Below are 144,179 nucleotides of genomic sequence, written 5' to 3' on the forward strand. Positions count from 1 at the left end.
TCAAATTGTATGAAATAGGCAGATTCCCAAAAGTTTTAGTTTAGATTTATGAAGAACATAGATTAGTTGTTTTAAAAACTTGTGTCACTTTACTTGAGGTGGATGCGAATAAAAGATATTAAGACATAACAAACATTGAATTTAAACACAATTTTACAGATTTCTTCAATTATAAAAATCACTTAGGATTGTCCATTATTCATTTTTTTTCTTAAATGACAAATATGGGATCTGTTTTATAATTTAATATGAAAATTAGAATTTTAAGACTATTCATAATCTTTTATATTCAAATTTTGTGCCAAAACTACCAAATTCTAGAAAATGGCCAAACTTGATAAAATTGTACCTGTTTCCATAGCAACCATGATCACTATTTAATTTTTAAATATGTTTTCTTGAATATGTTATATAGATGTTTCATTCAGGTGAGTTTCGTGAAAATCGGTGACTATGCGTGCCGAATTTTTTTAAGTGGTTACAGAGAATGGCTCTTAAAGACATTGACTCTAGTGAAAAGGATTCCATGCTACACAACATGTTGTGAATTGGACTTGAACCTTCTTCACTAAAGAACATCAGTAGATACCTGTTTGATAGACTTGCTCAAGTATCTTTGTTTAATAATCAGTGCTCTCTTTAATACTTTTGTTCCACAGAGTGATTATAATTCGAAAGTTCCAGTTCTTATCGGAACCAATCTACTAGGTATCATTATAGAAACCACAAAGGATATGTGTGGATACTAGTTCCTACAGAAAGCAGACATGCATACTCCATGGTACCTATCCATGAGATGTTAGTGATGCGTGAAAGAAAACTTTCCAAGAATAGGAACATACTGACTTTCATCAAATCAGCAGAGAATAGGAAAATTGCCATACCTGCAAATAGTGAAGTTGTGATCAATGGTTACTTTGACAAGAAAGTTCTGTATGAACCAGTATGTGCAATTGTACAACCAACATCTTCATCGTTCATTCCAGATGACTTGGATCTTTTGCCTACTTTGGTGACATATGATTGCCAAACGACTGAATTAGTTCCCATTCACATCAAGAACATATCAGCTAGAATAGTTACAGTTCCACCGAAAGCATTGTTGTGTGAACTTCAGTCCGTCACAGTAGAAAGTCACAGGAGTTCAAAGGAACATAAACCTCTGGATACTGACATTATGGAGAAGATCAAATTAGATGATAGCAACTTGAATGCAACAGAATTCCAAAAAGGACTCCAGTTAATCAGAGCCTTTTACGACATCTTCTCGAAAAATTATGAGGATATTGGACTCACTGCTCGGGTGAAACATCGGATTGAACTTACCAATCCTGTGCCATTTAAACAGCGACACAGAAAGATTTCATGATTAACGAAGTGAGGAACCATATCCAGCAATTGCTTACTAGTGGTGTGATCAGACGTTCAAAGTCGCCATGGGCCAGTGACGTGGTGTTAGTGAGGAAGAAGAATGGTCAGCTCAGGCTGGGTATCGACTATCGACAATTGAATCAGAGGACAGTGAAGGATGCGTATGCTCCTCCGAGCATTTATGACATCTTAGACTCCCTGCATGGCAATCGTTATTTCACGGTTCTTGATATGAAGAGTGGATATCATCAGATTGAGATAGAAGAGAATCACAAGGAGAGCACTGCCTTCACTGTAGGATCACTCGGATTTTTTTTTAGCATGAGTGAATGCCATTTGGGTTAGCCAATGCCCCTGCCACCTATCAACGACTGATAGAAGACATTTTTGCAGATCTTAACCTTACCATATGCATCATCTACCTGGACGACATCATTGTATTTTCAAGGACATTCGAGGATCATCTGGAAAGACTGGAAAGAGTTTTACAGGGAATACAGAATTTGGGATTGAAACTGTCTCCATCCAAGTGCCAATTTTTCCAGACTAAGGTTAAGTACGTTGGACACATTATTTCCGCTGAGGTAAAAGAACCAGATCCAGAGAAAGTGGATAACGTGAAGTCCTGGCCAACACCAAGAACACCTGGAGAGGTCCGGAAATTCCTAGGATTCATTGGGTACTACCGGAAATTCATAAGAAATTTCTCCAAACCACTGACAGATTTAACACCCAGTCCACAGTCGTCAAAGAAGAAAGGGAAACAACATTCTTTTGTCAACTGGAGATGTGGTAGAAAACAACAAGAGGCCTTTGATTTTCTACGAGAGCACTTGATATCACCACCTATACTTGGATACCCAGACATGTCAACTCCATACCGATGCTAGTTCCAAAGGACTTGGAGACATTCTTTACCAAGAACAGGCTGGGATGAAGCGAGTCATTGGATATGCTAGCAGAGAATTTACACCAGCAGAGAGAAATTATTCTGCCCATAAGCTTGAATTTTTACCTTTGAAATGGCCCATCACTGAGAAATTTATTTATATGGATCAAAGTTTACTGCCATTACAGACAACAACCCATTGACCTACATTTTTTCCAATGCCAAATTAGACGCAACAGGCCATATATGGGTTGCAGCATTATCTGCCTATGATTTTGACATCAAATACAGACCAGGCAAGAACAATGCAGCAGCAGATGCACTATCCAGATTGGAAGAACCAAACAGTGCAGAGATGGTCACTATTTCATTAGATTCAATTTGCACCATCAAAAAGTCCCAAGCAACACCTTGTATAGAAACTATTTCCTTCTCAGAACAACCACTGGCTCAGTTACAAGATCCTCATGGAATCATGAAGATTGACATCGGGAAAGCGCAGGAAGATGATCCTGAACTATTGCCTTGGATATATAGCATTGATGATGGATACAGGCCAAAGAAGAGCGAGCTATCTGGATCTTTTGCAGATCAACAACATTCTGTACAGGGAAGTGAAGGTGGATGAGAAGACAGTCAATCAACTTGTACCTTCAGGTTTAGTAGGTCATGTATTGGGATCTTTACACAACAACATGGGACATCCTGGAAGAGAGAAAACGTTAGGTTTACTTCGGGATAGATTTTTCTGGCCTGGACAGTACAAAGATGTTGAGAATTGGATTAGAGAATGTAGGAGATGTATTCTTAGGAAAACACCAGCACAAGACAAAGCAGAACTTAACAAAATCATAACCACCCAACCTCTTGAATTGGTCTGCATGGATTTTCTATGTCTAGAGAAAAGTAAGGGAGGATATGAAAATGTACTCGTCATAACCGATCATTTTACGTCTTGCCATTGCTGTACCAACTAGAAACACAGCAGCTAAGACAAAAGCAGAAGCATTTTTCAACAATTTTATCGTACACTATGGACTTCCTAAAGGTATTAATTCTGATCAAGGCGCAGATTTTGAGAGCAGACTTATTAAGGAATGATGTGAACTTTTTGACATTTCAAAATCAAGAACTACACCATATCATCCAATGGGAAATGGACTTTGCGAATGTTTCAGCAGGACTTTGATAAACATGTTAGGATCTTTAGAGCAATCAAGAAAAACAGACTGGAAATCTTACATAGTCCCCATTGTAGATGCATACAACTGCATGAAACAAGAAACCACCAAATTTTCACCCTATCACCTTATGTTCAGACGGGAACCTAACTTACCAATAGACATAGAATGCGGATTAGATAGACAGAATGAAAGATCAAAATCTCTTACCAAGTATATAGACAACCTAAAGGATCGACTGAGGAAATCCTACCAGAGGCTACACATAAATCACAGGAACGACAAAGAGATAATTATGATCTCAAGTCTAGAGCAGTTGTGGTAGAAGCAGGCGACGGAGTACTAGTCAAAGTGGTAGCTTTTGACGGACGTCAAAAATTGTCTGAGAAGTGGGAAGAAGACCCATACATAGTGATTGGTCAGTCCAATCAAGACATCCCTGTTTACAAGGTACAGAAGGAGGATGGTGTTGGAATAGTAAGGATTCTGCACAGAAACTTACTACTACCAATTGGATATCTTTTAGAATTACAACCAAAGATGGACGCAACACCAGAGTATGCAAGGTGAAGATAACGAACAGTGATCAATCTCATAACTCCTACAAGCAATACAAAATAGATAGTTGGGCAAACACGGACCCCTGGACACACCAGAGGTGGGATCAGGTGCCTAGGAGGAGTAAGCATCCCCTGTTGACCGGTCACACCCGCCGTGAGCCCCATATCCTGATCAGATAAACGGAGTTATCCGCAGTCAAAATCAGTGTGCCAAGAACGGCTTAACAATCGGTATAAAACACGTCAGACAGCATTTGACCCAATGCGAGGTCGTATTGACGAACTAGATCGTTATAACGACCATAGAATTTGTGAAATGCTGACTTCAATCGAGACTGTTGAAATCCCTTACCATCAACTTGTTTGTCAGTAGCTTACCTCGATTTAAAAACTGACTATACCCAGAACAAGCTCTTGCATATCGAATTAGTTGAGATATATAAACACCATATGCAGGTGATAATGGAATATTGCTACATAAATGTGGGAAGTTGACGATGGAGAAGCTGAAATCATCCCGTTTGTCATACAGTTGAGTTGTCAGTTTCCCGTTAATGTCTACTTTCAATAAAATATCTAAGTATGAAGCAGAAGTGGACGACTCTGTGGTGTCCTTTATTTCGAGCTCACAGGGATATATCAAATCGACATATTATATGATACCATATTTTAATAAACATGAATAATGTATATGGAATTAAAAGCACATTTTATGATTGAAGTCAAATTACCAGATCCACTCCTTCGTTTACTTAGTGTGATAGGTGAGCGAAAAGGTTCACAGGTCTTGCTATTTCATTGGCTGTAGAACTGAGTTTTTAGATCACCTGAGCTAAAAGCTCAAGTGGGCTTTTCTGATCACCCGTATTCCGGCGTCCATCCGTCTGTCCGTCTATAAACTTTTAACATTTTTGACTTCTTCTCAAACACCACTGGCCCAATTTCAACCAAAAATGGAACAAAGCATTCGTAAGTAAAATGAATTCTAAATTGTTATGCCCAGGCCACCTTTCGAGGGGAGATAATCAAGAAAAGGTATAAATAGAGTAGGGTCATTAAAAAATCTTCTTCTCCAGAACCACGGGGCCAGAAAAGGTGAAAATTAAAAAGCTTTATTAGGAAGTGCAAATTCTAAATTGTTAAAATTCTGACCCCCGGGGATCGGATGGGGCCACAATAGGGGATCAAAGTTTTACAAACAAATATGTAGGAAAAATGTTTAAAAATCTTCTTCTCAAGAACCACTGAGGCAGAAAAGCTGAGATTTATATAAAAGCTTCCTGATATAGTGCAGATTCTAAATTGTTAAGATCCCCCCCCGGGGGGGGGGGGGGGGGGTCGGATGGGGCCACAATAGGGGATCAAAGTTTTACATACAAATATATAGGAAAAATCTTTAAAAATCTTCTTCTCAAAAACCACTGAGCCAGAAAAGCTGAGATTTATATGGAAGCTTTCTGATATAGTGCAGATTCTAAATTATTCAAATCCTGGTTCCCGGGGGTCGGATGGGGCCACAATAGGGGATCAAAGTTTTACATACAAATATATAGGAAAAATCTTTAAAAATCTTCTTCTCAAAAACCACTGAGCCAGAAAAGCTGAGATTTATATGGAAGCTTTCTGATATAGTGCAGATTCTAAATTATTCAAATCCTGGTTCCCGGGGGTCGGATGGGGTCACAATAGGGGATCAAAATTTTACATACAAATATATAGGAAAAATCTTTAAAAATCTTCTTCTCAAAAACCAGAGCCAGAAAAGCTGAGATTTATATAAAAGCTTAAAGCTGAGATTTATATAAAAGCTTTCTGATATAATGCAGATTCTAAATTGTTCAAATCCAGGCCCCCGGGGGATCGGATGGGGCCATAATAGAGGATCAAAGTTTTACATACAAATATATAGGAAAAATCTTTAAAAATCTTCTTCTCAAGAACCACTGAGCCAGAAAAGCTGAGATTTATATGGAAGCTTCCTGATATAGTGCAGATTCTAAATTGTCAAAATCCTAGTCCCTGGGGGTTGGATGGGGCTACAATAGGGAATCAAAGTTTTACATACAAATACATAGGGAAAGTCTTTAAAAATCTTCTTTTCAAGAACCACTGAGCCAGAAAAGCTGATATATACCTGAAAGCTTTCTGACATAATCCAGATTCAAGTTCGTTAAAATCCAGGCCCCCGGGGGTCGCATAGGGTCACAATAGGGGATCAAAATTTTACATACAAATATATAGGGACAATCTTTAAAAATCTTCTTCTCAATAACCACTGAGCCAGAAAAGCTGATATTTACATGATAATTTCCTGATATAGTGCAAATTCAAGTTTGTTAAAATGATGGTCCCCGGGGGTAAGATGGGACCACAATAGGGGTTCAAAGTTTTACATACAAATATATAGAGAAATACTTTTAAAAATCTTCTTCCCAAGAACCACTGAGTCAGAAAAGCTATTTACATGAAAGCTTCCTAACATAGTGCAGAGTTAAGTTTGTTCAAATCATGGTCCCCTGTGGTAGGATGGGGCCACAATATGGGGATTAAAGTTTTACATACAAATATATAGGGGAAAATGTTTAAAAATCTTCTTCTCAAGAACCATTGGGCCAAAGAAGTTCACATTTACATGAAAGCTTTCTGACATAGTGTATATTCAAGTTTGCAAAATCCATGGCCTCCAGGGGTAGGTTGGGGCCATAATAGGGACTACGGTTTTACATGTAAATATATATGGAAAAATCTTCTGATATGGACCGAGGTGACTCAGGCGAGCGATGTGGCCCTAGGCCTCTTACATTCAGTTAGAATTTCTCGAGACTTTGGTCAGGTTGGTTGTAGTTTTGAATTAAGCAGTTTTAGTATCATTGAGCTGATTTGGTATTTTGAATTTGACAAAGACATTATTAGACCTTCAAATCCAGACCTGACAGTAAGTACTAATTTTATTAACATTAATCTTCATATATGTATGTATAACTAATATCACTGTTTGAGAGAAGAGTGAAAGTTTGAATATTATGAAGAACAGTAAATACTAATTTAAAGTTATTTCATCTCAGTATATGCTTATATTATATCTATTAGGTATTATAGTGTATATAGTACTGTAATGAAATATTTGTTATAAATAGATTAGAAGCATCCAGGCAGCATTTTGATGTATGCATGCATTGGGCCTTGTCCCATAAATATTACCTTTTGTTATATTTAAAACATGGAATTTCATAGTGTTACATTATTTGTAATGCAACTGTAAATATTTGAGTAAAGTATATTTTACTACATTTGAATTAAGGGAGATAACTCTTAAGGTTGAAATGTACTCTTTATTGATTGTAAATCACTGATATTCATTGTTACTATTTGTCTTTTAGGGCCATTTTGTAATGGACATTTTGTAATGGACATTGTAATCGTTATTGTCATCATTCCTTTTATCATGCAATAAATGACTGCATTATGTGAACCTTAAGCCAGGAGATGGTTATTTCTATCTTACAACCAACACCCCTGCAACATTCGTATGAGTGAAAAAATTCTAGATCGGAACTTTTAAAAATATACTAGCTTGAAAATACGGATGTATATTTAATTGCTGTTATAAAATTTAGAAATTCATTACAAAATTAAGGATTATCTCCCTCATGCATAGCTCTTATCCTTAGACGAATTTGGCTCCACTTGTTTGGCACGCTGTTTTTGGCTATATTTAGATCTAAAACTTCATAGTTATTTCGGATTTCAAACATTTCGGTTGAGCATCACTGAAGAGACATTATTTGTCGAAATGCGCATCTGGTGCATCAAAATTGGTACCGTATAAGTTTTACATTATGACCTCTGGGTCGAGGCCTCTGCTGGTGGACTGTTAGTCCCCGAGGGTCTCTACAGCCCAGTAGCTAAGTACTTCGTTACTAGCTTGAAAATACGGATGTATATTTAATTGCTGTTATAAAATTTAGAAATTCATTACAAAATTAAGGATTATCTCCCTCATGCATAGCTCTTATCCTTGGACGAATTTGGCTCCACTTGTTTGGCACGCTGTTTTTGGCTATATTTAGCTCTAAAACTTCATAGTTATTTCGGATTTCAAACATTTCGGTTGAGCATCACTGAAGAGACATTATTTGTCGAAATGCGCATCTGGTGCATCAAAATTGGTACCGTATAAGTTTTACATTATGACTCCTGGGTCGAGGCCTCTGCTGGTGGACTGTTAGTCCCGAGGGTCTCTACAGCCCAGTAGCTAAGTACTTCGTTACTAGCTTGAAAATACGGATGTATATTTAATTGCTGTTATAAAATTTAGAAATTCATTACAAAATTAAGGATTTTCTCCCTCATGCATAGCTCTTATCCTTGGACAAATTTGGCTCCACTTGTTTGGCACGCTGTTTTTGGCTATATTTAGATCTAAAACTTCATAGTTATTTCGGATTTCAAACATTTCGGTTGAGCATCACTGAAGAGACATTATTTGTCGAAATGCGCATCTGGTGCATCAAAATTGGTACCGTATAAGTTTTACATACAACCAACCGTACCTGGGTTGAACATTTTAGTAGAGGCAATGTACAGAGTTTTTGGTCATTCAATCACTTGAGTTATTACCCCTCTTATACTGGTTCCGGTTACATATGTTTGGTGTCGTGACAAGTATTCTGGGTACACATACAATATGCAGGTCTACATTTATGATATTTCATCTATGTACAACTGGTGACGTCTCAATATAAGTGAAAATTCTATACGTGACTTAAAAACAAACAAACAGTCCACGTTTTGTCTTTTTGACTCCATGTTTTTGTCACAGTGCTTGCTAGGGAATCTCGCCGGGTACGAGTTAATTTTTGCACCGATTATCATCGTTAATCAACTCGTCCTCCTTTGAGAATGAAACGTCACCCATTATCTCTTTGTGCGTTGTGTATTATCCCAGTGGACGCACAGGACGTGCTAATTCGCTCCTTAAAACAGATTTTGTGGTAGCTTTTTGTGCATATTCTATCCACGTAAGACTTTTCCGTTTGTCCTGTGGAAGGGACAGATCGTCTGGAAATTGGACCATCTAATGATCATGTTTATATACCATGAATTCGTTTTTTAATCGATAATTTTAATGTTTGTTTTCTTTTAATTTTGTGATGTCTCTCTACCAGTTTCCGCTTAAAACTTAGTCATTTATTATGAAAACTAGATAACAATATTATATCCCTCTATCTGACATCTTGGAAACTGAAAATATATGCTATGAAAAACAAAAGAAAATTCCAATGATAAAGAAAAATCAAAACATGCTTAATCGTATATATAGAATGCTATTGTATATAGGTTATGGAGACTTTCCCTTGATAAAAGATTCCATGGCATACCATTTCTTTAAATATGATGTCATATATTCAAATTATTGTTCCTTCTACTTATAGGTACTTCAATGTATAATGACAATGGTTGGTTTTGACTTAAGCTGGAGAAAGTGGGAACCTGTAAGAAAAGAAACGATTTATGTAATGACCAAAATATTCAGAATAGTTCATGTATAACAGTTTTCTTAAATTGATTTTTGAAAATGTTTTGAATTAATTTATAACTAATCAAATACCCTGAAATTTCATATGAAATCAATATACATGTATTTCACAATCAAATGAATCTCAAAATATGATCCACGTCACGAGCAAGGCAACTACAAGAAGATGCAGGAATTATAAACCACGGTACAACTCGGACACTAGCAAGCAAATGAAGAACAAGCGCATCCAGCTAGAATAACAAAAGGACCCTGCATAACGAAATTCACATTGTATCAACTTCATCAATGTTTAGTGAAATATCGAGTTTTAATGTATCACATTATATCAACCTTATCAATGTTTAGTGAAATACCGCGTCGAAATGTATCACATTATATCAACCTTATTAATGTTTAGTGAAATATTGAGTCTTAATGTATCACATGGTGAAATACCTAGTCTTAATGTATCGCATTATATCAATTACCTGATCAATGTTTAGTGAAATGCTGAATCATAGTGTATCGCATTATATTGACCTCATCAATGTTTAGTGAAATATCTAGTCTCAATGTATCGCATTATATCAACCCGATCAATGTTTAATGAAATACCTAGTTTTAATATATCCCATTGCATCAACCTTATCAATGTCTAGTATGACACCGAGTCTTGATGTCTCACATTATATCAACCTTATCAATGTTTAGTGAAATACCCAGAGTTAATGTATCACATTGTATCAACCTTACCAATGTTTAGTGAACAACACAATTATAGATGTGAATGCTTGGAATTACATTGAAGTTATGTAAACATTTCAGTCGAACACAATCCCAGGTCATCGCTCTTTGTGAACGTAAATCATAAGCCCTATTGTGACCTTCACCTGTGCTCTCGAGCTATCTAACAACAAGTGTCTTTTTTGTTGTTGGTAATATACCAGTAATTGTACTTTTTCCAAAGATGAAATTTGCTGTAATGTGATTATGTAATAATCTTTACACCTCGTTTTATTTCCGTGTTACTCACATTCATCTTTTGGTCGTAAATTTATATTCAATACCACATTTAGATATATATCGACGACGATTTATCTATTAACAATGAACATTTTCATCCATATATATGTCGATTCGATATTATATCCCTGTGAACTCGAAATAAAGACACCACAGAGTCGTCCACTTCTGCTTCATACTTAGATATTTTATTGAAAGTAGATATTAACAGCAAACTGACAACTCAACTGTATGGCAAACGGGATGATTTCAGCTTCTCTCCATCGTCAACTTCCCATATTTATGTAGCAATATTCCATCATCACATGCATATGGTGTTTATATCTCTCAATTGATTCGATACACAAGAGCTTGTTCTGCATATGATAAATTCTAAATCGAGGCAGGCTACTGACAAACAAGTTAATGGTGCAGGAATTTCAACAATCTCGTTTAAAGTTAGCATTTCGCAAAATTCTATGGTCGTTATAAAGATCTAGTTAGTCAATACAACCTATCATTGGGTCAAATGCTGTCTGACGTGTTTCATACCGATTGCTAGGCCGTTCTTTGCAACACTTATCTTGACTATGGATTACTTCGTTTAACTAATGATAATCGTGTATCATTTATAGGACTCACGGCGGGTGTGTCCGGTCAACAGGGGATGCTTACTCCTCCTAGGCACACTTTGGTATGCCCAGAGGTCCGTGTTTTCCTTAATCTTTATTTTGTATCTGTTTTATATAGGAGTTATGAGATTGATCACTGTTTGTTATCTTAGAAGTAAGACGAACAAGGGGACAATAGACTGATTTATATTAGGGACCCCTCATCTTCTATATGCATTGTGAATGCAAAACAGTAGGAAGTTATCTATCTATCTATCTCAGGGCTCAAAATTAGCGAATACTCGCAAAAAGCTAGTGCATTTGAAAAATACCGAGTAAAAATAGTGGACACTCGAAAATCTTAGCAAGTGGTGATTTACAAACCATGATCGTATCTTATCCGTTTTATACGGTGATGCGCTATTCGCTTTTCTTAAACTTGCACTCTGAATCATACAAACGGTTACATGAATGACCGATTCTAACAACCGTTTCTGTCCGGATTTTTCTTTTATGATTTTTTAAGAAACTCGGAGTCAAACAAATGCTTTAGAGGTCGGACATCGCATATGGAATGAGAGTACCAAACCCCCATATGCGTAACCCGGACGCAGTTTACCCAAGATTGAGCGGAGGTATAAATGTCTAGGTGTTGCGTGATTGGCTAATATCAAGAGTGAAATTATTTGGAATTGAAAAAAATATTATAGAGGTTCAAATTAATTGTTAGGATGAAAAATTATCGCACAAAATCGAGAAATGACTGAGGAAATGAACATGGTAGAGGTGTGCTTAAAACGAAGTGTGTAATTTACTACAGATTGCCATGTGTTGTATAAAAAAAAAAGTACAAATATGGCCTATAAAAGGCACGGGACCCTATATATTTTTTGTCATTTTTTATCAGCACTTGGAATGAACTTTGAAATGTTTGCAGTCATTTGTTTAAAATCGATATAGTTAATTAGTGAGAGGGCCAAAGTTTAGCATTGAGGTCTATGGGAAATGAATTGGTACTCTTTTCCCATATGCATATGATGAAAGATATAGACATGTGCCACGATCCTGTTCACCTATAGGGGTGGTTAAATTAGATTCGAAGTATGAGGTTTTTGTTATTCATTTATTTAAAAAAAAAAATCAGAGTTTATGTTTTACCAAGTCTTCCGGTAGTCATTTTTATTAGAATCATGAGAATGTCCTATCTAAATTAATTTATTGTCATATTGAGGTCGGGTTGTAGTGATGAAACGAAGGGCCGTGAGAGCGGAGCTCTCCTTATAAGTAACACGTATATACATGTTTAAAAGTAAAATATAGGAAAATAATGAAATATTAAACCATATCTATGGAACTTGAAAAGTATGGTCCCAATGGCGTCGATTCGAATACTAACGCGTTGACTTGCATTTCTCCATTTTGAATCTCGTATACCCACGTTCACGTCGTTCTGAGATGTTATATAAAATCCGTAAAAGCATGTAAATCTTATTTTCTTAATCGTATATATAATCACACGATTAGCGCGATAGTAGGTAATGTCTCCAATGTTTGTGTATTTGCTAAATACCGACGCTGAATATGACGTCATAATGTGCTGTTTACATCAGTTGCATAGAGTTTCCCGAGTTCGATGAATTGGCGTATCAAAAATGTCTAAAGTTAAAATACTTTGATTGAGCTCTGTCCTCACACGTTAGGTGCTAATATTTCGGGATCATTTTTCTCCTGTTATGGATCTCTACTAATGCCAATTGCTTCGCCCTCAAAATGGTCACGCCATAAGACATATTAATTAATGTTTTGTAAGACCTGTGTGCAAAGAACGTGTTATAATAACTGATTTTATTATACCTCAGTATGAGAATTCTATGCAACGCGTAATCTGATTGGTCTAGACGGTCACATGCCAGGGATAACAAAACTTCATATCTCCCTCTCAAACATCATATTTCCCTATCTTATTATATACTTTCAATTTCATCTCTTCTTTTTTCTTTAAAAGTTTGCGGGCATATATCACACGATATATGCCCGCAAACATTCCGGCCCGCAAACATTACGTCACAATCAAATTTCTACGCCGTTAATTTTCAAATTTTTCGTGTTTTTCATCTTTTACTCAGTTAAACCGATAAAGTTATTGTTAAAAATAAAATTATTGTTAGTTTCTAAATGAAATTGAAAGTATATAGTAAAAAGGTTATAGACTTTGTATGGGAAATAGGACGACCTCGTTTTTTGTCGCGAACGGACCTCGCAAGCTCGGTCCGTCTACGCGCCAAAAAACTCGGTCGTCATATTTTCCCATACAAAGTCTATAACCTATAAATATTTACCCCTTGGGCAGCCTCGTGCATTTTCCATAAATTTAACGTCAAGGTAGACGAAGTGTATTGTGACGTCACAATAAGTCCGAGTCATTCTACTTTCATAGTTTGTAAGGCACAAACTATGCGGGTCTCTGATACACAGTTGAATGCATGGTTTTAGTTGATACAGAAAACCCAAGGAAGTTAATCTACATTCAAGGAAAATGGAAATACAAAAACTGGTTATCATTTCACTGTATTTCGTTGTTTGTATCTTCTACCGTAATACGTTGACGGCGCGGTTTTACCGTTAGGGTGATCTCAGACATATAGATGAGCGGACTCCAATTTCAAATACATTTTTGTAGTCTTGCTTTGTTTCGGTATAATAAACAATTTATTGAATGAATGATCGGGAGATATGAAGATTTATTCACCCAAGAAAAATCATATTGATGATTTCCCCTCGGGCGTTGCCCTCGGGGAATGATTTTTCTTGGGTGAATAAATCTTCATATCTCCCTCACTATCATGCAATAAATTTATAATAACAACATTGATGTACATGTGTATTTACGATTACCTGCTTACTGTAATATTTCTTGTTTGTTTTCACTTAGTAGTTGACTGCTGTGTGAACAAACATTACTATAATACCAAATATCTAATTGTACGCATAGTCATATTTTAGGATGTATCCACGAGGTCGGGTGAGTATTGTTCATTCTATTATTAGACTGTTACCTTTCTCAAATGTTTTTCGCGCAATATCATCTTTGACGTTTATAATACCTTCTGTGACGTCATAGTACCTTCGTGTATGTAGTCGTGTGTTACGTTGCTATGAGAAATAAACACGACTGAAGAAGACCGGTAACCGGTAAGACGGTCAAAATATTTCTACAAAGTGGGTTTTTTTTTTTTTTTAAAAAATATCTTACTTCCAAAAAGGAGACGAGAGAGAGAGAGAGAGAGAGAGAGAGAGAGAGAGAGAGATGCATGCAAGTCAATTAATCTCTTCTTGCAAATCATATGCATGTAGATTTAGTAAATATTTCTACTCATTATATACTTTCAATTTCATCTCTTCTCTTTTTTTGTGGGCATATATCACACCAACATTCCGGTCCGCAAACATTACGTACGTCACAATCAATACACAAGTAAATTACTATTAAATATAGTACGTCGTTTTAAAATTGTTCGACTTTTCATCTTTTACTCAGTTAAACCAATAAAGAAATTGTTTAAAATAGAATTATTGTTAGTTTCTATATGAAATTGAAAGTATATGATAAAAAGTTATAGATTTTGTATGGGGAAATATGACACCTCGTTTTTGGTCACAGACGGACAAACTCGGTCCGTCTACGCGCCAAAAAACTCGGTCGTCATATTTTCCCATACAAAGTCTATAACCTATAAATATTAGATTCGCTGATGGCCGGGTTTACATCACGAACTAAACGCAATTGTTGACGGAAACTGTTTACAAGTTCATCTTTTCATAAACAGACCCTTTGCGTGGTGTAGAAATGCACTCTTACCCAAAATATTGTCATGAAGAAGTGATGTTTATGAATTGCCACTGCGAAGAAGTGCTGTATGTGAATTGCCATGGCGACACACTGTTGGGTTGGGGTGATTTCCGTGTTTAGCTTTGGACAGTAGGTTTCACATGTGTTTAGCTTATTCTAAAGATTGAGACATGTTGATACCCCCCCCCCCCCCCCTCCAATAAAAATTATAAACTAACAAAGACAAAACGCAAATAGGAAAACAAAGTACAAAGAAAAATAATGAAAATGAATAAATAAAACCAGATTAAACCAGTTAGATATCGTGCATCACATGAATTCAATGACTTGTGGATTTATGTATGTTATATATATGTTTTTTATTATGTGAATTATATTTACATTACCAATGTTTTTACCTATAATATTTACATTCATTATTTTTTTCTTTTATATTTCTTTTGATTTATTGCTTTTATCATTCAAAATGAATACATGTTTGTTTCAAACTAGACAGTTCCATCCAGTTTTTATTACCATCTGTCCATGTCATCATTACCAAATATGGAGTGTCGTCAAGGTCAAAAGTTAGATTGGCTGTTCCGTTTCAAGAAACAAAATAGGCAATGGTATGATATTTCAGTACTTAAATTTTGTCCATATTTTAACAAAATACAGAGAAATATAAATATAAACAATAAAAAGTCTAACTCTTTTATTGTTGCTTTATTGGATAATGAAGGTAGCTAGTATTGCAGAAAAATTCATGATCAGCATAACTTTGTTGTTTTATCTGGTGATGAAAGTAGCAATCATTGCAGAAAAAAGTTCATAACCTGCTTACCCGGGTTATATTTTTTTTCTGCAATGCTAGCTACCTTCATCACCCAATGAAACAACAAAGAAAGCATTTCATTGTTATAAAGGTATCTACAAATGGTAATGATAGTCATTTTCTCATGAACGCTTTGAAGCTGTAAACAATACATGTATGAATGCAGATAAAAACAGCAGGTTAATTTCAATGACTAGGAATTCTGACAGAAATAAAGAGAATGTAAATATAAGAAATACTGTAAATGTATTACATTTGGCTGTGTATTCTATTTAGCGCCTTTGGCAGAACGCAGCTTCCGCTAAATCAAGTACGTCGCTAAATGCCATCCGTAAATCTAGATGTTGAAAGTAATTCAGGAATGCGCTAAATCAAATCTACGCTAACTTGTTGAAAAAACGATTTCCGCCAAATATAATACGTTTACAGTAAACTTCAGTTTCGAAAATACATGAAGGAATGAACTACAAACATTTCAGGCAAGCATACTTCTCAAACTTTTAACGAATCAATGTATGTGTATATTTACATACATGGAATTCAAATCGATTCACATTTAAAAAAAAAATACTTTCCAGCTATATAATCACTAAGCCACAATGATGTGAACATATTCAGCTAAATTCATTAATACACAAATGCACTCATATAATTTCAGAAGTGGATGCATATTATGTGGTCATGATAAAATACAAGGAGGAATGGCAGGAGAATGCATGCGCTGTGTGTCTATATAAGGTTGATTATCACTATGATTATCTATATACTAGCAACTGATCGAAGCTACTCACTGGGTATGTACACAGCTGATGTAAAATAACCATGCTACTAGTACTCCTTACAGAGTTTACCTAATGTCTCTGTTGACTACTGAATGCTTACTACAAAACAAACAAACAAAAATGATAATAATACGACTGAGACCACAAAATGTATATACAATGGTACATTTTAATTTCCAACAACATTCAACTTTGGTTACTAAAAACCAATTTTAGTATAATCATCAAAGAAATTTTCAATAATGAATGGCAAAATAAAAATATCAGTAAAATAAATGGTATGGGTGGATAAAAGTTTTTAGCAGCAGATGGTGTGGGGTAGCTACAAGCAGGGTGACGTCAGTTTGTACCTACTTCTGAGCACACATTAGAGTTAAATTCTGTACTGCCATGAGTGTGGACTGCACATTCTGTCCCGTTATTAAATGTCTGTCAATGATCACATGTACTGCATCCATATCACTACCTGAAAAAGGGTTAAGAATGTATCACTACCTGAAAAAGAGTTCAGTACGTATCACTACTCGAAAAAGAGTTCAGTACATATCACAACCTGAAAAAGAGTTCAGTACATATCACAACCTGAAAAAGAGTTCAGTACATATCACAACCTGAAAAAGAGTTCAGTATATATCACAACCTGAGCAAGAGGCCCAAGGGCCACATCCCTCACCTGAGTCACCTTGGCCCATATTTAAAGATTTTCTCTATACATATTCGCATGTAAAACTTTGATCCGAATTGTGGCCCCAGGAAGGGATGGGGTGTTAGGTTGGGGTGTACACATTTTACAAACTTGAATCTGTACTATGTCAGAAAGCTTTCATGTAAAGGTAAACTTTTCTAACCCAGTGGTTCTTGAGAAGATCTTTAAAGATTTTCACTACATATTTGTATGCAAAGCTTTGATTCCCTATTGTGGCCCCACCCTACCCCTTGGAGCAATGATGTTAACAAACTTGAATCTGCACTATATCACAAAGTCTTCATATAAATGTAAACTTCTCTGGCCAAATGATTCTTGAGAAGAAGATTTTTAAAGATTTTCCTTATATATTGCCGTGTAAAACTTTGATCCCCTATTGTAGCCCCATCCTACATGTACCCCCTGGGGCCATGGCTTTAACAAACTTGAATCTGCACTATGTCAGGAAGCTGTCATGTTCATATAAACTTTTCTGGTTCAGTTGTTCTTGAGAAGAAGATTTTAAAAGATCTCCCTTATATAATTATATGTAAACTTTGATCCCCTATTGTGGCCCCATCCTACCCCCAGGAACCATGATATTTAACAAACTTGAATCTGTACTGGCAGGAAGCTTTCATGTAAATTTGTACTTTCCTGGCCCAGTGGTTCTTGAGAAGATTTTAAAAGATTTCCCCTATATATTTAAATGTAAATCTTTTATCCCCTACTGTGGCCGCATCCTACACCTGAGCATCATGGTTTTAACAAACTTGAATTTGTAGTACATTGTGTGTCCCGAAGCTTTCATATGAATATCAGTTCTTCTGGCCAAGAGCATTTTTGTGATTATCTCCCCTTTGAAAGGGGCATGACCCTTCATTTGAACAAACTTGAATCCCCGTCACCAAAGGATGTTCTGTGCCAAGTTTGGTTGAAATTGACCCGTTGGTTCTGAAGAAGATGAAAATGTGAAAAGTTTATGACGACGACAATGACAACGGACAAAGGCTCAGATGAGCTAAAAAGAGTTCAGTACGTATCACTACCTGAAAAGAAGTTCAGTACGTATCACTACCTGAAAAAAAGTTCAGTACGTATCACTACCTGAAAAAGAAGTTCAGTACGTATCACTACCTGAAAAAGAAGTTCAGTACGTATCACTACCTGAAAAGAAGTTCAGTACGTATCACTACCTGAAAAAGAAGTTCAGTACGTATCACTACCTGAAAAAGAAGTTCAGTACATGTATCACTACCTGAAAAAGAAGCTCAGCAAAAAAAAAAAAGAAGAAGAAAAAATAAGAAAATACATGTATTAAGTTTGCCACATCAGAATTGAATATTACATAGAGGATCTTGAACGAGTGCTTATGGCATATAAAATTTATGAAATAAGTTGCCGGTTTTAATATTTTCCGAGCCTTAGTGAGAGAAATATTTAAAAACGGAAATAATTTTAAATTTTCTTAATATGCAGTAAGCGCGAGTGTAAGATTCTATTTATCACACAACTATCAATAAATGCATATTTTAGTTACTTTCCATTTCATGTGATTGTTTTTATTTCAAGGTCAGCCTAGCCTCAATGCACATCTGAAAAATGTCCTTGAGCATAAGAAATAAGATCTAAAGATAAACATGTCAACGTGATGGATAAATTGAAATTCATCTTAATATAAGTGATGTCATTGTATTACAACAAATGGAACTGGAATAATTATGATAGACTTGAATAGCGTTTGTAGTAAAACTAGAAATTTGACAATATTGTATCTCTGTCAACATGCGTAATTTTAAGTTTTTCACGTTGTTATTGTTTAACGTCATCTGTTCTATCTCAGTTTGGGGAATTAAACTTAGCCTGTCGTTTGAAATTTCTGCTTCAAAGTCAATGCCGCTTATCTTCACGTCATAAAAATACAAACTCCTCTTGGAACAAATTTGGTTACAATTGTATGTTCTTTACTGTCATTTTCAACAGAGTCACCTACTTCAAAGGATTGTAATTGTAATTAAAAGATTTATATAGCGCCCTATCAACATTAGTTCTCTAAAGCGCTTTACAAATGTGAAAGAAAAGATAATATAAAATCGATGTGCACATACATGTGAATAAAATATTCATAGTGTCAGAATTAAAATGCATAAATATTATTATTAATATATAGCGATATGATATGATTACCCTAATAACATATGAAGCAATTTAAAACAACCCTTAGGAATAATTAAATACATAAAAAGGACATAGGCATAATATCAAACAGCAGGTTTTTTTTTGTTTTTTTGTTTTTTGTTTTTGTTTTGTTAACAGCACTGTAAGATCTGTATGTAAGAGCACTAAGTATATAAAAATAATCACAAATTAAAAGGATGTCACGTTGTTTTGTTTATGTGGGGCATGAATCCATGGGATTGACCTATATGATTTGCATAGTTATTAACCTGTGCAACAAGTTTATATCGTTTTTCCAAACCTGGGATATGAACCCGGAAACAGTACTGTTGTGTGATAAAATGAATTACTAATTTAAATAACAAAAATATGCTTGTTTTACATATGCATCCTAATCTGTTTCAGTTATCAGTTTATGTATGAGTGTGTATATTTGACAAATGAGTATTTACATGTTTCAGTAATACAACGAGAGTGTATAGGTGTGAGTGTGTACAGGTGTGAGTATGTACAGGTGTGATTGTGTACAGGTGTGAGTGTGTACAGGTGTGATTATGTACAGGTGTGATTATGTACAGGTGTGATTGTGTACAGGTGTGATTATGTACAGGTGTGATTATGTACAGGTGTGATTGTGTACAGGTGTGAGTGTGTACAGGTGTGGGTGTGTACATGTGTGATTGTGTACAGGTGTGAGTGTGTACAGGTGTGAGTGTGTACAGGTGTGGGTGTGTACATGTGTGATTGTGTACAGGTGTGAGTGTGTACAGGTGTGAGTGTGTACAGGTAGGAGTGTGTACAGGTTTGAGTGTGTACAGTGTGATGGTGTACAGGTGTAAGGGGACAGGAGCGAATGTTTACATGTGTGAATGTGTACAGGTGTGATTGTGTACATCTGTGAGTATGTACAGGTGTGATTGTGTACATGTGTGTACAGGTGAGAGTGTACAGGTGCAAGTGTGTACAGGTGTGAGTGTATACATGTGTGATTGTGTACAGGTGTGATTGTGTACAGGTGTGATTGTGTACATATGTGATTGTGTACAGGTGTGATTGTGTACAGGTGTGATTGTGTACAGGTGTGTGTGTACATGTGTGAGTGTGTAGAGGTGTGATTGTGTAGAGGTGTGAGTGTGTAGAGGTGTGATTGTGTACAGGTGTGAGTATGTACAGGTGTGTGTGTGTACAGGTGTGATTGTGTAGAGGTGTGATTGTGTAGAGGTGTGATTGTGTAGAGGTGTAAGTGTGCACAGGTGTGATTGTACAGGAGCAAATGTTTACATGTGTGAGTGTGTGCAGGTGTGATTGTGTACATGTGTGAGTGTGTGCAGGTGAGTGTACAGGTGTGAGTCTGTACATGTGTGTGTGTGTGTGTACATATGTGAGTGTGTAGAGGTATGATTGTGTAGAGGTGTGAGTGTGTAGAGGTGTGATTGTGTACAGGTGTGAGTATGTACAGGTGTGTGTGTGTACAGGTGTGATTGTGTAGAGGTGTGATTGTGTATAGGTGTGATTGTGTAGAGGTGTGAGTGTGCACAGGTGTGATTGTACAGGAGCAAATGTTTACATGTGTGAGTGTGTGCAGGTGTGATTGTGTACATGTGTGAGTGTGTGCAGGTGAGTATACAGGTGTGAGTCTGTACATGTGTGTGTGTGTGTGTACATATGTGAGTGTGTAGAGGTATGATTGTGTAGAGGTGTGATTGTGTATATCTCTGATTGTGTAGAGGTGTGATTGTGTACAGGTGTGAGTATGTACAGGTGTGTGTGTGTGTACAGGTGTGATTGTGTAGAGGTGTGATTGTGTAGAGGTGTGAGTGTACACAGGTGTGATTGTACAGGAGCAAATGTTTACATGTGTGAGTGTGTACAGGTGGGTGTGTACAGGTGTGAGTATGTACAAGTGTGATGGTGTACAGGTGTGAATGTGTACAGCTTTGAGTGTGTACAGGTGTGAGTGTATACAGGTGTGAGTGTGTACAGGTGTGATTGTGTACAGGTGTGATTGTGTACAGGTGTGAGTATGTAGAGGTGTGATTGTACAGGAGCAAATGTTTACATGTGTGATTGAGTACAGGTGTGATTGTGTACAGGTGTGATTGTGTACAGGTGTGATAGTGTACAGGTGTGATGGTGTACAAGTTTGAATGTGTACAGGTGTGAGTAGTGTGTACAGGTGTGAGTAGTGTGTGCAGGTGTGAGTATGTACAGGTGTGAGTGTGTACAGGTGATTGTGTATAGGTGTGAGTGTGTACAGGTGCGAGTGTGTACAGGTTTGAGTGTGTACAGGTGTGATGGTGTACAGGTGTGAGTGTGTACAGGTGTGAGTGTATACAGGTGTGGGTGTGTATGAGTGTGAGTGTGTACAGGTGTGATTGTGTATATGTGTGAGTGTGTACAGGTAGGAGTGTGTACAGGTGTGATTGTGTATATCTCTGATTGTGTAGAGGTGTGATTGTGTACAGGTGTGATTGTGTACAGGTGTGATGGTGTACAGGTGTGATGGTGTACAGGTGTGAGTGTGTTAGATAGACTTACTGTTGTATTTTCCACCATGATCTTTGATAAAATCTTCAATAATTACAGGTAGAGATGTGAAATCCTGATTTCTGGCCAGTTCATACACAGAGGGCTGAAGGATTAAAAAAAAACCCATTAAAGTTCAATAGCCATAACATATAAACAGGTATATAACATATAAACATATAAACAGGTATATAACATATAAACATATAAACAGGTATATAACATATAAACAGGTCTATAACATATAAAAAATGAAACTTAAGTAGTATTGAGTATAATTATTTGAGTACATTTTTCTTGGTGAATTGCGGAATACTGGTACATTGTTACACCACTGGTACTTACTGCTGTCAAACTGTAGTCTGGTACTTACCCCTATCAAACTAGTCTGGTATTTATTTTTGTCAAACTGTTGTCTGGTACTTACCCCTGTTAAACTATAGTCTGTTACTTACCGCTGTAAAACTGTAGTCTGGTACTTACCCCTGTCAAACTTACTTACCCCTGTCAAACTGTAGTCTGGTACTTACCCCTGTCAAACTGTAGTCTGGTACTTACCCCTGTCAAACTGTAGTCTTGGAGTCCCCAGTGTTTTCCATCTGATGACTTTGCACAGCAAAGGGCCGCAACTCCCATTCCTATAGCGCATATTGGCTCTGCAAGAACACACTTTTATCTATATATCATTGACATTTACTATGAAATATTGGTGTTTGGTAAATGTTCACACAATATCAACAAAATGCCCAAATATTAAAAAACAAAACAGTTATTTGATAAATGATATACAATAATGATTAGTTATAGATCCTGATACCAGGGGGAGTGGACAGGGGGCCATTTCTCCTACCAGGTCCTCCCTCACCCTCTTCTCCTCTCTCTCTCTCTCTCTCTCTCTCTCTCTCTCTCTCTCTCTCTCTCTCTCCTTCCACCCTTCTTTGTATTCCATTGCCTCTGTCTGCCCTTCCCTCTCACCCCTGCCTTGACCTCTCTCTCTCCCTACTCTTTCTCTCTACTGTCTCCTTTACATTGCCTTTATCTTCCCTCCTCTCTCATCTCTGCCTATTAACTCCTCTCTTCTCTCTCTCTACTGCCTCCTTTACATTGCCTTTATCTTCCCTCCCCTCTCATCTCTGCCTATTAACTCCTCTCTTCTCTCTCTCTACTGCCTCCTTTACATTGCCTTTATCTTCCCTCCCCTCTCATCTCTGCCTATTAACTCCTCTCTTCTCTCTCTCTACTGCCTCCTTTACATTGTCTTTATCTTCCCTCCTCTCTCATCTCTGCCTATTAACTCCTCTCTTCTCTCTCTCTACTGCCTCCTTTACATTGCCTTTATCTTCCCTCCCCTCTCATCTCTGCCTATTAACTCCTCTCTTCTCTCTCTCTACTGCCTCCTTTACATTGTCTTTATCTTCCCTCCTCTCTCATCTCTGCCTATTAACTCCTCTCTTCTCTCTCTCTACTGCCTCCTTTACATTGCCTTTATCTTCCCTCCCCTCTCATCTCTGCCTATTAACTCCTCTCTTCTCTCTCTCTACTGCCTCCTTTACATTGCCTTTATCTTCCCTCCCCTCTCATCTCTGCCTATTAACTCCTCTCTTCTCTCTCTCTACTGCCTCCTTTACATTGTCTTTATCTTCCCTCCTCTCTCATCTCTGCCTATTAACTCCTCTCTTCTCTCTCTCTACTGTATCTTCTTTTACATTGCCTGTATCTGCCCTTCTCTTCCTCCCATCATCTCGATCTCTCCCTGTGACATCTCTCTAACACATACATATCATTACTATTTTCTCTGTCTTGACTAACCTTTATGAAAAGTTACTAATGATGTTGAACCTTTCACTACATACTTACAGATTTATTACTTAATATATAAGTAAGCAATCCTCTGACCAAAGATTTTTATCTGCATGCTTATTGAGTAAGTCTTCAGATTGGGGGTGGGGTGGGGTGGGGTATGAAATGGGACCAGGGCATAGCTCTTGAGGGATGTCAAGGGGCATAGGAAAATGTTTCCAATAGTGCATAGTGGTACCTTAGTAATCATGTGAACCCTACCTCATCGTGTATCACCTGGGTGTGGGGATTTGGTCCATTTCACCAAAAGAATTTAGATCAAGATTTTTTGTTGCTGTCTTACATGTACAATCAACAAAAGGAATACTAATACAGTTTTTCATCCATAGATATTTGCAAGTACAAAATTACAAAGGAAATGTAGAAAAGAGAAGCTTAATTTGATATGAACTAGTAGAATAGACTTGTGTGTTGGTTTTGAGAGAATGTTGGATTGTACAGTTTAAAGACAGGAAGTCAACTGAAAAATTTAATGAAAATCTAACGGTTGAAATATACAGTGAGAAAAAATGGGTCATTTTGGCTGTACGATGTATCTATTTCATTTTTCAAAAGAATACTGTTGGATTGTACTGTATCTTACTTTTCTCTTTGATGAAATGCGTGATGATCTGGCAGAGTTCTGGGTTGTTTGCTAAATCATGAACCGACCCCGGGGAGGACGGAATCAAAAGGGCTGAATATCTGGCCGCTTCAATGAAAAATGTCAACATGCAGTTCTAAAAAAGGAGTGAATATCTAGTCGCTTCAACGAAAAATGTCAACAATTCTCAAAAAGGGCGGAATATCTGGCTGCTTCAACGAAAAATGTCAACAATTCTCAAAAAGGGCTGAATATCTGGCCACTTCAATAAAAAATGTCAACAGTTCTCAAAAAGGGCCGAATATCTGGCCGCTTCAACGAAAAATGTCAATAGTTCTCAAAAAATAGGGCAGAATATCTGGCCGCTTCAACGAAAAATGTCAACAGTTCTCAAAAAGGGCTGAATATCTGGCCACTTCAATGAAAAATGTCAACAGTTCTCAAAAAGGGCTAAATATCTGGCTGCTTCAACGAAAAATGTCAACAGTTTTCATTTTAAATTTAATTTTTGTGTTACTTCAATATGCATTTTTAAAAAAAGATAATCTCGATCGTCACATTGAAAAAAGAATCAAGACTGTTACAAAAGTCCATTCTAATCAGTGCTTGCTTTACGTTCTAATCAGTGCTTGCTTTACGTTCTAATCAGTGCTTGCTTTACTGCTTATTTTCAAAAATTACATAGATCATTTGGAATGAGTAACAATATATTTTATCTTTGACTGTAAAAATCTGCTTATCTTGAGACTCACAGTCAACAGTTTCAAACGGAATTGGATTCGACGAGGATTTGCTTCTGAACTCGTTAAACCACCGCCTGTTGTGGTCATCTTGCTGGACATATTCTACATTCTTACCCTGGAACAAATACCAAAAAAAAGTTTAACGTATTCTGTATTTTTACTCTGACTTATTTGTAGGGAATTCTTAGGAACACCTATATATGTTTTCTTATAGCAATGATTTCTTGTATTGATTCCAAGGAAGTTCTTTTTCAGTTCATATATCCATGCATATTTTCAAAATAAAAGGTTATACAAACCTAATGATATACATATTCTAACAACAACATATACTGCATTTATTATCGAAACGAATAATCACTATACAGTTTTAAAAAAGGTTTTTGTTTGTATGTCATTTGCCTTTGTTATAAACATACAATATTTTTACAGTTAATCACATTTCTGAATGCATACATATATAGTTATATAATTATTTACATTTCCAATGTTTTTACCTTCGAGATATCTTTATCGATTGAAATGATAGCAATTTCCTCATGAAGGTGAATAATGTGCATATGAATCTTGATAAATGCTCGATCAACTGAGCTATCTGGCCACTAGCAATCAAACCCACCTGACCATAACACACACCCCCCCCCCCCAATGTATTCACATCTTGAAGACATCAATCCATGATCTTTATCCCCTCAGGCAGACATTTTCACCTTTCAGTTTGAGGGGCTGGTCGTCAGCACCAAATGTAACAGGAAGGGAGAAAATACAACAGACCAGACTGGGTATTAATTGATAAACCCGGGCCCCCTGGATCTCTAGTCAGGTGCTCTACTAATTGAGCTTAATCTGGCCACCAGCAATCAAACCTGCTTGACCCCTCATACATGTGTAACAGGAAGAGAGAAAATGCAACGGACCAGACCGGAATTCAAACCTGGATCCCCTGAATCTCTACCAACTGATCAGCTAACTGGCCAACGGCGATCGAACCCGACTGACCGCTACATATATATAATATCAAATCAATACAAAACATGATATATATATAACTGCCACCATCATTACACTGCGACTGTAAAGTCTGAAACAAGAATCAGTTTTGTTCAGGTCATGCTTTGGAATATGTTATACTGATATTCAATGTCTGATTAAGCATGCAGTATTACTTTGTAAATAATAATATTAGAAAACATTCTGTAATTTAAAATTAATTTACATTAGAGATATGATTATATATGATTATTTGAAAATACAAAGACAAAACTGAAAACCAACACTGATTAAGATTCTCATGAGTCTAGAATACCACATGGTATTCAATAAGGTATAAGAAAAAAAAAAGAAATTACTTAAAGGATCTAAATTTCTAAACTTAAGAGTTTGATGAACAGAACACCATACATCACGAGATTAAATATTGAATTCATTTCTATGCACCATGTGCATTCTCATGATGTGTTGGTGTTTTGTTCATTTCTCTGAAATGATTTGAAGATGACAATGTCATTCAGGCTGTGTATGCTGGAGGAGCTGGCAGCTGGCAGAGTGGACCCAAGATTCCACACATTTAGTAGGCTGATCTCGCTCATAAAAATGGGATCTAAGATAGTTTTTTTTTTAATGTTCATCAGATACAATATCTAATACATGCTACACATAATTATGATTAAATATACTGGTAACAATGTTCGATTGCACAATAAGTCACATAAACTATAATTTTCATTGTGGATCTGCGGTAAGCAGTACATCACAGACTGACTATACAGACTCTATAATAGTAATACATAAATGTTGCACAATTACAATTTATCTATAACTGGCACAATGCACATTTTCAATTTTCTATACATGTACATGTTACACATTTACAATTTTCTATTCACGTGTTTACAATTTTTTACTTACATGTCACACATTTACATTTTTTATTTTACGCGTTTACAATTTTCTACTTACATGAGGTGAAGATAACTGTATGGAGAAATTTGAACTTGCGAGGGTATATGCCTGAATAAAGGAATGGGCTGTAACACCTGGAAAAAACAACAACCAAGTTTCCACTCAACTACTGTACTCTTCTTAATTAACTAATATTCCCCAGTGTCAACTGCGTGATTCTAAATCTTACAATTAATATATATATATATCAACTATACTGTTCTAAATCTTATAATAAATGCTCAGCAGTATATAAACTACTGTTCTAAATCATATATAATCAATACTCCCCATTACAAACTGATGAAGGAGTCAGTCTGCCCTATTAGAAAATTAATCCTGAACTTGAGGAACTGTAGACACAATGAGGAAATTATACTCATCAAGAATTCACAGCCAGGTACAACAGTTTATAGGTAAATGTTCATTAAACCGGAATTTATCTCTTGATGTATACATGCAGACTCCTTATCAACAAAGAAAATTTAAATCAGACACGCCCACTTTTAAAGATAATTTTCACTTAACCATTCATATTGAAATCAAAATCCGATGGTGATGGGGGAAAGGGCATGGCATCATGTCCATAATAGAGGTTTAGTCCAGATTTGATTCTTATTTTTTCTATAATTACCTTCAACGGCTGAACTTAACACCATCAAACAGTGTAATCTGGGCGCAGACATCTTTATATCTAAACCTGTTCTCCGAGCCCGATGTCAAAATTCAGAGAAAAATCATCCAAACATTCAGGTTTCATAAAGTGTTTCAAGAATTCTACTCTGATTATTATGAAATGAAATATTAAAAGCCTAAATATTTCGTGAAAAAAATGCAACATTTTTTTTTCTTCCACTGCACAAACGAAACAAGACCTTTTCCGGTTTTGATATAAACAAAATACCTATCTTCTTGTACTTCCGATGTTGAATCACGACCAATATTCGCATTGGATGGATCGAGAAGAGCGTAATACAGAGTTTGATTGGACAGATGGTTTGGAAAAATATCCAATTCACTGCAGAAACGAGGGAAAATTAATACCACGGGATATAAAGGTGCAAAACACTGTCTATTCTATTTAGAGAAGTGGACAGCCTACATCCAAGCTTTGCCTGTCCACCAATACTTATCACCATGTATATATGCCTACAAAAGTGTACATATCGCCTGTCATGAAAATGTGCGACATGACAGGTGCTTTGATTTGAATGTATAAATGGGGGCACATAAACTACATACCATAAGTATATTTTGCACTAAGGCACAAGCACCTGTTTGTGGCATTGCCGCATTGGTGAAAATTAATGTATTGACTGCATGTTCAGGACAAATAAAAAAAAAAATCTGCTAGTTCAGAAATATCGAGAATAAATGCCCAATCTAGTGAACGAGTGGATTTACCTTCTTACAGATAAAATATATCAGGTAATTGTTTTGCAACCAGGGGTCCTAAAATAGACCCATGCAGCACCTGGCCCACAGGGGCCTTGTGTCACAACATATATATCTATGATGTTACTATAACAACATGAAAGAGGCCACTCAAAACATCCCTACTTCTTTCTTGCACTTTCTACTTTGATATAGCCCCACACCTCCACCACCTCTGGCACATGAGGGAAATCCCCGAATTGGATCGAGAACTTTCTTTTACATACATGTACATGTATGGTGTGTCCAGGGGTTCATGTTTGCCCAACTTAATTTCTATTTTGTATTCCTTGTGGGAGTTATCAGATTGATCACTGTTCGTTATCTTCGCCTTTCATGTACCAACAACTCAAATATCAGTCCTAGTAGTTATATGTATGTACTATCTGAAGTTCCACAAAGACCTGCACTTTCTATCATTACCTTAAGAACATTCAAGAATCCACTTATGATTTTTAAAGAGGCGAGTTGGAAAATGGAAGACCACTATACTCATCCCAATATTGACATTCTGTGGATGGTAGTACTGTGTCTTCTATAGGAGAGCTGCCTGTTTAACTGGGCCTGGACGAAGGTTCAAACACTACGACGAAACAGAAAACTAGTTTGTTAGCATTACACTAGTTTTACACGTGTTATATCAAATTGATATAGTCAAACTCATTATCTCGAACTCGATGCAGGGGCCAAAAAAGGACCTCCAGGTATGCAATGTTTCGAGATATAATCGAGGTAAAAATACGAAGAAAATGTAGTTGGGATTTCTAACCCACTTCAACACATCCTTGGTATTTGCGATACCAAAGTTTAAATGTACATATACATATACAACAAGTCGCTTCTGGTCAGGGATCGTCACATGCTGTTGATTGTTAGACCGTGAACAAGGGCAGCATTCAGTGAGTTTGAAGAAATTTTGGAACAATACTTTCAATTTTAAAATTTATGAGATTGAAACAGTGATAAACACGATTCAGAACCCAGAGACTACAGTATTGGAGTCATTCTCTCATAGGGATTACAGCTGATAGAGTTTTTTCAATCTTGTGTCTGTTAACCGCTGACCTGAGAAGACTTAATGGGAATGGTTCCAATCCTGATCTGATCCAATGCACTTTCTTTTATATTAAACTGCAAAAGTTGTATATGACCCATTGATCGCACTCTTTTGGTATTACAGACAATTTTAATTATGCACCTACATGTATGTAATGTACGCATGTAAAATAATTTTATTTCATTTTTCAGTTTCGGTATGTGAAGCACAATCTCCCAGGGTCTGGCATCAGTACAGAGAAATTTAACTCGGACCTGGAGGGCTGTCTCTGCAAGGAATGTCAAAACAACTGTCCATGTGTTCAGCGATTCGGGAAAAACTACTCGGAAGACGGCAAACTCTTAACCAAATACCTCTGTGGAGAGGAAAGCAAAGCAATAGTCGAGTGCAACAGTAACTGCCAATGTTCAAATAAGTGTGAAAACAGGAATGTCCAGTATGGTGTCCGGGTACAACTGGAGCTCTTCTGTGTGGCAAACAAGGGATTGGGGGTCATAACTCTCGAAGACCTAAAACCAGGGATGTTTGTGTGTGAATATGCAGGGGAAGTACTCTCGTACGAAGAGGCCCAGAAACGGACCCTCGCTCAAGGGAAAGAAGACATGAATTACATTATAACTGTCAATGAACACTGTAAGAGTGGGGTAATAAAAACATATGTGGATCCTCGATACTTTGGCAACATTGGTCGATTTTTAAATCACAGTTGTGATCCTAATTTGACGATGCTCCCAATTCGAGTGAACAATGAAATTCCCTTGTTGTGTTTGTTTGCCAACAGAGAAATATGTATTGGAGAAGAGTTGACTTTTCATTATGGACTCCCCAGTGAAACAGACAGTAGATTCCATTGTCATTTGGAAGATGACACAGATTTACTGCCGTGTCACTGTGGTGCACAAGCATGTACTGGTTATCTGCCCTTTGATGAGAGTTTATTCATGAATGTGAAGAGCTAGACTGAATTTGAAACTTGAAAACAAGCCTTCGATTTCTTTAAAAAAATAAACTCATATTTCATAAAAGACTGTAATTTATTTACAGAAGAAAATACTTTTCCCACATATCCATTCAGTACATATGATACTTGTACTAAAACAAATACAATAAGTCAGATGATATGATCTGATCTACACATTTGGCATCCTAATCCATTGGCATTCTGTCATACAAATAGTTTCATCATATAATTTCAATCCAACAACTTAACCATGAATAAATATGAATCTGGCTAAAAATATGTATCCATGCAGTAATTATTCCAGATGTTCCATATGCTTTTATAAAACAACAGTTCACAATTTTCCTGAAACTTGGTAGTCAGATGAAAACTTTAGATAATAGACTGTCTCAGAAATTTACACAATAAATGACATCAAACAAAGTGTACAGAAATGTTGTTTTTATATTTGACTGTTCATACATTCTAAGATGAATTTCCATACATCAGCTTGGTTCATGAGTTTGAAATAATTTGTAGATTTCTGGTTTCCTTGCTAGCATTCCTGGTAGATTGCCAGAGTTGTCAGCCTTGATTACAGCACCATGTTTCAACAGAAACCGACATGCCTCCTCATGCTGGGCCCCTGCTGCAATGTGTAATGCTGCAAAGAGTCCAATTAATGGTGATCTTTAATGCTGTAAAGATTCTAATTATTAAACAGTGATCTTTAAAGTTGTAAAGAGGCAAATAAACAGTGATCTATCAGGCTATAAAGGGTCCAAGGAAAAGTGATCTTTTAGCCTATAAAGAGCCCAATGAACAGTGATGTGTATGACTAAAGAGTTTTATTAACAGTGATCTTTTAAGGCTGTTAAGAGTTCAAGTAATTGTGGTGATGAGTAACTTTATAAAGAATACAATTTACAGGTCTGTGTAAAGAGCTCCATTAACAGTGATGCGTAAGGCTGTAAGGATTGTGGTGATGTGCAACGTTATAAAGAGCTCCATTAACAGTGATGCGTAAGGCTGTAAGGATTGTGGTGATGTGCAACGTTATAAAGAGCTCCATTAACAGTGATGCGTAAGGCTGTAAGGATTGTGGTGATGTGCAACGTTATAAAGAGCTCCATTAACAGTGATGCGTAAGGCTGTAAGGATTGTGGTGATGTGCAACGTTATAAAGAGCTCCATTAACAGTGATGCGTAAGGCTGTAAGGATTGTGGTGATGTGCAACGTTATAAAGAGCTCCATTAACAGTGATGCATAAGGCTGTAAGGATTGTGGTGATGTGCAACGTTATAAAGAGCTCCATTAACAGTGATGCATAAGGCTGTAAGGATTGTGGTGATGTGCAACGTTATAAAGAGCTCCATTAACAGTGATGCGTAAGGCTGTAAGGATTGTGGTGATGTGCAACGTTATAAAGAGCTCCATTAACAGTGATGCGTAAGGCTGTAAGGATTGTGGTGATGTGCAACGTTATAAAGAGCTCCATTAACAGTGATGCGTAAGGCTGTAAGGATTGTGGTGATGTGCAACGTTATAAAGAGCTCCATTAACAGTGATGCGTAAGGCTGTAAGGATTGTGGTGATGTGCAACGTTATAAAGAGCTCCATTAACAGTGATGCGTAAGGCTGTAAGGATTGTGGTGATGTGCAACGTTATAAAGAGCTCCATTAACAGTGATGCGTAAGGCTGTAAGGATTGTGGTGATGTGCAACGTTATAAAGAGCTCCATTAACAGTGATGCGTAAGGCTGTAAGGATTGTGGTGATGTGCAACGTTATAAAGAGCTCCATTAACAGTGATGCATAAGGCTGTAAGGATTGTGGTGATGTGCAACGTTATAAAGAGCTCCATTAACAGTGATGCATAAGGCTGTAAGGATTGTGGTGATGTGCAACGTTATAAAGAGCTCCATTAACAGTGATGCGTAAGGCTGTAAGGATTGTGGTGATGTGCAACGTTATAAAGAGCCCACTTATTAAACAGTGATATTTAAAGCTGTCAAGACTTCAATTAACAGCAATGCATACAGCAGTAGCGAATTTAATTAACAGTGATCTTAAAGAAGTAAAGAGTCCAATTAACAATGGTGTATAATCCTGGTGGCGTACTAAGAAATTGTGTAACAGCTGCTAGTACTTATATTAGTGGTGTTAATTATTTTTTTCATTTTAGTACTAGATAAATTTTGTTGGGATTTACCTTCATCATAAATCAAATTTTTTCATGTTTGATATTTTTTCTACTTTCAGAAACATGGAAATCAAAATTTCTGAATTTCACACTTCCATACTCGCTGTTATCACCCTTTGGTAAAATTCTGTTTACTTGAGCCAAGTATGTATCACCCTTTGGTAAAATTCTGTTTACTTGAGCCAAGTATGTCAAAATATTGTTATACTATAGAATCATTTAAATTCGTGGGGGCCAATTTTAGTTGATAGATCAATTTTTACGGGTTCATGGGGACGTAATTTCTAGGATTTATATATTTGTAAAAAAGATAACTCTAAAATGTTTGCTTTGTCTTTATTCGTTGAGGATGTCAATTCGTGGGTGAGGGGTACCCACGAATTCCACGAAAATTGAGCCACCACGAATTCTAATGATTCCACCGTACATGAAATGAATTTCACTCATTCATTCACTTCTAATATATCTGATAAAATTCTCCTCTCATAGTTGATAAGCCATTGATTTGTTATAAGCATGTTTGTTATAAACATTTTTTACTGTCATTGGTTAAAAAGTTCGTCATGGATTAGCTGCCAATGGAAATAATAAAACTTTATCCTTCATGAATACTTCTGCTTCCACTGCACTTTCTGATATGATTGGAAAGCATTGTTCTTGTTAAGAATTTTTCATATTTTTGAATGCAAAAACTCATATTTTCATGGACATTTGACATTTTCGTTTACAAAAGTTGCATGAATTACTGCCCGGGTACCTGTTCTTCCCTTGCTTTCTGTGAGATTGACGTCTGCTCCAGAAGACACCATATAGGACATGACCAACAGCTGACCTTCCTGTATAAAATAAAACACCACATACAGCAAACACAGCTGTGTCAAGACTAATGCGTGTCACATACTTCTACTCAGTTGTTTAAATAGTTTGGAAGCCAATGGTGACCATTGATTGCTAAACCTTTATTCTGTGTGTAATAGAGAGATTGATATTGATGGAATGTTATCTCAAAGACTGTCCTCGAGCTCCATTCCTGTAATGTGCTATCGCATCAGCTGGAGTTTCTGCGGATGTAGGCATACCTTAGCAGAGGGCTGGAAAATCTGTGGACATGGGCATACCTTAGCAGCCACGTGTAGGGCTGTAAATCCCTTTGATGTCCTCAAGTCAACTTGAACGTTTAAGCGCTCCACTAGAAACTTAATCGAATCAAGGCATCCTGACTGAGAGGCCAGGTGAAGAGGTTGTAAACCAAAGTTATCCTCGTCATAAACATTGACCTGTTAAAAAAGAAATGATAAACTCACTAAGCACATTCAGATATCAAAATCCTTTCCGGGATTAATTGAAGTACTCTCAAAAGTCTTCACATTTTTAATTCATGAGTATATACATGTATGTCACAGGGGAGTGTTGGGGGGTGTTACACTTTCCCAAAATGTTTTGGAATATTTTACAGAGAAAAAGATTTAATTTTGTTTTTTAGGGACTGAATCCCTCCACCCCCTTTTTTTCCTATGGTTACAGCCACAGCCATGAAATGTTTCTTTGTATCCAGCCTTGAGGGTTATATACCTAGATACCTTTTGTTTCGAGATCAGGGTTTTGGCCACCTGGACGTTGCCCGATCTAATGGCGTCCATCAGTGGGGTGCCCCCAGTGCTGTCCTTCACGTCGGGGGGATACCTCCTCTTGTCCAGAAGAAACGAGACGACTAAATCACAGCCATGTAGAGCTAGATAATTACATATTGAATAACAGTAAAATATAAGTAACTAACTGGTGGATCCAGTTGCATGATGGTTAGTTAACTTTAACAGACTGTTAACTTCCCATTATCTCTTACATTTATATAGTGTTAACTGTCAGTTAAATTTAACTCACCTTTGTTCAACTGGGCCCAGATCTACATTTAAAGTTTTCATTTTACTTTTATCAGCAACATAATGACCTTTACATACATGTACTGTAAAGTGAAAAGATAGAACTTTGTGATCATTTACGCTAAATATATGAGAGAAAGCTCAGTTGCGGAGTTGTTTTGTAAGCGCAGCAGAAAATTTGTGCAATAAGCAACACATGAGTATTTAAATGTAAATTTTGATTAATTGCTCCTTTCTATATATTAGAAATGTCAGTTCACATCCCACTTTTGAAAGTAAAATGTAGGTATTTTTTTCTTCTATCTTAAAACACCTATGTACCGTTTATAACTAGATTGTTCCTATCAGGGCTGGTCCATATTGGGGCATATTTGAAGTACATGTACATGTATTCTAGAACTGAAGACCAGAAAGACATAATTTTCAACATCATTCATGTTTCAACTGGTTACAAATTACAAACTATGCGAAATTCCTTTGACCTTAATACTTAAGAAATGTATTCCATTTTTGAAAATATATGAGGACATGAACTGTGCTTCACACCTGTACTAGCGCTTCGTGGACTATTATAGTCTCTTGGAGATTGTCCAAACAAAATCATGTCCACAAGCAGATGGACTGGAGCATGATCATGCTGCTTATAAACCATGAGTCTGGGATTCGCTTTAAAAATCACTCGTGACAACCCTGATGTGGCATGAAATTGGAAGACTTTGGATCTAGACCTGCTGTAAACAGGTTGTGAATTAGAGGTGCTGCGATGGTCAAGAGACCTAAACATTGCACCATATGACTTACGTAACTTAGTGCCTTGTCAAAACGATGCCTGTTGACCCACTAGGCACCCACTAGGCTCAGTAATGATGGGGAAAATCATTGATTTTGAAAATAACATATGAAAAAAGAGCACTGCTTTATCATTTTTATTTTAGCTTGTAAGTTTTCATTTTAGCCTGTGGATTTTTTACCATCAGGCTAAAATTAGCCTGTGGTAGAAAAAGTTAATTTCGACCCCTGGGAGGACAGACAAATGCTACATTGTAATTCCAATTTTTTCCCTTAAACTTCCCTGCAGGGGGTCAATTAAACAGTCAATGATATTAAGATTTGCAAACCACAAGCCATTCGGGCAACCATTTTCAGGAACTCCACATGCCCGAACTCAATTTCACTTGCCCGAAAAAAAAAAATGTACAAAAAAACTAAAAAATATTTAATTTCAAGACAAATCCGGAACAGACCGAGTGAAGATGCGTAATTAATGGGACGAATGACTTTGTTTGGGGCGAGTTATTCTATGACTTGAGCATGCGTGTAATATTTATTTACTTCTGATAGTCAAATTAAAACTCCAACGAGTAATTTTTTTTTTAAAAGCCAGTCGGACTTGTTGCCAAGCGGATTTTACAAGTCCGACAGGAAAATCACTGGCCGCGGGCGTTCGGACTACCGCTAATTTCGCAGACTGATTAAAGTTTCATCAAACACTACAGTACCTGCTGTATGGAGAGGGGTTCTTTGATTTTTACTAGCTGTATTCCACACAGTGTCATCATGGTTGTACAGGAGCTTAACAATATTCAGGTGGCCTTCCCTGCAACACAAAGTTAAAAATAGATATTAATGTAATCTGATTGAAATCCATTCCTCTATATCCTATACTGCACCTACAAGACTGCCACTCAAGGCTGGAATTTAAATATATACATAATATATTTGAGTATTTACCATAACATGAACTAGTAATTTGGAATCTTTAAGATGTTTATTTTGTAACATCAAAAGAGAACTCAAACTACTCCAGCCATGATGGTTACACACACTACAAAGATCGAAGCATACAAAATCAGGTCAATGGTACGAAATCAAGTAAAAGATCTATACAAAATGAGGTAAATGGTGCAAAATGATAACTTCCTCTCTCTATCACTATAACCACTGTGGAGTTAAGCACACTGTACACATGTAAGAGTAAAGCAATGGTTGCAATGGCTTCCTTTCCAGCAACAAAAGAGTGACTGCCATTTGTAATACATGTACAATGTTTTCGTACACACTTTGTTTTCTACTGACCTGCACGATATGTGAAAGGGTGTCCACCCATCTTTGTTTTTTAACTGGCTATTGGCTCCGAACTTCAGGAGGAGTCTTATCACATCCTCATTACCTTTAGTGCAGGCAAGCATCAGAGGGGTCCTTAAATGTAAATCAAATTTTTTTTTTTACATATGTAGTTCTCAATTTACTTATCAGAGATTACTTTCGCAAATTATGGGCACTGTATTTTTACATCTACAACACTGTGTCACTTTATCCCAATTACAATAAATTTCCTGAATGTCTGTTATTTTTATCATCTAAGATGTTTGGTTTCACCAGCAATTTATTATAGTGAAAACATCAAGCTCTAATGAAAATGTGTTTGAACAGAGGAAAAATCAGCACCTTTTTTTTTTAGCAATTTTAGACCTCCCCCCAAATGATTTTCAAAAATCTATAGGAACTGGGGGATTTGAACTCGGGATCTGCATGTTAGCAATCTGGTACTTAAACCTCTGTGCTATAATGAAAGAAACACAAATTGATTGATACAAATAATTTCACAAAACATTCAAACCTCCATGGCCATATCTTGTGACATAGTAGCATAAACACTATTAGTCTTGGTGTTATGAACCACTTTATGTGTCTTGAGCAGAATCAAGCAACTCCACTACAAATGACATTAATGTATATTTTACATTGTGTAGCCATAAGTTCCATGGTTTCGTTAACCACAAAAAACCATTGGAATTAGATATTGAAAGTACGACAATGTATGGCCACATCCCTAGCCTTCCATGTTTTTGTTTTTACACAGGGGCTCGTCATGAACTTTTCTGTCTATCAAAATTTGACACTTAGTCTATCTCTTCTATATTCATTGGGACGGGTATTTTTTAATATCCCAGGTGTGTAATAAGGTCTGTATAGACTTAGTAGCACAGGCGCTTAATTTTGTTTCATAAACTATCATATAGTATAAATTGCCAAGTTTATGAAACAAGCGCCTTTGCTTAGTGGAGAGGGTCAATTCGTGACGAGCGCCTGTGGTTGTTGAATGGACATTTGAGTTAAAATGCAGCCACTTATTTACCAGTCAGCTCGCTTCAGGCTGTCTATCTGAGCTCCTGCTCTCAGTAAACTCTGCACACAGGGGGCGTGTCCGCTCTGAGCTGCCTCGTGGAGGGGACGCTTACCGTCAAAGTTCGAGGCTTCAACGTCAGCACCCAAGGCGACAAGATATTCAACTAGGTTCAAGTGACCACATCTTGCTGCAATGTGGAGTACAGTGTCGCCCGATTTTTCGTAGGGTGCGTTGAGAATGGTAGATTTCCTTCCATAGCTTGCATGTAATTTTTTTAAATGATCTAAGTTCCCATGCTGTGCTGCCTTGAAATAATCATCCGTTACCATGGCACTTTTAATTTCGTGATTTTAGACCTAACATCATCGGAAGTAGTGTAGTGAACAGAATACTTCAAAGGATTTTTACGGCACATGCATGCGTTTCATGCAAGCAGCAATACAGCCACCGTGACCATCCGATTTATCCGTTTTCCCTTTAAAACTTTACTCGGAACTTACGTACGCACAATATTGTATAGAGCCAAAAATGTTCGCGCTGTAATTCCGATCCCGCGATTTATTTTTATTTTCAAATCTTTTTCTTTGGAGGGGGGGGGGGGGGGGGGGGGGGGGACTTGAATAAGGATATAGACCACCAAGGCTTCGATGCAACTAGCATTAAAGATACATTCCGCTGCAATATCATGGGTACCCTGTAGATTCATAACCAGTCTTTTCGTGTATTCAGAATCGTAAATATGCTAATGTGCTGAAAACTCATTGGCGTCTCAGACATTGACATTTTGTGAACACTCGCGATCGTGTTCTGCTATTTGGGCACAGGCACCTGAAGTATGGATATTACTACCCCCCCCCCCTCCCCTTTGAATTTTGTATTTTTTTTTTTTGGTGTGTGTAGCAATAATTTCTCTGAAATGTGTGAATTCCCTGTCTACTTCATCCCTCTTTCGATTCATGTAATCGTTTCACGCTTTTTGTAAGCTTTAGAGATTGGCCTTCTACCGGTATGATAAATAATATTAGATTAATCATTGTTTGTTATCTTCACCTTTTCATCGTTATAAGTTAACTACCATAGAATTTGCAAAATGTCGACTTTGTACATCATAAGGAGTAGATGACGGATCAATCCACACTGGATATATATGGTTTGTGTTTGAGTTATCCAATAGTTTTGTTTGCGAGTTATTCAGGAGTTTTGAGTGCGGATCATTAAAGGGGCATGGATACGATTTGAACTAAATAAAATTTCAAACTATATTTTCCCACTCTTAATGTTTAGAATGCTTAACAAAGATATTTCTAATGGTCAGCAAAAATTTGAATGTCAGTTGTCGGGGTACATGGGAGACACAGAGCTCACAATTCTTTGTTACATGTATGTAAACAAGCCTCGTGCCATTTTGTTTACATATGTCAAATATACTAGTAAAGGTTTCGTTTAAAGCAGATTTCTTCAATTCACAAGTTAATCCTGAACACAATTAAATAGTTTCTAATGTTTGGCACATCTTATTTTGTTTTAAACATGTTATTTTTATTAAGCAATCTATATGTAAATAAAAACATGGCACGAGCCTTGTTTACATAACAAAGAATTGTGAGTACTATATCTCACTTGTAACTCAACAACTGATATTCAAATTTTGGTTAACTATTAGAAAATACTTTAGTTAAGCATTGTAAACAATAAAGATGGATTAATCCAATTAGACAATTTTCAGCTCAAAGGTGGTTTGTATGCATGGAGAGCCAAATTAACATAAACTCAAATAATTGATGATATCTTCACTTATTTGAAGATATCATCAATTCATTTAATGCTCGCAACAATTTAATTTAAGATCTCTTCAAATAATTAATGATATCTTCAATTCTGAATTATTGCGCGCATTTATTGAATTGATGATAGGATTAATTCTTCAGCTGAATTGATGCGCGCTTCAAATGAATTAAGGATATCAACAATTGAATTGATGCGCGCTACAATTCAATTGAAGAGAGCAATAATTGATATAATGCGCGCATTAATGATAATTTTAATTCATTTGAAGAGAGCAATAATTCTTTTAGAGAGAGCAACTTTATAATTAAAGATATCTTCAATTCAACATATCCACAATTGAATTAATGATCTCTTTAATACGCAAGTTCCGAGTTACCCAAAAGTTATTTCCCTTTGTCGAACTCTTAAGCATTTTATGACGTATGGTGGGTACACAATGTATACATTATATCGTAGACTGGCATTGTACATAACGATTACGTACGATTAATGTAATGAAAGCGTAACTTTTGTTTATATCAATCACTGGTATGCATATTCTGGCCATATCAAGCATAATTTGTTTGAATAAGATCATCAAACTGGCTATTAAATCATTATTCGTTTCCTCTTCTACATGAGTGACCCTTTTATCAAAGAAAGATGGCAATTAACAATATTTGTTTGAGCCATTTTGTTATCCAATATTCATAAACTCACTAAAGTTGCCTTTCCCCTGAGATAGGATGGTCTCAGAAACTCTGGATATCATCTTTTAAGAAATAATACAACGATAGTAATTAGCAAATGTACCCACTGTCATCATATTTTACGTCATAATTTACGGAAGAGTTCGATAAAGGGAAATAACTGTTGGAGAACTCGGAACTTCCGTATTGAATTGTTGCTCTTTTAAAAGAATTGATGCGCGCATTAAATCCTTATACAAAGGCATTGTAAATAATTAAAGGTATCTTCAGTTGAATTAAAGAGATCATCAAATTATTTATAACGAGCTCTAAATTAATTATTATGAGCAATATTTCTACGAAATTGATGCTCTCATCAATTGAATTGAAGAAAGCAATAATTGAATTAATGCACGCATTAAATCAATTATTGCTCTCATTAATTCACATTGATGCGCGCATCAATTCAATTGATGAGAGCAATAATTGAATTGAAGCGAGCACTAATTCATTTGATGAGAGCAATAATTGATTTAATGCGCGCATTACATTGTATTTCATTTAAAGAGAGCAATAATTGAATTGATGATATCTTCAAATAATTGAGTTTATGTTAATTTGGCGCTCCATATGTATGTGAGCCATTTTTACATGAATGCAAAACACATCCATTGGACTCTAGGATTCATAATATCACAAAATAGCATACCGCTTGTGAATATTGTACGTTATGTAGATTTAAAATCCAATATCAGAAGAAAATATGAAAATTATAAATTTCGTGCAGTTTACAAAAACATTCATTTTTGAAACAAATATTTTTATTCATATATTGGGGGGGGGGGGGGGGGGGGAGGGGGGGATTTAAACTAATTTCAAGCCAAATCATATTCTATTTTGTATCAAGAATACTATGCATTCCTTTCACTATCAGGGGGACAAACTTCTGTTTAATGGTTAAAATCGACAATTCCAAAAATCGTCAGTTGCTGAATTTTTAATGTGTTTATTGTACAGTCACGGTACAATCAGAAAATTTAATTCCACATCTCTTTTCATGGGTTGTAATTGACATAATTTCCGCTATACATGTACTGTACAGTATTTAATTTGTGATTAAGGAAACACAACACTTTTAGAGTAATGAAATCACCCCTTGCCAAAACGAACAAGAAACAAAATTACACTTAAGGTTCAAACAATTCATTTCTTATTATTATTTCACATAAGAACTCGGTGGTCAGTGGTCAGTCCTTGAACAGAGTTTGGTCTTTGAGTTCCACGTTGTATTAGCTGGACATGACTTTTCTGTGGGTTTGCCCTTTACACACTGATAGTACATTCTTTTGTTCGTAGGATGCGAGAAAAGGCCACTGTCTTTTGGGCAAAGAAACAATTTTCCACCTGTACAACAAAATTATGAAAATACAAGCAAGTTATTTCTATTTCACAACTTCACATATCATTAGTCTAAGTTTGAATTACATAATTGAATTGACATGACATTTCACGATGTTCAGGTTAAGCATCCTAGCTTATGTATGAATGATCAACATACATAGCCGACAACAGGGTCATCAACTTTAAACGAACTCTCTTTCGATCTAAGTGAAGAAAACGAACAGCGATCCATGGAAGGTGAAGATGACGAACAGTGATCAATCTGATAACTCATATAAAGATGAAGATAACGAACAGTGATCAATCTCATTACTCCTATAAGGGATACAAAATAGAGAGTTGGGCAAACACGGACCCCTGGATATACAAGAGGTTGGATCAGGTGTCTAAGAGGAGTAAGAATCCCCTGTCGACTTCCGAAATCTCATAACGAATACAAACACAAGAGAAGGGCAAACACGGACTCCAGAGGTGGGATCAGATACATAGGAAGAAATATCACTTTCGAAGCGGGGAAAGATAATGAAAACGTGAAATTCAGATCGGAAGTGAGCCCATCTAACTTTTATGACCATGGAACCAGGAATCATTTCCTTCATTTTCAGAAATCTCACAGTATTGACGAAACAATTTCAAAAGATTGTTTTAATATATTAAACAATTTCGAAATAAAATCACTTGTATGAGAAAAAACCCTCTGGTATTCAGCAGTTCAGTTTTGTTATTGAGTATGCATTGAACTACTGTATCTAATAATCATCTTTTCATTGAATAAGTTAGGTTTTTCTTTAAGTAGATAAAACTTTCAAGTTCAAAGGTAGAAGGTAAAAAACCATGATATGACATGAAAGGCCTTGGCATAAAAAAATCCATATGCAACACATGGAAACCCTAACATAAATACTTCAGAAGTTATCTAATAAGTTGCATTTTCTTAAAAGTAGGTTAAACTCCAAGGTCATAAGGTAGAAACTTTGATGCAAAAACATTTTTGCCACAAGAAATGTATATATGACATACTTGAATAATAGCTATATCACTCACTATTTAAATGTTAAGAGTAAGATTAAAGTTTTGGATCCAAACTCCAAGGTAAATTTCACAAGGTCAAAGATCGTGTTTTGAAATGCAATACCTTACCAAAAGGAATATCTATGCAAATAAGAAAGCCCTAGCTCAAATAGTTCAGGAGATATGAAATAGGTTAAAATTTCTTTGAAATGGGTAAACTTCCAAGGTCATGTTCAAAGCGTTAAAAACTTTGGTGCCTAAGAAAAGGCCATGCTACAAAGAATGAGCATATGGACTATGAAAGCCCTATCACGTACAACTCAAAAGTTATGAGCAAGATTAACATTTTGGACAGTCTTCAAATATAGTCGCAGGGATATATTAGTGTGTTATTTATTTTTATAATCAATTTCCTATATATTCTCATATGAAACTGTGATTCCGTATTGTGGTCCTACCCTTCCCAGAACCATGATTTGAGCAAACTTTAACCTCCTTTAAGTCAGGAAGTTTTCATGAAAATTTCCGCTTCTCTGACCCAATGATTTTTTAGAAGAAGATTGTAAAATATTTCCCCCATATGACAGCATGTAAAACTTTCATCCTCAGTTGGTCCCCAACCTATCCCGGGGTCATTATTTAAAGAAACTGTGAATTTACTCAATGTCAGGGAGCTTTCATGTGAATTTCAATTTTTCTGGGTAAGTCATTCATAACATTTCTAAAGATTGTCACTATATGGGATTGATCACTGTTCGTTATCTTCACCTTGCATATGTAGTTGCATTTACATGCAAGAATTTAATCCCATATTGTAGCCCAACCCTATTTCCAGGGACCATAATATGAACAAACTACAATCTACTCTTTGTCAGAAGATTTCCCTGTATATTTCAACTTTTCTGAACCCGTGGTTTTTTAAAGAAGATTTTAAAGCAATTTCCGCTATATACATGTATATGTACATTTAAGCTTTTCTAGCCCCGTGCTTCTTGAGAAGAGAAAATTCAAATGACTCCACTCCACTTTGCCTATTTTTGATTATCTGCCCTTTGAAGGGGCATGGTCCTTCATTTGCAGAATCTGGAATTGCCTTTACACAAGGATTATGTGTGCCAAGTTTGATTGAAATTGGACCAGTGATTTTGGAGGAGAAGAAGAAGATGAAAATGTGAAAAGCTACATGTAGCGCCGGCGACGACGCCGAACAAATCTATATCAGAAAAGCTGACATGAGCCTTATATCTAATCAAGATCAGTATAGAACAACATGAATTTATATTTAGATACAGTTGACAGATATAAAACTTACCGAGGGGAGAACAAACGACGGCGTGTAGCTGTGCTATAGTTATTCCGTGTTCCATTTCTAAACTAGACACAGCTATCTTAATGTGCCTGATGATTGCTACATATTCGTTCTGTTCGATGACCTGAAACGACGTTTTATCTCGTAATTAGCATAGTTAGCAATTGTCACACCTTTTTTTTTTTTTTGGAATGCTATCAATATATTTCCAAAATTCGATTTTCTATAATATGCATGGCATCTCAGTTTATTATGTTTTCATTTAGATGTATTATTTGAAACCGATTTAAACAAATCAGCAGGGAAAGAAAAACTAGATATGTTCTCGTTACATATATGAATAAAATTCACATGTATTTTAAAATCAAATTTAGTTCCACTGAAATTAGCAATACATATACTATTTGATATTTTAAAGACAAATGTACTGCAGTGAGTGCTGTCCAAATTGAAACTCGTGTGTTTTTCTGTATTGTATTTACCTTTCGTGGAATAAGTTTCCCGGCATTGTCATACAGTTCAACGTTTAGTTTATCATGGTTTGTGAGAGTGGCCTCTAGACTGGTTATGTTCACACGCGAATGAAATCGGACGTAGATAGCGACACTCTCATTAGTAGCTCTGGATGTGATACCCTTACTGCGGAAAATGTCATTCAAGTTCTGCCCGGGAAAATCCTTGCTTATTATGACGATTTCACTTCTGTTCAAAGGAGCTGTCTTGCATTCTACAAAGAACAATAATTGAACGACTTTTCAGATTTCATCCACATTGTAATGACTCTGCAGCATTATTCTGTGAATAGTCATATTCAAATCTACATGTATTAATAGTCAAATCTACAGTGGATTATCAAATTCACTTGTGGACATGGGTTTAAGTTATAGATGATGCTACTAAAAATCAATGTGTGAATGGTGAGTACCGGGGCATGGTTTTATGTTACAGATCTCAGTTTCCCTCTCGGTGTCAGATCCCGAACAGTTCCACTCCCCATCTTCCTGCTGAGGACCGGTACAGTTCCTCGTCCGTTCTCTCCACATATAGCCACCCCCACAGGTAGCATTACAGGTAGTCCAGTTTGAAAAATCACCAAATTCAGTCCAATTTCCGCTCACTGAAATATCTGGTAATGATTTTGATAATATTTGAATGTCAATGTTGGAGGGACAAATATGCATATTTGAAACGGATGTCTTGGAAAGGGTGCTTCTTTAACTTGTTCCGAAAATACAACCGTCTGATAATGCTGATGGGTTAGAGGCATCACTTGAGTCTATAGTGCAGTATATCTGTCCAATTTACACACAGTAATGGAATGGAGACTTTGCACGAATAAACGATACATGTAGTTTTTTGTATTTTGTTAACTCTGGTACATGTAATTGCCCAAAAATCATCTCATGTCCATCAGCATACAATCTGATCCAAGTAACTTTAAATTTCCTAAACTTGCAATAACATTCACTTATGCTGCTTGAAAAAACGGCTTTACAAAACTTTACTGCAGTTGTAAATTTCATTAAAGGTGATTCAAAAGCAAGTTCATCTTTTGTATTAAATTTACTTAAAGTAAATATGTAAAGTTCATCTTTACATTGGCTTTACAGAAAGTAAATTTTTAAAGGTCATCTGTATATTACCTTTACTAGACGTAAATTTGTAAAGGTCATGTTTGTTTATAAACTTTACGGAAAGACGACCTTTACTAGTACTAAAATACAATTATTTATGTACTTAGGTTCTATCATAATAAACCATATAACGGGTATTTTCTGTAGTTGTCCATTTTTGCGGATACAGAAAATCCACAAATATTATCGCACTTTCTCTAAAGAGATAGAAATGTAATATCTATTTATCCACTTTTTCAATCTCGTCATATTGATACTAATGTATGAGCTTCAAATTATTCCACAGTAAAAACCAAGAAGCCCATGGGCCACATCACTCATCTGAGTCACCTTGGCCCATATCTGAAGACTTTCCATTTATATTTGCATATAAAACCTTAGTCCCTATTGTGGCCCCAACCTACTCCTGGAGGCCATGATTTTAACAAACTTGAATCTGCACATGTCAGGAAGCTTTCATGTAAATGTTGACTTCTTTGGCCCAATGGTTCTTGAGAAGAAGATTTTCTCTATATATTTCTATTCAAAACTTTGATCCCCCATTGTGGCCCCAACTTATCCCCGGAATCCATGATTTGAACAAACTTGAATCTGCACTATGTCAGGAAGCTTTCATGTAAATTTCCACTTTCCTGGACCAATAGTTTAAAGATCTTCCCTATATATTTGTATGGAAAACGTTGATCCCCCTTGTGGCCCCATCCACCCCCCCCCCCCCCACGGGGACCATGATTTTAACAAACGTAAATCTATGTCAGGAAGTTTTTGTGTAAATCTCAGCTCTTCTGGCTCATTGGTTCTTGAGAAGAAGATTTTTAAAGTCTCTTGATTTACAAAGCTACATATGAAGTATCAAATCAATCGAGCAAACAATGACCTGTAAATGTCTACAAGATCAGTGTTTGACATACACTCACCCGCTATAGCCCCTCTCGCAATGAATTGTGAGGGGATAACTATGAACTAGATTTCACACCATGTTTATATAGATAACATCACTTTCACGTTTCAACCTATCCACCTATTTCAATTTCTGATACACCAGTGTTATAATTTACTTGCGCATCTTCAATTCAGTTAATATTTCTAAATTGAACACATAATTCACACACCCATTTCATGTCTATTATTTGAACATAGTATACATTTACTTTACACCAATTTCATGTCAATTATTTGAACATTGTATATTTACTTAGTACATATATTCTTTTCTTTTTTTTTTTATAATTTTTTATTTTTGTACACATACCGGTATATCAGATATACAATAATATTATATCCAGAGAAGAAGGAAAAAAAACCAAAGCATATGAGCTGAAGGTATGTGTGGTTTGAGAAAGAAAGAAGAAGAGGAAGAGAGAGAAGTTAAGAAAACAGAAGGTTCCATCGATTCCATTGGGCATCAAACTTTTCCTTTTTACCATTTTTATACGAAATAAATTTTTGAGTTTCATAAAAAAAAATTCATTTGTGAAATTGCAGCACGCACACTCAAGGACTGCTCAGTGCATCTTGCTGTGTACACATAGTATTTAAGCCATAAGACAATAGTGTTTTGTATCAGACTATTATTTTCAATAAAACCAAGAATAAAAGATTTTTTTGTAATAGCTATCTGTAAATCAGTCTTATCTTCTAAAAAATGCTAAAATTCTGCTAGGAATAATTGTAAAAAATAACATTCCCACATAATATGTTCTATTGTTTCCTCTTCAGAATGACAATGATTGCAGTACTTTGAGTCAATGTTTTTGATTTTGAATAAAAAAGAGTTTGTAGCTAAGATTCGGTTTATAATTCTGTATTGAAACCATTGTATTTTGCTATCTTTTGTCACTCTGAAGGGTATTTTATGAATTATTTTCCATTCTTTAGTGTCAACTTCCAAAAGCTCACTCCATTTTGTTTTGCCTGATGTGATTGAGGTATTTTGATTTATAATTTCATAAAAAAGTTTTGATTTGTTGCATTTCAACACTGTATATATATTTGACATAATCAATGGATTTGTGAGCTTTTTGATAGTTTTGTCACATCCACAATTTTTCACCCAAGCCTTAACAGCATGAATAATGCTATTATATTCTAAAAAATTAATCTTTGTATTTGGATAAGTATTGCAAAATGATTCAAAACCAAGAAATGAACCATCTTCACTGATTATATCATTAAGTTGTCTGATGCCGCTGTCAAACATTTGTTTATTATAAAATGGTTTTCCACCAATATGAATATTTGGGTTATAAAATAGAGGTGCATCGGCAGCAACATCAGACTCTTTACTAAGGTTATGCAATGTAAGCCATGATTTAAATACATCTATCCAAAATTTATTTTTCAATGTTTTCAAGAATATTGTAATGTATTCAATTCCACAGTTCACTAATTTGCTTAAGTCCAACTTTGGAATAAAATGTTCCATCCCTCTATTTGAAAATATGAAATATCTTATCCAAAACAACTTCATAGATGCTATGAATGCCATTAGGTTTACCATTCTTAAACCCCCATCTTCATATTTTTTAACAATGACCTCCTTTTTGACCCTATGTATTTTATTATTCCATATAAACAAGAAAATATCTTTTCTAATTCCTTAAGGTAGAGTTCAGAAGGATTTGGGATTGACATTAAAATATGGTTTAATAATGGCAAAACCAATGTCTTAATAACTGTAATTTTCCCTATGGGAGTTAAAAACCTTTTCTCCCATTGTTTGATTATAGATTTGATCTGCACTAATTTTGGTTCATAGTTTAATTGTGGTATCTTATCTAATTCCATGTCAAAATGTATTCCTAACAAAGTAAATCTGGTGGTACCCCACCTAAGCCTGTAATTTGGCAGCAAAGTTTCATTACTATATTTTTTGGAACCTAACCATATTACATGAGTTTTTTCATAATTGATATGTAGTCCAGATATTTCTGAAAAATAATCTAAAGTTTTAAAAGTTTCTGCGAGAGATTCTTCACTGCCATCAAGGATAAGTGAGGTATCATCAGCTAATTGTGAGATCTTTTTTTCTACATTATTTACAGTAATGCCTTTGATATTCTTATTCATTCTAATTTGGATTGCTAATATTTCCGCACATATCAAAAATATGTATGGTGATAATGGATCCCCTTGTCTGCAACCTCTCTGAATAATGATTCTATCAGAGAGATTACCACCTTGATTGATTGCAGATGTAATGTCTGTATTAAAAATCGATACCCAATTCCTAATTGAAGGGCCAAAATTAAAAAGTTTTAGCGCTTTTTGTATAAATGTCCATGAAAGAGTATCAAAGGCTTTTTCAAAATCAATAAGTAGTAATAATCCAGGTATATTTTCTTCTTCAGTATAGTGCATTATATCATAAATAAGCCTGTGTTTTCTCCAATATATCTGTTGGGGATGAAACCTGTTTGATCTTGATTAATTATTTTGTCTAAGTATCTTTTTATTCTATTCGCAATACAGCCCGATGCAATTTTATACACAGTATTCAACAAAGTAATTGGTCTCCAATTCTTCAAATATTGTCTCGGCTTGTCACCTTTTGGTAACAATGTAATAATACCATGTCTTTGTGTAATAGAAAGACTGTTATTTTTGTACCCATAATTAATAGACCTAACTACAAAAAGACCAATATACTTCCAAAACATTTTGAAGAATTCCGCAGAAAAACCATCAGATCCTGGGGATTTGTTTGATTTCATTTTGTAAAGGGTATTGGAGGCTTCCTCAATAGTAATGTTACCTTCTAGTGATTCAGATTCTTTATTTGAAAGTTTTGGAACATCTTCAATACCAAGATCATTGTGCAAGTCTATTGTGTTTAAATTGCTTTTCTTGTATAATTGTTCATAGAATGTTTTTGTTTCCCTTAATATTTCTGATTGTTTATAAATTACTGTCCCATCATTACACTCTAATCTTGGTATGATTTTGCTAGTGAAATTTTTAGATTCTAACGTACAAAAATAATGTGATGGTTTTTCTCCTTCTTCAATCCATCTAGCTCTACTTCTTACATAAATACCATGCAACTTATCTTTTCTAATGTTTTCTAATTCTTGCTTTTTACTACACAGTTCATTGATATTGTTGTCACAAACATTTTCTTCTAGTAATTTGATATTTTCTTTTAATTCTTTTTCCTCTCTTTCTTTCTTTTTGATATATGATGCATAAGAGATAGTTTTACCTCTTATTTCTAAAAGTAATGTTTCTAAAAAAAAAGTTGATCGTTAATAGAGAAGGAAATGTCTGCATCAGATATATCATGTATGTTATCAAAATTGTATACAGGGATTGCATACTGTTTCTTTACCTTTATAATATCTTTGATACAATCTAAATAATTTTCATCATAGAGTAAAGAGTTATTAAACTTCCATAACCCTCTACCTTTCTTAAAGTCATTAAAAGATATCTTCAAGGATATCATTGAGTGATCTGACCTATAACTAGGTTCTGTAGTACATATTTCTAGCCCAGACAAAAGAGTCTCGGATATTAAAAAGAAATCTAACCTACTTTGTTTCAATGGAGTTTTTCTTCTCCATGAGTATCTACGAATATTTTCATGTAGCTGTCTAAATGGGTCTATGTAAGAATTACTTTCCATAATTTCTAAAACTTTATCTCTTGCTTTTGAATTATTAATATATTTGTAGTTATAATAATCCAAGTCTGGGTTTAGAACCAGATTAAAATCACCACACCAAATAATATTACTGCATTGCATATCATCAATATGATTTTGTATATTTTCAAAACATAGTGGTGTATCATTATTAGGACCATAAATAGTACAAATTAATACTTCATGACCTTCTATACATGCTTTAAGTATAAAATAATTTCCATCAATGTCACCCTTTTCTATCAGAGGTTTAAAGTCAAAATTATTATTGATTAGAATTGCAATTCCCCTGGAGTTTGTAGAATATGAACTGAAGAAGCACTGGTATCCCCACAAGTTCCTTATTTCATCTTCAGTATCATGTGAAAAATGTGTATCTTGCAAACAATAAATATTACACTCTAAAGCTCTTAGGTAGTTAAATACGTCCTTGCGTTTCGCAATATCACCTAAACCTTGGCAATTTACTGAAATAATTCTAACCATTCAGATTACAAAAGGGAAAAAATAAATAAATAAACTTACTGAGACTAAAGTGGTACCCACTGGAAATCATGGAACCATGTTGAAGTTTGTTGACAGAGAAATAAAACAACAGAATTCAAAATGGTGAAACAACATAACAAAGATTAATTCATGCTTTAGTGACAATTACAAAAATAAGCAGGACATTTTTATGAACTATTTCACATAATACAAGAAATGCATAATGTTTAGAAAGGGCTAAAATTCACTTCTGGCACTGAAGGTAGAAGGACATACTTGTAGAGTGATTTCATTTTGTAACTTAGATTATAAATGGCATTAGACGTTGTAAGCCTTTAACCTGAAATTACCTGGACATCGCTTAAGATAACAGGTTCTGTAACTCTGCCTGTAGTTACTGCCAGGACACCGTTTGCCTCCATTCCGTCCTCTGGTATTTATACAAGTCCGGTATGATATGTATTTCCTTCTCCCGTTTCCACAGGACGTGCTACATATCCCCACTGGCTTCCATCTTCCCCATGATGACCACTTTGCAATGCCTGCGGTACAAACAGTGATAAGTAAATATATATATATGTAAAACTTATACGGTACCAATTTTGATGCACCAGATGCGCATTTCGACAAATAATGTCTCTTCAGTGATGCTCAACCGAAATGTTTGAAATCCGAAATAACATATATTATACATGTATATATATATATATATATATATATATATATATATATATATATATATATATATAGTTTGTAAATAAAGAATTCGGTATTTGATACAGTAAATACATCCAATAATAAAATTGTATAACTGTCTGAATAGGCATTAAAGTCGAAAACGCTAACAGTGAAATGTTATTCGAGTTTTGTGTTTCTTGACTTTTATTATTGGATATATATATATATATATATATATATATATATATATATTATATATAGTATTATATGTAGTATTATATTATATATATATATATATATATATATATATATATATATAATATAATATAATATAATATAATATATACATTTATAGGTTTAGTTTCCTTAAGTAGTGCAATCCATAACTTATTTTATAACCAATGATGTCAATTTGTTTGCTGTGAAGTTAATGTTTTGAACACACAGATCTCCATTCTGAAAGGCATGTAATATACCCTCTTCCATTTCTAGATACGGTAATTTTGTTCGAAAATTTCGAAAGTAAATATTTCAGAAGGCATTCCCAGCCTCTATATATCAAACCATAAACAGTTTAACAAAGGTATAAAATAACGAAGTGCCGGAATTTAGCAATGACTTTACAGAATTTTTCTAGAAATAGTCATATTTATATGTACATGTATTAATAATCAAATCTACAACGAATTATCAAATTCACTTGTGGACATGGGTTTAAGTTACAGATGATGCTACTAGAAATCAATGTGTGAATGATGAGTACCGGGGCATGGGTTTGTGTTGCAGATCTTAGTCTCCCTCTCGGTGTCAGATCCGGAACAGTTCCGCTCCCCATCACCTTGTTGAGGACCGGTACAATTCCTCGTCCGTTCTCTCCACATATAGCCACCCCCACAGGTAGCATTACAGGTAGTCCAGTTTGAAAAATCACCAAATTCAGTCCAATTTCCGCTCACTGAAATATCTGGGAATGATTTTGATAATGTTTAAATGTCAATGATGGAGGTACATATATGCATATTTGAAACGGATGTCTTGGAAAGGGTGCGATTTCAGGTCGATCGATCCTCATGTGATGTCATAGGTTTTTGCAAAAATCTTAATGAATTAAACTTTGCGCATGATAGAAATAGACCTTTTTAAGGAATTTTATTCACTGGATATAATAAAAAAATATTGTAAACTATTATTACTGAAAAAGTTTATATTTTCCATAGATAATCAATTATTTATGATTTAAAAAATGTTGTCAAGGGCAATGACTCCTACGCTGGAATTTCCTCTACTGGATGTCTATTATACATTGGTTTCCTTAATATCCACAATTAAGCTATACATATTTATGAATTAGCAGTTTTTTTTTAAACTGTTGATTTTTAAATTTTGTAAATTTCAACAAGTTTTTATCTATTTTTATGATTCTGTTTAACGAAAATGAGTGACTATCTGATGTTGATGTATGCTTCTGTTTTTGTATGTCTGACATCTTTTAAAAGGTGGCAACATATACATTTTCTATGGTTATTAATTAAATTCAACAGGGGATGCTTACTCCTCCTAGGCACCTGATCCCACCTCTGGTGTGTCCAGGGGTCCGTGTTTGCCCAACTATCTATTTTGTATTGCTTGTAGGAGTTATGAGATTGATCACTGTTCGTTATCTTCACCTTGCATTAAACTATCTTGAGTGGAAATTGATGTAGTTTTTCCACTTTTAACCATTAATATTGATAAGTTACATGGGGATGGAGCTACCTTAAGTTTCTTCAGGAAATAAAACTGCTTGTTAATGTGGGTTGTCTAGAGGTATCAATTGAGTCTATAATGTAGTACATCTGTTCAATTTACATAATGATCAAATGGAAACTTTGAATTGAGAAAAGATACTTGTAGATATATGTATTTTGTTAACTCTGGCACGTGTAATTGCCCTTAAAAGATCGCACGTCCATCAACATACACTCTGATCTAAGTAACTTTTAATTTCCTGGAATTAACAATAACATTCACTCATGAACTACATGTATTTCACATCATACAAAAAATAAACAAAGATTATAATGCGCTAAAACTCAAGGAAAGGGACATGCTTCTGAAGTAATTATATATTGGATTGCTGTGGCCTTCAGTTCGACAATTAGATATATCAACGACGTTTTATCTATTTTAAACAATAATAATTTTCCTCCATATGTCGATTCGATATATCCCTGTGAAGTGGAAATAAATGACACTACACAGTCGTCCACTTCTGCTTCATGCTTAGTTATTTCATTGCAAATAGATGTTAAATGCAAACTAACAACTCAGCTTTTTGGTAAATAGGATGATTTCAGATTCTCTATTGTCAACTTTCTTTTCCATATTTATGTAGCAATGCAAGGTGAAGATATCGAACAGTGATCAATCTCATAACTCCTACAAGCAATACAAAATAGATAGTTGGGCAAACACGGACCCCTGGACACACCAGAGGTGGGATCAGGTGCCTAAGAGGAGTAAGCACCCCCTGTTGACCGGTCACACCCGCCGTGAGCCCTATATCCTGATCTGGTAAACGGAGTTATCCGCAGTCAAAATCAGTGTGCCAAGAACGGCTTAACAATCGGTATGAAACACGTCAGACAGCATTTGACCCAATGCGAGATTGTATTCACGAACTAGATCGTTATAACGACCATAGAATTTGCGAAATATTTCATTATCACCTGCATATGGTGATTAGATCTCTCAATTGATTCGATACGCAAGAGTTTGTTCTGCGTATGATCAGTTTTTAAATCAAGGTAGGCTAATTACAAACAAGTTGATGGTGCAAGAGTTTCAACAATCTCGTTTAAAGTCAGCATTTCGCAACTTCTATGGTCGTTATAACAATGTAGTTTGCCAACACAACCTATCATTGATTCAAATGCTGTCTGACGTGTTTGATACCGATTGTTAAGCCGTTCACGGCACACTGATTTTGACTACGGATAACTCCGTTTACCTGATCAAGATATAGGGCTCACAGCGGGTGTGACGGGTCGACAGGGGATGTTTACTTCTTCTAGGCACCTGATGCCACCTCCGGTATATCCAGGGGACGGTACTTGTTCAACTTTCTATTTTGTATTGCTTATATTAGTTATGATATGGATCACTGTTAATTATCTTCACCTTTCATTATAATTAATATCAGACGTTGTAAGGCTTTAATCTGAAATTACCTGGACATCGCTTAATATAACAGGTTCTGTAACTTTGCTTGTAGTTACTGCCAGAACACCGTTTGCCTCCATTCCGTCCTCTGGTAGTTATACAAGTCCGGTATGATATATACTTCCTTCTTCCGTATCCACAGGACTTGCTGCATGTTCCTATTGGTTTCCATTTTCCCCACGATGACCACGTTGCTGTAATAGAATCAATGATGTATAAGTTTATCCCTTAAGCAATTCCATGCATCACTTATTTCTAGGGATGTCAACGAGTAGTCGACTATTGGACATTTTCAGTTGGGTGAATTTTTAAGGCACTATCGATTACTGACAAAAAGTATGGAAACCATGAAGTGCAATTATGAAAAAAAAACAAATATTTAATCAAATCAAAAAACCTGCTTTCTGGAACCACTAAATGCGGTATTTGATAAAATAGCTGAAACCATTTGTATCGCGCAAGTTATCAAACTCTGAAAAATTATGCTATTGTTTATACTATTCCATGATGTCATATTAATTCAAATGATGATGATTCTTGTACATTTCATTACAGCACCTGCCGTTTTGAAGATGTCGTATTTTGGATGATTAACTATTTGATGACATTTGTCTGCATCCATGTTCTACAGTATTTTTGATCAATGTGCCTGAAAGTAATATCATAAACATGAATGAATAAAGCAACGTATCCTTTTCAAATTTTTTAATTGAATATTCAACACCAAGATAGAGGTTCTTTAATCACAGTTCTCCCCTGAACTAACTCCCAACACCTTCTTCGATTTTGCAACTTTTTAACCATTGGGTCAACAAACTTTAATTAATGTACATGTATTTACTGTTTAAAGATAAAACCAAGATGTCACCCACCCATAGTTTTAGGGAAAAAAAAACCAAAAGCCGCTTTTAATCACCTAGCCTTCAATGAATATATTTTGACTGCTTATCTTAAGTTCTTCTACATGAACGCGTTTTCTGTTTGAATAAAAATGGGGAGAGAGGATGCTGAAATAACTGCAGTTCCAGCCCTAACGCTGCCATCTCCTGATATTGCTAGACTTTTGCGGAAACTTACTCCTATTTTGCTTTCAATTCTGACCCCACCTCGTGATCCACTTTTGGATGTATGTCATCACTTTTGTGATCCAGAACCTATGCTTTGGAGGGGTAGAGATGTTTTGGGACTGTTCTTCTCACACATGTATTCCTTTTTTGAAATTACTAGTGAAAGCCCAAACTCGTTTCGAGAGATTGTTCGTAATGGGTTTGCATTTCAGAGAAGAGCAAACCATGCACGCCACATACTTTCCCAAGAGAATCGGGTGCCTCTGTTCATGATCTGGTTGAGATGCTACCCTACTTACATGTACCATATGCTATCTGCATTATTTAACATTAGCCTCACAACAGTAAATGAAGAGATTATTTTTCTCATTGAGCCAGTCCAAGCCTACTTTTCTTCTTTTGTATCTTGGGCAACCATAAATGAATGGAGGCAAATGTTTGGCCTAAGTTGCCATCTGCAGTGGGTGCTATTGATGGAACTTCTTTTGAAATTTATAAACCAAGAACAGAGTCCCAGGAGCTGTACCATTCTGGTTATAGACAGTATCACGCTATTCATGAGCAGATTATCGTTGATAATTGGGGTATCATACGGTACGTTAAATGTGGATTCCCAGAGCATCAGAATGATGCCCAACAGTATGCCCTTTTACCCGAGATTTTCGGAAGAGAACTACCTTTCCCTGATGACTGTGTTTTACTTCCCGATAAAATATATCCAAATCGCTGATTTTAACATTTTCATGTCCAAAAATTCCTAGTCATATGTCAAAATTGGTACAACGACTTTATCAAAAAGATCCAGCTGAGACTCTATTGATAGAGTAAATTGTCTTATCTTCCATATTACACCATACATTGCCTTTTGTGCCTGTTCACATAAGTGTTTGTTAGGCTTACAAAAAGAACCGGAACGGGAAAATATTATCCCTAAGTATTTAAATTCTTTCACATTTTCAACAACACTGCTATGATAATAAAATACCTTTTTTGGAAGAGGGCCTTTAGAGAATACTAAAATCTTTGTCTTACTGACATTAACATTAAGTTTCCATTCTGAACAATACAAATAAAAAGCATTCAAGGCATTTTGCAAATCAACATCTGTGTCAGCCATGATAACAGCATCGTCTTCATATTGCATATAACAACATAAAAAGTTTTAAATACTTGTACAATTCATCTTCTATAGCATCTGTTATACTTTCTAAACTAATTATCTTTCTATCCAGTAGAAACCCCTCGAGGTCATTAATGTATAATGAAAATAAAAATGTAATGAATTTTCACCTTGGCGTACCCCGACATTGTAGTTAAAATAATCTGTAGTTGTGCCATTTAAGCGTACCATAGATTTGATTCCAATATACATATCTTCCGTGTAATTAAAACACTTCCTATTAACCCCACTCTTAATTACATATATTGTAGCTTATGCCACAACCCAATTCTCCAAACCGCATCGAAAGCTTCTTTAAAGTCAACGAATGCACAGAAAGACCGCTGTCTTAGATTATAAATAATATCAGACGTTGTAAGCCTTTAACCTGAAATTACCTGGACATCGCTTAATATAACAGGTTCTGTAACTTTGCTTGTAGTACTGCTACTAGGCTAAACATACGGAATGTTTTAAGAATATCAGAATCAAAAAAGTACAACAAATATAAGGTAATTAAATTATATATGCAAGGTGAAGATAACGAACAATGATCAATCTCATAACTCCTACAAGCAATACAAAATAGATAGTTGGGCAAACACGGACCCCTGGACACACCAGAGGTGGGATCAGGTGCCTAGGAGGAGTAAGCATCCCCTGTTGACCGGTCACACCCGCCGTGAGCCCCATATCCTGATCAGGTAAACGGAGTTATTCGCAGTCAAATCAGTGTGCCAAAAAACGGCTTAACAATCGATATGAAACACGTCAGACAGCATTTGACCCAATGCGAGGTTGTATTGACGAACTAGATCGTTATAACGACCATAGAATTTGCGAAATGCTGACTTCAATATATATATATATATATATATATATATATATACATACATGTATATATATATATATATATGTATATATATATATATATATATATATATATATATATAAAGCACTAAATAATCACAACTAGGTACTGAAAAAATCAGTACCTAGTTGTGATTATTTAGTGCTTTATATATTAATTAATTGATTTTCACATGTATCGTTTAGATCCTAGGGGTAAACGTAAGGTTGGGTGTTATAATTGTTTGTTTGTGCTTTATATATATATATATATATATATATATATATATATATATATATATATATAAGTTATGTTTTATAATTTGGTTTTAGAATACTGTATATTTCCCATATTAATGGACGCCAATCGTCGGAGGGATCGAATGGAAAACCAAAATGTATATATAAGTAATGTTTTGCAGTGAAAATGGTGTTACAAACTGAAATGACTGATCTGTTGGTATGTTTTCCATGATGAACTAATGGTCATGCTTTATGGAGCTTTCCTACTTTCATTCCCGTGGGGATACGGTATACAGTATTTCCTCAGTACCCCTTGCTTGTCATAAGAGACGATTAAATCGGGCGGTCTTGCGGATGACACCGCAATACCCCAGATTCCATGCTACAGCAAGTGTGGCATGATAAAGATCCGTCCCTGCCCAAAGGCGGTAAGCGCCGAGTATTGGCCTAAATGTTGCAGCCCTTCACCGGCAATGGTGACATCTCCATATGAGCGAAAAATTCTCGAGAAGAACGTTAACACAATTTCATATGAATGTGACGTCATATAATCATCCAGTTGGGTAAGAAGAAAGAACATTCAAATGAGGTTAAAGTAGTTCCCGAGTATGTAACGTGCAATATTTTATGGTCCAGCAAAACCACGGTTCTATATAAAATCTGTAGGAATATTACAAAATGTAATAAACAAAACGTATTCATTCTTTTTAAAGAATACCTTCTATCACAATGTTTTGAAAGTTATCTATATACAATTCTTTTATTGAGTGTAATTACCTGAGCATCCTTTGCGATAGCAGGTTTTGTATGTGTACTTGTATCTTTTTCCATTACACCTCTTGTGTCCCTTGCACGGTTTACAGAACCTATATTTAACGTACTTCTGCATTGCTATCCCGTGATACCTCCAGTACCTGTTACATTTGCAGGTCCCGATTGGTTTCCAAGTTCCCCAAGACGACCATCCTTCATTTATTATGAAAATGGATGGGAAAATATTTCAAAGTTCAACATGTCTGCATAAATATACATGTACACAGGGAACTGTAGATTTCCATCATTTTAAAGAAAACTTAAGCTTTATATAAACTAAAGAGTTAGAAATCCATCCGTTATAAAATCCTTCTACATATATTTACCTTGCAACACTGTTTTCCCCACAATTAAGATTACTGAGGCCCCATGTCACAGCAGGTGTAACGTAATAAATGCTCTCTCTCTCTCTCTCTCTCTCTCTCTCTCTCTCTCTCTCTCTCTCTCTACGTAAAAGGACCGAAGAGCCGGGCATAGCCCAAAATATTGCCACCCTTTACGGACAATGCTGATGTCTTAATTTGAGGGAAAAAATCCCAAGGGGATTTTAAACAAAAATCAACTAACCAATCATGTTCGCCAGTATATAAAAAATTTTAAAATTATTTCTGTATATATGAACTAGAAAATTGCAAAAGTTATCACACGCGAAAAAAAAAAACCTATAGTTATCAGGTTTGGTTGATTACTGATATTTCAATTTTTAATCTCTACAGACTTTGAAAATATCTTCACACTCTCTTGTTGTAAATGTCTAATAGATTTATTTTGTGAAAAATTATTATGATAACTTGATTGGGAGTTCTGTACCCAGCTCAGAAGAAAGATTAATCATGATAATGAATCATGATAGGCATGGTACACTAGAATTAACATAACAACAAATTCCCCAAAACACGCTAATCGGATAAGGGAAATGGAGCACATTATGTGATGTAAAGAGCGATCCCTGTGTTATTTACACGTTTCCATCTATGTTACTATCCTTTTTCGCAAAGATAACGAGCAAGAACGCTCCTACGAAGACTTGGTCTGGAAATAATGTTTTTTTCAAATACCGGATAGCGGTTTCTTTTCTGCGGTATTTAATTTTAATCTAATACAGTGGTTTTACATTTTAACGTTAATTTCTTAATATCTAAATTTGCGCCCATTGTATGTTCTCATACATTTTGTTTTTGTTTAATGTCAAATTATTTAGCTTGGAGGATAAATAAAGTACTTTGATGTTGTTATTGTGGATTACAATAAATTATTTTGCATAGAAGAAATGAACAACACACTGGTTTATTTTTTCATTTTCATATCCCGGAAGTCCATGTCCGCCAATTTATTTATAGTAACTATTCGGGTGTCTATGAGCTCTCTTCGGTTCTAGGGGTAAATAAACACCTTTGATCTCGTTTGTTTGGAATGTTAAGCAGATAGTTTGCACACCAGTAACACTATACTTTTTATGAATTTCCATACATTGTAACTCCATTTCCTCTCAAAACTATCTTGTATTAAAATTATCTGTATACCTATGAGCTAGAAAATCGCCAATGTTTACACTGGTGAAAAATCCGGTATTTATCGGGGTTAGGTTGATCAATGATATTTCAAGCTTCTGGATCATTAATACTTAATAAACTCTAATATCAACTTGGAATTCTTCATAGTCAAAAGGTACATGATAGGAATTTGTTATATATCAAAACAGACAGAGCCTAATGTAATGAACTCTAAAGCACAACGTCACTGTCTGACAATTATTTTATACGTAATTACCTGAACAACCTTGAGAGCATCTTGTGTATGTATACTTGTAACTTCTACCGTAGCATTTCCTCCCTCCATTGCATGGTCTAGGATTTGTACACGACCTGTATCTAACGTGTTTCTGCATTGGTCTTCCATAGGATTTATAGTATGAACATCTTCCAACTTTCCACCAATTTTTCCATGAAGACCATCCACCATTAACTACAAACGGAAATAATTTGACTCTGTTTGAAAACACAGACGAAACGTATCTTCATAACATACTGTATTTAATGTTCATTAAAAACCATTGGAAAATTCACATTTTCATAGCGCATTAATTCTGATAGGTCAATGCAAGGTATGCCCTTGCAATTAACAGTTTTTCAACTTTTCCTCGAAGTTAAGTTGGATTAAGTTGGAATTTGTCATGTTCTTTCCCTAAACCCCATATCTTACAGAAAGACTTAAAAGATGTATTAGGAACAATTCCAGTCTATCAAAATCAGTAAAATTCACATTATTTGCTGTAACTCAAGATAACACTTATTTGGGAAAAAAAACTTTGAAAATATCTTCAAACTCGTGTTTTAAATGTCTAATAGATTGATTTTGTGAAAGATCATTATGATAGCCTAATTGGGAGTTCTGAACCCTGGGGAGAAAATATAGCCATGATAATGAAGCATGATAGCCATGGTGCACTAGAATTAACATAACAACAAATTCTCAAAAACATGCTAATTGAAACAGGAAAATGTAGCACATTATGTGATGTAAAGACCGAGACTTGTGATATTTACACGTTTCCATCTATGTTAGTATCCTTTCAACTCATTACATAAATGTGATAGAGGGTTTAGTAATCTGCTTACATACAATTACCTCGACATCGTTTACGATTGCAACTTCTATACATATACTTGTAGCTTCTACCGGTACATCGTTTGCCTCTCCTGCATGGTCGGGGATTTGTACACGACCTATATTTGACGTATTTCCGGGTTGGTTTCCCACAGGTTCTGCCACATGTACATTTCCTCATTAACTTCCAACTTCCCCAAGAAGACCATCCTCCATAGGCTAGAAAAGGTCATCATTATGTGTTATGAAGTACAGAAATAAAATATTTTGAAAGTTCACATGTATCAAAGTATCAGTTAGGACGTGTAATGTAATTTTGATATGATGATGTTCTTGACAGAAATCTTATTGATATTGATCCCTGTTTCGAATTATGAATATTAGAAAATGTTATTCATATTTCAACGCTCCTGACATCAAGTGACATTAAACAACCTTACGTTTTATGCTAAAGGTTCAATTATTTCACTATCAACATGCAATATGTCTATATTTACTTTAGTGTTACATTGTAATTAGGTGAACATATACGAGCTGAAGTGTCTTTCTTCTACAGAGTCTGTAACGGTTCTCCATTTAGAAATCAATTTCAGTGATTATTTCCAGTCAAGTATAGTTAGTGCTATATCTTGCAAATATCTCTCCTTCGACAACATGTTTACATTTTCCATGAAGACAAAGAGCAAGATCACTCTTACGAAGCGTTGGACTGACAAGAATGCTTTTTGAAATACGGGATAGCGGTTTTTTCTGCGGTATTTAATTTCAATCAAATACAGTGGTTTTACATTCTATTGTCAAATTCTTAATATCTAAATTTGCTTCCATTGTATGTTCTGATAGATGTTGTTTTTATTTGATGTTGAAAGCATACATCAACTTCTTTACATTTGAGTGTATATCAAGTACTTTGATGTTGGTTATTCTGGATTACACTAAATTCTTTTGCACAGAAGTAATGAACTGATGTATTTGTTTTCATATCTCGAAGGTCCATGTGTGCCAATATATTTTTAGTAACTATTTGCATGATTACACCTCTGGTGTGTCCAGGGGTTCGTGTTTGTTCAAATATATAATTTGTATTGCTTGTAGGAGTTAGGAGATCAATCACTGTTCACTATCTTCACCTTTCATGCTTGTGACCTCTCTTTGGTTCGGGAAGTAAATACACATCTTTGATCTCCTTTGTTTGTGATGTCAAGCAGACATTTTTCACACCAGCAACACTATACTTTTTATGAAGTTTCATGTCTTGCAACTCAATCTCCTCTAAAGAATATCTTCTGTTCGAATTATCTGTATACCTATGAGCTAGAACATCGCCAAAGTTTACGAGTGCGAAAAATGCAGTATTTATCGGGGTTAGGTTGATCAATGATATTTCAAGCCTCTAGATCATATACTCTTCACAAACTCTAGTATACCAAGTTGGAATTCTTCATGTCAAAGGCTACATGAACGGAATTTGCTAAATATAAAAACGGACAGAGCCTAATGCAATGAACTCTAAAGCACAACGTCACTGTCTGACAATTATTTTATACGTAATTACCTGAACAACCTTGAGAGCATCTTGTGTATGTATACTTGTAACTTCTACCGTAGCATTTCCTCCCTCCATTGCATGGTCTAGGATTTGTACACGACCTGTATATAACGTGTTTCTGCATTGGTCTTCCATAGGATTTATAGTATGAGCATCTTCCAACTTTCCACCGATTTTTCCATGAAGACCATCCACCATTAACTACAAACCGAACACATTTGACTCTGTTTGAAAACACAGACGGAACGTTTCTTCATACCATATTTAAGGCTGATCAAAAACCATTGAAAAATTCACATTCTCATAGCGCATTAAAACTTAAAGATCAATGCAAGGTATGTACTTGCAATTAACAGTTCTTAAACGTTTCCTCCAAGCTTCATTGATTTAAACATTTTGGTCTTAATAATTTTCTACGACTTTCTGGACGGAAAATCATTTCTAACATATAATATGTGAAGAGACAGGATATCAGGATGTACTAAAGAAACTAACAAATATCAATATCATACTTCTAAAACGTAAATTATAACCCCAATATTATAGGCATTTAGCGTTTCTTCGGGAACTCTAAACTATCCGTAACTAAATTATACAATACCAAACGAAATGATGTACCTTCACACATACTTTGAATAAGACCATTTCGATTTGCTAACTAAGTAGCATAGAAGGAAATAGTAATAAACGTTTCCAAGACTATCTATAAGTTGTGCAACTATAAATACATTTTCTCGTAATTTATTTTTTAAGTGATACTTATAGGCTTTCGTAGAAAAGAAATATATCGAAAAAATATATTTTAAAAAGAAATTGAAACGAAATGTTCAAATTTAAGATATAATCACTATATTAAAATGAAAAGAACAAGTATCGATCCCTATCAAAATTGGTAGAAATTACTAGAAAAATTATATTGCTGTTAATTGTATGTACTTTTCATTAAGAAATTAGTTTTCTTTATAAATTCATTTGATTTGAAACCATTTTACATTAAAATAATGTAGTTGTATTTATTACACGGACTCCTGGACACACCGGAGGTAGCATCCGGTGACTTGGAAGAGTAAGAGTCCCCTGTCGACCGGTCACATCTGCCGTGAGCCATATATTTTGATCAGGGAAACGGAGGTATCCGTAGTCAAAATCAATGTGCCAAGATCGACCTACCAATCGGCATGGCACACGTCAGACAGAATTTAACCCTATGACAGGTTGTATTGGCAAACTAGATCGTTATAACAAGCATATAATTTGCGAAATGATGACTTTGAGGGAGACTTTTGAAACCCCTGTACCATCATCCTGTTTGTCAGTAGCTTGCTTCGATTCAAAAACTGAACATACAAAGAACAATCTCTTGTAAACACGATTTGCAGGAGGTGATAATGGGATATTGCTATATAAATATGTGAAGTTGGCGATGGAGAAGTTGAAATCATCCCGTTTGTCATAAAGATGAATTGATAGTTTGCAGTTAATATCTCCTGCAAACAATATCTAAGTATGCAGGAGAAGTGGACGAGTCTGCGATGTCTTTTATTTTGAGTTCGCTGGGATATATTAAATCGACATTTGGATGAAAATTATCATTTTTAATAGATGATGCATCGTCGATATATCTAAATGTCGAATTCAAGGCCACAGCACGAGATGCTTTCTTCTCGCGTAGAAGGTTTTGAATAAACTTCTTAAGAATATAACAACGAGTCAGCTAACAAAGGAGCACAATTCATGCTCATGGGGATTCCAACAGACTGTTGGAAGACCTAATCACCAAAGACCACGAAGATTAGTTAACGAGGAACTTCAGCATATTTTTTATTTCAACTTCAAAGTACTTATCCCGTGGGGATCGGGTTAGAATAGGTCCTCAGTTCCCCCTTGATAGTCGTAAGAGGCTACTAAATGGGGCTGTCCTTCGAATGAGACCACAAAAACCGAGGTCCCCTGTCACAGCACGTAGGGCACGATTAAGATCCCTCCCTGCTCAATGGCCATAACCACCGAACATAGATCTAAAATTTGCAGCCCTTCACCGGCAGTGTTGACGTCTCCATATGAATGAAATATTCACAAGAGAGACGTTAACAATATTTAATCAATCAGTCAATCAGATTACTTGTGCTTGGAATCAGAGTGGCGTTTAGAAAAGTAATATTTTGAATGACTGATCACTAGATAGGAATATTTGAGGTTTCCATTTTTGTTAAAGAAGCGAACACATCTATTATGTCAAAAAGTCTAGCCTTTAACGTATCGTGAGGAATGGTCGTGTAAAGAGTTGAAAAGTCATATGTTTTGATGTTGTTGATTTGAGATGTCAAAATTTCTCATTTTCTGGTGTGTCCAGAGGTCCGTGTTTGCCCGACTATCTATTTTGTATTTCTTCTAGGAGTTATGAGATTGATCATTGTTCGTTATCTTCACCTTGCATAAAGCAGATTGTCGTCACTTCACTTCTAAGGCAAGTTTTTCTTTATTCAATATATTTAGTAAATACCGTAATGCATTGCAAACAGCTTTGCCATTTTCTCTTATCCTACAACTTTATAGTAAAAATAATCTCAAGTTTGCATAATGTGAATGTAATATTGTTTCACACGTCATAATGTACCAGTAGTGAGTATATTATATCAAAGTATTGAGTATATATGGTCAGAACTTTATGCTCATAGGGTAGTAGTAAAGTTACATATGCGTAGCTTTTTGTACGTGCAATGCAGTGTACAGTGTATATACGTTGTATAGCAAAATAGGTGATGTATATAGAAGTAGTGGTAAAATGTAAAACCATAGTATTAACGTTATAATGGATTTATCAAATGTACAGTATGAAGTTTACGTACATAGTAAACTGTTGTGTAACGATACAGTATGTATTCTTGAAATGACATTTATATTATAGGTCCAAGGTACAAGTAGACCAAATACAGGAAATATTGCCATTCACACGTTATACCTCTGCCCGCCAAAGTTTGGGAACAAGACCATATAATTTGGAAGCAGAAACCAACTTTAATTATTCAATGAACTATAGTGGAACTTTAAATGACTAAGAGGGACGGAATCGACCTACAGTCAGCGAGAAAGACGATGAAATGTATTAAAAGCGGTTTCTCTTTTAATATGCAAATATGGGAAATACAAAATACTATCGAAAAAAATGTTTTACTAAAGTGAAAACATAAAAAGAATGTCATATTTGCAAGTAATGTCTTTGATATGGTACTTTGACCAACGAAATAACGTGATATTATAAGAATTCTATGTATTTAAATACTTATAACTTACTTAGTTTGTGTATCAGTCGAATTCGGGTGATCTAACAGTGTATGAGAAACTTACTCAGTACATTCACTTACGCAGTGGTGAATATTAGTCCCACTCCCGAGTGTAAACAAGTTATTTCGCGCCTCACTATACACGAGAATTCTCCAAAGGGAAATACCTCGGACGTATCTCGAAACTCGCGTATTTGTACAAACGTTAAAAATATCTTCAAACTCATCTTTTAAATGTCTAATAGATTGATTTGTTTGAAAGATCATTACGATACCTGATTAAAAGTTCTGAACCCTTGGAAGAAATAAATAGCTATGATAATGAAGCATGATAGCCATGGTGCACTAGAATTAATATAACAACAAATTCCCCAAAGTAAACTAATCGGAGTAGGACAATGGAGCACATTATGTGATGTAAAGACCGAGCGTTGTGCTATCTACACGTTTCCATCTATGTTACTACCTTTTCAATTGATTACATACATGTAATACAGGATTAGGGAATCTGTCCATATTTACTCAATACTTTGATATGATATACTCACTACTGGTACATTATGACGTGTGAAACAATATTACATTCACATTATGCAAACTTGATATTATTTTTACTATAAAGTTGTAGGATAAGAGAAAATGGCAAAGATGTTGGCAATGCATTACGGTATTTACTAAATATATTGAATAAAGATAAACTTGCCTTAGAAGTGAAGTGAAGACAATCTGTTTTATGCAAAGTGAAAATAAGGAACAGTGATCAATCTCATAACTCCTATAAACAATAGAAAATAGATAGTTGGGTACACCAGAGGTGTGATCAGGTGCCTAGGAGGAGTAAGCATCCCCCGTTGACCGGTCACACCCGCCCTATATCTCTTAATACTCCTAATCGAAGTATCAACAAGATCATCACAAGCGGTACATAATACGCCCATCGGACAGTGATGACGAAATTTCAGTGCAATATCTGTATCCATAATGCGTAAAAGTTCAGGATACTATTTTATCTACTTTTAGCCCTAAAGTACTTCTTGGTGCACCAAATGAGCTGAAATGAAAACGGAATCTGAATTTATCGGAGAGGAGGGTTGTGACTACAATTCAGGGCAATACTTGTATCCATAACCAACAAAAAATCTGGAAAACTGTTAGACCTACGTTTAGCCATAAGGTAGATCACAGTGCACCAATCCGGCTGGAATGCAACGGGAACTTATATATGTCTCCGAGAGGAAGCTTGTGACTAAATTTCAGGGCAATATCTGTATCCGTAACGACAAAAGTCAAGAAAACTATCACTGTTAGCCCTAACGTAGGTCAGGGTGAGTGCACCAATCCAGCTGAATTGCAAACTGGACTTGAATTCCTCCGAGAGGATACATCTGATTAAACTTCAGGATAATAACTGTAGGAGTAACGAAAAAAGGCTGGAAAACTTATTCTTGCAAAATATCAACGTGGTACGTGCATTCCGTATGGGAAAAGCTCGGAAAACATTACCTCTGATGGGTGAACGTAAATACAACGCCATGATATAATATGTACCGTCTCACGACGGACTACTGAAAATGGAGCATATCATCCTCTACAAAGACCGACTCTTTCTATATCCACACGATTCGATCTATATTACTATTCTGCATATGAATACATACATGCTATAGAGAATATAGAAATCTGCTTACATACAATTACCTCGACATCGTTTACGATTGCAAGTTCTATACATATACTTGTAGCTTCTACCGGTACATCGTTTGCCTCTCCTGCATGGTCGAGGATTTGTACATGACCTATATTTGACGTATTTCCGGGTTGGTTTCCCACAGGTTCTGCCACATCTACATTTCTTCACTAACTTCCAACTTCCCCAAGAAGACCATCCTCCATAGGCTAGAAAAGGTCATCATTATGTGTTACGAAGTACAGAAATAAAATATTTTGAAAGTTCACAAGTATCAAAGTATCAGTTAGGACGTGTAATGTAATTTTGATATGATGATGTTGTTGACAGAAATGTTAATGATATGTATTCTTGTTTCCAAATCCAAATCTGAGAAACTGATAGTGACATTCCAACGCTTCTGACTTCAAGTCACATAAAACAACCTTACGTTTTATGTTAAACATTCATTTATTTCACTATCAGCATGTAATATGTATACGTTTTCTCGTGTGCTACATAATGAAATTAGAGGAACATATAGTAGAAAAGTGTTTCTCTTTAATATGGTTTCGAACGGTCCTCCATTTGGAAATCAATTATATTGACTATTTCCCATCACGTCTGGTCAGTACTATCCCTCGCAGATATTTCTCTTTCGACAAAATGTTTGCATTTTCCGCAAATAAAACAAGCAACACCTCTTCTACGAAGCGTTCCACTGAAAATAATACTCTTTGAAACACTGTACAGGAATTTCGTATTTGCCGTGTATAATTTCGTGAATTTCTTAATTTCTAAATTTCCTTCCAAATGTGTATACAGTGATATATGTTGTCTTCCTTTAATGGGAATATGACATTTTCAGCTTGGACGGTAAATAAACTACTCTAATGTCGATTATTGCGGATTAGAATCAATTTTGTGCACAAAAATAATTACCAACACACGGATGATTAATTTTCAGATTTTGAAAGTCCATGTCCGCCAAATTATTTCCCACTAACATTAATTGTATACTGATGAAGACCCTTCAGCTCGGGGGTAATTGTTCTGTGTTTGATGTCGTTTTTTCTGGTGTCAATAAAACGTTTTTAACACCAGTAATCAAAATTATACTGTTTATAATTGTCCATATTTTGTAACTCTGTGTCCCCCAAAATATCGTCTCCTAACATTATTTGTATACCTATCAACTAAAAAGCTAAAAAGTTTTCACCTGCGGCCACAAATAAAAAAAAGAACAAAAAAAACAAAAAAACCGGTATTTATCCAATGTGGTTGATCAGTAATATTTAAAATTTCTAGATCATTCTTTCCTCAAAAACTCAAGCATATCGAGTTGGACTTCTAAATAGCCAAAATCTACATGAAAGGAATTTTGCAAAACATTGAAAAAAAAGACGGAGCCTAATGGGATTATAAAGTACAACGTCACTGTCAGACAATTGCTTTCTACGTAAATAATTCAATATCACTTGTAACACATAGTTTGATAGGTTCATTAAACTCTATCAATATTTTTTCATGTCGTATAAAAAAAACAAAGCTGTCGTTTATTCCCGATATACATAAAGGTATGACGAACTGAACTGACGTTACAATTCGTTTTGGCTGTTCAGTTTCTATTTTGTTGCTATGGCGATATTGGTCCGCGTCATAAAAGATTTATCTTTTCTCTAGAATTATCTTCAAATGATATTTAACACGATTTACTAAACTAAATTGTAAGGAAAGAAAGCAATTTTTATTAAATTTTTACGATCTAAAGTAAGTTGGGATTAAAATGAGTAAAAATTACTTTCATTCCTTAATTACCTGAACATCCTTTCGAATAGCATCTTGTGTATTTATACTTGTAACTTCTACCGTAGCATTTCCTCCCCCCATTGCATGGTCGAGGATTTTTACAGGACCTGTATCTAACGTGTTTCTGCATTCGTCTTCCGTAGGATTTATAGTATGCACATCTTCCAACTTTCCTCCAATTTTTCCACGACGACCATCCACCATTGACTACAAACAGAAATAAGTAGACTGAAAAGTGAAGATAACGAACAGGGATCAATATCATAACTCCTGTAAGCAATACAAAATAGATAACTGGGCAAACACGGACCCTTGGACACACCATCAGGTGCCTACGGAGAGTAAGCATCTCCTGTTGATCGTTCACACCCACCGTGAGCCCTGTGTCCTGATCAGGTACACGGAGTTATCCGTAGTCCAAATCAGTGTGTCAAGAACGGCCTAACAATCGGTATCTTAAAAAAAGACGATACTGATATCTATAATATATTCAAAAATTATTACAAAATTTCTTAATACATTAATCCTGATCGCTGATTGCAAGGTTTGTCCTTGCAATGAACAGTTTCTCAACATTTTCCTTCAAAATCGCCATTTAGTGAAAACGTTCGTGAGTGAATGCTTTTTCGCAGCTTATTGGTAGGAAAATCATATTTCTTTAACATGTGACAAAACAGGAAGAACCATAGACATTAAAATTCTAATGCACATGCCTAGCCATATGGAAGTTAATAATATTGTGTCTTTAAAGCTATAGAAGCTGTCAAACTTCCAGAATAACGAATTTCATTCTTTTCCCTGATATGAATCCCATACTGAACAGATTTCTTCCCTACATCCCCATGCCTAACAGAAAATCTTTTACATGCTTTGTCAACAATGCAAGTGTACCTAAGTTTGTAAAATGTCTATTCTTTGTCGTGACGCATAAGTTACAACATGACCCTATTTAGTACAAACTTTGAAAATGTCCTCAAACATTCTCTTGTTGTAAATATCTAATTGAACGATTTTGTGAAATATCATTATGATAACCTTACTACGAATTATGTATCCTGAGACCTAAGATAAGTAAAATTAACAGTACAACAAATTTATAAAAGTTCCTAATGCAAGGTGAAGATAACGAACAGTGATCAATCTCATAACTCCTATAAACAATACAAAATAGATAGTTGGGCACACCAGAGGTGAGATCAGGTGCCTAGGAGGAGTAAGCATCCCTGTTGACCGGTCACACCCGCCGTGAGCCCTATATCTCTTAATACTCCTAATCGAAGTATCAACAAGATCATCACAAGCGGTACATCATACGCCCATCGGGCAGTAATGACGAAATTTCAGTGCAATATCTGTATCCATAGTGCGTAAAAGTTCAGGATACTATTTTAACTACTTTTAGGCCTAAAGTACTTCATGGTGCACCAAATGAGCTGAAATGAAAACGGAATCTGAATTCTTCGAAAAGAAGGGTTGTGACTACAATTCAGGGCAATACTTGTATCCATAACCAACAAAAAATCTGGAAAACTATTAGACCTATGTTTAGCCATAAGGTAGATCACAGTGCACCAATCCGGCTGAAAGGCAACGGGAACTTATATTTCTCCGAGAGGAAGCTTGTGACTAAATTTCAGGGCAATATCTGTATCCGTAACGACAAAAGTCAAGAAAACTATCACTGTTAGCCCTAACGTAGGTCAGGGTGAGTGCACCAATCCAGCTGAATTGCAAACTGGACCTGAATTCCTCCGAGAGGATACATGTGACTAAACTTCAGGATAATAACCGTAGGAGTAACGAAAAAAGTCTGGAAAACTTATTCTTGCAAAATATCAACGTTGTACGTGCATTCCGTATGGGAGAAGCCTGGAAAACATTACCTCTGATGGGTGAACGTAAATACAACGCCATGATATAATATGTACCGTCTCACGACGGACTACTGAAAATGGAGCATATCATCCTCTACAAAGACCGACTCTTTCTATATCTACACGATTCGATCTATATTACTATTCTGCATATGAATACATACATGCTATAGAGAATATAGAAATCTGCTTACATACAATTACCTCGACATCGTTTACGATTGCAAGTTCTATACATATACTTGTAGCTTCTACCGGTACATCGTTTGCCTCTCCTGCATGGTCGAGGATTTGTACATGACCTATATTTGACGTATTTCCGGGTTGGTTTCCCACAGGTTCTGCCACATCTACATTTCTTCACTAACTTCCAACTTCCCCAAGAAGACCATCCTCCATAGGCTAGAAAAGGTCATCATTATGTGTTACGAAGTACAGAAATAAAATATTTTGAAAGTTCACAAGTATCAAAGTATCAGTTAGGACGTGTAATGTAATTTTGATATGATGATGTTGTTGACAGAAATGTTAATGATATGTATTCTTGTTTCCAAATCCAAATCTGAGAAACTGATAGTGACATTCCAACGCTTCTGACTTCAAGTCACATAAAACAACCTTACGTTTTATGTTAAACATTCATTTATTTCACTATCAGCATGTAATATGTATACGTTTTCTCGTGTGCTACATAATGAAATTAGAGGAACATATAGTAGAAAAGTGTTTCTCTTTAATATGGTTTCGAACGGTCCTCCATTTGGAAATCAATTATATTGACTATTTCCCATCACGTCTGGTCAGTACTATCCCTCGCAGATATTTCTCTTTCGACAAAATGTTTGCATTTTCCGCAAATAAAACAAGCAACACCTCTTCTACGAAGCGTTCCACTGAAAATAATACTCTTTGAAACACTGTACAGGAATTTCGTATTTGCCGTGTATAATTTCGTGAATTTCTTAATTTCTAAATTTCCTTCCAAATGTGTATACAGTGATATATGTTGTCTTCCTTTAATGGGAATATGACATTTTCAGCTTGGACGGTAAATAAACTACTCTAATGTCGATTATTGCGGATTAGAATCAATTTTGTGCACAAAAATAATTACCAACACACGGATGATTAATTTTCAGATTTTGAAAGTCCATGTCCGCCAAATTATTTCCCACTAACATTAATTGTATACTGATGAAGACCCTTCAGCTCGGGGGTAATTGTTCTGTGTTTGATGTCGTTTTTTCTGGTGTCAATAAAACGTTTTTAACACCAGTAATCAAAATTATACTATTTATAATTGTCCATATTTTGTAACTCTGTGTCCCCCAAAATATCGTCTCCTAACATTATTTGTATACCTATCAACTAAAAAGCTAAAAAGTTTTCACCTGCGGCCACAAATAAAAAAAAGAACAAAAAAAAAAAAAAACCGGTATTTATCCAATGTGGTTGATCAGTAATATTTAAAATTTCTAGATCATTCTTTCCTCAAAAACTCAAGCATATCGAGTTGGACTTCTAAATAGCCAAAATCTACATGAAAGGAATTTTGCAAAACATTGAAAAAAAAGACGGAGCCTAATGGGATTATAAAGTACAACGTCACTGTCAGACAATTGCTTTCTACGTAAATAATTCAATATCACTTGTAACACATAGTTTGATAGGTTCATTAAACTCTATCAATATTTTTTCATGTCGTATAAAAAAAACAAAGCTGTCGTTTATTCCCGATATACATAAAGGTATGACGAACTGAACTGACGTTACAATTCGTTTTGGCTGTTCAGTTTCTATTTTGTTGCTATGGCGATATTGGTCCGCGTCATAAAAGATTTATCTTTTCTCTAGAATTATCTTCAAATGATATTTAACACGATTTACTAAACTAAATTGTAAGGAAAGAAAGCAATTTTTATTAAATTTTTACGATCTAAAGTAAGTTGGGATTAAAATGAGTAAAAATTACTTTCATTCCTTAATTACCTGAACATCCTTTCGAATAGCATCTTGTGTATTTATACTTGTAACTTCTACCGTAGCATTTCCTCCCCCCATTGCATGGTCGAGGATTTTTACAGGACCTGTATCTAACGTGTTTCTGCATTCGTCTTCCGTAGGATTTATAGTATGCACATCTTCCAACTTTCCTCCAATTTTTCCACGACGACCATCCACCATTGACTACAAACAGAAATAAGTAGACTGAAAAGTGAAGATAACGAACAGGGATCAATATCATAACTCCTGTAAGCAATACAAAATAGATAACTGGGCAAACACGGGCCCTTGGACACACCATCAGGTGCCTACGGAGAGTAAGCATCTCCTGTTGATCGTTCACACCCACCGTGAGCCCTGTGTCCTGATCAGGTACACGGAGTTATCCGTAGTCCAAATCAGTGTGTCAAGAACGGCCTAACAATCGGTATCTTAAAAAAGACGATACTGATATCTATAATATATTCAAAAATTATTACAAAATTTCTTAATACATTAATCCTGATCGCTGATTGCAAGGTTTGTCCTTGCAATGAACAGTTTCTCAACATTTTCCTTCAAAATCGCCATTTAGTGAAAACGTTCGTGAGTGAATGCTTTTTCGCAGCTTATTGGTAGGAAAATCATATTTCTTTAACATGTGACAAAACAGGAAGAACCATAGACATTAAAATTCTAATGCACATGCCTAGCCATATGGAAGTTAATAATATTGTGTCTTTAAAGCTATAGAAGCTGTCAAACTTCCAGAATAACGAATTTCATTCTTTTCCCTGATATGAATCCCATACTGAACAGATTTCTTCCCTACATCCCCATGCCTAACAGAAAATCTTTTACATGCTTTGTCAACAATGCAAGTGTACCTAAGTTTGTAAAATGTCTATTCTTTGTCGTGACGCATAAGTTACAACATGACCCTATTTAGTACAAACTTTGAAAATGTCCTCAAACATTCTCTTGTTGTAAATATCTAATTGAACGATTTTGTGAAATATCATTATGATAACCTTACTACGAATTATGTATCCTGAGACCTAAGATAAGTAAAATTATCAGTACAACAAATTTATAAAAGTTCCTAATGCAAGGTGAAGATAACGAACAGTGATCAATCTCATAACTCCTATAAACAATACAAAATAGATAGTTGGGCACACCAGAGGTGAGATCAGGTGCCTAGGAGGAGTAAGCATCCCTGTTGACCGGTCACACCCGCCGTGAGCCCTATATCTCTTAATACTCCTAATCGAAGTATCAACAAGATCATCACAAGCGGTACATCATACGCCCATCGGGCAGTAATGACGAAATTTCAGTGCAATATCTGTATCCATAGTGCGTAAAAGTTCAGGATACTATTTTAACTACTTTTAGGCCTAAAGTACTTCATGGTGCACCAAATGAGCTGAAATGAAAACGGAATCTGAATTCTTCGAAAAGAAGGGTTGTGACTACAATTCAGGGCAATACTTGTATCCATAACCAACAAAAAATCTGGAAAACTATTAGACCTATGTTTAGCCATAAGGTAGATCACAGTGCACCAATCCGGCTGAAAGGCAACGGGAACTTATATTTCTCCGAGAGGAAGCTTGTGACTAAATTTCAGGGCAATATCTGTATCCGTAACGACAAAAGTCAAGAAAACTATCACTGTTAGCCCTAACGTAGGTCAGGGTGAGTGCACCAATCCAGCTGAATTGCAAACTGGACCTGAATTCCTCCGAGAGGATACATGTGACTAAACTTCAGGATAATAACCGTAGGAGTAACGAAAAAAGTCTGGAAAACTTATTCTTGCAAAATATCAACGTTGTACGTGCATTCCGTATGGGAGAAGCCTGGAAAACATTACCTCTGATGGGTGAACGTAAATACAACGCCATGATATAATATGTACCGTCTCACGACGGACTACTGAAAATGGAGCATATCATCCTCTACAAAGACCGACTCTTTCTATATCTACACGATTCGATCTATATTACTATTCTGCATATGAATACATACATGCTATAGAGAATATAGAAATCTGCTTACATACAATTACCTCGACATCGTTTACGATTGCAAGTTCTATACATATACTTGTAGCTTCTACCGGTACATCGTTTGCCTCTCCTGCATGGTCGAGGATTTGTACATGACCTATATTTGACGTATTTCCGGGTTGGTTTCCCACAGGTTCTGCCACATCTACATTTCTTCACTAACTTCCAACTTCCCCAAGAAGACCATCCTCCATAGGCTAGAAAAGGTCATCATTATGTGTTACGAAGTACAGAAATAAAATATTTTGAAAGTTCACAAGTATCAAAGTATCAGTTAGGACGTGTAATGTAATTTTGATATGATGATGTTGTTGACAGAAATGTTAATGATATGTATTCTTGTTTCCAAATCCAAATCTGAGAAACTGATAGTGACATTCCAACGCTTCTGACTTCAAGTCACATAAAACAACCTTACGTTTTATGTTAAACATTCATTTATTTCACTATCAGCATGTAATATGTATACGTTTTCTCGTGTGCTACATAATGAAATTAGAGGAACATATAGTAGAAAAGTGTTTCTCTTTAATATGGTTTCGAACGGTCCTCCATTTGGAAATCAATTATATTGACTATTTCCCATCACGTCTGGTCAGTACTATCCCTCGCAGATATTTCTCTTTCGACAAAATGTTTGCATTTTCCGCAAATAAAACAAGCAACACCTCTTCTACGAAGCGTTCCACTGAAAATAATACTCTTTGAAACACTGTACAGGAATTTCGTATTTGCCGTGTATAATTTCGTGAATTTCTTAATTTCTAAATTTCCTTCCAAATGTGTATACAGTGATATATGTTGTCTTCCTTTAATGGGAATATGACATTTTCAGCTTGGACGGTAAATAAACTACTCTAATGTCGATTATTGCGGATTAGAATCAATTTTGTGCACAAAAATAATTACCAACACACGGATGATTAATTTTCAGATTTTGAAAGTCCATGTCCGCCAAATTATTTCCCACTAACATTAATTGTATACTGATGAAGACCCTTCAGCTCGGGGGTAATTGTTCTGTGTTTGATGTCGTTTTTTCTGGTGTCAATAAAACGTTTTTAACACCAGTAATCAAAATTATACTGTTTATAATTGTCCATATTTTGTAACTCTGTGTCCCCCAAAATATCGTCTCCTAACATTATTTGTATACCTATCAACTAAAAAGCTAAAAAGTTTTCACCTGCGGCCACAAATAAAAAAAAGAACAAAAAAAAAACAAAAAACCGGTATTTATCCAATGTGGTTGATCAGTAATATTTAAAATTTCTAGATCATTCTTTCCTCAAAAACTCAAGCATATCGAGTTGGACTTCTAAATAGCCAAAATCTACATGAAAGGAATTTTGCAAAACATTGAAAAAAAAGACGGAGCCTAATGGGATTATAAAGTACAACGTCACTGTCAGACAATTGCTTTCTACGTAAATAATTCAATATCACTTGTAACACATAGTTTGATAGGTTCATTAAACTCTATCAATATTTTTTCATGTCGTATAAAAAAACAAAGCTGTCGTTTATTCCCGATATACATAAAGGTATGACGAACTGAACTGACGTTACAATTCGTTTTGGCTGTTCAGTTTCTATTTTGTTGCTATGGCGATATTGGTCCGCGTCATAAAAGATTTATCTTTTCTCTAGAATTATCTTCAAATGATATTTAACACGATTTACTAAACTAAATTGTAAGGAAAGAAAGCAATTTTTATTAAATTTTTACGATCTAAAGTAAGTTGGGATTAAAATGAGTAAAAATTACTTTCATTCCTTAATTACCTGAACATCCTTTCGAATAGCATCTTGTGTATTTATACTTGTAACTTCTACCGTAGCATTTCCTCCCCCCATTGCATGGTCGAGGATTTTTACAGGACCTGTATCTAACGTGTTTCTGCATTCGTCTTCCGTAGGATTTATAGTATGCACATCTTCCAACTTTCCTCCAATTTTTCCACGACGACCATCCACCATTGACTACAAACAGAAATAAGTAGACTGAAAAGTGAAGATAACGAACAGGGATCAATATCATAACTCCTGTAAGCAATACAAAATAGATAACTGGGCAAACACGGACCCTTGGACACACCATCAGGTGCCTACGGAGAGTAAGCATCTCCTGTTGATCGTTCACACCCACCGTGAGCCCTGTGTCCTGATCAGGTACACGGAGTTATCCGTAGTCCAAATCAGTGTGTCAAGAACGGCCTAACAATCGGTATCTTAAAAAAAGACGATACTGATATCTATAATATATTCAAAAATTATTACAAAATTTCTTAATACATTAATCCTGATCGCTGATTGCAAGGTTTGTCCTTGCAATGAACAGTTTCTCAACATTTTCCTTCAAAATCGCCATTTAGTGAAAACGTTCGTGAGTGAATGCTTTTTCGCAGCTTATTGGTAGGAAAATCATATTTCTTTAACATGTGACAAAACAGGAAGAACCATAGACATTAAAATTCTAATGCACATGCCTAGCCATATGGAAGTTAATAATATTGTGTCTTTAAAGCTATAGAAGCTGTCAAACTTCCAGAATAACGAATTTCATTCTTTTCCCTGATATGAATCCCATACTGAACAGATTTCTTCCCTACATCCCCATGCCTAACAGAAAATCTTTTACATGCTTTGTCAACAATGCAAGTGTACCTAAGTTTGTAAAATGTCTATTCTTTGTCGTGACGCATAAGTTACAACATGACCCTATTTAGTACAAACTTTGAAAATGTCCTCAAACATTCTCTTGTTGTAAATATCTAATTGAACGATTTTGTGAAATATCATTATGATAACCTTACTACGAATTATGTATCCTGAGACCTAAGATAAGTAAAATTAACAGTACAACAAATTTATAAAAGTTCCTAATGCAAGGTGAAGATAACGAACAGTGATCAATCTCATAACTCCTATAAACAATACAAAATAGATAGTTGGGCACACCAGAGGTGAGATCAGGTGCCTAGGAGGAGTAAGCATCCCTGTTGACCGGTCACACCCGCCGTGAGCCCTATATCTCTTAATACTCCTAATCGAAGTATCAACAAGATCATCACAAGCGGTACATCATACGCCCATCGGGCAGTAATGACGAAATTTCAGTGCAATATCTGTATCCATAGTGCGTAAAAGTTCAGGATACTATTTTAACTACTTTTAGGCCTAAAGTACTTCATGGTGCACCAAATGAGCTGAAATGAAAACGGAATCTGAATTCTTCGAAAAGAAGGGTTGTGACTACAATTCAGGGCAATACTTGTATCCATAACCAACAAAAAATCTGGAAAACTATTAGACCTATGTTTAGCCATAAGGTAGATCACAGTGCACCAATCCGGCTGAAAGGCAACGGGAACTTATATTTCTCCGAGAGGAAGCTTGTGACTAAATTTCAGGGCAATATCTGTATCCGTAACGACAAAAGTCAAGAAAACTATCACTGTTAGCCCTAACGTAGGTCAGGGTGAGTGCACCAATCCAGCTGAATTGCAAACTGGACCTGAATTCCTCCGAGAGGATACATGTGACTAAACTTCAGGATAATAACCGTAGGAGTAACGAAAAAAGTCTGGAAAACTTATTCTTGCAAAATATCAACGTTGTACGTGCATTCCGTATGGGAGAAGCCTGGAAAACATTACCTCTGATGGGTGAACGTAAATACAACGCCATGATATAATATGTACCGTCTCACGACGGACTACTGAAAATGGAGCATATCATCCTCTACAAAGACCGACTCTTTCTATATCTACACGATTCGATCTATATTACTATTCTGCATATGAATACATACATGCTATAGAGAATATAGAAATCTGCTTACATACAATTACCTCGACATCGTTTACGATTGCAAGTTCTATACATATACTTGTAGCTTCTACCGGTACATCGTTTGCCTCTCCTGCATGGTCGAGGATTTGTACATGACCTATATTTGACGTATTTCCGGGTTGGTTTCCCACAGGTTCTGCCACATCTACATTTCTTCACTAACTTCCAACTTCCCCAAGAAGACCATCCTCCATAGGCTAGAAAAGGTCATCATTATGTGTTACGAAGTACAGAAATAAAATATTTTGAAAGTTCACAAGTATCAAAGTATCAGTTAGGACGTGTAATGTAATTTTGATATGATGATGTTGTTGACAGAAATGTTAATGATATGTATTCTTGTTTCCAAATCCAAATCTGAGAAACTGATAGTGACATTCCAACGCTTCTGACTTCAAGTCACATAAAACAACCTTACGTTTTATGTTAAACATTCATTTATTTCACTATCAGCATGTAATATGTATACGTTTTCTCGTGTGCTACATAATGAAATTAGAGGAACATATAGTAGAAAAGTGTTTCTCTTTAATATGGTTTCGAACGGTCCTCCATTTGGAAATCAATTATATTGACTATTTCCCATCACGTCTGGTCAGTACTATCCCTCGCAGATATTTCTCTTTCGACAAAATGTTTGCATTTTCCGCAAATAAAACAAGCAACACCTCTTCTACGAAGCGTTCCACTGAAAATAATACTCTTTGAAACACTGTACAGGAATTTCGTATTTGCCGTGTATAATTTCGTGAATTTCTTAATTTCTAAATTTCCTTCCAAATGTGTATACAGTGATATATGTTGTCTTCCTTTAATGGGAATATGACATTTTCAGCTTGGACGGTAAATAAACTACTCTAATGTCGATTATTGCGGATTAGAATCAATTTTGTGCACAAAAATAATTACCAACACACGGATGATTAATTTTCAGATTTTGAAAGTCCATGTCCGCCAAATTATTTCCCACTAACATTAATTGTATACTGATGAAGACCCTTCAGCTCGGGGGTAATTGTTCTGTGTTTGATGTCGTTTTTTCTGGTGTCAATAAAACGTTTTTAACACCAGTAATCAAAATTATACTATTTATAATTGTCCATATTTTGTAACTCTGTGTCCCCCAAAAGATCGTCTCCTAACATTATTTGTATACCTATCAACTAAAAAGCTAAAAAGTTTTCACCTGCGGCCACAAATAAAAAAAAGAACAAAAAAAAAACAAAAAACCGGTATTTATCCAATGTGGTTGATCAGTAATATTTAAAATTTCTAGATCATTCTTTCCTCAAAAACTCAAGCATATCGAGTTGGACTTCTAAATAGCCAAAATCTACATGAAAGGAATTTTGCAAAACATTGAAAAAAAAGACGGAGCCTAATGGGATTATAAAGTACAACGTCACTGTCAGACAATTGCTTTCTACGTAAATAATTCAATATCACTTGTAACACATAGTTTGATAGGTTCATTAAACTCTATCAATATTTTTTCATGTCGTATAAAAAAAACAAAGCTGTCGTTTATTCCCGATATACATAAAGGTATGACGAACTGAACTGACGTTACAATTCGTTTTGGCTGTTCAGTTTCTATTTTGTTGCTATGGCGATATTGGTCCGCGTCATAAAAGATTTATCTTTTCTCTAGAATTATCTTCAAATGATATTTAACACGATTTACTAAACTAAATTGTAAGGAAAGAAAGCAATTTTTATTAAATTTTTACGATCTAAAGTAAGTTGGGATTAAAATGAGTAAAAATTACTTTCATTCCTTAATTACCTGAACATCCTTTCGAATAGCATCTTGTGTATTTATACTTGTAACTTCTACCGTAGCATTTCCTCCCCCCATTGCATGGTCGAGGATTTTTACAGGACCTGTATCTAACGTGTTTCTGCATTCGTCTTCCGTAGGATTTATAGTATGCACATCTTCCAACTTTCCTCCAATTTTTCCACGACGACCATCCACCATTGACTACAAACAGAAATAAGTAGACTGAAAAGTGAAGATAACGAACAGGGATCAATATCATAACTCCTGTAAGCAATACAAAATAGATAACTGGGCAAACACGGACCCTTGGACACACCATCAGGTGCCTACGGAGAGTAAGCATCTCCTGTTGATCGTTCACACCCACCGTGAGCCCTGTGTCCTGATCAGGTACACGGAGTTATCCGTAGTCCAAATCAGTGTGTCAAGAACGGCCTAACAATCGGTATCTTAAAAAAGACGATACTGATATCTATAATATATTCAAAAATTATTACAAAATTTCTTAATACATTAATCCTGATCGCTGATTGCAAGGTTTGTCCTTGCAATGAACAGTTTCTCAACATTTTCCTTCAAAATCGCCATTTAGTGAAAACGTTCGTGAGTGAATGCTTTTTCGCAGCTTATTGGTAGGAAAATCATATTTCTTTAACATGTGACAAAACAGGAAGAACCATAGACATTAAAATTCTAATGCACATGCCTAGCCATATGGAAGTTAATAATATTGTGTCTTTAAAGCTATAGAAGCTGTCAAACTTCCAGAATAACGAATTTCATTCTTTTCCCTGATATGAATCCCATACTGAACAGATTTCTTCCCTACATCCCCATGCCTAACAGAAAATCTTTTACATGCTTTGTCAACAATGCAAGTGTACCTAAGTTTGTAAAATGTCTATTCTTTGTCGTGACGCATAAGTTACAACATGACCCTATTTAGTACAAACTTTGAAAATGTCCTCAAACATTCTCTTGTTGTAAATATCTAATTGAACGATTTTGTGAAATATCATTATGATAACCTTACTACGAATTATGTATCCTGAGACCTAAGATAAGTAAAATTAACAGTACAACAAATTTATAAAAGTTCCTAATGCAAGGTGAAGATAACGAACAGTGATCAATCTCATAACTCCTATAAACAATACAAAATAGATAGTTGGGCACACCAGAGGTGAGATCAGGTGCCTAGGAGGAGTAAGCATCCCTGTTGACCGGTCACACCCGCCGTGAGCCCTATATCTCTTAATACTCCTAATCGAAGTATCAACAAGATCATCACAAGCGGTACATCATACGCCCATCGGGCAGTAATGACGAAATTTCAGTGCAATATCTGTATCCATAGTGCGTAAAAGTTCAGGATACTATTTTAACTACTTTTAGGCCTAAAGTACTTCATGGTGCACCAAATGAGCTGAAATGAAAACGGAATCTGAATTCTTCGAAAAGAAGGGTTGTGACTACAATTCAGGGCAATACTTGTATCCATAACCAACAAAAAATCTGGAAAACTATTAGACCTATGTTTAGCCATAAGGTAGATCACAGTGCACCAATCCGGCTGAAAGGCAACGGGAACTTATATTTCTCCGAGAGGAAGCTTGTGACTAAATTTCAGGGCAATATCTGTATCCGTAACGACAAAAGTCAAGAAAACTATCACTGTTAGCCCTAACGTAGGTCAGGGTGAGTGCACCAATCCAGCTGAATTGCAAACTGGACCTGAATTCCTCCGAGAGGATACATGTGACTAAACTTCAGGATAATAACCGTAGGAGTAACGAAAAAAGTCTGGAAAACTTATTCTTGCAAAATATCAACGTTGTACGTGCATTCCGTATGGGAGAAGCCTGGAAAACATTACCTCTGATGGGTGAACGTAAATACAACGCCATGATATAATATGTACCGTCTCACGACGGACTACTGAAAATGGAGCATATCATCCTCTACAAAGACCGACTCTTTCTATATCTACACGATTCGATCTATATTACTATTCTGCATATGAATACATACATGCTATAGAGAATATAGAAATCTGCTTACATACAATTACCTCGACATCGTTTACGATTGCAAGTTCTATACATATACTTGTAGCTTCTACCGGTACATCGTTTGCCTCTCCTGCATGGTCGAGGATTTGTACATGACCTATATTTGACGTATTTCCGGGTTGGTTTCCCACAGGTTCTGCCACATCTACATTTCTTCACTAACTTCCAACTTCCCCAAGAAGACCATCCTCCATAGGCTAGAAAAGGTCATCATTATGTGTTACGAAGTACAGAAATAAAATATTTTGAAAGTTCACAAGTATCAAAGTATCAGTTAGGACGTGTAATGTAATTTTGATATGATGATGTTGTTGACAGAAATGTTAATGATATGTATTCTTGTTTCCAAATCCAAATCTGAGAAACTGATAGTGACATTCCAACGCTTCTGACTTCAAGTCACATAAAACAACCTTACGTTTTATGTTAAACATTCATTTATTTCACTATCAGCATGTAATATGTATACGTTTTCTCGTGTGCTACATAATGAAATTAGAGGAACATATAGTAGAAAAGTGTTTCTCTTTAATATGGTTTCGAACGGTCCTCCATTTGGAAATCAATTATATTGACTATTTCCCATCACGTCTGGTCAGTACTATCCCTCGCAGATATTTCTCTTTCGACAAAATGTTTGCATTTTCCGCAAATAAAACAAGCAACACCTCTTCTACGAAGCGTTCCACTGAAAATAATACTCTTTGAAACACTGTACAGGAATTTCGTATTTGCCGTGTATAATTTCGTGAATTTCTTAATTTCTAAATTTCCTTCCAAATGTGTATACAGTGATATATGTTGTCTTCCTTTAATGGGAATATGACATTTTCAGCTTGGACGGTAAATAAACTACTCTAATGTCGATTATTGCGGATTAGAATCAATTTTGTGCACAAAAATAATTACCAACACACGGATGATTAATTTTCAGATTTTGAAAGTCCATGTCCGCCAAATTATTTCCCACTAACATTAATTGTATACTGATGAAGACCCTTCAGCTCGGGGGTAATTGTTCTGTGTTTGATGTCGTTTTTTCTGGTGTCAATAAAACGTTTTTAACACCAGTAATCAAAATTATACTGTTTATAATTGTCCATATTTTGTAACTCTGTGTCCCCCAAAATATCGTCTCCTAACATTATTTGTATACCTATCAACTAAAAAGCTAAAAAGTTTTCACCTGCGGCCACAAATAAAAAAAAGAACAAAACAAAAAACAAAAAACCGGTATTTATCCAATGTGGTTGATCAGTAATATTTAAAATTTCTAGATCATTCTTTCCTCAAAAACTCAAGCATATCGAGTTGGACTTCTAAATAGCCAAAATCTACATGAAAGGAATTTTGCAAAACATTGAAAAAAAAGACGGAGCCTAATGGGATTATAAAGTACAACGTCACTGTCAGACAATTGCTTTCTACGTAAATAATTCAATATCACTTGTAACACATAGTTTGATAGGTTCATTAAACTCTATCAATATTTTTTCATGTCGTATAAAAAAAACAAAGCTGTCGTTTATTCCCGATATACATAAAGGTATGACGAACTGAACTGACGTTACAATTCGTTTTGGCTGTTCAGTTTCTATTTTGTTTCTATGGCGATATTGGTCCGCGTCATAAAAGATTTATCTTTTCTCTAGAATTATCTTCAAATGATATTTAACACGATTTACTAAACTAAATTGTAAGGAAAGAAAGCAATTTTTATTAAATTTTTACGATCTAAAGTAAGTTGGGATTAAAATGAGTAAAAATTACTTTCATTCCTTAATTACCTGAACATCCTTTCGAATAGCATCTTGTGTATTTATACTTGTAACTTCTACCGTAGCATTTCCTCCCCCCATTGCATGGTCGAGGATTTTTACAGGACCTGTATCTAACGTGTTTCTGCATTCGTCTTCCGTAGGATTTATAGTATGCACATCTTCCAACTTTCCTCCAATTTTTCCACGACGACCATCCACCATTGACTACAAACAGAAATAAGTAGACTGAAAAGTGAAGATAACGAACAGGGATCAATATCATAACTCCTGTAAGCAATACAAAATAGATAACTGGGCAAACACGGACCCTTGGACACACCATCAGGTGCCTACGGAGAGTAAGCATCTCCTGTTGATCGTTCACACCCACCGTGAGCCCTGTGTCCTGATCAGGTACACGGAGTTATCCGTAGTCCAAATCAGTGTGTCAAGAACGGCCTAACAATCGGTATCTTAGAAAAAGACGATACTGATATCTATAATATATTCAAAAATTATTACAAAATTTCTTAATACATTAATCCTGATCGCTGATTGCAAGGTTTGTCCTTGCAATGAACAGTTTCTCAACATTTTCCTTCAAAATCGCCATTTAGTGAAAACGTTCGTGAGTGAATGCTTTTTCGCAGCTTATTGGTAGGAAAATCATATTTCTTTAACATGTGACAAAACAGGAAGAACCATAGACATTAAAATTCTAATGCACATGCCTAGCCATATGGAAGTTAATAATATTGTGTCTTTAAAGCTATAGAAGCTGTCAAACTTCCAGAATAACGAATTTCATTCTTTTCCCTGATATGAATCCCATACTGAACAGATTTCTTCCCTACATCCCCATGCCTAACAGAAAATCTTTTACATGCTTTGTCAACAATGCAAGTGTACCTAAGTTTGTAAAATGTCTATTCTTTGTCGTGACGCATAAGTTACAACATGACCCTATTTAGTACAAACTTTGAAAATGTCCTCAAACATTCTCTTGTTGTAAATATCTAATTGAACGATTTTGTGAAATATCATTATGATAACCTTACTACGAATTATGTATCCTGAGACCTAAGATAAGTAAAATTAACAGTACAACAAATTTATAAAAGTTCCTAATGCAAGGTGAAGATAACGAACAGTGATCAATCTCATAACTCCTATAAACAATACAAAATAGATAGTTGGGCACACCAGAGGTGAGATCAGGTGCCTAGGAGGAGTAAGCATCCCTGTTGACCGGTCACACCCGCCGTGAGCCCTATATCTCTTAATACTCCTAATCGAAGTATCAACAAGATCATCACAAGCGGTACATCATACGCCCATCGGGCAGTAATGACGAAATTTCAGTGCAATATCTGTATCCATAGTGCGTAAAAGTTCAGGATACTATTTTAACTACTTTTAGGCCTAAAGTACTTCATGGTGCACCAAATGAGCTGAAATGAAAACGGAATCTGAATTCTTCGAAAAGAAGGGTTGTGACTACAATTCAGGGCAATACTTGTATCCATAACCAACAAAAAATCTGGAAAACTATTAGACCTATGTTTAGCCATAAGGTAGATCACAGTGCACCAATCCGGCTGAAAGGCAACGGGAACTTATATTTCTCCGAGAGGAAGCTTGTGACTAAATTTCAGGGCAATATCTGTATCCGTAACGACAAAAGTCAAGAAAACTATCACTGTTAGCCCTAACGTAGGTCAGGGTGAGTGCACCAATCCAGCTGAATTGCAAACTGGACCTGAATTCCTCCGAGAGGATACATGTGACTAAACTTCAGGATAATAACCGTAGGAGTAACGAAAAAAGTCTGGAAAACTTATTCTTGCAAAATATCAACGTTGTACGTGCATTCCGTATGGGAGAAGCCTGGAAAACATTACCTCTGATGGGTGAACGTAAATACAACGCCATGATATAATATGTACCGTCTCACGACGGACTACTGAAAATGGAGCATATCATACTCTACAAAGACCGACTCTTTCTATATCTACACGATTCGATCTATATTACTATTCTGCATATGAATACATACATGCTATAGAGAATATAGAAATCTGCTTACATACAATTACCTCGACATCGTTTACGATTGCAAGTTCTATACATATACTTGTAGCTTCTACCGGTACATCGTTTGCCTCTCCTGCATGGTCGAGGATTTGTACATGACCTATATTTGACGTATTTCCGGGTTGGTTTCCCACAGGTTCTGCCACATCTACATTTCTTCACTAACTTCCAACTTCCCCAAGAAGACCATCCTCCATAGGCTAGAAAAGGTCATCATTATGTGTTACGAAGTACAGAAATAAAATATTTTGAAAGTTCACAAGTATCAAAGTATCAGTTAGGACGTGTAATGTAATTTTGATATGATGATGTTGTTGACAGAAATGTTAATGATATGTATTCTTGTTTCCAAATCCAAATCTGAGAAACTGATAGTGACATTCCAACGCTTCTGACTTCAAGTCACATAAAACAACCTTACGTTTTATGTTAAACATTCATTTATTTCACTATCAGCATGTAATATGTATACGTTTTCTCGTGTGCTACATAATGAAATTAGAGGAACATATAGTAGAAAAGTGTTTCTCTTTAATATGGTTTCGAACGGTCCTCCATTTGGAAATCAATTATATTGACTATTTCCCATCACGTCTGGTCAGTACTATCCCTCGCAGATATTTCTCTTTCGACAAAATGTTTGCATTTTCCGCAAATAAAACAAGCAACACCTCTTCTACGAAGCGTTCCACTGAAAATAATACTCTTTGAAACACTGTACAGGAATTTCGTATTTGCCGTGTATAATTTCGTGAATTTCTTAATTTCTAAATTTCCTTCCAAATGTGTATACAGTGATATATGTTGTCTTCCTTTAATGGGAATATGACATTTTCAGCTTGGACGGTAAATAAACTACTCTAATGTCGATTATTGCGGATTAGAATCAATTTTGTGCACAAAAATAATTACCAACACACGGATGATTAATTTTCAGATTTTGAAAGTCCATGTCCGCCAAATTATTTCCCACTAACATTAATTGTATACTGATGAAGACCCTTCAGCTCGGGGGTAATTGTTCTGTGTTTGATGTCGTTTTTTCTGGTGTCAATAAAACGTTTTTAACACCAGTAATCAAAATTATACTATTTATAATTGTCCATATTTTGTAACTCTGTGTCCCCCAAAATATCGTCTCCTAACATTATTTGTATACCTATCAACTAAAAAGCTAAAAAGTTTTCACCTGCGGCCACAAATAAAAAAAAGAACAAAAAAAAAAACAAAAAACCGGTATTTATCCAATGTGGTTGATCAGTAATATTTAAAATTTCTAGATCATTCTTTCCTCAAAAACTCAAGCATATCGAGTTGGACTTCTAAATAGCCAAAATCTACATGAAAGGAATTTTGCAAAACATTGGAAAAAAAGACGGAGCCTAATGGGATTATAAAGTACAACGTCACTGTCAGACAATTGCTTTCTACGTAAATAATTCAATATCACTTGTAACACATAGTTTGATAGGTTCATTAAACTCTATCAATATTTTTTCATGTCGTATAAAAAAAACAAAGCTGTCGTTTATTCCCGATATACATAAAGGTATGACGAACTGAACTGACGTTACAATTCGTTTTGGCTGTTCAGTTTCTATTTTGTTTCTATGGCGATATTGGTCCGCGTCATAAAAGATTTATCTTTTCTCTAGAATTATCTTCAAATGATATTTAACACGATTTACTAAACTAAATTGTAAGGAAAGAAAGCAATTTTTATTAAATTTTTACGATCTAAAGTAAGTTGGGATTAAAATGAGTAAAAATTACTTTCATTCCTTAATTACCTGAACATCCTTTCGAATAGCATCTTGTGTATTTATACTTGTAACTTCTACCGTAGCATTTCCTCCCCCCATTGCATGGTCGAGGATTTTTACAGGACCTGTATCTAACGTGTTTCTGCATTCGTCTTCCGTAGGATTTATAGTATGCACATCTTCCAACTTTCCTCCAATTTTTCCACGACGACCATCCACCATTGACTACAAACAGAAATAAGTAGACTGAAAAGTGAAGATAACGAACAGGGATCAATATCATAACTCCTGTAAGCAATACAAAATAGATAACTGGGCAAACACGGACCCTTGGACACACCATCAGGTGCCTACGGAGAGTAAGCATCTCCTGTTGATCGTTCACACCCACCGTGAGCCCTGTGTCCTGATCAGGTACACGGAGTTATCCGTAGTCCAAATCAGTGTGTCAAGAACGGCCTAACAATCGGTATCTTAAAAAAGACGATACTGATATCTATAATATATTCAAAAATTATTACAAAATTTCTTAATACATTAATCCTGATCGCTGATTGCAAGGTTTGTCCTTGCAATGAACAGTTTCTCAACATTTTCCTTCAAAATCGCCATTTAGTGAAAACGTTCGTGAGTGAATGCTTTTTCGCAGCTTATTGGTAGGAAAATCATATTTCTTTAACATGTGACAAAACAGGAAGAACCATAGACATTAAAATTCTAATGCACATGCCTAGCCATATGGAAGTTAATAATATTGTGTCTTTAAAGCTATAGAAGCTGTCAAACTTCCAGAATAACGAATTTCATTCTTTTCCCTGATATGAATCCCATACTGAACAGATTTCTTCCCTACATCCCCATGCCTAACAGAAAATCTTTTACATGCTTTGTCAACAATGCAAGTGTACCTAAGTTTGTAAAATGTCTATTCTTTGTCGTGACGCATAAGTTACAACATGACCCTATTTAGTACAAACTTTGAAAATGTCCTCAAACATTCTCTTGTTGTAAATATCTAATTGAACGATTTTGTGAAATATCATTATGATAACCTTACTACGAATTATGTATCCTGAGACCTAAGATAAGTAAAATTATCAGTACAACAAATTTATAAAAGTTCCTAATGCAAGGTGAAGATAACGAACAGTGATCAATCTCATAACTCCTATAAACAATACAAAATAGATAGTTGGGCACACCAGAGGTGAGATCAGGTGCCTAGGAGGAGTAAGCATCCCTGTTGACCGGTCACACCCGCCGTGAGCCCTATATCTCTTAATACTCCTAATCGAAGTATCAACAAGATCATCACAAGCGGTACATCATACGCCCATCGGGCAGTAATGACGAAATTTCAGTGCAATATCTGTATCCATAGTGCGTAAAAGTTCAGGATACTATTTTAACTACTTTTAGGCCTAAAGTACTTCATGGTGCACCAAATGAGCTGAAATGAAAACGGAATCTGAATTCTTCGAAAAGAAGGGTTGTGACTACAATTCAGGGCAATACTTGTATCCATAACCAACAAAAAATCTGGAAAACTATTAGACCTATGTTTAGCCATAAGGTAGATCACAGTGCACCAATCCGGCTGAAAGGCAACGGGAACTTATATTTCTCCGAGAGGAAGCTTGTGACTAAATTTCAGGGCAATATCTGTATCCGTAACGACAAAAGTCAAGAAAACTATCACTGTTAGCCCTAACGTAGGTCAGGGTGAGTGCACCAATCCAGCTGAATTGCAAACTGGACCTGAATTCCTCCGAGAGGATACATGTGACTAAACTTCAGGATAATAACCGTAGGAGTAACGAAAAAAGTCTGGAAAACTTATTCTTGCAAAATATCAACGTTGTACGTGCATTCCGTATGGGAGAAGCCTGGAAAACATTACCTCTGATGGGTGAACGTAAATACAACGCCATGATATAATATGTACCGTCTCACGACGGACTACTGAAAATGGAGCATATCATCCTCTACAAAGACCGACTCTTTCTATATCTACACGATTCGATCTATATTACTATTCTGCATATGAATACATACATGCTATAGAGAATATAGAAATCTGCTTACATACAATTACCTCGACATCGTTTACGATTGCAAGTTCTATACATATACTTGTAGCTTCTACCGGTACATCGTTTGCCTCTCCTGCATGGTCGAGGATTTGTACATGACCTATATTTGACGTATTTCCGGGTTGGTTTCCCACAGGTTCTGCCACATCTACATTTCTTCACTAACTTCCAACTTCCCCAAGAAGACCATCCTCCATAGGCTAGAAAAGGTCATCATTATGTGTTATAAAGTACAGAAATAAAATATTTTTGAAAGTTCACATGTATCAAAGTATCAATTAAAACGTGTAATGTTGTTCTGATATGATGATGTTGTTGACAGAAATGTTAATGATATGTATTGTTGATTCCAAATCCAAATCTGAGAAACTGATAGTGACATTCCAACGCTTCTGACTTCAAGTCACATAAAACAACCTTACGTTTTATGTTAAACATTCATTTATTTCACCATCAGCATGTAATATGTATACGTTTACTCGTGTGCTACATAATGCAATTAGAGTAACATATACGAGAAAAGTGTTTCTCTTTCATATGGTTTCGAACGGTCCTCCATTTGGAAATTAATTATATTGATTATTTCCCATCACGTTTGGTCAGTACTATACCTCGCAGATATTTCTCTTTCGACAAAATGTTTGCATTTTCCGCAAATAAAACAAGCAACACCTCTTCTACGAAGCGTTCCACTGAAAATAACACTCTTTGAAACACTGTACAGGAATTTCATATTTGCCGTATCTAATTTCGTGAATTTCTTAATTTCTAAATTTCCTTCCAAATATGTATACAGTGATATATGTTGTCTTCCTTTAATGTGAATGGCAAATATGACATTTTCAGCTTGGACGGTAAATAAACTACTCTAATGTCGATTATTCCGAATTAAAATCAATTTTGTGCACAAAAGTAATTACCAACACACGGATGATTAATTTTCAGATTTTGAAAGTCCATGTCCGCCAAATTATTTTCCACTAACATTAATTGTATACTGATGAAGACCCTTCAGCTCGGGGGTAATTATTCTGTTTTGATATCGTTTTTTCTGGTGTCAATAAAACGTTTTTAACACCAGTAATCAAAATTATACTGTTTATAATTGTCCATATTTTGTAACTTTGAGTCCGCCAAAATATCGTCTCCTAACATTATTTGTATACCTATCAACTAAAAAACTAAAGAGTTTTCACCTGCGGCCACAAAAAAAAAAACAACAACAAAAACAACAACAACAAAATACAACGGTATTTATCCAATGTGGTTGATCAATAATATTTAAACTTTCTAGATCATTCTTTCCTCAGAAACTCAAGCCTATCGAGTTGGACTTCTAAAAGGAAAATGAAAGGAATTTTGCGGAACATTGAAAAAAAGACGGAGCCTAATGGGATTATAAAGTACAACGTCACTGTCAGACAATTGCTTTCTACGTAAATAATTCAATATCACTTGTAACATAGTTTGATAGGTTCATTAAACTCTATCAATATTTTTTCACGTCGTATAAAGAAAACAAAGCTGTCGTTTATTCCCGATATACATAAATGTATGACGAACTGAACTGACGTTACAATTCGTTTGGCTGTTCAGTTTCTATTTTGTTTCTATGGCGATATTGGTCCGCGTCATAAAAGATTTATCTTTTCTCTAGAATTATCTTCAAATGATATTTAACACGATTTACTAAACTAAATTGTAAGGAAAGAAAGCAATTTTTACTTAATTTTTACGATCTAAAGTAAGTTGGGATTAAAATGAGTAAAAATTACTTTCATTCCTTAATTACCTGAACATCCTATCGAATAGCATCTTGTGTATTTATACTTGTAACTTCTACCGTAGCATTTCCTCCCTCCATTGCATGGTCGAGGATTTTTACAAGACCTGTATCTAACGTGTTTCTGCATTCGTCTTCCATAGGATTTATAGTATGCACATCTTCCAACTTTCCTCCAATTTTTCCACGACGACCATCCACCATTGACTACAAACAGAAATAAGTAGACTGAAAGGTGAAGATAACGAACAGGGATCAATCTCATAACTCCTGTAAGCAACGCAAAATAGATAGCTGGGCAAACACGGACTCTTGGACACACCATCAGGTGCCTACGAGCAGTAAGCATCTTCTGTCGATCGTTCACACCCAACGTGAGCCCTGTGTCCTGATCAGGTACACGGAGTTATCCGTAGTCCAAATCAGTGTGTCAAGAACGGCCTAACAATCGGTATCGGTATCTAACATTATTTGTATACCTATCAACTAAAAAACTAAAGAGTTTTCACCTGCGGCCACAAAAAAAAAACAACAACAAAAACAACAACAACAAAATACAACGGTATTTATCCAATGTGGTTGATCAATAATATTTAAACTTTCTAGATCATTCTTTCCTCAGAAACTCAAGCCTATCGAGTTGGACTTCTAAAAGGAAAATGAAAGGAATTTTGCGAAACATTGAAAAAAAGACGGAGCCTAATGGGATTATAAAGTACAACGTCACTGTCAGACAATTGCTTTCTACGTAAATAATTCAATATCACTTGTAACATAGTTTGATAGGTTCATTAAACTCTATCAATATTTTTTCACGTCGTATAAAGAAAACAAAGCTGTCGTTTATTCCCGATATACATAAATGTATGACGAACTGAACTGACGTTACAATTCGTTTGGCTGTTCAGTTTCTATTTTGTTTCTATGGCGATATTGGTCCGCGTCATAAAAGATTTATCTTTTCTCTAGAATTATCTTCAAATGATATTTAACACGATTTACTAAACTAAATTGTAAGGAAAGAAAGCAATTTTTACTTAATTTTTACGATCTAAAGTAAGTTGGGATTAAAATGAGTAAAAATTACTTTCATTCCTTAATTACCTGAACATCCTATCGAATAGCATCTTGTGTATTTATACTTGTAACTTCTACCGTAGCATTTCCTCCCTCCATTGCATGGTCGAGGATTTTTACAAGACCTGTATCTAACGTGTTTCTGCATTCGTCTTCCATAGGATTTATAGTATGCACATCTTCCAACTTTCCTCCAATTTTTCCACGACGACCATCCACCATTGACTACAAACAGAAATAAGTAGACTGAAAGGTGAAGATAACGAACAGGGATCAATCTCATAACTCCTGTAAGCAACGCAAAATAGATAGCTGGGCAAACACGGACTCTTGGACACACCATCAGGTGCCTACGAGCAGTAAGCATCTTCTGTCGATCGTTCACACCCAACGTGAGCCCTGTGTCCTGATCAGGTACACGGAGTTATCCGTAGTCCAAATCAGTGTGTCAAGAACGGCCTAACAATCGGTATCTTAAAAAAAACGATACTGATATCTATAATATATTCAAAAATTATTACAAAATTTCTTAATACATTAATCCTGATCGCTGATTGCAAGGTTTGTCCTTGCATTGAACAGTTTCTCAACATTTTCCTTCAAAATCGCCATTTAGTGAAAAAGTTCGTGAGTGAATGCTTTTTCGCAGCTTATTGGAAGGAAAATCATATTTCTTTAACATGTGATAAGACAGGAAGCACCATAGACATTAAATTTCTAATGCGCATACCTAGCCATATGGAAGTTAATAATATTGTGTCTTTAAAGCTCCAGAACAACGAATTCCATTCTTTTGGCTCATATGAATCCCATACTGAACAAATTTCTTCCCTACATCCCCATGCCTATCAGAAAATCTTTTAGTTTACTTACAGACAAGCCACTACAAAACTTCAAAAGTAACGTGTGTTCTTTAACATATCAGTTTATAAAATTTCAGATTCATTAAGAATTTCACGATTTTAGAGAATGTACGTACGGTACCAATCTTTACCTGATTTTTATGTCCAATCTCTAGGAACATGTGTTTCTACTGTTCTAAGTAACTCAGTTCATTTAAATACTCTGCCAGCTTGATGTGAAGTGCTACAAATTTAGACTTATTCTAGGTGACCATGGTCATTTAGCAGCGATGGCTAAATTTCACGATTGTGTGAACAGATAGTGATTACCTCCTTATCTAAATATTTATATAAAATACTTGATTTACACTGACAATGTTTTATGATAGAACGTCAATTACGTTTTAACGTCCTGGGTCTCCAGTGGCTAAGGTTCTAACCCACGACCCTCTGAATAATAAGTTGACCCTCTGTCAACAGAATACAACGAAGGATGCTTCGATGTACACTTACCTCTACAACGCTTTCGGTAGCAGGTTCTGTATGTGTACTTGTAGCTTCGACCATAACATCTCCTCCCACCATTACATGGTCTAGGATTTGTACAGGATCTGTATTTAACGTATTTCTGTATTGCTCGTCCACAGGATTTCTTACACGTACATCTCCCTCTCGGTTTCCATCTCCCCCAAGATGACCATCTTCCATTAACTATAAAAGTTAATTAATTTTCACTTTGAGGTATCAATTAGGCCTGTTAAAAAAGTATACCTAACGCTCTTCAAGCAAGTTCTCTACGAGCAAAACTATAATTTTCACATTTTCACATTTCATAATGATACTGGTATGTCCGCTGTCAAATTCTGTGAAAATTGTAACATCCTTTATTAGGAATGCAAGTTCAATGCTAGTGTATCTGGGTGCTAGTTGATAGTGTATTATGAATCGTTTGGTAGTTTATATAAAATACTTTGTGGTAACACTTAACAGAAAAGACTTAAAATCATCACTCTCAGAGTGAAAAGTATTAATTTCGGTGTATAATGAAAGAGGTAAAATGGAAACCCACTGTTATGTTATACGGCATTTTTATCTGTTTATTAGACATAAGTAATTTACTGCCAACAACTTTTGAACTTATCTTAATGCATTATATTGCGTGATTGCTATGGTAGTAATTCATGGATTCCATGTATTTTCCCCAAAAAACCAATGGGATCCAGAAGTCACAAGCACTTTAGATATATTCACTTTGTATTAATCTAAGTATTTACACTTCTTTTGAAATTGTAATTCTCACGTCCTTGTCGGCATCTGTACCACTCTTAAGTTTGTATTCTTTATAACATCTGTGAGGTTACTTACTGTTCATTGTCTTCACTTTTCCATCTTCATTTGAAACATTCATTTTGCATGTTTCACTTGCATAAGTAGAAATTTGGAATTTTTAGGGTGACCTCTAGTGGCCATAGATTTCATAAAGATGATGTGTCATTAAGATTTGCTATTCGTGTCATGTCTATGAAGCAATTTTTTTCTAAATCACCTTTGCATCGTCTGCTGTGGCAAGTCTTATAGATGTATTTGTAGCTTCTACCATAGCACCTCCTACCGCCAAAGCGTGGTCTAGGGTTTGTGCAAGACCTCTTTATGACATATTTTCTCGTCCCTCTCCCACAGGACCTCGAACAAACACATCTCCCTACGGGTCTCTGTCTGACCCAATAAGACCATCTTCCATTAACTGCAAGAGGAAATTAAAGTCATATATGTATATTTATATGTATAGAAATCTGATACGGTACCAATTTTGATGCACCAGATGAGCATTTTGACAAATAATGTCTTTTCAGTGATGCTCAAACCGAAATTTTGAAAATACGAAATAACAATAAACTCATAAGAACTAAAAGGAAAAACAAAATGGCAAAGACCGAAGTCAAATTCGTCTAAGGATCAGAGCTATGCATGAATATATAAAACGCACTCCCACTGGTTGATTAGATTTCATCATCATTCTATATATTGTCTATACTGGGTTGACGATGGGTCTACATTTTAACTTTCTACCCTGTATCTGACTCGTATCTTTTTATCTTATGTCTAACTCTTAACTTTCTATCATATGTTTAAATCGTAACTTTTTACCTTGTGTTTATATCCTAATTTTCTATGTTGTGTCTAAATCCTAACTTTCTACCTTATGTCTAAATCCCTTTTCCGATCTTATGTTTAAATCCTAACTTTCTACCCTGTATTTGAATCATAACTTTCTATATTTTGACTAAATCTTAACTTTTTCTCTATGTTTAAATCTTAACTTTCCATCCTGTGTTTAAATCTTAACTTTCTACCTTGTTTTTAAATCCTAACTTTCCCACCTTGTGTTTAAAGCCTAACTTTCTATCTTGTATCTCAATCCTAACTTTCCCTCCAGTGTCTAAAATCCTAACTTTCTATCCTGTGTCTAAATCCCAACTTTCTATGTAGTGTTCAAATCCTAACTTTCTATTTTGTGTCTAAATCCTAACTTTCTATGGTGTGGTTAAATCCCAACTTTCTATGTTGTGTTTAAATCCCAACTTTCTATATTGTGTTTAAATCCTAACTTTCTATCTTGTGTCTGAATCCTAACTTTCTATGTTGTGGTTAAATCCCAACTTTCTATGTTATGTTTAAATCCTAACTTTCTATCTTGTGTCTAAATCCTAAGTTTCTATCTTGTGTCTAAATCCTAACTTTCTATCTTGTGTCTAAATCCTAACTTACTATGTTGTTTTTAAATCCCAACTTTCTATGTTGTGTCTAAATCCTAACTTTCTATCTTGTGTCTAAATCATAACTTTCTATGCTGTGGTTAAATCCCAACTTTCGATGTTGTGTTTAAATCCAAACTTTCTATGTTATGTTTAAATCCTAAGTTTCTATCTTGTGTTTAAATCCTAACTTTCTATCTTGTGTCTAAATCCTAAGTTTCTATCCTGTGTTTAAATCCTAACTTTCTATGTTGTGTTTAAATCCCAATTTTCTACCTCGTGTTTAAATCCTATCTGTCTATCCTCTGTCTAAATCCTAACTTTCTACATTATCTATAAATCCTAACTTTCTATCCTGTGTCTGAATCCTAACATTCACATCTTGTGTTTAAATCCTAACATTCTATCTATGTCTAAATCCTAACTTTCTCTCCAGTGTTTAATTCCCAACTCTTTACCATGTGTTTGAATCATAACTTTCTTTCTTTTGACTAAATCTTAACTTTTTATCTATGTCTAAATCCCAACTTTCCGCCTTGTGTCTAAATCCTAACTTTCTACCTTGTGTTTAAATCCTAACTTTCGGACCTTGTGTTTAAAACCTATTATCTATCTTGTATCTAAATCCTAACTTTCCCTCCAGCGTCTAAATCCTAACTTTCCCTCCAGTGTCTAAATCCTAACTTTCTAGCTTGTGTCTAAATCCCAACTTTCTATGTTGTGGTTAAATCCCAATTTTCTATGTTGTGTTTAAATCCTAACTTTTTATCCTGTGTCTAAATCTTAACTTTCTACATTGTCCATAAATCGTAACTTTGTATCCTGTCTCTAAATCGTAACACTATGTCCTGTCTCTAAATCGTAACTTTGTATCCTCTCTCTAAATCGTAACACTATGTCCTGTCTATAAATCGTAACTTTGTATCCTCTCTCTAAATCGTAACACTATGTCCTGTCTATAAATCGTAACTTTGTATCCTCTCTCTAAATCGTAACACTATGTCCTGTCTATAAATCGTAACACTATATCATGTCTATAAATCGTAACTTTGTATCCTGTCTCTAACTCGTAACACTATGTCCTGTCTCTAAATCGTAACTTTGTATCCTCTCTCTAAATCGTAACGCTATGTCCTGTCTATAAATCGTAACACTATGTCATGTCTATAAATCGTAACTCTGTATCCTGTCTCTAAATCGTAACACTATGTCCTGTCTATAATTCGTAACACTGTGTCCTGTGCTCACACTGAATTCCACAGCTCTGTTGACGTTATGCACATCATCGACATTGTGACGTTAACAGTATGTTGTGTACATCGTTCCTATCTAGTGGGGAGCCTATCATGGAGTGGAAATAAATTACAGTCAAGCTCGGGGATGTCTAATCTACGGATTCTTAAACTCCTCACATGTGAAACATTGAGTTGGTTTAATCTTTTCTGGACACGACATTTATCAATCTAAATGTACAAAATCGTTTGAGATATCCCTGGTTTCTATTGGGGAAATCGAGAAAGTTAAGCTAGAACATGACATGTTCACACCAAAAGCCTTTTGGAAATATCTCATGCATTATATTTTCAATCCCTTCCATTAGAATTACTTGGCCTATGTCTTGGTCTGCGGTGCCTCCGACGTCGTATGCGAATTGGTCTTCTGATACGAACTCTAATCCATCTCCTTCTTCTTCCCGACCTCCTGGTTGTCCTCACTTTACTTCTCCTCCTAATCCTTCTCCTTCTTATCCTCCTGCTCCTCCTGCTCCTCCTTCTCCTTCTCCGCCAGCCCCTTGGCAGTCTCTGAAGATCTCTAGGTGATCTATATTTCATGATTTTTAAATAAATACCACCACTAAATAGATTAACCCGCACACTAAAGGAATAATTGGGAGAGAGAGAGAGAGAGAGAGAGAGAGAGAGAGAGAGAGAGAGAGAGAGAGAGAGAACTTGGCGTTGATCTAGTGAACAGAAATTAAAAGTTTTATTAAAGGAAAATGCGTTTGTAACAGTGTCTGATAAAAATTGTGGATTCCTTGTATGACCCCAAATGAAAAATACTTTATCGGGATGAATTGTAAATGTTGTACATGTATTGTAAATCGGGGACATCCCAGGTGTCTCATAATTATAGTCGTGCAAGGAAGAGTCCAAACAGATCTTTTCCAAAAGAAACATATTCTAATTTTCTTTCAGCGGAATTTAAGTTTCATCTATCTAGAGTTCGATTCAAAGCAGTTTCTAGGGGCGCAGGTATTACCTTTTTGAACCAGCCAATCAGCGTTCCTTGTCAAATTGTCGGTAAGTCGCTTTCAGTTCAGAAAAAATATTGAACAACGGGGTTACGAACTATTTTTATTTATTAATTTATTGATTATTTTACTTCATTTCCTTTTTTCTTATCTTAGCAATGTTTGCGACCTCCATATCCAGTTTAGCGAACAACCGAAAACATGTTATTATTTAAAGATTTAAATAAACACACCCCAAAAAAATACATAGTACAACTAGAATTCACACCTTACCTGTCATCTGTGTGGCGAATGATCGGACTTTTAGATTTAGAAATTAACAAGCTCTTGTAGGTTTCCACCTCATTTCTTTTGGGGCGATACCTAAAATTTGCAAATATATGATAACTCTTACAAACGTGAAAAATTATTTTTGGTTCACAAATACACAAATGAAAATAGCTTACGAATGAGCACAGGATAAAAAGAAACTCAGAAAAATAATTCCAAACACCAATTTGACGTCCATGTTTCAGGAAATTCAGAAAAAGTCACATCAAACGACATAAAATGTATTCAACTCTCTTCTTCCAACATCTGTCAATATTTATCCATAGCGTCACGCAAACGATTGATCAAATTGCAATACGATCTATTGAAAGTTTAGCAACAAACATTTCCACACTATAATGAAAATAACAAAGTTTTTTCAGTTTAAGACAGACTCTCTCTCTCTCTCTCTCTCTCTCTCTCTCTCTCTCTCTCTCTCTCTCTTCTTTTTAATGTTTCTGTATCAGATATTATATGCATGTATGGATGTATTTATCTCGTATATAAATACATATATCAAAACAAAAATCAATAATACATATAAATTTTTACCTCTGTTGTTAAACATGTATTAATCTACACGTCCTCGGTGAGCGTCTTGGGATGTACATTTCAAAGGGAAATAAACACACATTAAAATTACTTAACTTTATTAAGGAGGAACTCTACAGCGTCATGATAGCCACGACAATAACGATATCTTTATTCTCTTAAACTGGATTACAGTGTAGAAAAAAACAGAATGAACATACACTGTATAATATACATGTAGATGTAGAAAAAAAACTGGAATGCATGTATAATGTTGTCCATGGATGGGTCGATTTACCTGCTCTCTCAGAAATTATGAATTGACTTAAATATCAACTTCAATAAGTTTTGCTGGTAGAATTAGTAAATATTGTTTCATCGTCATAATCGCCGACGTCCTTTTAAAACATGAATGAAAATATAAACATCAGCAATATTTGTCTAGCTGAGTAGCTCAGTGGGTTAGCACGTCAACTGATGAAATGTATATCGCGGGTTCAAGTCCAGCAGAGGTTTCAATTTTTTTCAGATTACTTTCTACTAAAACGGCATTTTTTTTTCCTCTAAATGAAGTAAATCTGAAATTTTCAATTTCAAATAGTGTTGTGGATATCCTCCACTGTTCATTCCTATCAAATTTCTCTTGTGTAGCAGTTTTAAATCTTAACTAAACTCTACTCTTTCAAAACGAACCTCTCAACATATAGCGTCTATTCCTCTAACACTGAACATAGGGAGAGTTATCTCTCTTTCCCTGTTTAGTTGCCAACTGTTTAGTTGCCAAATAATTCATTAGTATTCGTAGTTCGATCCCGGTGATCGACAGTGGTTGTGAGATGCCCCGGTTTCCTCCCACAAAATGACTCCCTAACGCCGACATCCGTGCAAGTTGGTAAATAGCAAGTACGCGTATAAAGCTAATTATATCCCCCCGCAAACGAATTTTGGGGGTATATTGGAATTTATAGATGAAGATTTATTGCACTCAGATGGGTTCCACAGCAGATGTCGGATAGTTCGGTACTAGGACATATGACTAGGGATTCAGGGGGCCGGGTTCTTTTCTCGGTCAGGTTCGTTGTATGTGCCTTTTAATAGGAAAATAGACTGATTGACCAGGACTTTAAAGAATCAAGAAGTAAAAGAAATCAACGAAGAATATAATGTACCTATACATATTGTTACGGATCTAATTTAGGCGATTATCTCAACTCCATACATTTATTTCATTATTATTTGAATAGTGAGTACTTTCGAATTTTTACTTAATCTCTCATAGCTATGTAGCTCGGGAATGTAGTTGTGTGTGTCATTCAACATGTTATGTTTAGAATAGAATCTTATGATAGAGCATTTCTGATCGTTGTTTTCTGATTGGTCTTTTGGTATATTGGGACTTATATCGCACTGTATTATTGCTACAAAAAGCAATGCAATCTGTCAATGATATACATTACATCACGAACATTCAAGTGGCGAAAAAAAATGTCTTTCAATGTAAAGGTAAATTCAATTTAATTTTGAAAAACTCATTTACAGATTATTAGAAGCTGACTGTATCCAGTTAAGTACACAACTAGTCTGAATTACATGTGTTGTAATGCAGAGTAACGAACGATAACTCCTCACAATCGAAAGATCTACACTGATTATGAACAACATGGTCTTAAAACATCCACATTATGCGTTTGCATTTGTGTACCGGTACTATTTTGCTGTGTTCAAAATATTCAACATCAGTTTTTCAATGAAGAAAATATTTCGTCCAGCACATTACTTTCAAATCTTGTAAATTCCCTAACATTTAGTGACTGTTGAACTACAGTATATAACTTGTATGTTATCTACAACATTAACTGTATTGTCAGACTCTATATCAATCCCAAAACAAACTGCTACCAGTACTTGGAATTGATAGCTTTAAACTCCGTACCATGTCAATGATATAACTTTACGGAACATACTGAGCTGACCGGTGTTGTATAGCAGCCTTTCCCCCATAGTAGCTTTTAGCCCCCGGAAAAATGGCTATATGGTAGCCTTTCCCCCTAGGGATACTACTATATAGTAGATCTTCCCCCATAGCAGGGTTTCCCCCTCATGTTTTTGGTTTTGATTTTAGAAAACAGATTATGGAAAGTCAATCAGGCTTTGTACAACAAATATTGATATTGCATAGATCTGAGTATCGAAGAGTGTATGTTGCTGATAGTTTGAATGTAGATACATGTATTTTCATAGAGATACATTTTAGAAAAATAGTTCACGGTATTCCTGAGAAAGTATAAAACATGCGAAATCATATATAAATTCATAAAAAAGCATTTTGTGGAAAACTAAGAGTAAGCCCACTTGCAATGTATCAGAATAAATCTTTATGTTCAATGATGTTCTGCAGTCTTAATTGTATCGATATCTTGAATTAACAAGAGGCCAATGGGCCTTGACGGTCACCTGAGCCCATTCATGAACCTGTCTGAAAGGATCTTATATACACAATCCCCCAAAGCCTTTACAATTGAAACATTTAGTAGACTGCATTATGTAACCTCTTTACAAAAGCATCCATTGTTCCATATCTCAATATATTTTGGCAGATTAATTGACGGAATTTCAGACACCATCACCCCCTCCAGCAAAGTCTTTCCCCAAAAGTATTACTCGGGTAGGCAGCATCTTGATCACCTCATCTTTCATCTTTTTATTTATCTAGTTTTCATATAACATCAAAAGAACTAGACTTAAGGTTTTAAGCATTATAAACATTAACTCTCTTTGACCATTTTACTCCCCCCTCCCCCATCCTGAAACCCTGCAACCTGGTTTACAAAATAAACAATTTTGTTAGATCATGAAATTTACAATTTTGTTAGAGGTTTCCTTGCCCATCATTACTAAATGCTCAGTTTGTCTGTTATTTGCCTAGTAGTAGAGAAGATTTTTGAAGGAATTGTCTCTATATGACTAATATGGCCACGCCCTAACATAGGGACACCTGCCTCGGGGGTCATGAAATTTACAATTTTGGTAGAGACTTTCTCGCTCATCATTACCGTATATTCAGTTAGTCTGCTATATGTCTAGGAGTAGAGAATATTATTAAAGAATTGCATAAATTTAACAGTTTTTATCCCGACATTAAGGCCCATTGGGATGGTGGGTTATGAAATTTACATTTTCTGGTTCCCTTCTCCTATAGATGTTACATATCAAATTGGGTAAAGATTGGTGCAGTAATTTTTGAGAAGTTGTTAACACTGGACGGACGATCGACAAGGGACGAGGACTGACGCTGACCAATAGCAATAGGTCACCAGAGTGACCCAGGTGACCTAACAATGTTTATTATAAATGGTATTTATAAGATGTTATACTGAGTTCACTTAAGACTTCAAACTGTATCGGAGAACAGTTACATAATTTATGTTCCAAAAACGGCTCGAGTATCAAAGTATTAGCATTTTACAAGACAAAATAGGGAGGAAATTAGTGAATCTCTTATATTCAGCTTTAGATGAATATTTATAGGATATCCAGTTGCATTCTAGAAATGAAATTGAAACATTCAAGAATAGTCGCTTTTTCACTTTATTTGTAAAAGACTATTAACAAAATTAAATAAAATCCACAAATCAGAGAGAAACGTACATGAATGTATGTGCAGGACTGCAGTTTTAAGACTTGAATAACTCTATCCTACAATTTTATAAAATTGTGATATGAAACTTAAAAAGTAACGAGAGGCCCATAAGCAACATTGCTCACCTGAGCAGCAGGTCCTAGCAATAAACAAGCTCGAGCAAAACTATCATTATACTAGTACTTTGATTCAGAAAAACAATTCAAAGGTAACAAGACAAAATTCATTATTTGATTATCATATCCTCCTGTAGAGGCCCTATAACCCTTTATCTAAACAGATGTAATCTAAGAATGCTTTGTGCCACGTTTGGTTGAAATTGACCCAGTGGTTTTGGAGAAGAAGATTTTGAAAAGCTAAAACGTTTTAGTAATGCATGGTAAAAATCAAAACTTTTCCAGATTATTCTTCGTATAGGAATGAAATATGATGACATTTGTCCATCTGTCAGATTCAAAATAAATTCATCTATGGAGCAATTATGTAAACGAATATGTATAAATCAAAGTACTGACAGTACAGCTGGGACTGAGTTGCACCGCCTGAAATAATTACGATTATATCGATAACATATTCACATCTATTAATCCACCAATGACCCGAGAACAGTTGGGGGGAAAGTTTCCTCTCAAAAACATCTAATTCAATTGAAAAAGCCTACTTCCTTCTAATGAGGTGTAAAGAATCATGTCTAGCGAGAGAGCGAGTTGATTCCATAGCAGCGGCAATTAGGAATCAGGGGTAGGCAACCAACAGAATTGTACAATTTAAGTTTACTCCATTATTTGTGTGAAAAGTTTTTGTGTTTATCAATTTGAGAGAGTCTATTTTAATTTCTCGAACGATAAATACTTATCCGTTTAATTAACAAATTCTGAGTTGCCTAAATAGCTGCTGTTTTAAAAGCACGAACCATTCCGATTTTACATTCTAAATATGTATATGATTGTTTTAAATAACATTCGACTGAATGAAACGATGTTTGTTGAATTAATACATATTTCCGAAAATCCCAATCATGGGAATTCGGAAATTAACTATCCATTTAGGATATAAAAGAAATGAATAGCCAGAAAAGGATTAATTTCAGAATGGAAAGAATATGAGAATTGTCCGCCGTAAACGCAACCAGAATGAAAAGAAGGGGGGAAATCTACTATATAGTGGGTTTTCCGTGGGGGTCATCTGGCTATAAAAGGGGGTAAATCCTACTATATAGCCACATTTCCGTGGGGGAAGATCTACACTAATTTTCCGCGGGGACTAATGGTAGTTATATAAGCCTAAATTAGATCTACAGAAGTGTTACACAAACATACAGATGCACAAACATCCATACACATACACACACGAAAAGGAAATATTGATTGAGGAATTGTGATACTCGGTGAAATATTTAAGCGCCGTTGGGATGTTTTTCGTTTTTCAGGAAATGCACAGTTACATGAAGTAAAATGGGATAGAAATATTTGAGAGAATTTCCGTGGACTGAGATTTCAACTCCAATTTCCTTATCTTTGAGCTGCGTTCTGCTAAGATCTGCTATAAGACTATATCTACAATAGGTTTATTATGTACTGGAGTTCAAAAAAAAAGTAGGTAACCATGTTTTCAAGCATTTTGAATAACATCATGATTTTCCTTTTTAAATATCAACTGACTCCCATTCTATGTAGGGTGCTAATGAAGCTCTTCATTAATTAAGTTATTTACAGGTCACACAGAACTATGATCTATTTATAAACACTTGCCTCCGTTTCTCTCCCTAAACTTCACTTCCTTTGAAATTAGGCCACGCTTCTACTCTTAACCTCCACAATTGCATCACATGTTTGGAAGACATAACAGTCGCGGAAGCTACGGCATCTACATAAACTAACAAAGCGCATTAGAATGAAAATCGTCATATAGAGGTTTTCTGAAAATCTAGGCATGGCGGTTAGACAGACGCAACCCCCTGGTACCAGACAGCTCAGTTAGTAGAACACCTAAGTAGAGATTAAGGCGAGGGGGTGGCTGGGTACTATGCTTGATCTGGTACGTTGTATTTACCCTCTTCCCGGTACATTCTTGGTGTTGTTGACCTGTCTCTGGTCCTGACAGACGAAGAGGTTGTATTTACCCTCTTCCCGGTACATTCTTGGTGCTGTTGACCTGTCTCTGGTACTTACAGACGAAGAGGTTGTATTTACCCTCTTCCCGGTACATTCTTGGTGCTGTTGACCTGTCTCTGGTACTTACAGACGAAGAGGTTGTATTTACCCTCTTCCCAGTACATTCTTGGTGCTGTTGACCTGTCTCTGGTACTTACAGACGAAGAGGTTGTATTTACCCTCTTCCCGGTACATTCTTGGTGCTGTTGACCTGTCTCTCGTATTTACAGACGATGAGGTTTGGCAGGGGATGCAGATCCTTCAGGGTTTGACATTTACTTTTTTGAGCACTAGACCAGTCGGGCTACTTCAAATGATTTTTACTAGACCTGACCTTACATCCACTAGCCCTGACCAACTTTCCAGGAAAAAAAAACCCTGATTGTTTCTCCATATTTAGATACTTAATTAAAATGTCAAACGTTAAGTTTCAACTATAACGTATTTAATTGTCTTAAAAAATATTTAGTCTCGTCATTCAATTTGATGCTTTTATTTTCAAACACATTTTCTGTTTCTTTAAATTCTACCCGGCATAGAAATTCTTTAGTCATTTTATTAGAATAAAATGCCATCAAGCGCTTTTTTAAAATTTCTATTTCATAAGCCCTGCTTTGTTTCTTCCCAACCTATTCCTTTTTTCTGAATCTCTCGGGACATCTTTCCTTGAGGACGAAAAGTCGTATTTGAATATAGAGACATTTCCGCACATGTGTCAACACCGAAAAATGGCTTTTTACGATGTAATTTATTGATTTTATAGACGCTTTCTTATCTTCAATTAAATTAAACTGTTGTTTTTTTTTCAAATGAAAATAAATTCAGTTTATATCTATTTATCCACACCATAACTTTACACACATTAACATCGAGTAAATTTCGTAAAACATCACTTCCGACAGCGACTATTTATTAGAACTAAAAATAGAGATTATGTCATCACGCGGTTCAAAGTTGCTTGTTAACTCTTCACAGTGATTTTCTTAGTTAAGAGTGAAATATCTTATTGTTTATAGTAAAGTTTCTTGTTTATTTTGTCAACACGACCAGTCGGACAAGTAAATCGACAATTTACCCGACCGGAACTATCATCTAGTAGACTCGGTCGGTCGGATGTGCCTTAGTGTCAAACCCTGTCCTTGCTTGATATTTTTGTAGAATTAAAAGAATTATGGATGGAGAATGTTGTACTCAGATGGGTTTGATCATAGATGTCAGATAGTTCGATTGCTGGGACATATGACTAGGGATTCAGTGGGCAGGGTTCCTTTCTCGATCAGGTCTGTTGTATGTGCCTTCTTGTTGCATAGGGGACTTTAGTGTCTGATATAGTATACTTATAAAGCTTAATAGGAAAGTGGTCTGCATTACTAGGACTTCATAGTATCGGGAAGTAAAAGAAGCCGATCAAAAATGCAATGCCTACATATATTTTTACCGATCTAATTTACAGAACTATCTCTGCTCAGTTTTATACATTTGGTTTCATTATTATTATTATTATTTTTACTTTAAACTCCAATAGCTAGGTAGCTTGCAAATTTAGATGTGTATGTCATTCAACATGCTATTTTTAGAATAGAATCTTATGATAGAGCATTTATGATAGCTGTTTTCTAATTGGTTCAGATTACTTTTGGTATATTGGGACTTATAGGGCACTGTATTATTGCTACAAAAAGCAATGCAATCTGATTCAAATATCATGTGATTTCGGTTTAAAGGGATTACCATGCAATATCTCTGGGGTTACAACAGTCTCGTTTGAAGTCAGTATTTCGCAAATGTTATGATCTTTGTAACAATCTGGTTTGCCAACACAACCTATCATTGGATCAAATTCTGTCTGACGTGTTTCATACCGATTATTAGGTCGTTCTTGACACACTAATTTTGACTACGAATAACTCCGTTTACCTGATCAAGATATAGGACTCACGGCGAATATGACCGTTCAACAGTGATGCTTACGCCTTCTAGGCACCTGATCCCACCTCTGGTATATCCAGTGGTCCGTGTTTGCCCAACTCTATATTTTATATTGGATATAGGAGTTATGAGATTGATCACTGTTCGTTATCTTCACCTTTCGTACATTACATGAAAAACATGTAAGTAGCGAAAAGGAATGCCCTTCAATGTAAAGGTAAATTCAATTTAGTCTTTCTAAATCTCATTTAAAGATCACTGACATTAGAACCTGGCTGTATGAAGCTAAGTAAACGACTAGTAAGGATAGTTCATGTGTTGCGATGCGGAGTAACGAACCATACCTCCTCATTATCAAAAGGTCTACGCTGATTACGAAAACCAATTTAAGTTAGATGCACTTACGAAATTATCATAGGTGTTAACATTTGTGTACCAGTATTACTTTTCTGCGTGTAAAATATTTAACATCGATTTCTTGATAATTAGTATATTTCTTCCAGTATATAACTTTCAAATCTTGTAAATTCGCTCACCTTTAGTGCATTGTCAGATTCTATATCAATCACAAAACAAACTGCTATCAGTACTTGGAATTGGTTACTTCAAACTCCGTACCATGTCTATTCTCCGAGACTACTGTCCTCCCCTGATTAACGATACTAAAGCTTTAACTTAACAGACTATACTGAGCTGACCGGAGCTAATGGTACGAGCGTAGTTCAGCCTAAATTAGATCTACAGACATCTTACACAAACATACACACTCATACACACACTCACAAACATGCATACATATACACACACGAAAAGGAAACATGGTTGAGAAATAGTGATGCCTAATGAAATACTCAGCGCCGTTGGGATGTTTTGCGTTCTTCAACAAATACTTGGTTACTTAACCGTAAATTTTATACTACTTTGGGATAGAAATATTGATTAAAATGAAATTAACTAAACCTATTTACAGGTCATACAGAAATGCCACTGTAGGAGTATTTATTAACGCTTCCCTCAGTTCATCTCCCAAAGCTTCACAGCTTTTGAAATTAGGCCAAGCTCCTACTCTTAACCTCAACAATTGCATCAAATGTTTTCAAGAGACAACAGCCACGAATTCTACGGTACTTACATAAACAAATACTGTGCATTGAAATAAAAATCGTCATATACAGACTCTCTGAATATATAAGTGTGGCCGTCAGACGGACTCAATCCCTGGTACCAGATAACTTAGTAGGAAAACACCTAACTAGAGATTAAGGCTACGGGGAGGGTGTCGGTTTAAATTTCGATCTGGTCCGTTGCATTTACCCTCTTCCTGATTCATTCTTGGTGATGTTGACCTATCCCTCTTGTTGGTAGACGAAGAGGTTTTACAGGGGACAAAAATCCGCGGTTGATGTTTTTGAAGTGTGAAGAGATGGAGAATGTTGCACTCAGATGACTTCAACCGCAGATGTTGGATAGTTCGGTAGCTAGGACATATGACTAGGGATTCAGGGGGCGGGTTCCTTTCTCGAACAGGTCTGTTGTACATGTATGACCCTTCTTGTTGTATAGGGTACTTTAGGGTCTGATAAAGTATACTTATAAAGCTTAATAAGAAATTGGACTGCATTACTAGAATTTCATAGCATCACGAAGTAAAAGAAATCGATAAACAATAAAATGACTATATATCTTTTACCGATCTAATTTACAAAACTATCTCAGTCCCAGTTTCATAGATTTGATTTTATTATCATTTGAATAGTTTGTATTTTCGATTGGTTTTACTTAAACTCTCATAGCTATGTAGCTCGCGAATTTAGTTGTGTATGTCAATAATCATTTTATGTTTAGAATAAAATCTTATGATAGAGCATTAATGATAGCTGTTTTCTGATTGGTTCAGATTACTTTTGATATATTGGGACTTATAGGGCACTGTATTATTGCTACAAAAAGCAATGCAATCTGATTCAAATGTCGTGTGATTTCGGTATAAAGGGATTACCATGCAATATATCTGGGGTTTCAACGGTCTCGTTTAAAGTCAGCATTTCGCAAATGTTATGTTCGTTGTAACAATCTTGTTTGCCAATACAACCTATCATTGGGTCAAATTCTCTCTAAAGTGTTTCATACCGATTATTAGGCTGTTCTAGATACACTAATCTTGACTACAGATACCTATTTAGGACCTAATAAAGTATACTTCTACAGCTTGATAGGAAATTAGACTGATTTACCAGGACTTCATAGAATCAAGAAGCAAATGAAATCAATAAACAATACAATGTACCTTAATGATTAAGGAACATATGCCTTTTTGTTCTTGTATGAGAGGCTGTTAAATCATTCCAATATAATTCCGTTTACCTGCTCATGATATAGGGCTGACAGCGTTTGTGATCAGTCGACAGGGGAAGCTTAGTCCTCCTAGGCACCTGATGCCACCTCTGGTGTATCCATGGGTCTGTGTTTGCCCAACTATCTATTTTGTATTGCTTGTAGGAGTTATGAGATTGATCACTGTCCGTCATCTTCACCTTTATAAGAGTTATGAGATTGATCACTGTTCGTTATTTTCACCTCTATAGGGGTTATTAGTTTTATCACTGTTCATTATATTCACCTTTATAGGAGTTATGAGATTGATCACTGTTCGTCATCTTCACCTTTATAGGAGTTATGAGATTGATCACTGTTCGTCATCTTCACCTTTATAGGAGTTATGAGTTTGATCACTGTTCGTTATCTTCACCTTTATAGGAGTTATGAGATTGATCACTGTTCGTTATCTTCACCTTTATAGGAGTTATGAGATTGATCACTGTTCGTCATCTTCACCTTTATAGGAGTTATGAGATTGATCACTGTTCGTCATCTTCACCTCTATAAGAGTTATGAGATTGATCACTGTTCGTTATCTTCACCTTTCGTACATTACATGAAGAACATGTAAGTAGCGAAAAGGAATGTCCTTCAATGTAAAGGTAAATTCAATTTAGTCTTTCTAAATCTCATTTAAAGATCACTGACATTAGAACCTGGCTGTATGAAGCTAAGTAAACGACTAGTAAGGATAGTTCATGTGTTGCGATGCGGAGTAACGAACCATACCTCCTCATTATCAAAAGGTCTACGCTGATTACGAAAACCAATTTAAGTTAGATGCACTTACGAAATTATCATAGGTGTTAACATTTGTGTACCAGTATTACTTTTCTGCGTGTAAAATATTCAACATCGATTTCTTGATAATTAGTATATTTCTTCCAGTATATAACTTTCAAATCTTGTAAATTCCCTCACCTTTAGTGCATTGTCAGATTCTATATCAATCACAAAACAAACTGCTATCAGTACTTGGAATTGGTTACTTCAAACTCCGTACCATGTTAATTCTCCGACAATACTGTCCTCCCCTGATTAACGATACTAAAGATTTAATTTAACAGACTGAGCTGACCGGAGCTAATGGTACGAGCGTAGTTCGGCCTAAATTAGATCTACAGACATCTTACACAAACATACACACTCATACACACACTCACAAACATGCATACATATACACACACGAAAAGGAAACATGGTTGAGAAATAGTGATGCCTAATGAAATACTCAGCGCCGTTGGGATGTTTTGCGTTCTTCAACAAATACTTGGTTACTTAAAGTAAATTTTAAACTACTTTGGGATAGAACTATTGATTAAAATGAAATTAACTAAACCTATTTACAGGTCATACAGAAATGCCATTGTAGGAGTATTTATTAACGCTTCCCTCAGTTCATCTCCCAAAGCTTCACAGCTTTTGAAATTAGGCCAAGCTCCTACTCTTAACCTCAACAATTGCATCAAATGTTTTCAAGAGACAACAGCCACGAATTCTACGGTACTTACATAAACAAATACTGTGCATTGAAATAAAAATCGTCATATACAGACTCTCTGAATATATAAGTGTGGCCGTCAGACGGACTCAATCCCTGGTACCAGATAGCTTAGTAGGAAAACACCTAACTAGAGATTAAGGCTACGGGGAGGGTCTCGGTTTAAATTTCGATCTGGTCCGTTGCATTTACCCTCTTCCTGATTCATTCTTGGTGATGTTGACCTATCCCTCTTGTTGGTAGACGAAGAGGTTTTACAGGGGACAAAATTCCGCGGTTGATGTTTTTGAAGTGTGAAGAGATGGAGAATGTTGCACTCAGATGGCTTCAACCGCAGATGTTGGATAGTTCGGTAGCTAGGACATATGACTAGGGATTCAGGGGGCGGGTTCCTTTCTCGATCAGGTGTGCTGTACATGTATGACCCTTCTTGTTGTATAGGGTACTTTAGGGTCTGATAAAGTATACTTATAAAGCTTAATAAGAAATTGGACTGCATTACTAGAATTTCATAACATCACGAAGTAAAAGAAATCGATAAACAATAAAATGACTATATATCTTTTTACCGATCTAATTTACAAAACTATCTCAGTCCCAGTTTCATAGATTTGATTTCATTGTCATTTGAATAGTTTGTATTTTCGATTGGTTTTACTTAAACTTTCATAGCTATGTAGCTCGCGAATTTAGTTGTGTATGTCAATTATCATTTTATGTTTAGAATAGAATCTTATGATAGAGCATTAATGATAGCTGTTTTCTGATTGGTTCAGATTACTTTTGGTATATTGGGACTTAGATGACACATTATTATTGCTACAAAAAGCAATACAATCTGATTCAAATGTCGTGTGATTTCGGTATAAAGGGATTAATAATGATAATAAATAATACCATATTTATATAGCACCCTTTTCATACACTATGTACGCTCAAAGGTGCTTTACAAATGTAATGTACATTATTACCCCGGCAGACCTTATATCAATCTAGAACTTTCTCAGCCTCCTAGGAAGCATACAGTGCAAGCTGCCATTACAAGCGCTAGAGCACTAACATTCTAACAATATCTTTCACTGTCTATAGCCAGGTACCCCTTTTACACTTGGGTGGAGTGAGGAAATTCATGTAAAGTGCCTTCCCCAAGGACACAACGTCAGCCCTGCCGCGGCCAGGACTCAAACCCACGACCTTTCGGTCGAGAGTCTGACGGCCTAACCACTCGGCCACCGACGCCACAATTACCATGCAATATATCTGGGGTTTCAACGGTCTCGTTTAAAGTCAGCATTTCGCAAACGTTATGTTCGTTGTAACAATCTTGTTTGCCAATACAACCTATCATTGGGTCAAATTCTCTCTAAAGTGTTTCATACCGATTATTAGGCTGTTCTAGATACACTAATCTTGACTACAGATACCTCTTTAAGACCTAATAAAGTATACTTATACAGCTTGATAGGAAATTAGACTGATTTACCGGGACTTCATAGAATCAAGAAGCAAATGAAATCAATAAACAATACAATGTACCTTAATGATTAAGGAACATATGCCTTTTTGTTCTTGTTTGAGAGGTTGTTAAATCATTCCAATATAATTCCGTTTACCTGATCATGATATAGGGCTGACAGCGTTTGTGATCAGTCGACAGGGGAAGCTTAGTCCTCCTACGCACCTGATCCCACCTCTTAATATTTTTAGGTCATGTAAAAAAAAACCAATTGTGATACAATGAGGGTATGATATTGATTGAGCTGCGTATAGTGATAATTTCAGCATAGTACAACTGTACATGAATTCATTTTGAATTTTTTTTTAACTCTTGGGCATTGAAAAACTGAATCTGCAAAGCTGTGGACGATGAATTTTCATTCTTGATTGTATGAACATTAATATTGATGTTACAGGGGTTTCAACAGTCTCGTTTAAAGTCAGCATTTCGCAAATTATATGGTCTTTATAAGATCTAGTTTGCCAATACAATCTATCATTGGGTCAAATGCTGTCGGGCGTGTTTCATACCAATTATGTACCGTGGGGATCCGGGTTGGAATACGTCCTCAGTACCCTCTTGCTTGTCGTAAGAGACGACTAAATGGGGCGTTCCTTTGGATGAGACCGCAAAAACCGAGGTCCCGTGTCACAGCAGGTGTGGCACGATACAGATCCCTCCCTGCTCAATGGCCATAAGTGCCGAGCAGCCCTTCACCGGCAATGATGACTTCTCCATATGAGTGAAATATTCTCAAGAGGGACGTTAAACAATATTCACTCACTCACCCACACCAATTCTTCTTGGCACACTTATTATGACTACGGAAACTCCGTTTACTTGATCAAGATATAGGGCGGGTGTAACCGGTCGGCAGGTTATGAGATTGATCACTGTTCATCATATTTCCCTTTGATGAAACAATGATCAATCTCATAAATCCTCTAAAGCATACAAATTAAGAAAAGGGCAATCCCGTTGTGAGCCCTATATCTTGATCAGGTGGACGTTTTTTCGATTGATTGCTTGTTTGACGTCCCTTTGAGAATTGTTAACGGATATTGAGACGACACAATCTATACATGACGTAACACAAATTAAGACCTATGCTTAAGAGAGAGAGAGTTATTAAATATGCCAACATCTGTCGCGAAACTGGACTTTTGTTTTTAATGTCAGGTCCAATATACTCGTGTTTGTCACTTCTAAATGCCGAACGTTTGGCAAAGGAGTAATCATTACCTAGGGGATGCTTACTCCTCCTAGGCACCTGATCCCACCTCTGGTGTGTCCAGGGGTCCGTGTTTGCCCAACTATCTATTTTGTATTGCTTGTAGGAGTTATGAGATTGATCACTGTTCGTTATCTTCACCTTGCATAGGTACCATAGCCAGGTAATAATGGAATATTCCTACACAGATATTGTAAGTTGACGATGGATAAGCTGAGCTGATGAGATGAGATGAAATGAAATCATCTCGTTTGTCATTAATTTATGAGTTAAGTTTGCCATGCATTGACATCAATATTCAAAAATGAAACAGATATGGAATCCTCTTTGAATTGGTATCTTTTATTTCCGTGCTGGATTTAGCACCGTGTTAAACAGAGTTGTCCATTGAATTGTTCGTTACTCGTGTGAGTGATAAGGTCCGCGGGTCCCTTGTTTTCATATTTCTGGTCTACATGAATTCCATATATCATTTAAACTATTTTTACACAGTTGGTCATTAATATTTTGGTATTGATATTTTGACTTTATTTTCTCTCCGTTTTATCATTTTCATTAGTCTGTGTCATTTACAAAAACTAACCTTTATTTATCACATCAAACTAGAAGTTAACCTTCGCCATTATTGTTATTACAGTTGTTACAGAAGCAAATTAGTGCCACATTTTTATTTTTTTCAAATTCACACTTTAATCTGTAAAATTTACCCTTTTTTCGGTAAAATTCACATTTTAATCTGTAATTGCCTTGAATAAAACTTGATAAGAAGTGGAACCAGACTCAATATCCATTTTGGAATGTAGAGACTGTTTTAGTTACACTACATTCTAAACCAGATTCAGTAATTCTGAAACAGTTCAAGAATTTTTGTCTTATTTCATGTTTGGTACGACACGCGTCACATTTGGGAGAGGGTTGAAATGGAAAACATTTGTAGATCATAGTTGCTTTCCTAAGTGAAGAATGATTAAGTTTTCATCAAATGTGCTTAGAATGACCTTGTGTATGGAAAAAGCTAATGATTACGTTTACAATTTGGTAAAGATATGCCTGTAATATTCTCAAATCTACACTTTGCGGCATGTAAATGTATGGCTATGATATTTTCATCGAATGAAAAAACCAAAGAATTTAAAACAAATTCAAAGCAGATTTCATTCGAAAAAAAAGAGTTAAATCATCAACAGTCCTAAATAAATGATTTGATGATTTAAAAAATAAATAAATAAATATGTTTTACATTATGACCCCTGGGTCGAGGCCTCTGCTGGTGGACTGTTAGTCCCCGAGGGTCTCTACAGCCCAGTAGCTTAGTACTTCGTTACTAGCTTGAAAATACGGATGTATATTTAATTGCTGTTATAAAATTTAGAAATTCATTTCAAAATTAAGGATTATCTCACTCGTGCATAGCTCTTATCCTTGGACGAATTTGGCTCCACTTTTTTGGCACGCTGTTTTTGGCTATATTTAGCTCCCAAACTTCATAGTTATTTTGGATTTCAAACATTTCGGTTGAGCATCACTGAAGAGACATTATTTGTCGAAATGCGCATCTGGTGCATCAAAATTGTTACCGTATACGTTTTACATAGAGACGCAATAAACCCATACAATTATGTGAGATACATGCACACTTTCTTATTGTATTTTGTAATATCGAATGTTAATTTCAGGTCACACATTTTCTGTGTTCGTTTTCGCACAACTAACTCGATTGAATGCTTCAGTAATGAAACATTTGTCCCATGCCACGTGTCCAGATTCAGACAAAATAGCTTAGATAAAGCCGAGGTGTTTAATCTGACAGATTTTGGTTTACGCTTAACAGGGTTTTCTTTACTATAACCCTATCATTTTAAATATCATTACAAAAGGAAACAACCTAATCTAAACATTTCCAAAGTATTTTGAATTTATTTCTTGAATTACAGCACTGTGACAGCAATTCCATGAAAAAAGCTTGTCTGATAAAGGTGTCATCTGTGAATTGTGACAGAAATCTGGTCATATGTTGTTGGTTGTTTTTGTTTTTTGTTTTTTGACAATCTGCCTCCATGTAGCGTCCCCATGGACTTAAACTTCCAAAGTGTGATCTTTTGAACCTGTTAATACGCATTACAGTGTGATGATAACGAATAGTGGTCAATCTCATAACTCCTATACAAAACTAGAGCAAAGCTCGTTGCAAAGCAACGAGAGGTCTTCCTTCGGAGCTGTGTGACATAACTTTTCAGTCCCAATAATGAAGAAAAAAATTACTATTTAAATTTATGAAATTTATGGCTCAGGACATACAATAAAGGTTTATAGCTGTTACCAATATTTTGTCATACAACAAAATTGTGATAGCATAATATTCAGACTGAAGAGAATAATTCATCGAGTTTGAATTATTTATACATACAAATCAAATAAATTGTTCTCAAATCTTGAATATTTTATTAAATTTTAATATATATCTGCGTAAATACATGTATGTATATTATGTACACAGTGCGCACAGAAGTCGCGTATGAATTTCACGCCAGGGGCACGTGCCGAAGTTACATGATTTGGACCAGGAGTTGTGAATCAATGTTTAATCAAAGTCATTGTTTTTAAACAATAAAACAACAAATCATTTGAAATGAGACTGGTCGGCTATGGGTTTCTGAATATTCTATATGTTTAAATTTGGTTTAATCATGATTATAAACTATTGCTCTCAAAACATGTTCAGAAATAATTCGTTATGTTTGTAAAATGTATCCATTTTCCTTTTCCCAACGAAGAATTTGAGTAAAGCTTGTGTGTTCAGTTAAAGTAGTGTGAAATCACAGATCGCTAGTCCAGCAGCGTTGAATCTCCGATATTAAACACACATTCAATTAGACATGATTGAGAAACGAACTGTATATTAAATTGCAGATTTTAAAATTGATGCCTGACTCAATGCTCTAGAGTTTTGAATTTAAAACAAATCAAACGTAAGACCAGGGACGTATAAACAAGTATATACATCCCCGGAAAGACTGAATTATTCGAAAAATCCAATATGATAAAAAACCTAACATTCTGTGTTATATTTAGGACGACAATGTTTACTTTGTGTACATGCCCTGGTTCACACACGATGGTTCCTCGAGGCGGTTACGTAATTGTAAACAAAAACAAACCCCGTGGTGTAAGTAAGATGCGTGTAGTTAATGACTGAGTTATTCTATGCTTGAAGGTTTGTTTCTTCAATTAAATATATCGTTGTTGTAATAACAAACGTAAAAGAGATAACCTTTTCCTCCTTTTTTCTTTGGAACGATTGTTTATATTAAAGCTACTAATGATAAAAAAAGAAAGTTGTCGATAGATGATTTTTAGAGGTACCATATATCACGATAAAACCTTATTTTAAAAGAATATTAGCATTTCATTAAGTCAGATTTATCAATTAAAGCAAGTTTATTTAAGTTATAAGCATACCCCCCCCCCCATTCACCTACCTAATGATACGGTTACCTGTTTGCGGGTCAAGCTTTTTACTCATATATAACACAATAATCGAGCAAAATATTATTTTTATGAGATCAATAAGATGTTATAGAACAACTTACCCAGCAAAAGCCATATCGAAATATTTACCGTTTTTGAGTTATAAAACGAAAACTTTGAAGATCCCCAGATCCCTAATGTAAGGGGCCAGTCCCTTTTTAGGGATAACAAAAGACAGCTCTTAACATTTTGCACAACTTTTGTTCTACACGTCTTAACAAAATATTTTTCGTTTAAAAGATACAAAGGAAAATATGTGTAATTTTTTGCTCCTTTGGAAGTCCCAATTTTTGAACCCTGTCAACCACCATTTCGAACGCTGTAATCATAAAACAAAAAGCAACTACAATGCTCCTACTTTTCATTTTCAATGCATTTTTTGTTCAAGCGTAAAAAGTCTCGGAGCCTTTGTCTGGAAACCAAAGCTCCTAAAATTTCATTCAAAGGGGATTAACTCGTGAACAGAAGGGAATTTCTGAAATGTAAAGCATGATTTTAAAATTGTTCTGTAAAGGTTATAAACCCTGAATATTTGAGCAAAATCCATGCAGAGATGAGCGAGATATGAAGCTTCAAAGTTAGCGTCTAGGAAAAAGGAAGAAAAAAAAAAGAATAATAAGAATAATCTTAACCAGCACAATCAGTAGAAGGTCTTCCGTTGTTACGGAAGACCTTAATTAAGAGTGTGGCAAACATGACCCCTGGGCATACCAGAGGTGGAATCACGTGCAGAGGAGTAAGCATTTTCCCTGTCGACTGGTCACATTCGTTGTGAGTCCTATGCCTTGGTAAACGGAGTAATCTGTAGTCAAAGGCAGTGCACAAATAACGACTTCACTTGGTATGTAATACATCAGACAGCATTTTACCCAATGACAAGTTGTATTAGTACATTTAGTTGTATTAGTAAATTTAAGCGTTATAACGACCATTCCTTGCAAATTTTCTTCGTATAGTGTCAATAAAGCTACAATTTGAATATCATGTTTTCTTCTTGACAAGGTGTGTGTTTTCTTTTGCGTAAGCTTCGGTAATTTTTTTAGATACCAAGATAGTCCTATGAAAAGTGATCGATCCCATAAAGAGTACACAATTTAAGAGTTGGGCAAACACGGTCTCTTGGAAACACCATAAGCGTCCCATGATGACTGGTCACATCCGCCGTGTATCCATGGTGTTTCATTATTGATGTAGATTACATATTATAGACTCCTTTATTATCCCTTAGGTGGAATCCATTTTCTACTAGATTTTCACTAGGTTAAATCAAATGGTTGTTGCTTAGATCAAATAGGAAATATTGCTGACACTCTTTGGTGATGTGTGGATAAATTTAAAGATGAAATATTCGACATTCGATCCAAATGAATTGAAATAGTTTCTTCCAATAATATTGTCACTAACGAGGTTCTCATGATAATCCGTAAAAATTTGAACCGTTCTGAGTATGTGATGTTAGTAGTAGTATGCAGCGGTTGCTATGTAATTAGGATACGTTACGTCATCTTTATTTCACTTTAAAACACAAATTCATTGGCTACATGTACATGATGATGCCGCACAATAGCGTATATTAGACATTACATAAAGACGCAGCTGACTCCGATGCGAAAGCACAAAATAGCTGTCGTCGATATATTTTCCGTCTTATATCGATTGATTGATTACATTGTTTACTCCGATTTGGTGATTTTTCATCATTATTTCGGATCTTATGTATCGAAATTGCGTTTTCAAAATGGTGTTTAATTTAAAGCATGGATAGATTAGGAACAACATCAACATACTTATGTGGCCATGAGCAATTCCATTCTTTTGAATGAAAGTTTACGGGTAATAATAGTACTTCAGTCCTAGGGAAGTATTTCTCGACTTACCAGATGCGTTTTAAAGACTGTGGTATTAAAAATGGCATGCTATCATAATTTCAACTCTTCATGTTTTGTTAACATTTTTAATGAATGCTGTTTTACCTCCCTGTGTTGGCGTTTCATTCCATAATTATGTGACGGCATGAGAAAAAGACAGGATAGAATTGCTGAACTTAGTACTAGATGGCAGAGCTTGAATTCGTTCCAGAACCTCTACGGGAAAATATTTCAGATTGACAACATTTCAGCAAGGAAAATATTGATTAATTTTATATTGTTTAATGTCGCACTCGAGCATTTTTCACTCATATGGAAACGTGCAAGGAAAAGATGGACACTAGCTATTTCAATATCTCTAGATCGGCCGATATTCGAACTTACAGATGTTTATTCGATCGAAAGAAATATTTTCCATTGCGCACGTCCTTTATGTCTCCTCCAGAGCTACTTTTCTTACAAGCAATTTGCTAATCCATGTACAGCAAAGGTGAATTAATCCAAAATACAATATCACATCGTGTGTTCCCAGGACTCGGACCATACTGAAATATGTTAAGTGAAATCAGGCGATCATCACCCTTAATTATCAATATTTCGCATATTTGTGCCCTTCACTTGGACCCTGTAGATGAATGCAGTGTACGGCACTCCTTCGGTGGAAAAACACCTGAACTCCATAAAAAAGCAAGTACATTTATGCAATTCTTATTTTAATTACGAATTATATGTAATTTCAATTCTTCTATCCAAGTCTTCACATCTTGCATTAGTTGTGTTTTATAGGAAAATAAGATACTCTTGAATAATCCATTTTCGTTGCTGTGACTTTTTGTGGTTGTATGATTTGTCTCTGTTTCATTTGACCTAAACTTCCTCTTAACTTATTTTGAATTGTTGCATTCTGATATACGAGTATTCATGAAATCTCACAAACTTGAGACACCATAAAATTTATCCTTTCTCTTGAATGCACGGTATTTTATGCGAGCAGGTTGATTCGAAACGTTTTAAATGGCGAATGCATGGAAGTGGATCCGGACCTTCACAGTCGTGGTGAATGTGATAGTATACAGCAACTGTCGGGTTTATGAGGAGACGATGCCTAAATTACTTCATAAATGTCTGAAACAGACGAGTCACACCAAAGGAAATATCACCAGAGACACAGCGGAGGCTATCGATTATCTCTGCACCAAAAAGTATCTGTTTAAAACACCCGACGAAAGATGGCATCCAGACCTTGGACACGTGGTTAATACCAAGTCCTTGCGAGAATTTGCTGTGCTCTTCAAAGAACTGGACGTTGAAGGAAAGAACAGTCACAGAGTACATTACAGGTACTCGAGTGTCAAGAAGCATTTCATCAGAGTAAGACGTGCTCAGCCTATCATCAGGAAAGAGTATCGACAACTGACGGAGAAGGAGAGGAAAAAGTTTCACAAGGCTTTGAATGCGATGAAAGCCGACACAAGTGATCCGGTAGGTTCACATTATTTGACTATAAATACATTATACTGTAAACGCATTCCAGAGTAGTCTACTATAATTGTACATTTTATGTTCTTAAATACATTTCAGAAAAGACAGCCGAATGTGTATGACTGGTTTTGTAATCTACATCCCAACAAAGTAGCCCCTAATGCACACTATGGCCCGGCTTTTCTTGGATTTCATCGAGTTATGCTCTATCTGTAAGTTCTTAAGCGCACTATGGCCCGGCTTTTCTCGTATTTCAACGAAATATTCCCTATTCGTAAGTTCTTAAGCGCATATGGTCCGGCTTTTCTCGGATTTCATCGAATCATACTCTATCTGTAAGTGTAATCTCTGAATCCTGACTTTTAATAGTAAAATGCTTGGACATTGTACATCTGTACAAAGAAAAAAAGTTTAGATCATGAATTCATTTTCAGATTTGAACAGAAACTCAGGTCTTATGATTCTGACGTGTTTCTTCCATTTTGGGATTCGACTTATGAAAGTTTACTTGATACACCAACTGCTAGCGTCGTTTTTACGGAAGACTTTATGGGATCCGGCACAGGGACTGTAGTAGATGGTCCCTTCAAAAACTGGAAACACGATACTGTTGGTGTCCTCATCCGAAATATTGGTAATAGTGGTCAGCTTTTCCAGAGAGAGACATTGGACAAAATGATGTTGAAGACATTTACATCAGAGATTACCCAGCCAGATGCTGAGTTCGATGTTAATCTTGAAGCCAAACACGGTCAGGTCCACGCATGGATAGGAGGAACCATGGATAATCTGGATTATTCGCCTGCAGAACCTCTCTTCTATTTACACCACTGCTTTGTTGATGCAATGTGGGAAAAATTTAGAGATTTTCAGGTCAAACGAGGTGTGGATCCAACTTCGTACCCCGATGTTAGTGGTGGCCACGGGTCAGACAAACCAATGAAGCCTTTCTATTTAGATATCAAGCATGGAAAGAAAAATTATCTGAAGAACAAAGTTGGATACGCCTTAAAGTGGTCTCAATTAGTTAAATATCAGTATCCAAATAAAAATTGCCAGACGAATAGTGACTGTGGGTCATCAGCAATGCTTTGTAGGGATGAACAATGCATGACGATGACGGCACATGAATATGAGGTTTCAAAGCTACCGGCGTCATCGCCTCCGCGACAAAAAGTAGTTGCTTCATCTGCAAACACATCTCCAAGTCAGCAATTGGATAGGCTACCAGGATGGGACAACTGGTTTGGATGGAGGAAAAGGAGGAGTGTGACTTACGTTCACACCCATTATCATTATCCCTACAAATACATCACTCCGTACAGATACACGACACGTTACAGGAAGAGAAGGAGGTATTACAGGCGCCGATCTCATAAAGGAAATATTGCAGTTAAATATAAGTATTCCGATGAAAAGACTTCACCTATATACCACTCATTTCAGAACACCTACACCGTTGACGGTGTAGAGGATATTTCCAAATGGGTGTATATTCCTGTCATTGTGTACTACAGAAGGCCTAGTGAGGTTCACTATGATGCCCACCCAATAGAGCACGGTCGCCCTGTAATGAATAAGGATGTGTTTAACCAATACCACGACGCTAAATATATCACCCACAAAGTAGGCCATCCTGCAAGAAATCCTAAATGTGAACACATTGGTTCGGGTGCAACCAAAGTTTACGTTAAAGCTACTGGGCTGAATTATAATGGATTTTACACTGACTACGCACTTATCGACGAACGGCAGCCATTGTCGTTTGCATTAACCGAGGTTGGTGTGAAGAAACCGGTCGGAAATACGCCCTCAAAAGTCTACATCTCAGCTCACGATCCTTGTGGAAGAAGCTGCAAACCGCGCTGTCTTATGGCGGGTTCCAACCCAACACGGTACAAAAAATGCACCGGCACTCTAGGAGTTACATCCGGGGAACCTCTCATGTACAGTTCCGATACCGGTGACGCCCATCTCAACACATTTGATTTCAGTACTCTTCCTCCTACATTGTCTAACAAGAAAGTATATCTGGTATTTTATTGTGACCAGACGGAGGCGTGGCCGTGGGACTGAGCAATTCCAATGTCTTGGGAAGAAAATCATGTAGGGTACACATGTATGAAATAAAGTTATTCTCAAATGACTTGTTTTAATTGGTACAATACCATTCAATTCATCAGGAAATGACAATACATTTAAAATTCAAGCAACATTTTAAGGACAAGAAAATGACCCGTGAAGAAATGTGATGCATATTCTTGTTTGGTTTATTTTGTAGTTTAGTTTTATCATCATGGGTGTTTCCTACAAATTTCATCTCCCACTGGGTAAATGCAGAATGATACTACTGGATTACAAACCATGGGAATTAGTTGTTTGTTTTTTATGTCTATAAAGCATAACAAATGTAAATCTTCAATACATCACCTTCCACATGAATTGCAAGGACTGGTCATTAAATCGGATTCGGAATGGCCATCGGTTTATAATTTGCTCGTGGTCAGAATGTTGTGGTTGGATTCCAGACAACAAATCTATCATTTTAACTTTACTATTCCTTAACCAAACTTGGTATGAGGAGTGGGTGTAAGCAGTCATAATGATGGGTTGTTCCGTTTCCCTCTGTTTAGATGGCAGGATCAATCTCGATATATTGGCGTCGATCCAAAACAAAAAGGTCATCAATGTCAACACTTACTGCAGGTGTCGCCCAAGTACATTATCTTACTCGTGCACCAAGTACATTATCTTACTCGTGCAATCAACTACACACAAAAATATATTATGCATGTGCGAGAATGCATTACATATGTAGATTTCAACATTAAAGCTCATTAGAATCTTTATTGCCCTTGTGGTTTGAAGGTCGATGCTAAGCACTTCTGTGTCAACAAGATTAGAAAGATCCAGATCCTTGTGGTTGGAGACAACTTATATTGCTGAAGAAATACCTTTCATATGTAGATGTTTATATCATCTTTCAGTATACTCCCATAGGGATCAGGGTTAGAATAGGTCCTCAGCACCCCTTGCTTGTTGTAAGAGGCGATTAATTGGGGTGGTCCTTTGGATGCAACTCCAAAAACCGAGGTTCCGTGTCACAACAGGTGTGGCACGATAAAGATCCCTTCCTGCTCAAAGGCCATAAGCGCTGAGCGTAGGTCTAAACTTTGCAGCCCTTTAACGGCAATGGTGACTGTCTCCATAAGAGTGAAATTTACTGGAGGGGGACTTTAAACAAAATTGAATCAAACAATCTTCAAGCATATCAGCAATTTAGCAATGAATTGTACACATAATACCACGCACACAAGTCTGTGTTGGTATTGGACTGCATTCAAATACAACATAACACATACTCCAGCATACTATAAATTTTATTCTGACTGACATGAGGGGATGCAGAACATGTAACAAGTCTGTGATGAAATGCACCGGTCTTAAAAAAACCTACTTGTAACAACCAATGTGATTGGTCCTGTCACAAAGTGACCTTATCGTGAAGAAAACGGATTGAACATTGTGTATTCTTTAATTTTCATTTCCTGAGATGAAAACACGTAAAAAGCAAAGATCTTAACTTGTGCTAAAAGGGGGGAAATAAGCTGTAATAAATAACAAAGGGAAAATGACTAGACATAATGAAAAAAGATGAAAGAATGAGGTATTATTAGAGCAAAAAAAAAAAAAAAAAAAAAAAAAAGAGAGGAAATAGGGAGTTAAAGTGCATACAAGACTATGTATATGTATATTGGCCGGCCTTAACATTTTAATGTAGTCACCTTTCATACAAACGGTGTGCAATTTGGTACAGAAAAAAATGCTGTTTCTTCCAATGAGAATTCAGTAATTGGCATTTTTGTCATGATTTGCATAAAGTGACCAAATTTCTTATTATTCGCTTAAAAAAAATATTTTACAATAATGTTTAAAATTATTCATGTTGCATATTATTTTTGAGTGATGATTTAAGATGCATGCTTTCCTTCAGAACAAAAATATTTAGATGAAATGACCCATAAATATTACTAGTAATTATGTTTCCATTTTTGGACAAATTAATATATTATGAATTTAAATTGATAATTAAGATTGGTCACAACATGTTTTAATATTAAAGTAACAAATATTTCATGCCTGTGATGTACCAACATGGGTCTGCTTATAGATTTTCTGAAATATAAATGTCACATTCACTGTATTTCTCATTTCAGAGATGGCCTCCTGGATGTTAAAGAGGAATGTACCGATCGAGATGAGGCATTTCTTGAGAATGGTCATTCCACTGTTGACAGTCCCTTATCGGTGGTGGTCCAGGGCGACTACTCCAAACAGGCTCTCAATCTGTCCCCTAGAAACCAGTACGATGAGGTTTCCCTGGACAACCAAGCAAGAAAGGATACAGGTTGTGAACAGGGTTTAGATCTGTCCCCAGTATCTAGGTCTCCAAAATCTAGCTCACCCATTGGACAAAATTCATCCAATCAGAACACTCAATCAGTGCAAAGTTCACAGGAGGTGGTGATGGACAGCTCATCTGGACCACATGGATCCTGACTGAGAAAGTGAATGGATGCTTTTTTTCCCCTTTCTAAATGATGACTGTAGTGTACGACGGGTCAGTCAAACTGAACCTGTTTTATTTATGATTCAAGTTGTAGTTTTTAGTGACCTTCAGTGTTGCTGAGTCATATTATATCTGTGACCAATCAAAAGTTGTCTTGGTTTTACTATGTTAGATTTGATTCTGATATATAAATTATATATTCAAGTGCTACTGTTGCCTTTTTGCTATCTTGTTTCAGTGTTATATATTCAGTTTTCTTGTTGTGTTTTGCTTCAAGTTTTAGAATGCATAAACGTTGTAGTGTTTTGAATTTGTGAGTAGTTTTATTTTAAAAATGAACTGTTATTTTTCCATTTTTAAATGAAGAGGATCTCTAATGATATTTTGGCATGCCTACCCCATCTATGGAGAGAGAAAATTTGTTTAGTGTAATCTATGTTTTAAAAAGAAGATCATGCACAGTATATCAAAAACTTTTGGGCTTTGATTATTGTAAGAACAATATCTTCAGTCATCAACATACAATCGCCTTTTTTGATTACTACACCCTATATGAATGATTAATCATATCTCCTGATCCCGTCATATTTGTATTAATGTTAAAAACAGAAAATATTAAGAAGGAATTCTAGCGAATGATTTCTGGTGTAGACTTGGGTAGAAGTGCCAGATACAGTTAGATGGCCACATTGTGCTTCTGTAGACGGTCTGATATCTCCCGTAGACGGTCTGACATCTTCTGTAGACGGTCTGATATCTTCCGTAGACAGTCTGACATCTTCTGTAGACGGTCTGATATCTTCTGTAGACGGTCTGATATCTTCCGTAGACGGTCTGATATCTTCCGTAGACGGTCTGACATCTTCCGTAGACGGTCTGACATCTTCCGTAGACGGTCTGACATCTGTTAGGTGTTTGCTACCAAATCAGTCCTTCTGTTGCAATGGTTGGTTTTCTTTGCTGTGTTTAATTTTTTTGTATTTGTTAAATGTAGCTGTGTGCAATAGAGGTGGATCATTTTTTGCAATAGCCAATGATTATTTTTTCTTAAAGCAGATTTGTTATGATTTGTGTCTGATTTTGCTTTTCTTTTCTTTTTTTATTTTTAGAGATGATACTGTTTTATTTTTTAATTCAGGATAAGTTTCATAACACTGTTTGTAAGTAAAGATTGCTTAATCGAGAAGGTTGACTTATTTAATATCAGTTGATTTGTGTACAATATTACCTTCTTTTTTTGTTTCATATCAAAAGATTTCATGCTATCAGTTATGAAATGACGAATGTTGCCTTTTTTAATAGGTGTGGAACATTTTTTTAAAAACTCTAGATTATACCAAAGAATAGACAATATATTTTTTTCTGAATGATGCGTACATTTCATTCTTGTATCTTAGTAATCTAGAAAAAAGGTAAAGTTTATAGAAGACACTACACAATAGACCTCGAGTCTCGCCGGGCCATATGTATTGTATATATCTTATATATTTCAAGGTGTCGCAATGAATATTAATTAACAAAAACGAGTGCAATAAAATATTGTCTCACATCCAAAGATAGGAAAATAATTGTAACTGAATAAATAAACGTTTTTTTTTTAAAAAAAAATATCTTATTTAATATTGCTGCCAGCATAATCTCACTAAACAGGAAATAACATCCTAACAGATTATTTTTAAAAATATACAATATTAAGAATTTTCATTTCCGATCCATTGGAGACCGGAAATATATGAGCATTAAATGTCTGAATTAACAAAACGCGTCAATGGCATAAAAATTAATTCCACCCCTCCCTCAGTCCCTCATGTAGTTTTATATTCTCTCCCAATTTCTGTATACAATTAAATTTCATTCTAAGATTTGATTTAGAAACCGCAAAGAATATAAATGATAGCATCATGCTGCCAACAAAACATCCAAATTTTGCAATAAAGCTGCACTTCTTTGGTATAGAATTGTGGTAATCCCGTGCGGGGCAGATGATGGCGACAGGAAGGGCTGTCAACCACAGGAAGCTAAACCCTGTCAAAATCAACAAGGCCCTCGCTTGCTGTTCAAGTGAACTTTGAATCGCTTATTCATCACTTCAAAACCACGACTGTCAACTCATCACAAGCAGAGCTATTTTTGTGTGTTGTAAACAAACAATAGCTACCATTAAAATGTCATTATTTGCATGTTTATTCCCCCTTTTCAATTCATCATTGTGCTTTTTTGAAAAGTATGCATAATGAATGAATTTCCCGGTTTAATATGTCATTGGTATTGAGCAGCGGATACATTTCGTGGGACGTGCAGTAAATAGCACAGATTTTGTTAAATGTGATTCTGGTTTCTTTTTTGTTTGTTTGGAAAATTACATGCACTTTGTAAGATCTAAATGTAATGAACTCTATGCAATGCCTTAGCTTCTAAAAGTGTTGTAACTTAGTGTTTTCAAAAGTATTAAGTCTGTGTGACCTATACTTTCTTTAAAATATTTACATGGAAAATTAAATTCAAAAATATTTCAGTAAAAACGGAAAATTATGCAGTTAAAAAGCGCTTGTGTGCAGGTGTGCTATTAAATCAGGTGACCTGGAATATCTTCCATTGATATATTTTCATAAATAATTTATACACATAAAATGAGAATAGCCATAAGATTAACATTAAAAATCAAATCTGAAAAAATTCAAATTTCCTTCTAATGACAAAAGTGCTTTCCAAGAATCTTTTAGTTGAACGCATGTTGGAAACATTTTTCACATTTAAAAACAATCTCAACGATGTCCAAGCCTCTTGGTGATACGGTATACTCTATATGCAACAAAAATTTGTTTCATTTAAATTGATTTCTACAAAGGGGGGATGTTAACTTTAGAAGACATGTACAGCACACAAAATTTAAAACTGCTGGGCAAATCAAGTGATTCATTCATGTATCTGCAGCCTGGTACCAGATATGTTCAACAACTTGTAGCAAACTGTAGTAAAAGTCCGCGCGCCCTCTGTACGAACAAACAAAGCCTCGACAGCCCAGAATGCTGGTCATGTTTAATGCATACAACAACATCACGATAGATGGATTGTCACAAAATGAAAACAAGTTGACTGACTTCAGGAAACGGCTCGTCAACACAGGCCACGCTGCACTGTCGAGGGTCGTAAACGCCACGCTTGACACTGCTAGCTGTCGGATAATGCCCCAGTGACCTAGGCCTGTCAGATGCGGCAAATTATCAACACATTATTTCTGGCACTGAAATTCTTGGATGTTTTCTTGTTTGAAATTTAATTTCGAGATTCACATCAATGACATCTGATAGATCACTTGTCAGCCACGGATAGGTAAAGGGCGTATCTTTCACACACTGTATGTAAACAGCATCAAATTAGCTAATTATCTGGAAACCTTATGACTCCCGCTTTATGATTTTAAATGATTTATGAAATAGAACATCTGCCCTCCGCCAACCAATAAGAAGCAATATATGTCTATCTAGGAAGTATACGATAACATTCAACTAACTACAGTGTGAGCGACCCAGACAAACTGCAGTTTTTGTGTTTGAGGCGTTAACAGGTGTCCCAAGCTTACAATCACTTGTCATGCTTATGTCAGTTAGTTTCCAAAAATTGTCCAAATATAATCATGAATATTGAATTTAAACAGCGCAATAAATTACATCTTGAATTACTGAAAATAAGTAGAATCTGAACAAAGGAATATCATTATTGGTTTATGTTCTCAATCAGCATAAAATATTAACATTTTGATCATAAAAAAATTTGTCCATTCAAAAAACAAAAAAAAAAATTTGCACAAATTTAGACTTCTGACGGAAATAGGGTGTCAATAAAATTTAATGAAAATTGTTATAAAGCATTTACTAACTGCTATGAAATAAACCCATCTGAAACAATGGCCATTAATATACAAGAATAAACTAATTATTATATGTTTGATGATTAAAACTTAATTTCCTTGATAAGTTAAGCAATGAACATTTATCAGATCAATTACAATTTCTACGTATAAAGCATTTCCTCACATAGAATATAACTATATTTAATTTGGTACTTCATCGTAAAAATCAAGAAAATCTGTTTAATTAGAATTAATTCACCTCAGAGTTTATTACAAAACTCAGAGTTTGAACTTGGCACTCGCCCATTTGCCAATTGTGAGTAAAATTTTGTTGGGGTGCCTAAATTCGCTGTCTCGCTCGCCCACATGGCAAGTAATTTTTGTGAACAGGAATCGGTCATAATTGTATCAGTTTCGGTAGTCACTACATCTTTAGCGACCAGACACTTTTCCAAAAGTTATTTACAAGCTTAACTTAAAAACTTTAAAGTGTTTTGGAGACCTCTTCTTAAACAAATGGAAACCATGCACGATATATACCCTTGGAAGTCGATCGGCAAGATCACAGGAGTTAAAACAGCTAAAAGTTATTGAGCTTACCAAACAAACAAAAACCAAAAAAAAAAAAAAACACAATTGCAGTCTTTATGATGCTTATGATTTAGGGATATGAAAAAATAGAAAAGCTTCTGTTAATACAAAAAAACAGCATTGTTGTCAGTACAAATTGAAAAAAATATTCGAGTTGGAATACATAAATCTTAATAATGGATGTTTTGTGGTAGGGTATATATATCTAAACGTATTATAAAAATTTTTAAAAAAAAGTATGGAAACCTATTTACAACCCCTCTAAATATTACTGTTCATTCAAACAGTATAATGAAACAAACGCACACAAATCCATTCACATGTCTCATGAATTTCTTACATTATACTTCATCAGATGTGGGCTAGCATATTTTGTTGTGGGCTCCCAAAAATAATACTTCTAGAGCCCACATGGCTCCTGGAAATTTCAGTTAAGTTTCAACCCTGAAAATGATTCAATTTCTGGACATTGTGATTCACCATTATGCAGAACTGAATGTCACTAGAATGAGAGCAACGCTAAATTTTCACAGTGCTGTACAGTCCATCCATAAAATATGGTTTTTAAAAAAATCATCTAAAGCTCCACAGAATGCAGCTATAGAAATGCACACAACACAATTTATCCAAACAGCATTTTCCTTTCTTTGGTTCTATCTCATAATAATTCATAATACAAAAAACCAGGAGACCGAACCCTGGAGCAATTGGGGCAACATCTGACCTTGACGGAGACCCGCATTTGCTCTGATTATCGGAGCTATTGTTTCTGCTGGTTTTCATGATCGGAACCTACCTTGATGGAGACCCGAGTTTTCTCAGGTTATCGGAGCTGTTGTTCCGACTGGACTTCATGGACAAATCTTCTACACCATCCATAGACACCGATCCATTCGTGTAATGGTGATTTAACATGGTAGCCTGCTCAATAGCAGCCTGCATTGAAAATTGACATTCGTATAATTTTTTTTGTCAAGTTGATAAAATGCATCAATCATTTTTACTAGAGAGTAGACTTCAAGTTCTTGTACTTACCCGTAAGCTGGCATTAAATGTCTCGCCGAAGATTACCGGCTCAGCATTCATTGAGGGACTTTTAACTTCTTTAATGGACATATTTCTAATAAGTAAATAAGAAAACAAATGATGAAAATGAGTACTCAGAAATGAGTCCTTCATATTTTGTACAACAGAATTACATTCTGAAGAATGGCAGCCTTACCCCCCCAGCTTCTGGGGCCGTCTTTTGTAAAACTCCACTTCATCGACTGTCCACACGGCCCCTTTCACATTCTCCACTCTCATGAAGCATTTGTGTAGACTCAGGTTGTGTCGTACAGCATTCTACAAAATAAAGAATACCAACAATGAACTTGGTAAAGAAGCAAATGAACAACTGCATCATGACAATCAAAGACTATTTATCAGTTAGTGCGAAAGATATCAGACGACCCTGACCAAAACATTGAATTGAATCTGATGAATTCCTTTCTATGCAGAATGAGAAATTAACTTTTTATAAATTTTTTGATGCGTGATGAGAAAGTTTTGTAAACATAAGTACTCCTTGTTCTTTTCCCCCCCATCCAGTTGAAATCAGCATATCATTCTACATCACAATGTAAATATTCACAACAAGAAAAATGCATGACATCAAAAACTTCAAATTCCATTTTGATATATTTCTGCATGGTTGAAAGATGATAAAGTATTATAAGTGCATGAATTAAATGAACAATATTTCAATAAAATTAAAACATGACAGTTAATTTGCTTGATCAATGAATCAGGAAATATAACCCATCATAAAATAAGATAATTAAAAAATAACGTTTAGCTGACAATTAGATTCAGGGTTCATAAATCAACCTGCAGACATTAATTACGATCATTGCAACAATATAAACAATTCTTAAAATCCATTCTCCAACGTGTAGTTACAGGTATATTAGCATTGTCTTGCCCGAAAGTATAGACATGTACGAGATTTGATCATCCTAAAACATTATAGGCACGAGAATTGACCATCCAAAAACATAGGCACGAGAATTGACCATCCAAAAACATAGGCATGAGAATTGACCATCCCAAAACATAAGCATGAGAATTGATCCTCCTCAAACATAGGCACAAGAATTGACCATTGTAATATACAGGCAATGACACTGGATTTGATTGACCTAAAAACACAATTTTGATTCTATGAAACTCATCTTTAAAATCAGGGGTGGGGGAATATGTGACTTTTGATTTAAATATCTGACACTACTCCAGTTACAATGTATAGGTATTCTTCTATACCACAATGACAAAGTTGCACCTCTTGAATGGGGCCTCATCAATCACGCAAGCCCTTAAATATTATTTATTCAAATGTCAAGAACTATTTACAGTGTATTTTTAATCGGCGTATACATGAAATATGTTAAAATGTTGTCAAATGTTTTATGTACTATGTGAAAAACCTAATCATTTCCAATTCAGACGTGGTTAATTTGATCTCTAAATCACATGAAGTGATTCATTATATATAAATAGAGCAGGAAACACAATGTGTATATATATACATATATATGCATAGTGTGTGTATATATATATATATATATATATATATATATATATATATATATATATAATTTTCCTAACACACCCTGTTCTTTTTTTAATTACATTATATACTTGAAGAAAATCCTGATTGATGTTACAGTGTTGTTGTACGTGTGATATTAATACTTAGGCCAAGTAAAATTAATTAGTAGATTATCATTCAAACTTCACAAAAAAATGGGGCGGGTGGGAGTATTTTATTTTTTATTTTTCGCCATGGTATTCTTGACCTCGAAAATGCCTTCTCTCATTGAGAAAAGGCTTTATAAATCATAATTACATGTGTATTTGGGTTTCTAAAAGGCAAAGTGAAACAAAGTACGTTTACGATACCGGACCGGACATAAAAATATCCGGAAATCGTAATTTTGAAAAATAAAAAAAACCGGGGCGGGGCAATTTTCGAGGGGCGGGCGGGAATGATAATCTACTAATTAATTTTACTTGGCCTTATGTAAATCACATGAAACAAATGAACAGAATGACATGCAAAATCATCCACACACATCGCAGCATAGAAAACTTGACAGTTATATTTTCTAGTCAGCTGTTAAATTACAAAATTGACATGGATTTCATCATAATATGTAACCTTGATCATGATTAATTATATTGTACAAAATATTTTTAAACTCTGCCAATTCAAAAGTAGATTCAAAGTACATTTGTTTTTCAAAAGTACATTTACATGTACTATAAAGTTAAAAGGATTCAAGGCTTCACTGTCTAGTTTGTTGAGTATGTGAGCCGTCCTGTAAATTATCACGATTTCTATTGTAGGTAATTATCTCACATGCCCAACAGGCTTGAAATAAAAAAATTCAATATAAAATCGACATATCAAAAATATGCAGTTGTTGCCCTTTTATTCAGAGGAGGAAACCCTTTAATGCTTGTAACTCCCTACTTGTCTAAAAATCCCCTACGATTTTGATATATTTTGATTGAAAGCAGGATGGTTTTGAAGCAGTGCAAGATAAAAACACATGACATGCACAGTTATCTCCCATGAAATAACCCCAAACGTTAATGAAAAATCATTTTCATACCTTCCAAGTTGCTTCATTCCGTCGGAAATAGGCGAATGTATTTTGGAACCACTGGTAGATTTCATTCAGCGTCAGTTGTTTATGAGGAGACTCAATAATGGCCTGTATTCCAAAACAAAACAAACAATTTTTAAAATCTTAAAAATATATATATATATGCAGTATATGTATGTAGATTTAGTGCAAGCCCTTTTTTGTACATATTTTACTTATGTCGATAAAATAGATGTGCTATATTTGTATAGATTTATACGCACATCATTAAACAACTGAGAAAATTGGCAATTATTACAATTTATAAAGATGTCAAAGTCGAAGGCAAAAACATCGGAAAAGCATATAAGATAAGACAAGATATTCTTTATTTCCTCCATTTTGATGGAGAATAAATCATAATCAAATCATAAACTTATTTGAAATAAATAACTAGGGGTGTGTGTGTGTGTGTGTGTGTGTGGGGGGGGGGGGGGGGGGGGGGGGTGATGGGGGGTTAACATATATGATAAAAAGAATCTCCCATAATTATTCCTAGAAATTGAATGCCAAGGCTCGGTGATAGAAAACTTACAACTCCTTGAATATAAATCATATCAAACCACAAACCATGGGAGATCCTATATCTATATCAAATATTTACAAAAACATCATTCTAAATGTAATTTGCACAGACTATTTGACATTCAATTTCTAGGAATAATTGAAAAAACATTAATTATCTCGCATCAAGTGATGTCATTTGACTATTTGTTAATTATTAATCATCACCAAGTGATAATTTTCATAAATACCAGCATCAAGTGAAATCAATTGATTATTTTGTTGAAATATCACCAAGAGGTAATTTTCATAAACACCTTTATCGAAAACTATTAGCACAATTATCAGTGTAACGACTTACTGAGACATACCGGTCAGTTTTTAAACTACATGTACATACTTTAGTACTCAAATGTGCTACATATACAGTGCTCCGTCGACATATTGCCAACTTTTGTTAAAGATGATTTTGGGCAATAACGCTGGGGTGGCAATATAACGAATTCATCATTACGGACAATTCAACGAGCAGTCAAAAGAAATTCCAAAAATTTATTTAAGTTCCATTCTGTATAAACATTTAGATTATCTTGAGTTTAATTTAGCAATTATTAGTAATTAACCTGGCCACCTAAATAACTGACCAGCCTGTCACACTGTTGACTGCACCGCTATCAAAGAACAGGTGTGATCACTGATGGGTGTTAGGTACTTGGCATTATTATCAAGGATAAACCCTATAAAATTTAACCATTTGTTCGTGAAAATCAGTGGCATATGGCATTATGCGGGGTTGGCATTATAACGGGGGTGTGTTAACATGGGCGAAATCTGTGTTTTTAAAGGATTTTCAGGCAATAAGCGGGGGTGGCAATGTAACAGGAGGCAATATATCGAGGGAACACTGTATGTAATATCCCCCCAAAAATAAAAATAAAATAAATAAAAATCAGCTTGTGCAAAACAGTACATGTACAAATTTTCACTTTCCAGACAACTGACATGTACATGTATGCCTAGCAAGAGTGTAGAAGAAATGCATAGTGTACATGACTTTGCATCAGCTAGAACACAAAATTGAATGATGGCTTGGCACTCGCTCATCTCAGTTACAAATACAATACGCATTGTTCGATAAGTAGATCATCAATCTGAAATGTAGAACAGCCATGCTTACCTGGCGAATCAACGAGGCGTAGGTGAAGGGGGGCCGTACATCAGTGCTCTTGTAGAAATCACGATTTCTTTGGATTTCTAAAACAGAAACACAAAATAAAATGAGTATAAATGCATATTTCATCTGTTGTGAACCCCCCCACCTCCCTAAAAAATTCTAGCAATAATAGTCGTATTTCTCATGCCTTTAATTGACAAAGACTGTGTGTAAACATAATAACAATTATCTATAATGTGTGCATGTTTAGAACACAATGTACAATAATAAGTGTTAATTAATAAATGTTAATTAATACCCTCTGAGGTTCCATTCTCTTTATCCAACAGCTATTGTATCAAATGTTAATCAATATTCTGAGGATTTTTTATCTAACTGTAATTGTATTAAATGTTAATCAATATTCTGAGGATTTTTTAACTAACTGTAATTGTATTAAATGTTAATCAATACCCTCTGAGGTTCCAGCTGAGATCGGGAGGTTACATTTGTCTGAGACACGTCGCCTCATGGGCCCGCCTCCGGTGGGCGTCGATGGCTGAGATTGGGACTGAGGCGTAGGAGGCTTAGAGAGTGATGTCACCATGGAGGGGGGAATCCCCAGGGACAGGGACATGGGGTGTGTGACCATGGGAACAGGGGTGGGCGGGGCTGAGACAGATGAGACAGCAGCTTGCTTCAGTGGAGAAGATAATGCTGCTATTGGCTTCGGTGGGCTGGGAGCTGTCACCGAGGTAGGAGTCACTGTTGCCATGGAAATCGGAACAGGTGTAGAAACCTTGGGATGAAATGACTTCTGCAAAATATTAAATAATATCTAGTTTATTAAAATTATGTAATCTCAAAAGACGTAAATAAATATACAACAGTTATTGCTCTAAACCAAAAAAAAAAAATAAAAAATTATGGAAATCAAAAATAAGTGCAGAAAGTAATTAAACTGGCAGCCACATTTTGTGTCACCAGTTATGATGTACCATGTTAATTATAGAAAAATCAGCGGAGGTGTACTATTATTTGTGATTTAATTGTGTTACCTGAGGGGGTTACTTAGTTTGAGATTTGTGTTACCTGAGGGGGTTACTTAGTTTGAGATGTGTTACCTGAGGGGGTTATTTAGTTTGAGATTTGTGTTACCTGAGGGGGTTACTTAGTTTGAGATGTGTTACCTGAGGGGGTTACTTAGTTTGAGATTTGTGTTACCTGAGGGGGTTACTTAGTTTGAGATTTGTGTTATCTGAGGAGGTTACTTAGTTTGAGATGTGTTACCTGAGGGGGTTACTTAGTTTGAGATTTGTGTTACCTAAGGGGGTTACTTAGTTTGAGATTTGTGTTACCTGAGGGGGTTACTTAGTTTGAGATTTGTGTTACCTGAGGGGGTTACTTAGTTTGAGATTTGTGTTACCTGAGGGGGTTACTTAGTTTGAGATTTGTGTTATCTGAGGAGGTTACTTAGTTTGAGATGTGTTACCTGAGGGGGTTACTTAGTTTGAGATTTGTGTTACCTAAGGGGGTTACTTAGTTTGAGATTTGTGTTACCTGAGGGGGTTACTTAGTTTGAGATTTGTGTTACCTGAGGGGGTTACTTAGTTTGAGATGTGTTACATGAGGGGGTTACTTAGTTTGAGATGTGTTACCTGAGGGGGTTACTTAGTTTGAGATGTGTTACCTGAGGGGGTTACTTAGTTTGAGATGTGTTACCTGAGGGGAGGGTTGGTCGGACTTCGCCCTGGGCTGCTTCATGTGAAGGTGCTGCATCATACCCTGTAGTAGTTCTTTCTCCCTGGTCAGCTGCAAAAACAGAGAAACATATAAATCTATCCAATCCATTTTACTACTTTAAAAGTTATTCCCCTTTGCAATTTACTTCATTTTCATTTTATTTCTTTGCACTACCATGCACTCAATTTTTTTCACAATCAAGCTTAAAAAATATTCAAAGAATTACTGAGAAACTTATAGATACATCATTGGTAAACAAATCGTGGCAAAAAAAGATATACAGATCTAAAAATGCTTACATTGCTGAAGCACATTAATATTTCATGTCTTCAATTAGGCATTCAAACAACAACTCATCTCTCCTTTTCCCCCTTAACTTGTCAAAGAAGTTGTTTTATGATTGATACTAAAAACCACCGTGACTGCCATAAACAAAATCATGAATATATTACCACGGTTAATTAGAAAAAGATAAAGCAATGTATCAAAATGATGAAAATAAAAAAATTAGCTTGTGCTGCATCTACATTTAGCACCAAATAAATCCATTGACTTCAGTTAACATTTAGTGTATTGGATATAGATGACAAAGGGAAATTCACCTAGGCATTCCTTCATACTGTCAATGCTGAACAAACACATACTGTCAGATTGAACCTCTTCAATGCCAGACTTGTCACAGTTAAAACATTTTTTCACTTCATTAGGACTGTGATTTTATTCAGATTTTGTTTTTATGATCTAGAATAAATATATATAATCATGCTGGGACTCCACCTAACTATACTTCTCACAAAAAAAACTCATGCAGTCACCTAACTATATACTTTTCACAAAGATCGGCTCAGTCACCTAACTATACTTTTCACAAACATGACAAAGAGGCTCTGACTAGCCAATTCTTATTACCAAGAGGCTGATCTGACCAGGCAGATTTTCGCCAAGCTAAATTTATTACAAAGAAACTCTGACCAGGCCAATTTCCGAGCTAAATTTATTACAAAGAAACTCTGACCATGCAGGCAAATTTCCGCCTAGCTATATCAGGTTTTTGAAATTTTCAGTTGACTTATAATTGGTATATGTGAAAATAAGATCATTCTCCTTTCAGCTAAAGTGACTCAGTAAATTTGTCTCGTCAACCGAAAATTAACATTTGTTAGAAGATTTCTATTTGCCCTATGAAGAGTTGAATCTTATAGTTTTTTTTTTCCTACACAAAAACTTATTTATACATGGACATGGAATGTTATTCTCAGTTCCATCTCCTACCTATTTCTAAAACTTGCTCCCAGTATGGGACCCATAATCGAATTACTATGAGGATCGAATTTCAACAAGTAAGTGAGATTAAACCCCCAAATCGACTCCCTTGACATTTCACATATACAATCTAGTTGACAGAATTCCGTAATTAAAATGAAATCCTTATCATTGTAGATTGCAAAATCACGATCATGACTTTTTCGGTCTAGATGATATTATCTTTCCAATAATCATCGCCCCCATCTGAAAAATACACAGCAAGAGTAATCTGATCGAATTACAAACAAACAAATATTGAATTATGTATTATCGGTATTACCATCAATAAATTCATGTTTAAAAGGAAAAGGCCCCATGGAAATGACATAGAAGTATCATTTACAGACACACATAAGAGATACTTTTATCTATTGCTGCTGTCAGGCAGTCTGTTGATTAATGTACACACGATTTAAATCCATTAATGGTAGAGACGCACGGTTCAGAAGTATAATAAATAGTTATTCTGCTGCAGTTGCTTGGTAGTTTGAATGCTAAGTGAACTGTGTAATTACGGCACCATAAGAACATACAGCTAGTTTTCATTAAGGTGGCTCGTTACACTAAGACTTGTGTACGTTTGATGACAATACGTCAGAAGATGGTCATTTTATATGTTTTGTGAAATTATTTGTGTCGATCGATTTGTTTGTTTATTATCGTAGTTCATGGATAAAGCATTGGGTTAGTGACCATGCAGCAGTACCCTATTTTAAATCTGCCAGTGTCTTTGTTCATTTCTATTGAAATCAATTCTTGAAAATTCTGCCTTTTTGACATATGTACTTATCAAAATCATCATATCTTTCATAATCAAATCATTTTATGCTGATTTGAGAAAACTCTTTCAAAGTGGAGTTAGCCTAAATCTATGTGCACTGAGGCTGAAAATTTGACCAGAAGTCCTTTAAAGACCTCGAGCTTCCCATTACTTAACCCCCACCATCCCTCAACCATTTCCTCATCAATTCTAAATGTAAAACAACTGTAAACATGGAAAATAGATATATTAATCTCCTGCATCTGATATTTGTATACAAATGACACCATGTATAGTTAAACTGTACAATTGAATTCTGTACGGATTTTAGGGGGAACTGTGCTAGAATATTAGGATAAATATTTGGTATCATTTTTCGAGCCATGTATTTAGTTTTCTTCCATTTCAAACAATTGTTTTGGTTATTTAGAATAGGGTTTCTTCTTTCACAGTCAGACCCTATAGCCTTGAAATTAATTTTAAGAACTTATAATATTTTTATTTCCCTATGTGCCACATTCGTTATCTAATATCACATCTCCATGAAACCTGTCTCTACACACACGAAAAACTATATTGACATCTTATAGGGATACATCAATCAAGTCTAGAACTTTAACGAACTTCAGACCGCAGTATCTTCTGTACACATCACTTAGTAACATTTATTAATAAATGCAATGAATATAGATAAAAAATTTATACATAGGAAAATATATATTACATACATATTTCAAAACTGATAAAACAATAATAACAGTCACAGCCCCTTTACTGTGTAAAAATCAATACTCCTGCAGTATGTACAAGTTGTGAGGCTGCTTTGTGGTGAGAAAAATATACAACATTATAATGCTGATGCAGTCAACATATTGGGTTTAATGTTAACAGGTCTACTAAGATTGATACAACAATTAGGCACGATAAATAACCCCCCAAAATTCAATATCTAGCCAGATCTCGGACTCAACAATTTCCTGATTCTTTTAAATAAATATAGATTTAAAAAAAACATATGTTTTCTTCTCTGATGAATTCAAACACCATGGCCATTTGAATTTGTTTTAAAATTCTCTGTTTTTTACCTAAATTTGAAAGTACCTGTACATAGAGGCCAGAATACAAAACACAGTACATACTCTAGATCCAGAGTGGCTACATATATTCAGGGTTGCTTCAAATCATTCAATAAACTTGAAACTTTGGAAAATTTCATTATTTCTTCTCAAAACAATCTTTATTTGGGGGAGGGGAGGGGAGGAGTGCCTTTAGATTAAAAATGTTCTTGCCCAAGTCAGAAAATAATATCGACAATATACTAGGGTTTTAGCAATGCCTTTTAAGTGACATCACATATTTTGTATTTTTTAAACTAGAACTCTATCGAAAAGGGAAATTTAGCATTAGCATACAGAATACAGGTTATCTTCATGATAAAGCATTAAAAAGTACAATTAAGCTGATCTTTAAAAAGTCTGGACAATTACATAATACATTCCACTTAAAAGTGTTTGATTCCAAGCACTTGCAAATGAAGCCGATGTGCATTGCGTGCCACAGTGACGGTCCGAGTCTGCACTTAACGCCATGCCAAAAACTTAAACTGGCAATAAAAACTGATCTGATAGACGGAAGTGCCTTACATAATCAGTGAGATCAGTGGCAGCCAGGGTTCCGTTTGAAATCTTGTAAGTTCAATATGCAAACATGAACAGGAACTCCACCCCCACTCACTCTAATGACCTACTGACATAGTGAGAAATTCTGGGGTGCTCAGAAACTCCACCCCCACTCACTCTAATGACCTACTAACATAGTGAGAAATTCTGGGGTGCTCAGAAACTCCACTCCCCACTCACTCTAATGACCTACTAACATAGTGAGAAATTCTGGGGTGCTCAGAAACTCCACTCCCCACTCACTCTAATGACCTACTGACACAGAGAAATTCAGGGGTGCTCATTAATCGTGTAGCTGCCACTTTTAATTCTGTTCCTATTTTTGTCACAATCACACACTTCCCTTTCATGTTAATTTCTGTTCTTCTACTTCAGTTTTTGTAATAGATGCTTAATAATGACTGACTCTCACAGCTAGTACATATCATTTACTGCATTGCATCCTTTTCTCATTCATAAGTATGTCAATCGCTTGTGAAAAAAGACCCCCCTCCCCCCCCCCCCCCCCCAAAAAAAAATCCCCTCCCACCACATTGACCTATTGGCATGGTCTGTGGTTGCTGACCTGGAGGTTGAGATCTGTAGATTTTTCTATCTTTATCTACATCCTAAGATTGATCACTTTATTGAATATGATTATGTCACGCTTTTGCAATCATCAAAGACAAATAAACCTTCGCTATCTGGCATCTCCGTTTGTTTACTTAATAAACCCACTAAATACTAAAATTAGAGTTAATAACATGCTTCTAAATCAATTTTTAAATTCGATAACCGGGTTAAATTAAGAGTCCATGTGGGATGGTTGCCGTGGAGGAGATTCCTTTGTCTGTCAATGCTAGTTATTTCTACAGGCAAAGAAACTCATTTGAAATCAGCTACAGCTTTTGATCTCTGTGCAGTTTCACAACACACTCTATCAAAAGAAGGATGGGTTATATTTTCCATACAAAAAACAATATCGGTATGGCTTACTTTCAATCTTGTATTGTCTTGTGCCCCAACAATTTAGATTTGTGACCCTAGCTTAGGAGAGGTGATACTGTTGTTTGGATACCTGTGGAAAGGTGAGTCACAACACAAATTTTACCTGTATTTCCAGCTGACTGACGACCTGCATTTGTACCCGAGCCTGGGCAGTGCTGCGGTCATCTAACTGATGTTCAGTGGCCAAATGTCTGCAATCAGCCAAAATTGAAAGTTATATACACTTTTTTATCCACCTTCAGGATAAGGAAAAAAAAAATTATCCCCCCCCCCTCTCCCCTCCACGAGTTTCATTAACTCTGGATTTCCCCTTTAGAAGACCCTAACCATACAGTACATAAATGAGTCATTTTGCACATTTACTATTCATAATGTGACTGAGATACAGATCTGTGCAGAGGTATAGGTTTTCACACCAGTTTTATTTATATTTATAACTACTTCATTAATACAGTGTCAGTCACTTCAGCTGTGCTACTGTCTAAAACATAAAACTTTACTACAACATATACTGCTCTCCAATATAAGAGGCAAGCGACACTACTGATCAGAACTAAAAATAACGACCATTTTCTATTTTCACACTTTAAAAATCACACTGCAGTCACTAGAATATCACACCGATAAAAAATTATATAAAAATTCCTAAAATTTCAAGAAACAAACTGAAAGACCTTGATGTACTTCACTAAATATTTATCTGATGTCTATCTTCTGCATTATATTACAACAAACTAGAATAATACAATGTTGATATTACACATGGGTGTTTCAATGACAAGGTGCCTTATACCATGCAAAGTCATTGCTCAGGGTGACTTCAAATTTCACTCCGCTCTGTACAATACCCTAGCTCCTCTCAGCTTGGAGCAATGACCTGGACATTGTGTCTGGCTAAGTACGAACTATATGCTCAACTCACAAAAGACTTGCACTCAACCCAAACACAAACTGTGCTCAACCCAAACACAAACTGTGCTCAACTAAAACAAGACTTGAACTCACTGTGCTCAATTGCAACTCAAACATAATCTGTGCTTGTAATGCCATACACCGCTACATAAAGTCCAGAAGCTTGTACGAGGAGTGTGGGTGACAGCTGTGTTTTTTACCTTTGGAATTCTGCCTGATCTTCACACTGGATATCACAGTTTGGCCACTTGCAGCGTCCATGACGAAATAAACAGCTTGTTTTGAGCGAAGTCGATTTTTCATCTGTGTCAATGGAAATTGGATGCTGGTTCAACATCCCTGTGAAGAAAAATTCAAATGAATACAAATCTTGTTCCAGTGTGGCTGTCTCGCATTCTGTTACAGCGGAATCTGTATTGATATTTTCACATAATCCTTTAAAAATTTCGTGCTATATAAATTTGATCCAAAAGTTTCTTTATTCATCTAGGTTAGTATTTGTCAAATGAAATTCACCATTTATTGCAGTCAATACAATTTCTTTTACCATTCAGCTAAATATGCATGTACAATATGTATCTTCTCAACAGATTTCATCACTCTATAATATTTACACACACAGATTATCTATACAAGTTAAATTCTTCATCAGCTTCAATCTGTTTATTACCTGCTGCAGGTAAGAATCCTTCAGACGTCAGGCCATTGGACCATGGT

At 35.6% G+C, this 144,179-nt stretch overlaps 6 protein-coding genes across 15 annotated transcripts in view; 2 read left to right on the forward strand and 4 right to left on the reverse strand.

Moving 5' to 3' along the window:
- Window positions 1-7,570: 7,570 nt before the first annotated feature.
- On the reverse strand, window positions 7,571-27,864 carry LOC125654102 (glutamine amidotransferase-like class 1 domain-containing protein 1). 2 transcript variants are annotated; one of them, XR_008796399.1, is made up of 9 exons: window positions 27,732-27,863; window positions 27,116-27,192; window positions 25,166-25,271; window positions 24,414-24,521; window positions 22,529-22,626; window positions 21,983-22,076; window positions 16,936-17,047; window positions 16,591-16,680; window positions 7,571-9,494 (listed from the first exon to the last, which is right to left on the reverse strand). XR_008796399.1 is itself a non-coding variant. In XM_056142764.1 (9 exons), the coding sequence occupies exons 1-9, from the start codon at window positions 27,781-27,783 to the stop codon at window positions 9,473-9,475; spliced, it is 699 nt and encodes a 232-aa protein (XP_055998739.1). In that variant the 5' UTR covers window positions 27,784-27,864; the 3' UTR covers window positions 7,571-9,472. The 2 variants fall into 2 exon arrangements, 1 of the variants encoding a protein (XP_055998739.1); XM_056142764.1 differs by having other exon boundaries at window positions 16,651-16,680; window positions 27,732-27,864.
- Window positions 27,865-28,003: 139 nt separating this feature from the next.
- LOC125654101 (probable histone-lysine N-methyltransferase set-23) lies at window positions 28,004-30,977 on the forward strand. Its single transcript, XM_048883889.2, has 2 exons — window positions 28,004-28,155; window positions 29,780-30,977. Exons 1-2 carry the CDS (start codon window positions 28,021-28,023, stop codon window positions 30,545-30,547), a joined length of 903 nt encoding a protein of 300 aa, XP_048739846.2. The 5' UTR covers window positions 28,004-28,020; the 3' UTR covers window positions 30,548-30,977.
- Window positions 30,604-38,307, reverse strand: LOC125654097 (ankyrin repeat domain-containing protein 16-like). Its single transcript, XM_048883880.2, has 7 exons — window positions 37,752-38,307; window positions 36,689-36,811; window positions 36,112-36,209; window positions 34,313-34,464; window positions 33,851-34,009; window positions 33,490-33,568; window positions 30,604-31,192 (listed from the first exon to the last, which is right to left on the reverse strand). The coding sequence occupies exons 1-7, from the start codon at window positions 38,069-38,071 to the stop codon at window positions 31,035-31,037; spliced, it is 1,089 nt and encodes a 362-aa protein (XP_048739837.2). The 5' UTR covers window positions 38,072-38,307; the 3' UTR covers window positions 30,604-31,034.
- A 3,078-nt stretch (window positions 38,308-41,385) lies between these two features.
- On the reverse strand, window positions 41,386-100,260 carry LOC125654081 (SCO-spondin-like). Of its 8 annotated transcripts, none has more exons than XM_056142765.1 (31): window positions 100,114-100,260; window positions 99,941-100,030; window positions 99,023-99,237; window positions 96,207-96,404; window positions 95,174-95,371; window positions 93,846-94,043; window positions 92,751-92,948; window positions 90,961-91,158; window positions 88,893-89,090; window positions 87,105-87,302; window positions 85,036-85,233; window positions 83,248-83,445; window positions 81,180-81,377; window positions 79,393-79,590; window positions 77,324-77,521; window positions 75,538-75,735; window positions 73,470-73,667; window positions 71,685-71,882; window positions 69,616-69,813; window positions 67,830-68,027; window positions 62,854-63,048; window positions 61,320-61,517; window positions 60,462-60,656; window positions 58,656-58,844; window positions 54,569-54,754; window positions 52,123-52,323; window positions 51,032-51,223; window positions 44,845-45,045; window positions 44,402-44,670; window positions 43,923-44,043; window positions 41,386-41,602 (listed from the first exon to the last, which is right to left on the reverse strand). In XM_056142765.1, exons 1-31 carry the CDS (start codon window positions 100,173-100,175, stop codon window positions 41,439-41,441), a joined length of 5,844 nt encoding a protein of 1,947 aa, XP_055998740.1. In that variant the 5' UTR covers window positions 100,176-100,260; the 3' UTR covers window positions 41,386-41,438. The 8 variants fall into 8 exon arrangements, with proteins under 8 accessions (XP_055998740.1, XP_055998746.1, XP_055998745.1 ...); XM_056142771.1 differs by having other exon boundaries at window positions 44,402-44,646; window positions 44,845-45,036; window positions 52,123-52,314; window positions 100,114-100,248; XM_056142770.1 differs by having other exon boundaries at window positions 44,402-44,646; window positions 52,123-52,314; window positions 100,114-100,248.
- Window positions 100,261-121,248: 20,988 nt separating this feature from the next.
- Window positions 121,249-123,808, forward strand: LOC125654104 (uncharacterized). Its single transcript, XM_048883893.2, has 3 exons — window positions 121,249-121,716; window positions 121,816-121,928; window positions 122,151-123,808. The coding sequence occupies exons 1-3, from the start codon at window positions 121,249-121,251 to the stop codon at window positions 123,790-123,792; spliced, it is 2,223 nt and encodes a 740-aa protein (XP_048739850.2). The 3' UTR covers window positions 123,793-123,808.
- A 1,270-nt stretch (window positions 123,809-125,078) lies between these two features.
- The window catches only part of LOC125654090 (forkhead box protein P1-like), a 53,770-nt gene continuing 34,669 nt past the window's right edge, over window positions 125,079-144,179 (reverse strand). For both annotated transcript variants that reach the window (XM_056142774.1, XM_056142773.1), the window contains 11 exons: window positions 144,133-144,179; window positions 143,663-143,801; window positions 142,654-142,741; window positions 137,799-137,888; window positions 136,551-136,893; window positions 136,101-136,177; window positions 134,387-134,488; window positions 131,953-132,074; window positions 131,766-131,850; window positions 131,527-131,666; window positions 125,079-129,642 (listed from right to left, as the gene is read on the reverse strand). The exon at window positions 144,133-144,179 is cut by the window's right edge and continues 121 nt beyond it. In XM_056142774.1, the coding sequence (XP_055998749.1) occupies window positions 129,636-129,642; window positions 131,527-131,666; window positions 131,766-131,850; window positions 131,953-132,074; window positions 134,387-134,488; window positions 136,101-136,177; window positions 136,551-136,893; window positions 137,799-137,888; window positions 142,654-142,741; window positions 143,663-143,801; window positions 144,133-144,179 (1,240 nt within the window). In that variant the 3' untranslated portion in view covers window positions 125,079-129,635. The remainder of the gene's footprint in view (window positions 129,643-131,526; window positions 131,667-131,765; window positions 131,851-131,952; window positions 132,075-134,386; window positions 134,489-136,100; window positions 136,178-136,550; window positions 136,894-137,798; window positions 137,889-142,653; window positions 142,742-143,662; window positions 143,802-144,132) is intronic.

Source organism: Ostrea edulis, chromosome 7 (genome assembly GCF_947568905.1).
Source record: "Ostrea edulis chromosome 7, xbOstEdul1.1, whole genome shotgun sequence".
NCBI classification, from domain to species: Eukaryota; Metazoa; Mollusca; class Bivalvia; order Ostreida; family Ostreidae; genus Ostrea; species Ostrea edulis.

Coding starts and splice junctions, on each gene's coding strand:
- LOC125654102 (XM_056142764.1), bottom strand. CDS start 27,783: ATGTCTGCGCCCAGATTACACTGTTTGATGGTGTTAAGTTCAGCCGTT. Junction 16,681..16,935: donor ACTCTAATGTGTGCTCAGAA/GTAGGTACAAAC, acceptor TTTGTTTTGTAG/TAAGCATTCAGTAGTCAACA. Junction 9,495..16,650: donor GTAGTCAACAGAGACATTAG/GTAAACTCTGTA, acceptor CTTTTCTTACAG/GTTCCCACTTTCTCCAGCTT.
- LOC125654101 (XM_048883889.2), top strand. CDS start 28,021: ATGTTGAATCACGACCAATATTCGCATTGGATGGATCGAGAAGAGCGT. Junction 28,156..29,779: donor TAATACCACGGGATATAAAG/GTGCAAAACACT, acceptor TTCATTTTTCAG/TTTCGGTATGTGAAGCACAA.
- LOC125654097 (XM_048883880.2), bottom strand. CDS start 38,071: ATGGTAACGGATGATTATTTCAAGGCAGCACAGCATGGGAACTTAGAT. Junction 34,465..36,111: donor AACCCCTCTCCATACAGCAG/GTACTGTAGTGT, acceptor GTAATTATCTAG/CTCTACATGGCTGTGATTTA. Junction 33,569..33,850: donor CCCTACACGTGGCTGCTAAG/GTATGCCCATGT, acceptor TATTTTATACAG/GAAGGTCAGCTGTTGGTCAT.
- LOC125654081 (XM_056142765.1), bottom strand. CDS start 100,175: ATGGACGTCAAATTGGTGTTTGGAATTATTTTTCTGAGTTTCTTTTTA. Junction 77,522..79,392: donor CAATCGTAAACGATGTCGAG/GTAATTGTATGT, acceptor TTCTGTTTGTAG/TCAATGGTGGATGGTCGTCG. Junction 45,046..51,031: donor TTATCTTAAGCGATGTCCAG/GTAATTTCAGGT, acceptor AATCATTACCAG/ATATTTCAGTGAGCGGAAAT.
- LOC125654104 (XM_048883893.2), top strand. CDS start 121,249: ATGGCGAATGCATGGAAGTGGATCCGGACCTTCACAGTCGTGGTGAAT. Junction 121,717..121,815: donor AAGCCGACACAAGTGATCCG/GTAGGTTCACAT, acceptor AATACATTTCAG/AAAAGACAGCCGAATGTGTA. Junction 121,929..122,150: donor CATCGAGTTATGCTCTATCT/GTAAGTTCTTAA, acceptor ATTCATTTTCAG/ATTTGAACAGAAACTCAGGT.